Consider the following 144,179-nt stretch of genomic DNA (forward strand, 5'->3'; position numbering starts at 1 on the left):
CAAACTTCATTATAAATACACCTGCAACCTGTAACAATATTTGAGATTCTGTAATATTTAATGATGTTTAGAAAGTTCAGTCCTCTTATCGGAGATGAAGACTCTTATGGCCTGATTTGCAAGATTCAAGATGAACTCTATGAACCTCTTCTTTTCCTCTCTGGGTCTTCTAGGACACATAACACAGATCATAAGATCAACTGTGGTTTGAGATAGCCCTGCTAAGCCATTGTTATTAACTCTTGCGTGCGACAGCCTCATTGAAAACCTTCACTGATTCTATGTGGACAAGCAGCAGTAAGGAGCCTATTCCTGCACCACTTTCAAAGGAGTTTTATGTCCCTTTGTTACCAAATGCAGAGCTGCACACTCTCGTTCCATGGGCTCTTCTGAGGTTGTAGGCAGTCTGTAATATGGGAAGCTGATAGCAAGTCAAACTCTGTCAGCTCTTAAGCATATACACTCTACTGTAGAAAGAAATAAATAGTAGTTATACCTAGCTGCTTTCCACACCTCATTATTCATAGCTAATATAATTCCTAATACAGCAAAAGCCAGATTTTAGTTTAGATAGTTCCCAACTATATTGTCCATTCTACTGCTTTCTCATTGTCATTACTGGCCTTAAATACTCAACTTACTTGTGGATGTAAACATTCAATCTTCTATTTTTGCTTCAAATCATGATCTGCGCCATGTGGAAAGCACCACACATTCCGAACACCACTATGGTATTGCATTAGCAATTGCAGGATGTATGTTAGAATTTTAACATACCTGGAGCTCAGCATGCTTAGGAGGGAGGCTAAAATACACGTGCTTCACAAGTGTATTTTCTGTATTTGTTTTCAGCTCTTAACTGTAAACACATTGTATCGTTACTACACTAAATACCAGGAAAAATTGTTCTTCTCTTACTGGGACTTCCAGGAATGCGACAGTAAAATGCCACACTATAAGCATCAGTAAAAACTACTGCAGACAGCAGATACATGCACCCAACAAAGTAAGATTTATTTTGGCAAAAAAAATTGTCAGTCAAAACCTTACTTTGAGCAAGTTGCAGTTTGTTTCTTCAAACTGTTTCTTGTAAATCTTTGCTGCCAATGACAACCGGATTTTAACATATCCTGGGTATCAAAGGAAGTTGTAGGGGCCAGTAACTGTCTCTACAGCTTTTACAAGTTAATCAGAACACAGAAATCAATGCTCACATCCTATTTAAATGTAGAAAAGAAACAAAAAGGGATGGGATTAGGAAGGTAATTACACTCCCCTTATTAATTAAATTCCTTGTTAACAGTGAATATTTAGGTAAAAAATGGTGACCACAGTATTAAAGTTTTAACGAATTTATTTAAGAGTCATTCAACTATTCTTGTTTACAAGTAAACATGACACAATTTATGCAGGAGACTAGACGAACAGACTACCAAAAGAAACAATGATAATTCACAGCACAGATACATTGTTTAAAAGGCTCAATACAGTAACTTCTTTCTGTTGGATTAAACACCTCAAAAATTGTTCTTTTACTGAAGTGGGAAAGGCAGCAGCTATGAGAATTATGCTATCATGAAAATGGTTGCAACTCACGTCTACAACACCCCAGCTCACAGGTATTAACGCTGACTCTCAAGGACACCCCCCACCCCCCCCTTACTGAGCCCCGCACACCCTCCGAGGCTCACGGCCCCTCGGGAAGAGGCGCAGCGCGAAACGCCCGGGGAGGCCGGGGCGCAGGGCACAGCGAGGGCGGCTGCACCACCTGCCGGGGACACGAGCACCCACCGTTTCCACCGAGACTGGAAAATCCAAGCTTTGAGCTCTGTGTCTGCACGCCACTTTTACTCCGCTGGCAGCACACACTTACTAAGACCGACCCATCTCTTAAGACGCCGTTCCCGTTATTCGCGCGCAGCGGAGCGCGCCCCCGGCCCCAGGCAGCTGGGGGCCTTGGCGCCAGGGAAGGACGAGCCTCCCCGGGACCCGCCAGGAGGACGCCCACCACCGCCGCGGCCGCCCTGCGTCCCGGTGACAGTCTCAGCCGGGCTCGGAGACCGGCTCTCCCTTTCCCATGGCTCGGCCTCCCACTCCTCAACGCTGCCCAGCTGGCCCGGCCCCGCCACACAGACACGGACACTCCAGCAGCAGCGCTGCGATCCCACCGCCCCGGCAACGGGCCCGGCACAGCCCAACTATCTGCGGGGGTGAAGGGAGGAGAAGGACGCCCTCCATGCAGCATTTCTCTCTATCAGGACGGAGAAGACAGGCTTCAGTGGGGCTATCTGGTAGTTTAGACTTCGTGAGCAAGTGAGAGCTCGATTATATTTGCATCCTTGGGAACGGGCTAAGAACAGCTCCTCCGCCGTCACCCCCCTCCCGGCGATGGTACCGCCCCAATTGAAGGCGGAATCCTGCAATTACCGCGAGAGTTCGGTGAGTTGGTTGTCATGGGAACGGTGGCGACGGCGGCTGTGCTGCCTCTGCTGGCCCCCGCGCTGCCGCCCTCCCGCGGTAAGGACGGGGCGGCCACGGGGGTGCCGGGCCCTGCCGGGGGTGCCGGCCACAGGTGCTCCCGGGCGGGGAGGGCTCCGCCCGCCCGCCCTCTCTCAGGCGGGGCTGTTGGAGCTGCGGCTCTGCCGGGCAGCAGTCCCGTCAGGGCAGCGCCCGGGGCTCCTCTTGCGAGCACGGGAAAGGGCTTCCCGTCTGTTTGTTGAAACCTTTTGTGAGGTGTCGTTGTTTGTGAGGAACTCGTCAAAGGGTCGCTGGGTTTCCAGGCTGGCCGTTGCGGGCGGTTCTGTGAGCGGGCGCGGGGCGGCGGCGGTTCGGAGCCCGTTTCAGAGCATCCCCCCGTGCCGCCGCCTCCACGGGCCTCCGCGAGCACCTCCCGCTACGGTAACCGCATCGGTCCTGGTCGCAAGTGGTAAATGGCGTGAAGGGCCCTCTTCAGTGAATGAGCCTGAGATTCACGAGTTGAAATGAATGAATGAATAAAAACTACTCTTTTTCTACTCTACCCACTTCTTTACACTGTGTCATGTTATGGACCTGTACACATGACTCAGTTTGTCCTGTTTCTTGTACTGAAATAAAAAGCTGTATTCACTTGGGCTTTCTGAAAATTACCAGGGCATGTCACATGCTCGGATATCTAATTCACGTGAATTCACGCAGTTTTTGCAGAGAACCATGCATTGTTGTTTAAACTCAAAATTGAATTGGGACTGGGAATGTGATGGTTTGGATTTGGGAACTCCCCCTGTTTAGAACTAATGAATATAAAAAGCTTTTGGCTCCTTTGTTTGGTTCAAGATGTCTATAAAATACCCTCATTCTTTTGTTGATACTAACTTTGCCAGTCCCACATTTTTAAAAAAAAAAGAAAAAAAAAAACCAAACCATGACATTTCCTTTGTTGTGAGACTACTTTTAAGATTTAAGATGTTTGAAGTTTCTTTGACAGTAAGCACATTTGAATACTTTGGTTGGCTTGATGATATAAATATGTATTTGTACGTATATTAAAAAGTGTATACTTGAGTGGCAAGCTAGTCTATACTGGAAGGACCTCTCAACATTGAATTGCTAGAAAGGATTTGAAACTTGTTTAATCTATGTCTGAAATATTACTGGGCTTGTGTTGCTTTATTATGAAACTGATAGTTTGGAAGGTTGTTTTTGGGTTTTTTCCAATTTTAGGTCACAATGGATATTACAAGGGGGAGCTTGGATAAAATTTCAAGGCCTGCATCTAGCTCAAGAGCTTATCCTAATTGTAGATCTTTAAATACATCTATGGAGTTACTAACACCAGAGCCACGTTTGCCAAAGGTAATTCTTTTCACCCTCAGCAGGTTAGAAACTCTACGCCTAATTCTTCTTAGTAGGATGCCAAAGAAATAAGATTCTGCTTTTTTAGCTTCATATAGAGTTCTGGGCTCTGCAGGTGTACTGAGGGGTTATGTGAAAGTTCGTGAATGTGGGCTGCTCCTTATGCATGCATGGAATGATGTTTAATTTCATTTTTCTGAATATATGTTACTTATATATTTGCCACAAAAAGGGCTATTCAGCACTACAACCTGGAAAACTTGGTTGTCTTCCTCTTTATATTTAATCAGATTATTAAATAAATTCTATTTTAAGGAAAAACATTTGAAATTCTGGCAATAATGTTTAGATACAGAGCTATAGGCTGTTGATGCATGAACCAGTATGTGCATAATTTCACTTTCATCCCATTTGTGCTTTTAAATTTAAGTTGGAATAAAAAATATTTTGCTTATTTAAAGAAAGCATTTGAGCAATCCTCACAGGTTGAACTTTTGACTACAAGGCTCGCTCAGGATATGTTTGAATCAAGTTTAAAAAATAATTTCATAGTATTCCAAGAAATATGTCAGCTCCAGGGATTCAACAACGTCTGTAGGAAGCAGGCGTTCATCCATCCTCTGAGAAAATTAGTATTGGGGATTAACTTAGTTTTGGGAATGGGATATGTGATACGGTTGTTGGGATGTAGGAACTGGGACTTGGGAATTAGAGATTTAGATTGATTTACTTAGGTTAGTCCAATTGTATTGTACCTCTGTTCACCTGTCTGTAGAATGGGATCATACCTAGATGCTTTACAGAAGTATTAAAATTTTTTTTATTGGCTCACAGTCGGGTGTTAAGGTTAACATCAGATAACTCTGAATTGAAGTTCTGACCTAAACATCATAGGCTATTGCATGAAAATTGCAATCTCTTGAGACTGATGAATTAAGCATAAGCTTTTCAGCCCTTCAAGGACTATAAAAAACTCTATAGTACGAGCAAGAGATTGGGATGCTACCTGGTGCAGAGCACCCACAGTGTCAGGAAATGGATGAGGCTGTTGTACACACAGACTCTTAACTGGTTGGCTGTACCCTCTGCTGCAGCAGAAATGGCATAAACCTTTGGAATCATTTCCTAGCCTGGCAATCCCAAATCTGGCAGCCTGTGGAATGATGAGCTTGAGAATCAATGTGATATCTAAGAAATGGAACTCTGTATCAGATCTGAAAATGGTTCTTTTATTTAAGAAGTAGTCTGCAGTCTTGTACAGAATTATTGTTAGCCTTTGTGATAGTATGTGATTATTGTGATTATCTTTTTCTTCCCCCCGAAGATTTCTATTTTTATGGCAGTAATCAATTTTCATTTCATAGGTTGATTCACTTGTCAGTTTGGCTGGTAGTCATCAAAGAGGCAGTCTAGAAGACTGCTGTCCAGAAGAAAACAAAGGTGATGACAGAGAGAAATCTGATGTCAAGGAAGTAAGAACAGATCAGCAAACCGCAGGGGAGAGTACGACCTTCTTTCTTCAGAAGTATATGCTGAATCCCAACGAGTTGTCAGGTGTGGGAATGACTAACACTTTCTTGTGTTGTGGCTAGGCCAAATATGTTTGTATAGTTCGGGTAAAATTCTATTGGTGGACGGAAAAGAGGATGCAAATAGGTAAAATTCCAGAAGAGAAGGAGGTATCAAAATTCATACCTTCACTTCTCTCTACTATTTTGAATTCATCTTTGAAAGCAGTGTGTTATTACTGCCATTACCACTACAGCATATGTCTCACGGCATCTAAGCTGTGACCGTCACCTTGGTGATGGCCTAAAAGATCAGGAGAAACCGTCCGCATGTATTCCATGGAACCATCTTAGAAAGTGTTTTCAGTAAGGTGTTTTTATCAAACTTTTCAGAGAGATCATGATGATTTGTTAGAAACTTTGTATCCTAATAATGGTCCACCAGTCCAAAAAACTGGAGATTATGGTTTTAAGTTATAGTATTTAACAACTGAACAATGCTAATACTAATAACATACTTTAAATATAAATATGCAAAATCTCATTTTAATGAAAACACTTGTAGAAGTGCTTCAGATGGCATTCTTTTGGCATTCTATAAATGGTAATAAATTAACTTTATAGCGCTTCTGACTATTTAAAAATAGAGAAGCAAAAGCCAGTATGTGAAGCAGAAAGTTTGGGTACCTTCTTCAAGTTTAGATAAGATTTCATGACAGAACTGGGGTCGAAAGAAATCCCTTGATTCCTGCTCCTGTGTTTAACATGAGTCCTGGTGTACTAGTACATATCATTTTTTAAACAGTAGTCCACTGCAGAGGCTGTGTGGTGATCCCTAACTGACAAAAATGTACTTTGGTCTCTTAATTGTTAACATTTCAAACAGTATCTTTAAAAGTTTATTTCACATCTATTTTATTGTGAAAGACTTTTTCCTGTGTTTTTCAGGATGTATCTCTAATTCAGATTCTGGAGATGATAGCACTGAAACACAGACTTCAAAATTCTGTGAACCTTCCCAAGGAAAACTAAGTAATGCAAAAGCAGGTATTACTTTTCAGGTGTATAAAGTGAGCAGTGCAATAAAACTTCCCCCCCCCCCCTTTTCTTGTTAATGCTTCTAGGAGAGTTTGGGACCATAGTGTATTTGTGTGTATATTATATAGTTATAAAGAAATACTACAAATTGAAAACATATATGCATTGTGATGTTCCAGAGGTGTTGGATGAATTCTTTATTTAAATATTATTTTATTAAAGGATATTCACTTTTTTTAATGATATTATAGTATTTTACATAGATTCGGTCAATCTAAATGAGGCAGAATCCAGTGATGATTCTATCTAGTGCAGCAGTGCTGGTCATCTAACATAATATTAATTTCTTCAGAACAGAAATCAGATAGAACTCAACTTCAAAGCTTCACTCAGTAGTTTTAGGTTCAAATCCATCTGCTGGGTTCAGGCCAGTAGAAATAAGTTCTCTTTTTTTATCTTCTGTCCTTGGGGCTTCCCTGGAGCTCAGTTAGATTTTTATAGCTCTCCCCTTGTTGTATCACTCGTCTCTTTTTATGGCATAAAGCAGACCAATGCATGATAGTAAATGCTTGGGATTAATGGGTGTGTAAAGCATTTGACCTCAAAAGATTAGAAAGTGAAAAAGTACTGCAGGACTCCAAAACCTGGAAGTCTGTGGGATAGGAACGGTGTTACAAGTGTTGCCTCTACTCTTGCTATGGAAGCTGAGTTTGACCAGAAACGAGGGCAGAGCATGAGGATGCTATAGGAAGGGAAAAAGCTAAAAGTGATCAGAAATTGTAATTTGTTTTTTTACGAAAAAATGAGACAATACAGAAATCTTTTTTTAGTTAAATAGCGGTAGTTTCCGTAATGTTTCACCATTTCTATTTTTCAAAACAACATTTTTCTAGAACCAGTATCAGAATCTGGTTTGGCTGAGATATAAGTCAAGACTGAAACTTCTATAACATTTAAAAGTAGAGATATTACAGAGTCTCTCTTAACACCAGAATTATGCATTTTAATGAACAACATTTCAACATGTATTCTACTAGTCAGGCTAAAGAAATTATTTTTGATTTTTAAGCTTATTTTGTCTGTGATTTTTGCTGATACTCTGGAGATGATGTCACTCTTCCATTATAAATTTGAATTGAATCACTTGCCCAAAATGGGGGGGGCTCTTCCTCCCCCACACCCCCAAATCCAACTGCTACAGCTCAGAGTTTGATTCAGCGTTCTGTTACAAAGACTTTTATATTTTTCCCTGCTACAAACAGGTTTAGAAATGAACATGATATATATGCTTGAGAATAATTGTACTCTTGTCTATGGTTGTTATCAAATTACTTGTATCGCTTTTTAGTTTGCCTTTTTTTAAGTTGAAATGCTTCAAGCTAACATTAATTTTAAGTATATTCTACAGCAAACTCTTCCAACTTGGAATATTCTGAAGAAACAGATGTAGATCCTCAGATTCAAGAAGCTATAAAGAAAATGAATAAACTTGACACAATGCTGGCAAAAAAACATTTTAAGGAGAGAGCAATTAAAAAACAAGGCAAAGAAATGAGGGCAAAGCTCTGGGAAGAACTTCAGGTTAGAAGTGTTCTGCTTATTTTGTAAATAGTGTATCTTAGAGTACTGTCTTATAGAATTATCGTATTTCACAGACGCATTGTTTTATTAAATAACTCACAGTTGGCTGATTAAAGGAAGAAATGGATCTCAAAAAGTAACTTTGAATAGGTTTTAATCTATATTGGCTAGGCAGGCTTTGAAGGAAGGTCGTGGTCCTTAAAAATTGATATGATCAATAGCCAAATACACAGCTATCTAGGTGTGGTTTACTAGCATAGTCTTGTGCTTGAGCTCGCTACTTGCAGGTATGATAAGGCGTGACAAGAGGTAATGTCTGTGAACGCAGACCTAAAGGCATTTATTCTGCTCTAGCGTGACCATTCTTAGGCCCATCTATTTCATTACTGTCTATTATTGCAGAAATTAGAGATGCCCCCTGAAGAAGGCATAAGAACACTACAGCACAAATTCCTTCACATTATTCCGATTCTGGTCTCTAGCAGTTAAATGTCACTTTGAGCCTTGAAACATGAGAGTTAATATTTCCTCTGAGGTTAAGTACTGTATAATTTACCTGAATACAAATGTCAGTTGCTAAAAAGACATGATTGCAGTTGGTTTGACTGCATCTCATAATTTCAGTGGATTTGGACTCAGAGCCATATATATATTACAGAACTTCTTTGTCTTGTGAAATTGTCTCCATGTAAGAGAGAATATATAACAGAGGCTTTAAAGTTCCACCATGCCTTTATCATAACTTTAGGAGATGTTCAGATAGCCTCAAGAAGAAAATAAAGCGGTAAGTAAATGTTGCCACTGAACAGGGAATTTTTAATAGAGTCTGAAGTTCATTAGACCTGATAAGCAGACAACGTATTTTGCTTTAAAGTATTTACTTTAAAGTAAATATACGAATGTATCTGTATATTTATGCTTTATTTCTTTTGAATAGTCTATCAGAACCACTGGAGGCCATGAAGAGATAGAAAACACAAAACTTTTTTTAGGTTTGATCTCATCATGGCAGGATACAGCTGGTAAGTAAGAAAGAGAAGTAAATACCCTGATATAATTATCATGTATTTTGATTAATTTTCATATTTTTGTTGGATACTACAAAAATAAAGCTTTCAAACCTTTACAATAAAGTAATATTTGCATGTGAAAGTACATCAAGGGAATATTTGAAAAATTAACAGAAATAATTTTTGCATTATCAGAAATGTAGAAGTTGTACTTTAACATTAATTTTGTTTATAGAAACTGCATTTTTGCAAAGAACTGGCTACTCTAGAAGGGTAGAAATCCAGGATAAGTAAAGCTTGCATTTTTCAAGTTGATGGCAAACACAGATGATTTCAGAAAGGATGCACGACTGATAACACTGGTAAATTAAAGTAATGGTAGCAGGTATAGGGAAAACGAAGAGTGGAAACCTGCTGAAAAACTTGGATGTCTTTACCATTTTGGAACATCTGGACAATAAGCAAGGAATTCAAAATTGCTTTGGTAAACAAACAAAATGATGAAGTTACTGATGTGTGCTTGCTGGTGGTCTTAGAGAGTTCGCCAGGCTGGAGTACTTGGTGTAGGAAGGGCAAGCAGTTAAAAAATATTAGGCCTGAAAATGTTACTTAGAAGCTCTAGGGATGTGGGCCCTGCCACACATGAATCTTGGAGAAAATTTTCATGTGGGAGGGGGAGACAGAGTGAGAAGGAAGGAATGGCAATGCGATGGCAAGGATCTCATAATATGACAGGTCCAGAGGGAGGGAAATCCTGAGCCTTTTTAGGAACTGTTAACAGAAGAACCAAAAGAATGGGACCAAATTATGATACTAACTACTGAGTTACATGTTGGAAAACAGTACAGGAAGATGCATGCACAGCCCAGGTCTTGGAACATGGTCCAAAAGGGAGTATGGGTCATTTACATTAAATTTGATACTGATTATGTTACATTTAATTCACTTCTAAAAGAATTTAAGATTCTGAACGTGAGAGAGAATTTGAGTAAAAGGGATCATCAAATAATGTAGAGTGTGATTCTAAGGAAAAGGCATGAATATGAAACATGAACTTAGTTTTTTTAATTGGCTTTTTTCCTGAGAGTTCTAGGGAAGAAAATTTAGGATAGATGGCAGTTTTAAAAAGCGAAACTATGTTAAAGATACGCCAGCAGACTGTTGTCAGGAAGAAAAGACCAGGAAGTCTGATAAGATGATTTCTGATTTTCATCATGATATGATAATAAAGACAAAAATATTCGAAGTGGAAATGAGCACACCGATAACAATAAACGTTTACATTTTAGTCTTTCAGTAAAAATCACTTCCAACTTAAGTAGCATTTAAAAAACCAAATTCTATAGCTGCATTAAAAGTAGACAAATGACTAATGAAGGACTGAGTTCTTTAACAAGAAAGGTAAACAAATAGTTAATGATGCAGAGAAATGTGGAATGTGATACATAACAAAAAAAACCTAGATATGATCAAAACAACAATGAATACCAATGATGTAAAACTATAACTAGAATAGGGAAAGAAAAGTTAAAAAACTGTTTAGAAATGTTTTCTCTACTGAGTCAGAAGGACACAATTCTGTTGGAGTTCTAAAGCAAGTAGTTGAAGCATGTTCTGAAGTATTGGTAGTTTTCTTCAAGAATGCACAGAGGATGTGCATGCTCACAGGGACCTGGAAAAAGAAAATATTGGGTATTTTAAAATGTCCTTTTTCTTTCTGTGGCTAGACTCTTACTGGGGGAGACACTGGAACAAACTGTAGGCATTCTGCTCACAGTGTCTTTATTGGGAGGGGCAGGGGGAACAAAAACAGACTGGATTTGTCAAGAATGTACCATGTCAAAACTGCTCGAGAGTGGTTTTAAAAAATTTGCTGTTTGAATACTCTGCCTTGGTGCTGGAGTTCTCAGAGATGTGTCAATCATATGAACATTTTGCATCCTGTCCTTCATCTGTATACCTTGGTTGAAAGGGTTTTTTGGTTGAAAGGAAACAGAATTGTGGTGCATCCCGTCTTTTTTCTTGTTGGGGAGAGAACAAGGATTTTAGGTCTGAATGGTTATTGCTGAGCAAAAATCTCAGCTTGAATGTTGGAAGTATATGCATAACAATGGTTGTAATGTGTGGTTAAAACTTTTCAACAAAACTTATTGTTACAAGGTAACCTGCTTTTATTTCTATGCTAAAGTTTGGGTTATTAAGGGAAGAACGGAGAATTTGATACAGGTGATATTTGAAAAGTCTCCGGTAGATGTCAGGATATAGTAAAAAAAGAGTAGGCAAGCAAGACTATATGGTTGTTAATGAACTTCATGCTTCAGTTCCTCTTTTATTTCAAAGGTAACTCCTTGCTGTAGAGGTCATGTGCATCATATGGGTTCTGGTGTACCGTACTGGCAAAACTCTGCATAGTTTAGACTTATATTTTTCCTCCAGCTTGATCTGTGTCTTGAATTTTCTGTGACATGCTAGTGCCTTACTTTTCAGGTCTTATTTATTTATTTATTTAAACGAATGCCCTGATAGCTGCCCTGGTTGATACTGAAATGGAATGCAATTCATATATTTTGCTTTTTAGAGCTTGAATTTGATAAAGAGCTTTATTAAATACATTACATAGGGGAGCTGTTTAGTTATAGCTTTTAATGTGGCTGTGAAATCAAATACAAATTCCAGGTACAAAATCATTAATAACTTACGTGTCCCAGCCTCTCAGGCATAAAAAACCCTCTGACACACTCATGGCAGAAATGTAAATCAGGAGTTAATTAAATGGCCTTAAATTCATTCCCCTGTGCTCTGTGTAACAAAATCATACTTTCAGTTTAGTCCATTAAACTTCATTATTACAGGATCTTGGTTGTCTTTTTCATTGTGAAAAACACATTTTTCATATGTGATACACATGGTTCTTTGCAATACGAGTCCTTTTCTGTAAGTAAGTGCTAAGTGTATAGACTGCAACTTAATGCTCTGACTTATACTTCTAGTTGATATATGTCAATACCATGACTGAATTTTTTTCTTTGAGTAACTGAAACAACTCTTGCATGCTAGGATGTTTGAACACTTTTTTTCTAGACTATACCCTTGACATAAGCCACTTGGAAGTCTAATAACTCATGCACAGGGACACCAGCTGTGAAAACCTGGATACTTTATTCTCATTCAGAGTTCTAGATGACTTGCCACATGGTGTCTGCAGAGGCTTTTGAACTTCAGGGCCTTGGGCTGTATCTTCTAGAATGTAATTATTTGTCCTGTATGGGCAGTAGTTGTTAAAAACAAAAACACAGCCATATGAAACAGCATAATTATTCATGAGACACGCCTTACACTTTTCCCCCTTCTTTATTTCTTGACAAATATGGTGGTTATGTAATTTATCCGAGTAAATTTCTTTAACTTTCATGTGTGAGATCTTATAGTATGGTACACATGAAACTAGATCTTCTTTAAATACATTTCAATTTTGCTGAAAAAATTCCTTGCAGATCCCTCCCATGCTAAAGAAGATGAAATATGTACTTCAGTATTTCATACACAAATTAATCCAGAAGATTATGACTGCCATAAAACCCAACATAATCAGGGTAAGCTTTATTAATTGTATAGTTTGTATTTCTAGATATGGCAAAACAACATGTACAATGGGTGGATAATGAAGACTTGGCCTTTGTGGCTAGGCCAATGAAATCAGAAAAAGCAAAGTTGCTTCGTGGAATGGTGACAGTTCTGATTTTTTTACAAAAGATAAAAGAGAATAATTTTGTTTGTGACATCTAAAACATTTTACTCAACATGCTAAGAAAATTTTTACTTTCGGATTTATAAAACTTTTTTTCTTTCATTGCAAAATGAAGAGGTGTATAACTGATTGTAAAATGTATCATTGGTTCTTCATGGAAATTCTTTAAAAACTTGTCTTTGCTGTTATTCTAAGGTACTGTCACTTTCATTAATAGGCTTATGTTCAAGAAACCATCTAAAAATGAAGAGTGGTGCTGTATACAGTTTCAAGTGTTCCGTAATTTTTTTGTGTTTGGAGAAATTGGATGGATGTTGTGACAAACCTAAATCTTCAGACAACTCATTTTATATTTTGTTATGCTGATTATTGTAAAGGCTGCATTGCTTTTATGGATTAAATACTCTGGCAAAAATCAAACATCTGTGCTGATTCTCTTAGACATCACTTGTTTATGTGCACTGTATAGAGGTTACAAATGCTGGTAGTAGTGTAGTGTGTCCAACACTTCAAAATAAATGGAATTGTGCTTTTGTGCCTCTGTTCTTTCCCTGTTTGAAATTCAAATTTGTATGGTTGAGTAACTTCTCACACATGCTGTGACGTAAGAATAATAGCTTCAGTTGCCATTGCTATGAGCTGCAAATGTTTATTTCTTTGTCATCTACCATTCTATGTAAACAGGAGGAATCTATCTTCCTGGTGACTGGCTAAGATGACAAGGACATAATAAAAGGGTCTTCCTCAAGGTTGAACCATTGATGGCAGCAGAATCTCTGCACTTTTTAGAATATGACTGCATGTTTTAATTTTTAAACCTGGACCTCAGCTCCCTTATAATTTTTATCGCTTGTCTTAGTCCACCAGTATGTGACCTTAACTTTGTGTTATTAAATGTTTCTTCACACTGGGTTGGAGCAGTGCTGTGCTTTTGATTTCTCTGTCTTCCTACCACGTGTCTTCATTCCTCCCTTAAAATGAAGCTTGACCCTCAGCTTCCACCTTCACAATTTCTGAGTTGTGCTGGAGTGTCCTTGAATAGCAATGGCAGGTTTCATTAGCAGTATTCAGGACAGCAATGACTTCTGAAGCGCCCGGTACAGGCATGGTTGGGAGTTGCTGTTGCTTGCACTATTTTGAGATGTTCTACATTCTCCTAGTTTGGGAACATATGAAGTAGAGATCACTTACAACTTATGAGCAATAAATTACTTAAATGACTTTTACTATTTCTGCTGGAGGCTTTTGATATGGTTTCTGAATAGCTAAGACTTATTGTTTTGGTTGCTTTTGGATTTCTGTGTAACAGTTGTCATAAAGGCAGATCGTGAACAAGAGGAGCTTAACTTGTGAAGAAGAATGTATGTATTAGTTTTATGATATTACCTTAGCAGTCTCATCAAGTTTTGTACCAAATCTTTGAAATTTGTACCAAATCTACCAAAACGTGTATACAAAATTTGTTGAGCTGCAGCCTCTCTTTTACTTACCCATGGCAATCTTCATTCTTTGTCCCAGTGATCCATGTCTGTCCCTTCTTTACTCAGAATGTTCTGAGATGTCCTGTATGATAGCGCGCTCTCAAAAACGCTTATTCTACAGTTAGAGGAAGATGTAGCTTAAAAGTAATGTTTCATAGATGTTGCATCTTATGTTGGTGTTTGGTGTGTTTTCCTCATTTCAGGATACAACTTGTCATGTTTATATTGATTGGTAAATTCTTATATGATCCAGTTCCTTGATAGGTTCAAGATGTTACCTGGTAATGTTAAAGATAGTTTGGGATGCTTTCAGTAAACAGTTGTGCATTTGAACTGTGACAGGGTTTTCTTGGTCAAATCCAATACCTCAGTCCTTTAAGGTTTACTTGCAATTTGAGAGTAAGTCTGATTGGTGAGAATGTTGCACAGCTTTTTGTCCATAGTGTGTAAAAGGATGCCTGGAATTTTTTTCATATAAGTTTGCTTATATGAGTTTGCTTTCAATCTACTCACTCTGAAAAAGAGTTACTTCCATGTAAACTTCCATAGCCTATCTTCTATTATCTAACATATTAAATTGGGCTTTTTTGTAGGTAAATAGCCCAGCCATTTTTCAAATCTCTACTTTCCAGAAAAGCAAAAAGTACCATGCCTACTTTTGAAGTAGTTTTTGAGACTTAGAAGTTGGTTGTATTTGCTTAGACTTGTTATTTAATGTGATAAAGATTTCCTGTTAGTAAAGGAGTTGCTGTTTTAAAACTGGTAAAAGTCTCTGAAAAACAGAATATGTGCCCATTTTTGTATGATGGATAGAAACCCATTGTTGAAAAAAAATATGTGTGATGTTGTCAGAATATGTGGCTGTTTAGTAGCTTTACAGCTGTATGACGAGTTTTATCTCTAAACAAAATTTGTTTTATAAGCTGTGTTATAATAATACCAACTATATCATCTGTTCTTCAGCTGTTTTATTTTAAAAAATGTACTTGATATGTCTCCAAATAGTTCTGTGGTTTTCAAAAAAATTATTGTCTGGTTTTGTACTGATGATAAAACTGAAACAATGATAGGGTTCAAAGGAATGCCGTGGCTTTTAAAGCCGCCATGTTTAACATTTTTGAGGTCAGAAATCCAAAAGTATTTTAACGTTCACAACATTGAATGATCTCATATAATAAAAGCTTAAAAATGAGATTAGATTTTGACAATAGTTATGTTTTAAGTATAGCAATATAGTTTATATAAATAATGAAAACAGCACATAAAAAGTTTGTCTGTCCACTATATGTTTGTTAAAGATTTAAATGGGATTGCTGTTGTTACAGCTGTCATTGAATCAGAAAAGGAATGATCATAACTTAGCAACTTTTCTTCCTCAAACTTCAGATTATCCAAGTGAATTAGAAACAAACGAATTTCTTAATCAAGCAGAAAAAACACATAGCAAAAGTAAAAACAATCAGGATTTCATTAAAAAGAACATTGAGGTAAGCATTAAAGCATAAAATGATTAACATTTTGTTAAATGTTAATGAAAAAATAGTATATAAGTACTTCTGGAGACAGTTGGGTTTTTTATCATGAACATTAAAAGCTCATTAGGCATAAATGAAAAAAAGCTTGCTGTTAAAAAGTGTTGTTTATGGCAGAGTACTGTATAAGATAGTTCTCATCTTGGATGCTCATATTGGTGGGGATAGTACTGCCTCTATGTATTTGCTAACAAGTACTGGAAACTGAATTGTTCTGTTTGTGCCTGGACATATCTCGTTTTAAGGGCAAATATTTCCTAAGACTTTCTTTAAATGTATTTACTATTAAGTTAAAGGAAGATGTTCTTATGCATAGATAAGGAATAGGTATGTAGGTTGTTAATGTATAGCCTGCATGGGGTCCTTATTTACAGAAGACTTCTTTCTGTCAGAAAATAGATGCCTTGATTTTCATGCTTTTTTTTTCTGTGAAGACCTAGTAGCTATAATGATTTTTCATCCAATGAAAAATAGCTGCCCCCCCGCTATGTCAAAGACTGTTATAAGATTATCAATTTATTATATGTAGGCTGCTAGATTTTTCTGTCGGAGTGATAATTTGTATTATGGCAGTAGGCAAGATTTGGATGTTAATTTCACAGAGTTTAAAAAGTTTGTTTTGGTGCTGTTTGAGCTAATGGAGTTCTAAAGTTTGTTTATTTTTTTCTTTCAGCTAGCAAAGGATTCAGGAAACCAGATTGTTATGCTAGAGGGAGAAAGGAAAAGGCTAATTGAACTATTGAAAGATACAGAAGATGGATTTGAATTGCAAGGTCTTGAGGTATGGCAACTTTAATTTGTACTGTCCTGTTTTATTTGGCTTATTTTTACGGTAAATCTAAATTTGATTTGGTTTTAGTCCTACCATGAAGTAACCTACTGAGATATGAGAGAAAAGCTGGACAAATCCAATTGGCTTTGTCTCCAAGAATGAATTTTCATTGGCTTCTTTGTTCATTTTACTAACACTTGGACATGCCTGGCCTCAGAAAAACAGCAGAACTTAAAAGAAAAGTTAGACACTGGTGGAAGGAGCCCTAGAAGCACACTCAGAGAAGAAGATGACCTATTTTGTCTGCAGAAAATGTGAAGTTGCAGCCTATCAATCTGAGTGACTAGTGCTGTAGTCTCAGGTAGAAGGGCCAGCAACTACTTCAAAAAAACTCCAGGGGTTTTTTGAGGACTTGAACTTCAGAATGCAGCAATTGGGGAAATACACGTTGATGAAGCTTATGTGTCCATTTAGAAAGATAACATGATATCTTTGTGTGGCTTCAAACTCACCCTGTCTTAAAAGTATACAGAGGAGCCAAAGTCTGCTTAAGCATTAGACATTTATGCTTTAACACAATATTGTTAAAGAGTATACAGTCTGCATACTGCAGTGGATAGCAAGAGCTGAAGTAGATAGAAATACCTTTCCTCATGGAGAGTAAAAAAGAGTGTTTGATTGTCCTACCAATCACTGCTTCTAAGAGAGTCTATGCCACAAAATTATTCCTGGTAACGTGAAGACATCAAACAGTCTTTTGATCTCCCAGTTACTAGGAGATGGCCTTTATTTCTTACTGCTTTGAGGGGAATGTCACAGCGAAGGAGTTCTCGGAGGCTCTGTTGTTTTACAGAGCTTATGTTGTTTATCATAAGGCTGCTAGGATGGGAAGATAAAATTTTGTTTGAAAAATGAATCATACTAGGAACTTACAGTACTTTTCAACTACGTATGGTATTAAAAATGCTAAAGATACGTGTTTTCATAAAATGAACGTCCTCAAACTATATAAACTTGATATAACGCTTCAAGAAACCTGCATTTTAATAAGAAGAAATATTGGGAAAATGCTTGCTTTGTGTTAAGAAATTAGGTGACCTTTCTAATTTGTTTTACATTAAAATTTACATTATGTTAAGTCTATAGTAATGTTATGAACTTTTTCACAACGTTTGTGAGTATACACTGAATCACAGTACCTAAGAAGAAAGACGTGAACTCTGTGTAGAATGAACAAAATATATCCAAGGTCCAGTTTCTGTTTAATTTGTACAGCTAAAAATGATCTAGAGTAAATTATTTTTCAGTAGGTTAAATAACAACTTAGGTGTGAGAGAAAGAAACAAAAGCAAATGCAATGTATTTTTTTTTTAATTGTCTCTTCCCATATTTTATTTTGAGTTATTTTCTCATAAGGTAGTGAAGACATCCAACAGGTGATGCTCTTCATTACTCTTTTCTAAAATGTGTCTAAAATCCATCTTTATAAATTACTGTTTCAGGATATGGGGTAAGGGGGTGAGCTCAGGATTTTCTTCATCTGAATCCAAACAGGTTATGGAAACAGAGAGCTAACGTATCCATGGCTTGTGACATTAAAGAAATCTGTAATTCACCCAACTTCAGTGTAATTTTTAGGTTGAAACTCATTTGGTCTGTGGTCCAAAACTTTTTTCTTTACTCTAGGGAAACTAGTAAATACACACTATGTTTTGGCATTTTCAGAGCTTTGTGGGGCAAATATAAGTGAAGGAGTCTGTATCAGTCAGGAAAACCTGATGGACAAATGACTAAGATTATATAAATGTGCAGTATTTTAACAGTAACTGTTCTTTCACAGTTAGTAAGCTAAAGTAGAAGCACAGAAAACATTACCTTTGCATTGGTATGCAAAGGTTTTAAAACTATCAGCCACACTCAGTACTTGTGTTCATGAGATGAAAACCTTTGACTTTTGTAAAATTGCACCAGTCTTCCTGTTGACCTGACATTTGTTCCCTTGCTTTACATAGAAAGCTTATTTAATTTTTTTGGATATGAACACGGAGCTTGCAGGTTGACTTATTTATCTGTGTAAAATACTCATCAGTTAATGACATTGCACAGAGATGTTTGACTTAGCTGACATAGTTTAGCATTAAAAAAATGCAGTGGAAGGCTCTTTAGTCTAATGTTGATCTACTGGTTAGGAGAGTTGATTTTTATTGTACTTTTAATTTGTTGCATATTAGAAGAACAAAGTTAAAGCTCACTGGATCATTATTTAATTAATCTTTTGTCTGTGCATTTAGGAAAAGATTGAAGGTATTCTATTAGATCTGTTTGCAACAGGTTTGGCATTACAATCTCACATAAGGGTGACAAAAAGTTCAGCGGAAACAGTACTTCATCCAGCCTTTGAATAGGAAGAAACTCTAAGGAGAGTGTTGTGGGGGTTTTGTTTGTGTTTTTGTTTTTCTCCTCTTGTTGGAAAGCTTAGTGTTTGATTAACAATTCCGTCTCTTCTGTTCTTCTTTCCTGATCAAGGACGTGTTTCAATTTGAGGAGATGGTCCTTCATTTGATAAACGTCAGCATTTAAAGATCTGAAGATGTTTTAAACAGCCTTCTCTTAGTAAACATCATAGCTTTCTGACCTAGAGAATAGTGGCTTTTTAAAATAATTTATTATTTTACTGATTGCAAAAGTCTTCTCTCACAATACATAGTTATTGGGTTTTCTTTTTCTTTAAGCTAGTGTCCTTCACAAAATTTAGAGGCATTTATGCAGAATAGCTAATGCAAATTCTGACTAGCAATGTGTACCTTTTTTTGCACCAATTCTCAAGGCATCAACGCAATGGAAAAGTATAACGTTTATCCAAATTTTGTATTTGGCACATGTCACTATCATGTGGGCATGTATCTACAGAGATTTTACTATTTATGTCAGATATTAAATAGGTCACTACACAGGACATGTGTGTTGCTGTATATTCTTGATACAATGGACAAGAATGGGAATGGTAATTTGTGGGTTAGTCTAGTCTGTACTAGATCATCTCTTTAAAGAAAACAGCTCCTAAATCTGCTGCCAAAGTAGAATAAAAGAAAGGATAATACTTAGTTACTTAAACCTGTCTGGTCTGGAGATGGATTCTTCCTTTCCCACATTTGAATTATATTATGGGTGAGGCATTTGCTCTGGCTGCTTTATAACAAAGATCATGAGGAAATTATCAGCTAATGAGTAATCTAGACTGCCTCAAGCTGGCCCAGGTAACTGTCCAGCTGATGGCCACTTTCATCTTATTTCATTCTGACTTTTAAAAAGCTGGTGCAACCACATTGGCTAAAGTAATGTTTTGGAGGTTATCAATCAAGGCAGAGCTGGTTATGCTGTATGAATTCCTCTGTCTAGTGTAATGTGGATTAGGTAACTTCATTTGACTTGTACTACTAAATATGTCAAATATCCAAACAGCACTTCTCACTTTTTTAAACAAGTGTTTTATGAGTATTTAAAATATTTTAGAAGTACATATTCATGCTAATCTAATTGTCAAAGCTGCAGGGGTATAATTTGTTTCAGATGTTCCACAGTAATAAGCACTGACTGTGCTGTTATAAAAGGATTGTTCTGAGTTAACGCACAGGAAACACTGACAGGACAGAAGCTTATTTTCCAAGCAAAGCCATTTTGAAAATATAAAAGAAAGTGTGAGTCCATTTAACCCTGGAGTAAAGTGACTACTGGAGTAATTTGGATACCTGGAGCATGCGATATGAGAGCATGGGATGTAGACACTGAGCTGTAGCTAATAAACCCAGTTGCAGCTTAACTGACTCCTGTAGAGTCATTTCTGTGTGTTTGCACTGTGCTCTTCAGGGGGGTTAACATGGCGTAAGTGTGGTACCACGTTGGATGCTTATGTTATGATGGTCACTGTCTCACCTGAACAGATGCTTCCACAAAGCTGGCAAGCTTCTAGAGACATTTCTGAGTGGCTCTTCTGGAGTTGGGTCATGTCCGGTCAGGCTTACTAGTTGTGTCATCATAGCTGTATGAGAAAGCATTAGAAGAACTCATTTTGTTTCACAAAAGAGATGACTTTTTTTTTTATTTTTTTTTTTTTGGTCTTCAGTATGGAGGTAATTTGTGACAAGTGTTTGGGGTGTGCTTTTTTCCTTTTTGCAACCAGTGTGCTTTAGGGTAATGGGCATGAACCAAGGATGACCTCATAGCAGTGGTATTGTAATTTGAAGCTGGTATTTCCTCCTCTTGTGTGGATGCGGCTGCTTAAATAGCCAGAGGACTAATCTGGAAGCTGTAAAGAAGTGGTGGACATGAACCCCTTGCAAGACAGATGTTGAAGTCTTAGGGCAAGGTGCAGGCCCTCTTCTATTAGGAAAAAGAAAAGAAACCAGCAATACACTCATGTCCTCCCCTGCATCCCTGCACTGCCCTTCTAAGGTCCTGCCTGGTGTTTCTTTGTGGTCAGGACAGAGATGTAATCTGCTAGTGTCATTCCCAGTGAATGGTGGTTGCACAGACTTGCTTCCCTGAGTGTGAGACAGGAGTGCCAGGTTGTTGTGGAGAACCTGCATCTGTTTGTGAATATGAGCTCATTTGTTTGGGTTAAGTGGGCCAAGCTCACTCATAATATGCAACTGTCTGTACTAGGAGCACATACTCATATTGATTAGTCACATGTTACTGCTATCAGGAGGAAAAAGTCATGTAAATCACCATCAGGAGAAGAACTCTGTGCTGTCTCTCCCAGTGTTTCTATGATAGCATACTGAGGCTCTAGAAGGGCGGCAGCTACTCACCTGAGAGCAGTTCCTTTGCTTTCCTGTGGATGCCTTGTTTTCTTCTTTGGTGATACATTACAAGTGTCACATTACGTCTTTTACCCTTATTTTGAGATTTGGCTCCAGGTGGTTTCTGCCACAGCATCAACCTCTGCAGTTTCATTCCAAGCCTGGTTTTGGTCAGGCTTTCTCTCTTTTTCACTCCTTATCAGATGGAAAGTGGTTGTCCTATAAGACATAGCTGCAGATTGTATTTCCTTCTTTGACTTGCACAGGAGTCTGTTGCTTCCACTTCCTTCAGAGGACAATAGAGAGTAGTGTATAATGTTCCACTTTATTTGGACTTCTAATGTGCTGCTGTGCATGTGTGATTGGGTGTGTACCAGAATAGATGCGTCTCCGCATTTGCTGCCAGACTTTGAGATGCAAGTTCATTGGGGGAGTTTGACAAAATGTGTTCACTGTAGTTGAGAACGTCTCATTTTTATGCCTGTTGACTTGCATTTGTCTTTTTTAAAAGCAAAAAATATCTTGCTGTCTCAAGTTCGCTATATGGTCAACTCTGTACAGTTCCTTGGACTTAAGCTGTAGTATGGTATCTCCAGAATAAGTGTGCAAACAAGGAGTGCTGAGATGCAAGGCATAACAGAAGTGATTTAGGATGATGGTGAGGACAGTTCTAGTGCAGTTTCTGAGGGCTGAGCTTTTCCACGTCAATATTAGCATTGAAAATGTGAGCTTATAGCATGCTCTGTGTGTTTTCTGTCTTAGGACTGGTAGATCTATGTCTGCCAGATGCTTTCCTCTTCATCTCTGTCCTCTGCACTATCTTGCAAAGGAGCACAACACTCCTAAATTGATTTCATGTCAGTGGCATCAGAAAGTCATGCTTACTGTGCAGCACTGGACAGCAAGATCTATATGCAAGTTAGACCATGACAAGCAATTGTTCCTTCAAAAGGGAGCTGGGACTGCCATGTTGAACAAATACAGAAACCGCAACAAGGGAGGAGTTTGTATCCATGGAAGGGAGCTGTGACAGGCATGGCATGGGGTGGCATGAGGCTGTTTTAAAGGTTTGACTAACTTGGCTAAGAGGCTATAAAGTGAGATGCATCGTTAAGAAAAAGGGGTTAGCTATCCAAAGCACTTCTCTTGGGTGTAAGAGAACTTGATCAAGGGAGTTGTATAACCTTCAGAAGAATGGATGGGTAACTTGGGAGCTGTCTGATTGCTCTTTGGCCAGCTGGCATGGAGGCAAAGCATCTGGCTTTAAGCAATTTTATTTCAGGGCTTCCGAGTGGCTAGTCAGTGAGGACACAGGCTTTGGACTTTTATAGAAATAAGTGAAATAATAGCAGAAGTCTGTTTAGGTTAACACAACACCTTTTTTGCTATTAACTTTTAACAATGCACATGCTTTCTAAAAATAAAAGTAAATATATATATTTTTAAGTCCATTTAAGTTGCTGCTTGGTTATATTTAAAAATGAAAAATGTATGCCTGTAATTGTTCTGTCCATATCTGCTTTTGAGTGTGCTAGGTACGTGAATATTTGACAGATTTCAGCTGAGATGGATGAAAACTTAGGTTTTATTCTTAAGTATGGTATATTTGAAAAATAAATACGCTTGATGTGTAACTGCCTTTAAAGTCTGTTTCCTTTGGGAATGAGGATTAAATATTTTCTGTATCTTTCAATAGGAGGATGTATCTGGCTGGCTAGCACCAGGAGAAGGGTACACACCTGAACCGATGGAATTTCATCACCTAAATGAGATAGACATTAAGCTTCAAGTACTACTATCTGATGGGGATTTTTCTGTGATTTTCAGCTCTTACTCAAAACCTCCGAGCCAGATTTATCAGGTATATTACAGAACAGAGCTTATGTTGCAGATTTCTTGTTTGAAGTGTGTGTTGAGATAAATGAAAATACAGCATGCCTCTGTATTTGTATTTTTTGCATTTTTCTTTAGTATCTTCTGTTTGTTCTCAAAATATATGTGTTAAAGAATGAAGTGAAATCTTTGACTATAGAAATCATATGGAAAAATACTATGTTGCTATTTTGAGTGGTATATAATTCAAGGACTGTCTTGTTTTTAACATTTGTTGATTCCACATTTTCAACAAGAAATTTCATATACGGGAATTGGTAACTCAGATATTTTTGACTGCGTGACGGCCTCAGTGGTTTTGTCAGCATAGTAACACATTACCCATGATAATTCATCTTTGGGAATTAGAATTTGGTTTCTTCTTATCTCAGGATTCCAAAAGTGCCTCTTCACTTATGATCGGAAAGCAATTATCGATGAGCAACAATAAAGACTGTAGAAAATCGACTGAAATTGTATGTCCCTTGTTTTTAATGGCCTTTGTCTTTTTCCCTTGCCAGCAGTGTTAAGAACCTTTGGGGTCTCAGCCTTGAGAAATGATTGAATTTTGTACATAGAAGACTCCAATTTATCCCGTGCCCCAGTAATGTTGTCCCTGACATAATGGGGGAAATACAACATAAAATACCATAATTCCTATTTTGCACTAATTTGCACAAAACTTGTTTACTTCTGTACAATTTACATTTTATAGCCAGAACAGGTATATCAGAGGCTCTGTAAGAGTGTACGTTGGCAAAACTGTGCTTTCAGTTACCAGTGTATGAGAAACGTCTCTTTGAATGGCTAAAATACGTGTGGGGTTTTTTTTCTTTTTCCAAAGGCACTTTAATGTCATTGTTTTGTATTGACTACTTTCTGAACTTCAGATTTTGTTTTACCTATAGTAGTATTTTCTGTTGCTCTGACAGTTCCAGAGGAGTCACATTTTGGTGTTGATCATTTACCAACTGGGATTCAATGTGTGAAACAGCGACTCCCTCTAGTGGGTAATCACTTACGCAAATGCAGTTGTTACCCAGTAACTTCAGGTTCATGGACCTGAGCTTGCCAATGATTGCTGGATCTTGTGTTCACTGTTATGAGACATCAGCTTGAAGTTAGTGCGACTGCCTATGATAATGAACACTCTGTTTGGGAAAGTTTGTCCAAGTGGTTGTTGTTGCTTCCTTTTCAGGTAAAAGCTCAGAAGTATTTGAATAGAAACTTGCATTCATGTGTATGCTTATTGAAGAGTAATGCATTATCTTTTTGAATAATGCTAAACTTAACCAAAAAGGGATCGTTAATTCCATAAATTACCCTTCATTAGTGAAAATCAGTTGCCCTTCAACTTTGTTTTGCAGCGTATAAAAGGCTTTCAGATATTGTAGTTCCGGGAAACACTTACAGGATTCCATTTGTCATTTTTTGCTTTGTTCAGATAAACTTAAACATGTAAGTCATTTTAATGAAAGCTACCAAAGAATAGAACTATTTAAAGGTGGTTTTATAAATTTAGAGAAAGAGCTAAACAGAACAAATATAAGTTGAAGTGAGTACGAGGCTTTAGTTATTTAAAACTGGATTTAGAAGGACACTAATTGCATAAATGCAAAACTAATTTAAAAAAAACCGAACAGAACAAACAACAAAAGCAAACCCTCCCACTCTGCAGCTATCTAATTCCAGAAGTGTCTTGATTTCCAGGTGCCTTCCCAGTTGACTGCAAAATTGTGTAGGTGCCTTCATTCCTGCTTTTTTGCATGTCCAGAACTGCTTCCCTCATCAGAGGACAGGGTGTCTAGTAGTTGCCTTAGTTTCATTGTGATGGACACTTTAGGCAAGTCAGTGTTAAGTTCTTCATGAAGCCTGATTTGGTAGGTGCAGTCTGATTGTATCTGGCACTGCGCCATGACTGGGCTTGTTTACATTTACATAGAATTTTAGCTGCTAATTTTCTTTTTATGGTAAGTGGAGGAGAAAATAGTTGTCTCAACTTTCAGGAATTTGACTGCTTACTGTGGAAGCTTCATACCAGGTTTAGCCTTTAGTCCTATGTTCTTGGTTATGGTTATTTTTGTTTTGGTAGGTAAAAAAGTCACTCTTCAGTTCATACATAGCAATAACAACAGGTCAAGTTCTGAATTTGGTCATGCGAGTTCATTCTCAACACCTTTTGTTTTCAAATTCCTTTAACAGTTGCTTTTTCAAAAAAACAGGAAGTAACGTGCAGCAGTAGCTGAGAAATTAGTGACTATTTTGAGTTTAGAGAGCTTCCTGTCAAAAGGCGTGAAAAATGACTTTTTTTTTTTTTTTACAAGTACTTGTTCTAAGTTCATTGCTGCTCATGGTCTTTTTAAAACAGCCTCATTTATCACAATCAATATCCCCTAATACTGTTATAAACTGGAAGTTTTAATGAATTTGCTTTTTAAAAAACTTATTATTCTTGAAGCATCTGTTCTGATATCAGAAAATAGGTAGGTCACAGAGAAATATCAGAATTCTTTGTACCGAATGTCTTTTGGAACCTGATCAAAGGCAACTGATACCTACTCAGAAAGGGCCTGAAGAAATTAACTGAATGATGCTTTTGCTAAAAGAAGATCTTGTTTTGTGATAGGGTAGCATGAATGCCACATGCAAGACAAAGGCAGTAAGAGTTCTGGTTGTCTGCCCCTTGTTGGGTTTAATTTCAAGTGTTTAATGACAAGATTTTAAATTGCTTCTTCAGTTGACCACAACAACTAAATCAGGAAGTAAACTAGCTATCGGCACTGGAAGGCTGTTACCCTCTTTAAAACCAGTTAGAAGTGGGACACATTTAACTTACCAATAGAGTGAATTAAATATGCAGGAATTCCCTTATTTATTCACCCTCACACATATTCTCTAAACATTGTGAGAGACAAAATATTCATTGGTGAGACTGGAGATCAGTAGTATTCAAAACTGATAGTGGTAATCTGGTATTGTTGAAGTCTCAGATAAGTTTCTATTGATTTCTTTTATTCAGAGTTTCAGCTTAGATTGTATCACTACTTCTCCCATAACTGAGGTAAATACTGTAAACTTAATTGCTAGATAAAGATGTTGGCACAGGTGCTGTGGAATGCAAATTTGAATGCACTGCAATATTTGTTTGTTAGGAGTTTGGTTTTTTAAAGTTTGTTTTTTTAAATTAAGGTGCCAAGAGAGGGCTAAAAAAAAATGCTGAACATACAGAAATTATTTTGAATGAGTCTAGTTGTTACGGGACACAAGTCTGATTTGGAACATGGATGTCCTTTCCTTTGGAGAAGAGGCTGATTTCAGTGACATTAATCTTTCTTCTAAAAATCAGTGCTGAAATTCTTTCTGATTTCCATGAGATGTGGATTTAATCTGTTGTGGTTGAGTAGGGTGTAATGCATTAGTGATGGAGAACACTGGGAAAAATTGTTAGTGTGTAAATCATCTGCTTGGATTTTCATTTAGAATTGTAGAAGTAATTAAAAAAAAGTTAGCTTAGAATTGCATATCATAAAGCTGCACATTCTTTTCTTCCAAGAATTGCATTAGATGTAACTCTCAAAATGCAAACATTTGATCACCACTGGCTCAATGGGAGAGCTGCTTTCTGCCACTGGTAGATTCTTTGGCAGGATATAGGATCTATGCTCTGACTCTGAAATCTTTGACAACTGGCTTTAATTATCCTACAGTACCATAGCTGAGCTGTTACAGAGGAGCATACAGATTCATCTTTTTGTGCAATGAGTCCAGCTGGATTCAGAATGCTTTTCCATGACTAATGTTCTCTTTTATGTGGAAATGTTTCTCATCAGAACTGTATTTCTCCCTGAAACATTTCTTTGTTCTGGTGCCAACTTTATTAAATATTTAAAAATGCTTCTTAATGTTTTTGGGGAAGAACAAATTAAGTTGAATGTAATCGTGGAAGAGACAGGAAAATGGTCGGATGAAGAACATGAAGTGTAAGACTGCGTGTGATGAGTACAGTTACCAGCTTGAAAAACTGGAAAACTACCTGAAAATAAAAGGAAATGGAGATTGTGTTTAAAGAAACAATAATATCTGTCTGCTTGATTGTCTTATAAAGATAATTACCTTAATGTTGTGTATTACCTTTATGTGTTCTTTCATACCTGATTGGGTTTCTTTTATCAGAAAAATATTCCATTTTTCAATTATAGCAATAGACTATAGTTAACAGTTTAAAACTAAATAAATACTCAAAATGATAAAAAATTCTGAAGATACACTACTGTTTCAATTAATGAACTCTTTGATAGCCTATACTCTATGGCTGCACTTCACCAAAACAGATGATTTTGACAGGTATCTCTATTTCAGGGCATGGTTAGAAGCAGGTTAATAAGCTGATCAGCAGGTTTTGTGGCTCAAGAAGATTGTATGACACTAATATCTTTCATTAGGTGGGATTTTGTTTTTATTTATTTATAGAATTCTGGAGAAAAGGGAGTGCAACAAATAATTTTAGCCATTTCAAATACTGGATATTTCTGTTTTGCATTATGATCATTACAGCTTTGGCTGTTGCTTAGTACTTATATCTTCCCTTGTGTAACATATCTAACAGTTTTATTTTCTACCTCATCTTTAAGATTTTTAGATCTTTATTAGTCTCAAATGGACTTCCACTACCTACACTTGCTATATAATTGAAACATAAAATGTTTTGAGGCATTTGAAACGTTGACAATAAAATGTTTTCCATGATATCATACTTCCTACATTTATTTCATGATATCTTGAGAAAAATATTAAAAAATTAGTAAGTGGGGAAAAGTCTTAACTTTGCTTATATGGTGTGAGTTCTGAGTAGTTGAATATTCAGGAATGAGAGAAATGAGACTGTAAAAACTACTTCTGTGAAAGCAGCAGCTTAATGCTACATAGTGGTCAGCTATCAAATAGATTATTAGGAACAATTATGAAAGGAATACAGAATGAACAGAAAATATCACTGTGCTTCTGTACACATCTGTAGTGCACCATATAGCTTGGCTATTGTGCAGTTGTGGTTCCCGGATCCCATAACCAGTACAGAAAAAATGGAAAACAGGTTACCAGAATGCTCAGAAGTGTAGAATGGCTTCTATGCAAGGAGTGACTTACACAGAGACATTCTTCAGTTTGGAAAAAAGGAGTAAGAGGGAGTGTGATTGAAGTGTGCAAAATCATGCTGATCAGAGAGTAAATAGTAACAAATTTTTTTACCATCTCGTCTAAATAGAATTATATCAGTTGTGGATGTTGATGTTGGAGAAATGTTGAAACAAGTACTTTTTACTTCTGTTTTCTGGTTAAGTGTTCATAGTTCAAGTTTTATCTAGCACTCTCTGGTAAGAATTGGTTAGGTATCATGACAGAGATCAGTATTCAAGAAAAGTTTATGGAGAATAAAGTCGTCATGTTTATCCCAGTTAAGAATTTCTTTTGATAGAACAATATTGTTTTACTAGAGAAGCAACCAGGCTTAAAATCACACTGAATGTGATCAAAGGAAAAATAACTTATGATACATAGCTTTCCTGAAGTTTGAAGAGGTTGCTCATAAGTGCTTGCAGCAGCTCAGCTGTCTGTAAAGTGGAACATGTATGCCTGAAACTATTGGAAAGACTAGGACAGAGATCTGCATAAAGCTTTGCTTCAGAAATGTGTGTGAAAAAGAAAGTAAAAAATTTGAAGGTAGTAACTTTTTTGATTTTATGACTCCTTCACTGTCACCTTTTTAAATCTAGCAGGTATTGCAGCAGTAATATTTTCAGAGATGCTGTCTGCAGATTGAGCTCTGTTCTTCATTGAAGGCTGAGTTCATGTAAAAATATCAACCAGTAGTCCATGCGTACAACCCCCAAAATAAAATACTGGGAAGTATAATATAGTATTTAGTGACTTCTCAGTACCACTAGTTGCATATTCTTATGGGTGTATTCATAACATTGCTTTTTAAAACAAATCAACTGCAGCTCTGATCCATGCTGAGCACTAACTGCTCACATGGCAATGTCTCTATATATGCACAGATCAAAAGATTGGATTTAGAAATGTAATTGCAGAAATAGCTATAACTTTTTTTTTTTTTTAAAGAAATATGATGCCATCATCTTCCTCCCCGCCCTTCCATGAACAATTTCACTTGTGTTAAAATCACTGGAAGAACAAAGCCATGTAAAAGCAATTCCTCTTATTAGAGGGAGCTTCAGTTGTTATACTTTGAGCTGCTTTGCCAACTCTATATTTATATTGCAGATATAAAGGTCATATCCTTGTTTCATGTGTTAATAAACACAAGTTTAAATAAGTCCTTTGGTTTTTTATATGCTGTATAGATGTCAGTCATGCAGATTTCTTGCCATTGGGCATCATATTTAATTAAAAAACCTCTCTCTGTACTTAGAAGCCTAGCTTTAGACACTCAATATTAAGATTTTGGCTTTAAGTGGCCCACATTGAACTTCAGTCCAGTTTGGAGAGATTCTAGTCATTAACAGATGGTGCTGTTTATATCTCTGTCTGTTACAGGACAATTTACTAGCATTGTAGTACTGCCAACTATTGCTGATTGTAAATACGTATTCAAAGATTTGTACTGTGTTAAAATAAGCTTATTTTCAGGCAACTAATAGTTTGGTTTAAATGTCAGAACTCATAGATTTGTTTGATGTTTTAAAAAAATTGTTTACAGATGCTCGCAATTTTTTATATATTGCAGTTGAGAAATTTTCCATTGAATGTTAAATTGCAAAGGTTGTTTTTCTTCCCAATTAGACACGCTACTTGAAATTCTTTTCCTTGTGTGTGTTTATTAAGATTGCTTGAGCTGCTTCTGAAAATAAGAATGAATAGAGTATGTTTTTATTAAATGGTTGATCATGTTCCTTTGGGTTGAATTGACTAACAAGGGGGTTTTCTTGGTTGTTTTTTTTTCCCTCTGCCATTATTTAAATTCCTTGGGTTCTTCTATAGGATCTTTGGTTTGCAGGAGAAAGCCCTGGTTTTTACCAATTACAACATAACTTTTTGCTGTTTTGCCAATACTTGTAATTCTTAATGATCTAAATTACATGCAATATTGAACCTTGCATGTATTCAGGACTGATACAAACTTCAGAATCTGATCCAAAGCTACTGAAAGATGTGAGAATGTGTAACCCACATCTTTAATAATGGTTGTGCATCTAACTCCGACTTACTTACAGAGAGGATTATTTCTCATTTACCATGGTATCTAGTAAACAAAACCTACAGTCATTTCAGTTCAGTTCTTCCTTTCCCTTCTGGCCTAATTCTGATCCCAGTATGGTTAGCAGGGGCAAGCTTTGAACCCCTCATTCAGTCTCCCCAATTCTCAGTGCATTTTTATTGTTCTAGTAGAATTTAAGCATCGAAGTGTTAGCTCTGGAGACTAAGAAATTCCTCTTAAAATGCAAAGGGGAAGAATTCTTTTATTGAAATAAGTCCAGCCTGATGCTTAGCTATTGTATTTGAAAATGTGCATAATGAAAATTATGCATTTGCCAAATTTGAAATTGACACATTATTCTAAACATTTCAATGTTTTCCTGATAGAAATGAAAAGAACACCTGTCTGGCTTTGAAGCAATATAAAGTCATATGTTTAATTTCTGTCTATTCTTCCTTTTGTCAGGAGTCTCTGGTTTATGCAAACAGAAGCCTAGAAGCAGTTCCAGGTGAAAAGGTTCTGCGAGACAATAAGGAACGACGTGATCAACAAAGTCGTCTGAAAGAAATAGATCATCAGCTGAAATCCCTGGAGAGAAATCTTGTAAGTCTCCTATTTTTGTTGTATTTTTTTCCCCTCAGATTGAAAACTTTGGAGTTTATAATTCCATGTGTCTTAAAATAAAATCAAATTCTGCAACCTTATGTAAATTCCTGAAGTAATCCCCAAAGAAATATACAAGCAAAGTCTCAAAAAATTTTTCTTAATCTGGGAAACATATTTTTCAGTCATAATGCATGTTTCCCATTAACATAGTGTCTTTCAAAGTGAAAGAAATTATTCTCCTCTCTTCCTCCCCAGAGGGGGATAGCATAAACAATCGTATATAAATATATCCTAAAAGGATTTTTTTATGGCTGATATAATTCAGTGTTCTTTGAAGGACCAGGTCTGGTGGAAATGTTGTATACACTAAGTTATTGTGTGATTTAGTTTTGCTGAATTCATTTAGTGTATTTTTGTAACTTAATTTTCATTTTGTACATGAATTTCATAGGTGCAAGAACCTTTAAAATAGGAGCATGTAACTAAAATGGTAGTAAAAAATTATTACTGTTTTAGAATAAGTTCATCACATCTCATCCTTATTACTACTTTGAGTAAAAGCAGCTAGGGAAAAGGCAATTTAAAATCCAAGAGGATCCTATTGTTAACCTACTAGGCAGAATTTATGTTTATTTCGAAGTCATAGAGCCAAGACTGACAAACTGAAACTTATGTGCCTCTCTCAAGTAATATATTACTATTCTTTTCTCTTTCAGTGACTATAATTTATTACATTACTCTCAAGTTACAATAAGGAAATCTAACTAAAAACTAGTGACAGGGGAACCTCAAGGACTTCAGGAATCTTTTTGCTCATTTTTAAATATACATTGTAAATGTGCTGTTTGATCTGTGCTGAAAGAGCTACAAAGCAGCCTATATAGAAGAGAATTAGGGAGAAAATACATAAAGCATTAAAAAACAGATTAATTCAAAAGGAGAGTCCTAAGATAATACAGTTGTCATTTGTTTGGCCTGAAAGCCAATGTTGGTATTTGTTTTTATGTTCGATCTCTCATAGATCTTCTCAAGAGCACAGGAAGAAAATCTTTTTTTTTTTTTTTTTTTTGGTACAAAACTTTGAAGGTTTGCCTTGCTCAGATGAAGTCAGGAATGAAACTGTTGAAGACTCAAAAGAACATTACTGCATTACTGAGCTGGCAGTAGAGGTTAAAACCTGGATATACATGCATATTTTTAACATCTTTGTTTAGTGTTATTTTTCTGCTTTGAGATGAGAAAGCTTTTGTTTCTCCATAGAATGTGCTATGTGGAGAAGACAAACTAGTACAGTAGTGTGCTAGAGTCTGAGGTGAGATGACAGCTGGCAAGGGTAACCTGATGACGCTGGATTTTTACTAGGAAATCCCAAGTATTTTGGTACATTAGCAAGAGGCATCAGTATAGGTAATTGGCATAAGAGGTGTGCAAATGAAGACGGTGGTAATTGGGAATAGTGAGCATGGATTTACCAAGGGTAAGTCAGTCATGCTTGACCAACCTGATTGCCGCCTTTGATGAAATGACTAGATCTGCTCTGTAAGCTGGAGGGCAGGGCTGCCACTCGCTGGGAGTTAGACTGGAGGAGTGGGCTGACAGGAACCATGTGAAATTCATAAAGGACAAATGCAGAGTTGGGCATTAGAGAGAAATAACTCGCTCTAACGGTGCAAGGTGGAGCCTGGCTGGCCAGGGAGCAGCCCTGCTGAAGAGGACCTGGCATCATTGTGGACAATAAGACTACACATGAGCTAGCAGTGTGCCCTGCAGTGATGAAGGTTAACAGCGTACTTGGCTGTATCAACATGAGCATAGCCAATAGATTAAGGGAAGTAATTACTCCCCTTTACCCGGTACTCATTAGACTGTGTCTAGAGTATTGCATCCAGTTTTGGGCTCTCCAGTAAAGAAAGGTGTTGACACTCCTGAGCAAGTTCAGCAGAGGGCCACCAAGATGATTTGGGGCTAAAAGCACTTGACCTATGAGGCTGAGGAGGCTTGGTTTGTTTAACCTGGAGAAGAGATGGCTCAGGCAGACCTAACAGTAGCTTGCTAATAGCAAAGAAGACGTTACAGAGAAGACAGAGCTGTAGTATCTTTACTGAGTTACATGGTGGGAGAACAAGAGACAATATTCATACATTGAAACGGGAAGGTTCCAACTGGATTTAAAGAAAAAAAAACCCAAACCTCTGAGGGTAATTAAGAGTGGGAAGCAGGTTGCATGGAGAGACTGTGAAATCTTCATCCTTGAAAATTTTGCAGACCTGGCTGGACAAAGCCATAAGGCATTTGATCTGATCTTATAGCTGAAGCTGCTTTGAACAACAGATTGGACTAGAGACCTCCTGGCACCCCCCCTCCCCAGTCTGATGATTTTTTGATTCTACAAGGAAAAGGATTAAGAATTTTAATGCATTTCTCAGGTGGTAATCTTTCTTTATTATCACTACATTGAAGGAAAAATAGTAATTTTTCATGGCTGTGCATTGTAGAAGTTTGTTTCTTGTGTGTAGCTGATTTTAGTGTTTTTCATGTAGTCATAAAAACATTAATATATGAGTTTGTTGTGTCAGACAAAAAAATCCATGTAGTCTACCTTTGGCTTGTGGAGGTCTTTTTGTTCAGCAGTAGGCTTACCTTCTACAGTAATCGGAGTTAGGACAAATACTATTCCAGTTATCTTTTATCACCCTCAAAAAGGGATCTCCAGTGCAGATCAAAAGCTTTGTGATTCAGATAGCAGCATAACCGCAGTGGTATGATCTCAATTACTGATAGCGCTGTCACTACAGTTGCAAAAACTTCAGCCACTATCTACATATGCAGGGTTTATGCTGGCAGTGCTGGAACTGCACAGCCAATATGATTAGTCTTCTAGCAGGTTTAAAGCTAACTTAGATACAACTACATGCAGTCCTGTCTTTGGTTTTGGGGGGGAAAAAAAAGGCTAATTTTAACATTCTTCCTGACATCAGTTAATTTTACATACTTAATGGAGTATGGGAACAAAGACTTCAGACAAGGCAACAGTGATTGCTTTAGAGGCTGTTCACTTGTGTGTGTGTGTGTCACCACAGTAAGGCAGCATATTTAGGTCTTATCTGTTCACAGTACCAAAACAATAGTAGACCTTCATTTTAATACACTGCTCTATTATGTTAGACAGTTAAAAGATGGGAGGCAAAGAACTGGAGGAATTCTGTGGAACTTCAGTATATTGAATAGGTTAATGGGTAAGCAGATAAAATAAGTCTGTGCATTGTCATCTTTTCCTAGTCATTGACCTCTGTATCACTTTTTGTCACTACTGACCTTGTTCACGAGGCAAACAATCTGAGGAAGTGCGTCTGGGAACTGTATGATAGTCTACAGCAGGCCTGGGAAATGCAGTGGACTGCTGACTCATTCAAATATTTTGTATACAAATGGGTCAGTTCCAAGTCTTGGTTGGGCTATAGCAGTATTGTTTGGTATCACATTACACGCAGACTCTTGCAACATACCACACATTTTTCCTTGGCTAGATTGTGTGTATTTAGAACTCTGAATTGATAGACTGTAACGTCATCTATACCAACATGTAACTCATGGCCAGACTAGCATTGCTGCATGCTGTGCAGTACCTGGTAAGGCTTCCTCAGGGGGACATACTGTGTCTTCTTATCAGTTGCTGCTCTGTAGCATGACTCTGAGATCACAGCATATGGATTTGAAATATTTGTGTGTTAGGTCCTCTGCGAGATGCTTTGGTTGCCGCTGTAAATAAAGAAGTATTCAACTCTGAATGAAAGTAGATTTTTCCTTCTAACAGTCAAGTAAGATATATAGAAAGTGTACACTTTTTTTGTGTGAACAAAGAACAGCCTTCAGAAAATACTGCTTTTTTTTTTTTAGTTTCGTGTCCTTGATACCTTCTAATCTTATTTCTGGAAAATACAGTTATTACTAGAGAAGACTGGACAAAACAGCATGGTATCACCTTCTGATGCAACATACATAACTGAATAAAATTTTTCTTGTTTGGTGTGGGTATGTCTAAAAATCAGATAACTCTTATGCAGTGTGGATTGGGTACCTTGTTTCCAAAGCAGTATTTTGGCCATCAATTCTGTAACAATGTTAGCAGCAAAACTGCTCTCTGCCAGGAAACTGTGTGATGAAAAGCTAAACTGAATGCTCAGGCTGAGGGGGGGACTATGTAGATGGCATGTTTCCAGAATAATTTAATTATTTCTGGAAATACTGTTTGTTATTCAATAGGTGGCACTCTTCACTATGTGTTAGAGGAAGAATGCCTAGGCGTGGTTCTAGGGGATATTATTACTGGTGAAAACGTCATTTCTGTGGTATGAAATACAGGTTGTGAGAGATTGCCACTCACTTTTGGCAAGATTCCAGGTGTGCAGCTTTTAACGTTGTTATTTTTCTAGCTTAGCTAATTAAATTGTCTATTTAAAATTCACATAGCATTTAAATTTCTCCTTTACTCTTTCCTAAACCACTGTAATTCACTGCGTGAAATTGGAAATAAATTCTCTGCTCTGAGTAGAGGAGGTAATTTGTCAGCAGTTAGGAATGTTATTTCTGAATGCACGGTTATACTGGGCTCTATAATTTTAAAATATAGTATTTTACAAATCTAATGTCTGAGAGATGACTTTTTAAAATGTATTTTAAAAAATCCCTCAGATAAAATCTTTTCTTGTTGTTTCTTTTGTTTGTTTGTTTTTGTTTCCTAGGTGGAAATTATGGATAGTTTAACTAAGCAGAATTTAGCTCTGTGTGTTAGGGAGTAACTTACAGTAGGTAACTTATTTTTTTGTGTGTGTATGGTAGAATGCTGTATTTCTTCTACTACTGCAAAATGAATTATTCGAATGGATTCATATAATGGTAGCTTTACTCTGACCTTCTCTTCAAGGGGGAGGAATACATTCATCATATTTCTGGAGCAGGCTATTTAGTAGATGCTGGCTTCTGAAACTTTAACATTTATGGATTCCTCCACTACACCTTACCTTATGTGTGCTGTAAGACTTCATGGTTTCAGCTAAGTCTGGAACTTGAGCACACAAACAAGGCTGGAAGATAAGACTTTAACATACTTTACAATCGATATAAAAACCAGAAAATCTGCGAAGTATTATGCTTGAAGTAATGAAACTAAGGGCTTTGGAATCTGAGTTCCTCCTTTATTTTGAAAAAATTGTCCCCAGTGAATTAATATACCAAAGAATGTATTGTATGCATTGTTGAAATGCATTGTGAAATTTCAATCCAACTGAAATGTATCTGTACCGTGGTTTCTGGGCCCTTGCTGAATTTCTTTTAGGTTTTAGTTTGACCTTAGTTCACTTGTTCTTCATTTGAAACCATGGCTGACTCTCTCCACATTCTTTCATCTTTCAGTTTCCTGGAAACCATTGAGCTTATCTTTGTTTTGTGAATTGCATTGTTAACTGCTGCTTCAAAAAAATTGTTCAGCTGCCAAATGCGTGTTGCTGAGCATTAATGAAAAGAATTTTATATAGAAAGAATAATAAATGTAGTTATTTTTCAATTGTGCCTTCTACTAGTTGGCCATTTGCGATAATCCAGCAGCATGTTTGATGATGTGTTGAATTTCTTCATGGCAGTGGGTTTAATTGCACATCCAAGCAAGCTGTTAAGTAAATAGTTTCACCTTTGCTGGCTATTTCAAATGTCTTACCCTGGAAGCCGATTCTTTCCTGCCAGACTCTAGCCACAGATGACTGTTTTGGGCTTTTGGTTAAATATATAAATTACAAATTATTTCGAATGCATATTGAATATATATGCATATAATTGTGTGTATACACACACATCTGTATAAATAGTGTTACCTCTTAGCATGACTGAGATACTCATACCTACTTTAAACAAAAAGTCTGCTTACTTGCAGTAAGTACTTTTAAAACACAAGCTAAATCTAGTTTGCCTAGTCTTAAATTTAAATTTATCATCAGATGTCTGTACATCTCTAGGAATTATTTTTTCAGAAGTTTATGCAATTTGGTGGCCAAACGCAATATGTGTCTCTTAATTATTGAGGTCTTTTTTTATGTCAAATAATAAAAAAATACACATATTCTGTTATCTGAATAGCTGAACTTTGCAGGTAAGTGAGCAATTGGTGTGGATGGTGCAGAACAAAAATACAAAAATAGTAAATATATAAATGTCGTCAAGAGCTTTGATTACCTGCACGAGCTTACTCCAAAAGGCATGATTCTTATCTTCTTGATGTAGAATAATGTATATCTGTGAGGAAGAAAACCTCAAGATAAAATTAATTATTGTTTAGTGCTGGAGAAAGTCTCACAAACCATTTCATGGTTTACCCTGCATCAGGATGATGAGGGGGTTTGTTGTTATACATAATTTTATTCTAGCTTTTTCCCTGAAACTGATTTAATTCAATGCACCTGATCCTGAGTCTGTATTAGGCACTTTCCAGAAAAGGAGAATATTTTGTTCTTGACTTCTACCATAATCTCTTTCTTCCCCTTTAAAGGGAAGAAGAGGGCGAGATAAAGCCCTACCATATATGTGGAGAGTAATTTGTCAACTCGACAATCCTGTAATATGGTTTTCAGTCACAGTGTCTGCAGAAGTTAATTGCTAATACTTCTGACCACAGGAATATAGCCATATTTTTTGACTACTTCACTTTGTGCATTGGTAGTCCTTCTAGGTTCTTCCGATATCTGTGCAGTAACATATAAATAGCAGACATCTTTATTTCAATTCACATAATGTCATGTAGTGGCTGGTTTCTGAATAAGCATATGTTTATCCATAAAAGTAGAACTTGTTTAATAAAACATTTTCATAACACATTTCATTGCACCAAATAAAGGGAAAAAGGACAACTTATCTAAATAAGGTTGAGATGTACCACTTTCTACATTATTCCTTCAGAAAGTATCTACCAGGTCCTAAAGTTGCTTGCCAGGTTGTTGCCAGGCTTCAAACAGATCTTGTTTATTCAAGTTTTACAAGAATTCGTTCTCATTTTGTGATTGTACAAAATTGTTTCAGAATGAAATGTGGTAGCATTTCCACCTGGGAGAAAATATTAGCATGAAAACCTTATTTTCTTCATTTAACAGCTACTACACACATGAAGAGAGCAATAAGATTAATAGCAGATTGATAAAATTTAAATATTTTACTCATGATTAAAATAAATTTCCTATTTATTGATTGTTTTTCACAGTACTATGGACAAGAATGAAGCAGGTGCTAAAAGTATTTATAATAAATAATTTGAAAACTATAAATTGCATTAAGACTTAAATCAATAATTTTTTGTATAAATGTTAAATTTTTAATACTAAATTATATTACAATATTAATCAGTTAAAATTGTAATGATGCTTCTAGTTTATATGGAAAATTATTAAGATAATATTTATGTAGATGCTGGAGCCAGTTAAATTGAACTACATCCATGTGGTGGTAAGTAACATTGCCAACTTTTACCATAAGTTTTAGTTATGCATTGATACTGTGTATGAGAAATCGTTGCTGGAATTTGATACCTGCAATGAGACCTGTTTTAAACATAATGGGTTTCTAGATAAAAATGATCAAATTCTCTGGCAATTCAATGTACTGATCCTCCTTCTCCCAAAATGTAGTCAGTCTCCAGTTAAGATGATGACTCTGCTAATCGTTTGCCCCAGAATGCGTAGGAGAAAACTGAGAAGCGTCTCCATTCTTGTACTTCTCTCAGCTAATTTTGAACAAAAGAAGCCTTTTATCTCTCCCCCCCCCCCCCCCCCCCCCAATTTGTTCCCATTTTCTTTCCCAGTGCCTTGCATATGATCTCATTTTCTTCTGTAGAGTTGAGCTTTCTCGTCTTTTTTCTCCTATATACTTTGGTGTTTGCCATCTTAAAATAACAAACAAACCATCTTTGACTACCTGCCCATCTCTAAATTCATGTAGTGCTATTTATAGTCATTGTACAATCTCCTTCAGTTTTGTGTCTCTAACATGATTTAAATTTAACTGTAACTGCACTACTTTCTTAATTGTCTTTATTTATAAATGGCATTCGACACCATCAAACATTCTTATTGGAGATGTGTTTTGTCTTAGATGATGACAGAATTATGAAAACTGATTTGCTTCTATGCTCTTACATTATTCTTTCAGTATATTCTTTGTCACACCCTCTGTTCTCTCTGACATCAACAAATATGGTATAACAGTGTTCTTGTATTTGCTTAGCACTTTTTTTCCTATGCCATCCATTTATCTGCCCCCTGACCTCTTCCACCATCATGTCTAAAACAGGTTGCATGTATCCACTTGCAAAGCCCTTTTTCATTCCTTCTTAACTCCCTTTTCTCTCAACCTGTCATCTTTAGTTCATGGTTGAGATAAATACATGGCTTCAAAGCAGAACAATAGTGCCCTTCATCACCCGGTTGTTATATTTTCAAACAATTGCATATTGCTCTGCTTCTCTCATGCCTAAATCCTTTTCAAAACACTTTTCAGTGAATTGATGAGGATTGTATTTCTGATTTAAGATAGTCAAGCATATTGATCAGTGGAGTTTCAGTGTTTGCTGGTACTTGACTACCCGTGTATATGGATGTACTTACAGGTTTGTTTGGGATTTTCTCTTCTTTCTCTTCCTGTGTTTGTACAACATCTAGCATCACAGTTCAATGCAATGACTATGGTTTCTAGCTGCGGTGGTATTAAAATAATGATTAACAATTTCTCTGGTTAGTACAGGTGTCCACAGCATAAAATTTTCATCACTGAAGTGTGCATGTCCTTTTGAGGCAAGGAGAAGGTGTCTACTTGTTGTTACACATCTCTATTGGCAAACTTAGGAGTTCCTCATTCCTTGCTGCCAGTTAGCACTGTTCTTTAATCTCTGTAGGAAAGAAGCCTTGTTTTTGTTAGCCTGCTTGCACCCTGTGCACTAAAGAGAAATAGTCAGAGAAGAGCCTCTGTTTCTCTGCAAGTGTTGTAGGGGAAGGCTTTTATTATAAATATTTGTAATATTGGTGTTGACATCTCATGTATTTCAGTTTAAGCTATATAATTGTTCTCGTATAGTCACCTATAAAAGGCAATAGTAATAAAGAAAAAAGTTATTTTTGGTATGATTCCTAAGAGTATACAAATTCTATTAAATCTATAGGTAAGATGGATATTACAATTAATATATTAACACAAATTGATGGTATACTGTAGTAAATCTAATAATCAGAGGTTTACGACAAAGCTTAGTTGAAAGCTAGAAGTATTTCTGACGGATTTTTGGCTTCTAGAAACAGTTTCCTGAGGTGACAACAGCGGTACTTCTACCATGAATGCAATAATTTTCTTTTCAGAAACACTGTAATCCTGTTTACAGAGTCAAACAAAGTTGGTTTGAGAAAAGCTTTGAAAGTTTTGCCTCATTGATCTAAGTAGTCTAATTACACAGTATATTTTTTAGTTATGCTGCACAGTGCAGGCCAGTATCAAAAAATACTTAGGAAGTTGGGATGTCCCTTTTCCAGAAAATCTTCACTTAAAATATTTCCTCTCATTAGAATCTGAAGAGCTGAGGGCATATAAACTTTTGATGGAGAAATTACATAGATACCTAACATTCTGCTACTGACTATTCATACTGGTTGCCAGTTTGGCGGAGCTGGGCGTCTCGTGGCCTATCTCATGCCTAGGTCTGTTTTTTAATTCCCAGACTGAGCATTCCTTTGTCTATGGGTTCTGTTTGCTAGACGTGCTCAGAGCATGCCAATACACCCAAGCTGCCATAAGTACAAAGCCATGTTACCAGTCATGATTAAGATTATGCCCATTTTCTTTCAGAAGCACAACCTAGGAAGTTAGCATCTGTCTTAGAGTACTCCTCCGCTTTCTTGAACCTCAACAATTTCATTTCCGTAGCTTTGTCTCCATTTTCCTTCACACAAGACAGTGACCCAACCCCTACATAATTTTTTTGTAAGTTTAAGAGGAGGAAGGATGTCATCTCTCCAGTGGTGAAATTAAGATATTCATCCAGGAAAACAAAACTCAGGGCCAAACCAGCATAAATTAGAAGGACGATATTTCTCTAGCCCAGTGATGGGCAGGATGCTCCTCTGGAAGAAAAGAAGATAACATTCTGAGCACTGCTTGTACAGACTTTGATTCTCTAATGCAAAATGCATGAACAGATTATTGTGTGCGGACTAGGAACTTCCTTTTTGCAGATGACAGTCTCATTGTTGATCTAGATTAATGGTTTCTAACACCATGAATTTTCCTGGTGCTTTGTTTCAGGGCTGTGGTGAAGAGAGTTTTTATTCAGACTTGCCTATATTCCTGTCATCGAGGTCTCCCCTCATAAAAAGAGGAAGTAGGTTGAGACTTAGAAGTCACTTTCTGGGCACTTACTTTTGTAACTATGAAGGGCAAGTGTAATTGTCATCACACAAACTGATTGCGTGTACCTAACAGGCATGGCCATGTACTTTGTGATAAATCCTAATCTTTAACACAGTCCTCTGATTCTGAAAGAAGCAGGGTTGTAGGTTCTTCTCTTTGGCTCTTTTTTCTGTTGTCTGATTTAGTTTTGGGTTTGATTTCCCCTTCACCCCATTATCTCTTCATTTTGGCACCGTTCTGCTTACAAATATTGAGAAATGTACATTGGTACATAAGACTGCATGATAGTGATCATTCTTTACAAGTTTTCGCTTCTAAAGTACTTATTTATGGAGATATGCTTACTAAATGGTGTGTTACCTTTAGTTTCAACTATTCAGGCAGTACCTAAAAAAGAAGCCCATTATAATAAATTGACATTGGCAGACTGAAGATACTGACTGGACTTTGTAAGAAATGTTTTCCTCTACTTCTTAATATGACCCATTTTTATTTTTCTACTCTGCCAATTATATTTAGAAAGGAATAGGTTTATTTGAATTCCTTCCATAGAAGTAGTCCCACACTTTTAAGTTATTCTTTCAAGAGTACTTGCACTATATCTTCACAGGCTCTTTCTTTTTTTCTTTATAATTTAAAGAGTAAACCAAATAATGTAGTCAGTTCTTTTTCCCAAATGCAAAAAGCAGTCAAAATTAAGCACACGTCCATACTAAGAATCTTCCTTTGTATGCCCTCTGTGACTGCCCTTTTTTTAGAGCACCTCCACATTCTTCATGTGGTTGTCTTAACTTTCTGACATGCAGGGGGGTCTCCATCCCTTTCTGGTGGGATCTAGTTGTTTTTCATATCTTGGTCCTGTAGTCTCTTCTGCCTGGACTATTGATAGTCTTTGGTTAGAGGGTATATATTTTTCTTCTGAGTGAATTATCTTTTCTAATACCTTATTGCATAGTAGTGTAATTATATTGTGGTGTATATATATGTATGTATGTATTGAACACTAAACAATATTTGTTGCTAAGAAGAGTATTTAAATTTGCTGAATGGTCTTGCTTTCTGGGATGTTCATGAAAAAAAGATTAAAACTGGATAACTGCTTATACAAACATGAACATGTGGTTGTAGCAGACCTTTTTTCTTCCTAGCTGCTTTTCTTTCTGTAAATCAAAGCTTTCCTTCAAAGAAATCTCAAGGAAAAATGGTGTCTCTCAGCAGGGAGTCTTCATTCTACAGGAAACAAACATTTTGTGCCTGTCCTCTGCTATTGGCTTAAGTGTAATAGAAGCTTATTAAGAGAGTGCTGGAAGCTCCTGGTTTGTGAGGAGCAGTCTACAGGACTTTGCCCTTTCTATTGAAGCCATGTGTATTACTTTCTCAGTTTCATAGAATCTTATTGAAGAAGCTCTTGCCAATGCAGGCTTTTGCAGTTAGTGCTCTTTCTATTAAAAAGAAATCCAAAGATTCATATATTAGGATAAGAAGGTTTGCATATAAATATAGCACATTTTAAAAGTTTTCGGATTTATCATACATTTAACAGGTATACCTATATAATTGGGAAAGTAATTAGAGTTGTTTATTGCTAGAATTGTCACTCATATGCAATATCTTGTACTAATTTTTCGTTTAAGATAATTGATTTGGGAAATAAAATCCAATGTCAATACTGAGAAGTGTTTTTATTACTAGTATTTTTAGGGACAAAGCTAGAAAGCAGTAATGAGGAAAGTGACTTCAAAGTTATAGCAACAAGCAGCTAAGAATTTTTAGTGTAATAAAGGAGCAAAAGAACTGGCCTTTTTGGTATTGTATACAAAGGAAGGCATTGTGGCCTATGTTTGTAACAGTAATTTCAGGTACGGTGTGATAATGGATTCAGGGTACTTTCTCAGAAAGGCATGTCTTTAACGTGAACTTATATAATAATAATAATAAACTTGAATTATGTGAATTCAAGAAGTGGCAAAAGTAAGTCTTGTATAGAATGTAGAGAGTATGAACCGATTTGTGGAGAAAGATTAGAAATAATAATTATGCATATATTAATCAAACTCTTTATGAATGATACACATAGAGTGTAACCTGTAAATAGATCAGGAGTATAGATGTGAAGTGTGGAGAGAAATAAGTGGTGCGTAATGAATGCATGCAAACAATCATTATGCAAACAAATGTCTTTCCAGTTGTAAATAGTAAGAAAACTGAATTCTCAGTGTTTGAAATTATTGTATGAATAACTTTGATAGCTGGTTTATTCTCTGTCTCATTACCAAGGGACTTTCAGTGACTGTCTGGTTTCTGAAGGTGAAACAGTGTTGCTTGTTTTTGAATGGATACACCTATCGAATAATTTTTGATTGGAGGAGGAGGAGGGAGGATTTGTGCCATGTGAATTAATCTTTTAGTATAAGTTCTGATACAAAAATGGCCTTTTAACTTTTCTTTGTATTCTTTATTTTTCAATTACCCATACTTCCTTATCTGGCAATTTGGTTTTTAAACCTTTATAGTAGAATGCTTCTAGTTTGTTTATGAAGCTTTGGTACTGAAGCTAGGAGTTTCAGGTGCAATATATTAAAGCAAAAAAAATAAAGCATAGTATTGGAAACAGAATTGATAATATCAGCAGGAAAATCAGCTGCAAATTTAGATTCCTTACGTTAATGACAAGTTTTTATTCTCATAAAAATTAACAGAAGGTAAATTAGATTGAATTTGTTCTATTGTTACATGGTATAGGAATTGCACTCTTTTTTTTTTTTTTTTAAATGCAAGTGTTGCTTAATAAGAGGATGTTCTTAGTAGGAAAAGTAATATCTGTATCTTGCTTGTTTTAATAGCAGGGGTTCACAACAGCATTTAGCTACAGAGAAAAGTGAGTGAGCAAATCTTTTAATTAACCTCCGTGATTATGCATCATGCCCTCTTCATTAAATAGATCTAACAGGGAGAAAAGCCAGTTGTTTCTAATAATTTTCTAGTGCTTTTGTGGTTTGTATACTTCAGTGTTCTGAAGGTCGGATAGAACTACCAGACCATAAAATCCAGCCAGCGAGAGATCTGGAGCTAAGAGAGCTCAAGGATTTATTAAGTGATGTGAAACTCTATTGTTTTGTGCATGTGTTACATAATTGCTGTCAATGCAAGGCTGTTAAAATTCCCTGCTAGTAATAACACGAATACCATTTTATAGCTTCAAGAGGAGATAAAAGAAGTTTCTTAGTCAGCACTTCAACAATATCACAGCACATGTCAGTTTTATTATTCTAGGGCCTTCAGTTTTGGCAGATGCTCTCCATTCTGGCTGTGGTGTGGTAATTACCATATAAATTAAGCAGTGAAATAAGCTGAGTGCAGCCTTATCCCTGCTGCCTGTAACCAGGTTGCAAGTACCGCAGTGTGAAACAGGCATAATTCAGGCTGATTATTTTTAGAAGGCCACATTTTGAAATGCTGGGCCTTTATCTCTATTCAAGTCAATTTTAAAAGTAAATTGAAGCTGTTTAGTTGCTGTGCAAACAGAAGGATCATTCTTTCTCCACAAGGTACTCTCCATAATAGCATTCCAGGAATTAGTTTAATCCATCCAGGTTTGATTCATAGCCACTAATTATATTTCAGCATACGTTCTAATGCTTCAAATTATATGTGTCCTTACTTTAATGAGTTGTAACTAGTCGTTAAATTGGGAGCTTTGCACTTTTATATCTAACAGGCTTTACTTTGGATTTTATGGGATTAAACTACTATGGAAAGTCTAGGAAAGTGAGCTGAAATGAGTGGATTTGTTTTCTTTTGCTTTGTGTTTTTTTTCCTAATTCAGTTAATTCTGTTCATTTGGGAAGCCTTGGAAATTTTAAAATCAAGAGTCCAAATGCAAATTCCTCAGATGATAGTGATAAACTAGACATTTTCCTCCATGTGATAAGTAACTGCATGTGTCAAGAGTGGGCAAAGAAAATAGATGATGTGAGTGACTGATGCTCTTTAAAATCAGAAAAATTGTGTTGGAAAATAAAAGCCTCAAAAGAAAAATAGCGTATTACATAATTTTTTTTTTTTTCTGGTATTGCATTACAGAAGTCAAAGCATTTTAGAAAATTGGCTGTGTTATGAATGGCATAGTGGACACAAAGAAACACGGCCAGGGTCTTGGTGAGCTGGTGACAAAGTTAATGATGTAACTGCAATCTTTTGATTTAAATTCCTATAAATTTGATGTCATGGAAAGAACTAGAGCAGAAACTCGTGCCATCAGTGTTAGGCTACAGTTAATTACATTTTGCTTTACTAGACTATTTTCTTTATAGATAAAATGTGAATCTGCAAAACTGTTTGCTGCTTCAGAGATTACTTTCCATCTTATTAAAAGATCAGAAGTTAAATTAGGGATTTTGATTCTTTTGCTTACTTTTCACCTCTGAGGGATAAGTTACAAGATATTATCTGAAGTTATTACATTTATAAAAAGTATCTTTATTATATTCAAAATAGAATAAAATTAGATTTCCTATCTTCTCAATTTTCAAGGTACTTTTGGAATAAAACCTGTTTTCGCTGTTTTGGTGATTTTCTTCAAGTAGGGCATTTGGATTTCCTTTAACATTCTTGACATGGAACTGGCAGTGTAAACAGTGAAACAACAGAAATAATAGGATTTTTAATCTTTAAATATCAGAATTGCATTTAACTTTAGTAGAAATAAACACCAATGCCAGAACCAATTCCAGCTCAGCTAATTTTCTTATTCTTACTTAAACTCCTCTTTGGTGTCAGATATTTCTTTTTCTGCCAGTTGTATGTTGTTTGGTTGGGTTTTTTTTTCTTTTCTTTCTTTCTAATGATATGCGTTGCTCAACAGTTGACTTATTTTTCTAACTGACAATTTAGGTAGTTTCATGCAGCACTTCAATGGCCTTTAGAAACAAAGGTGCTACATAAAAATAAGCTGTTATTTTAATAGCTTGATTTTGAATTGTTAAATATTTGAATTGTTAAATGTTAGGGTAATCTTTATGTGACCATATTGAATATATTTTGATATAGTTAGACAAGGAGAAGAGGCACCTCCAATCTACCAGACAGATGGTACATGACATTAAATGACTTTTTCTGTTTTGGAGAATCCTATCTTTTTCTCATTTTTGTAAGTCCTTTCTGAGGAGAAGAGAAAATTAGATAAAACGTTTAAATAATTATTTTCTGTATGTGTATCTGCTCTATGCATTATTAATTCTTACTATATAATTACCTTCATTAGGGCTCTTTTATATTTGCATTTTCTTAGAAATTAAATCAATTAAGACATGCCGTAATCCCACAGAATCTTTAGAGAATTCACGGAGGAGTATGAGTGGTCATAGACATCTGCCTGAGCAGAGTAATTTTAAAATTTAATGCTGAAGTTACTACTTGGTTTTGATACTCAGACCTTTCAGTAAATGCTTAGTTTAGCAGCCATGCTTGGAATGTCTGCTTTGGTAAGACCTTCACGAAAGTATTTTCTGTGCTTGACAGAAATCCAAGAACACAGCTAATGGGATAAAAACAATGAATTGATGCTGAGAATATGGGAAGGGAAGACCTTGGTTAACCATTAGCGTTGTGTTACAGTTAAAGTTTGATACACTGTTGAGCTTGCTCCACAAGCAAATACATACGAGACAACTCCAATCTACTAATTATATTATACTACTTGACTTATTATCTGGATTTTTGCCAGGTAGAAAATGATTAGGCTAAATCTTACTTGTACTTTCACAGTTGACCTCCCTGTAATCCCATGGAGGAGGGAAAAAAAAAAACAAACCCACAACCAAAAACATGGGAAATAATATTTTGTGGAGAAAAATGTGTTTGAGTATTGGCAAACTTAATATCGCTTGTGGAAAAAATGCATTCCACCACCATCCTTCACTCTTAAATGTAATTAATTCACAACTTCACTTGTCATTCCTTCACCAAAAATACTTGTAAATACCAGTAAAATACTTGTTACACCTGACACTGTGGCACTGAGTATTTGATGTGGGTATCCAAGACATTGGTAGAACCTATTACAGTAACTCCAGAGACTGGATTATTTGGAAAAGCTGTTGCTTTTCCTTCTCTACTGTCTCTCAGGCTTTCTGTTTGTATTCTGTTTATTATTATTTGTAGTGCTTCTCTTTGCATTTCGTAGTGTGCGAGTGGACTAACCATACTGAGCAGGGCAATGGTAGATCTCAGCCCTTACTTGTAGAGTTAGGATGATACCACCTATGGTTCTGTGCTGTTTCTCTTATGTTTAGTCAGTCTTGAATATGGAGTAATATTGTTTACTTTTATAAATTTCATTGAGCATACCAATAACTGAAAACAAATTTCACAGTGAGTACAACAGATTTTAATGTGCAATTTTAATATTGATTTATAATTTTCCCTCATTTTTTTTTATAGAACACAGCATACAGCAAACACTTTCTAATTCAATTTGTTCTTAATCTTCTCCATTTTAAACCATTTCTGTGGTGTACCTAGTAATAACTTATTTGAAAATATAAGCTGCCAGGTAATGTGCAAATTCACTAACTATATAAACTTTAAGGTTAGGTTAAATTAAGTAGTGTTGATATACACTTTTGGTACAGGATACCAGAATCTCATGCAGGAATACAGTGAACTTATTTATGTTTTGATGAAAGCTAGAGAGAACAGTCAAGTTATGTGTTAATTCATCTCCATACATCTTTAAGCCTTACTAGGTCATTTTTCACTAAAAAAGAAAAATTGTTGCCTTAAAAAAGCCTACACTCCTCTTCTAAATGTGACCAGATGTGATGTAGACAAAAGGAAACGAACTATACAAAGATGGGAATGACTTTGAGCTCTTTAGTACAATGAAACTGCTAATGTCTTTAATAAAAGTTTTAAAAGAGAGTAGAAGCAAGTAAAACAATATAGTAGAAGAACAATATAATATGCAAGATTGACAAATGCCCATTCTTGTGGGTTTTATGGTATAGCGAGCTAAATTTTGAATTTAGTGATTTTAACAATTGGTCCAGCTGAACTAGCTAAACATTGCCTATAGAACAGCATTTCAAGTGCAGTCTAATTAATCATTAACACAACTTTGTGAAATGAATGCCCCCTGCAATGAATTTGCTTCATCTACACAACAGCCTGTTGTCAGCCACAGCTGAAAATTGTAGGTAGTTTCTGCTTTGAAGCAAAACATTCAATTCTTGGTTACTCATTATTGCAAGAAAAAAGAGAAGGAACTTCTTAAAATCACACTTAAATATTAATTTGGACTGAAATTGCAGGAATGTTCTTTGAAACATTCTTACATAGCCGTCTAGTGTAAAATGTTTTAAAGTAGTTAACATGCATATTTCAACTTGGTGAACTAGTATTACATTGGCACAAAAAAATGCAGTCTGCAAATAATTAAACAATAATTAAAACAAGAATAAACTAGATTTCTTTTAGTACTGAGATCATACTTTTGAAAGCTGATGTTCTCTCAGCCTTTTGAGTTTTCTTTTGTCAAGAAAGGAGAAGTCTGCCCAAAGTTCTCTGTACTGCCAGACCCTTCACAGAATGCCTGGGTACAGAAAGCAAAGAAGTGGCTTATGCATATTGCTCTGCTCTGAAGGTTTTAACTGTAGATGCAGAGAGTTAGGCAGGTGTCAGATAAGTTCAGAGAGGGAGATTCCTTGCATAAGATCATTTATAAGTCCATATATTCATTTTTTCTATAAGTAATTAAGATTTTTTCCTGAATAATCTGGTAATTCATATTCTGTTAAAACACTACATCTGTTTCAGATAAGATACATATAAGTGCTTAAATCATTATAAGAACAATCACTATAGAAAATCTTGATGTTATATAAATAAGTACACAATGTAAGAAAGTGGAATTCATTTAGTTTAATGTAGCCATAGTCCTGCATGTGCATTCATATGCTGTCTGTGAATGCTGTTTGTGCTTGGGCATCAGGTTGCCTAAAAGCTATTAAAAAACCAACCTCATGCAGTTTCATAGTTTGTACTTGAAAAGTTTAAGGGACCTGCTAAAGTCTAAGTCAGTTTAAGGTTCTAAGCTAAAGCTAGTCATAATCTATGCTCATGAGTGCCATTAGTAACATTAAAAAGTCTGTTAGACTGATTTTTACCAATTTATCTTCTGAAGAACTAGAAAGTAGAGAGCTGTCCTTTCATTTTGAGCAGAATACTGTTATTCTATATTTTGAGTACAGGATGAGTATTATTGCTTGGATAAAATAACAACTTTTTCATTCTCAGGCCCATCTAGTTTCAAGGAATGTCATTTATGTGGTAATTTCCTTCAGCATTTATTGCCTGTCTAAATCTTGAATGAATCAAATGGAATATATTACCTGTGGCATAGATTTTAAAATAAGATCATCTTGAATATCTCTTGGGGGGGGAGGATGGCCTGATACTCTGCTGCTTCTTATGCTTTCTTAAAACTTTGTAAATTAGTCATTCAGAATTACTGCTTCTTTTGAAAACCAAGAATTTTATTTAGATATGAACATACATACATAATAATCCTTACAGGTAAACTAGTTAATTGTTTAATGAGCTATAATCTTTACGGGTTTTGGAACAGTTTATCATAAATGTTCAAGCTGGAGAATCAAGAACCTTATTCTTTGTTATGTTGTTGTTATTGTTATGGCAGAGAAAGAGCAATTTCTTTGCCATAACAGAGAAATGTTAGAAGATTCTAACAACAGAAAAAGAAGATTCCAACCAAATTAATTTTCTTGAAAACATTTATCTTTTTCCTTTTTGTAGATATTTTGTGTTTGAGCACAGTGGTCTTCACAATGAATTCTGGAATAGAAAACTTGCAATAATAGAAACGGAGGCCTTTATCTTGGGCTTCTCTAGTGAGCTGCTAATGTACAAGTTGTTCAAAACATTTATCTACACATCACAAATATTTTAGTTCAACATAGAAAGTATCAGATACATACTTTTGAAATAAATGGAAATAAATTAAAAAAAAATTGGTTCTTCTTCCATGTAGTATAGTTTTGACTAAGAAGGTGTTCATAGAATCATAGAATCATTTAGGTTGGAAAAGACCTTTAAGATCATTGAGTCCAATCATTAACCCAGCACTGCCAAGTCTACCACTAAACCATGTCCCTAAGTGCCACATCTACACATCTTTTAAACACCTCCAGGGATGGTGACTCAACCACTTCCCTGGGCAGCCTGTTCCAATGCTTGACAACCCTTTTGGTGAAGAAATTTTTCCTAATATCCAATCTAAACCTCCCCTGGTGCAACTTGAGGCCATTTCCTCTCATCCTGTCACTTGTTACTTGGGAGAAGAGACCGACACCTACCTTGCTACAACCTCTTTTCAGGTAGTTGTAGAGAATGATAAGGTCTCCCCTGAGCCTCCTTTTCTCCAGGCTAAACAACCCCAGTTCCCTCAGCCGCTCCTCATAGGACTTGTTCTCTAGACCTTTCACCAGCTTTGTTGCTCTTCTTTGATTCTGAATGACTTCTCTTACATAGTAAAGTTATCAATAAAATAAAATACTGTGATAAGTCAAAAGGCATATGTAGTGTTTGAACATTAGTAATACTCCAATCATGCAAAGCAGTTAGGAAAAAGAACTAGCCATTCAAAATATAATACTTAGACTGAAACAGTGGTACAGTACAGAACACAATGAATGACGTATATTTAGCTCAGTACAGTATCTATTTTGTTTCTTTTCATTTTTTCAGAGTTAATACTTAGGTTACTGGTTTTGTTGGAAAAAGGGAATATTGGTCACAAAACTATTAAAGCTATTATTATATAGAAGATGTTAGAAATAGTTTTCCTCTGGAGTTACCATGATTCTCTTTTCATTCTGATAGATTTATCAGGACCATTCATATAAAAAATAAAGTAGTAGCAAATATCCTAGGCTTATTTTCTGTGGAAGAGAGAACAATGTACACAAGTCACAAATGTGTTACTCTTATGTTATTGTTTATAAAAGCAGGATGATAGTTTGGCTCAGGATGTCTGAAATGTCAATAGTTAATCTCTAGCTTTTGGCATCCTTTAATTATGTCTATGGTTTATTGACATATATCTGCACAACAGTCTTTAATAAAATGGGAAACCTTGCTATAAGTGGAGGTTTTTTAGTGTGACAAGTAGACTAAACAGTGAAGGTGATTAAATGTTGAGAATTCATATTGGATTTCAAAGTGTTTTACTTCAGAGAAATGTTATTGAGTTCTCTTTCATATCATATATGAAAGACATATAATAATATATAATAATATTTCTAGACATAAATTTTTTCTCACTTTTGTCTTCAGTTGTTTTCCTTCTCCAGAACAAACATAATAGCTCTGTTTAAAATATGTGGTCAGTATTTGTGTATTTGGATGCTTCTGTGGCGTAGATTAAGTTTCATAGATGTTTCCATGATGTACTTGCATTTACTGTGAAGCAGTAAAATGAGTGGTTTTGTTTGTCATAATTATGTGCACATGCTTAAGATTGTTCAAGTACACAAAGAAAGCTTTACTTATTTCATATTTTAAGGGTCTGTCATTCTCTCTTCACTACTTAAATCAATATTATAAAGCCTGATCCTGCAGGTCCATGCTTGTAATATGAATTTAAAGAAATATTTATGATTGAATTTTCTCCTGTGTGTATTTAGGATTAGGCCTGTAATTTGCATTACTGGAAATTATAAAAGTGACAGAAAAATAACATAATTCATTATTGTGGCCTATGCCTAGGAGAAAATTTTAAAAAATAATTCAACAAAAGGGCTAGACCATTTCAGAGATTTCTTAACATAGCAAAAATGCATACTTCTAGGAGAAAAGTGCAATTTTCTGGTTGCATATAGTAAGTGGAATACTTTGACTTTTACATTTTCTTTATGACAATAACTTAGTTATGAGCTTGCTCCTGTTACACTAAAAACTGGACAGAAGTATTATAACGGTCCTATGTGTGAAGTTTGAGTTTTGTGTGATTTTTAAATTATTATTAGATGAGCTTTGTACACATACATGTGTATTTAGATGTATATGCTTGCTTAGAATGCTGTCTTGCCTAGTCAGGCAACAGCAACCAGGGCTAAATTTTCAAAACACTGTCATATCACTAAACTGTGCATAGTGCACATATGCTGTGTGCAGAGTCATTTTCTCATGCAAATTAGTGTTTGTGTATGTAGTTACTGCTTTTGACATAGTAACATGGAGATTTGCTTTCACAATAGGAAAGTGCCCATTCTGTATACATAATAAATTAGATGCATAACTCTAATCATGTGAAAAGAGTTTTTGCATGACCAGATGAGACATTGCAAGGTAGCTATAGCCCCTTGAGATGGCTGGCTGTAAAAACAGCCAGTGAAAACAGTGAAAAAGACAGTGAAAACAGGATAGATATTCCTTTGTTTCTGTTTTGGTAGTTGTCTGTTATATTCAGTCATTTTGTAAATCTGACTTTAAAAAGTTTGTTTTATCTCTTTACTGCTCAAGAAATATCAGTCTTCTGATAGGTAAATCATATCATATGCATGAATTTTGTATAAAGGAATAGGAAACTTTTTTGCTATAGGTATATTGTTCGGCTGGATGTGGTTTCTACCTACACTATTTAGATGTACTATTACTGATCTACTTTAAGACCAACTATGTTCTGCTTTTATGGGAAACAGACGGTATGTCTGGAATTCCACTTACAAAAAGGAATCTGTATCCTGCTGAGTAATAGCAAGATGGTTGTCTTTTTTTTTTCCTAACTGCAGATGTAAAATTCAATACCAAAGGCACGCAAAATATTGAAGGTGATTTACTGCTAAGATTTAATATTGTTTCTTAAATTACATAGCTATAAGGAGTATATCTGGCTGCAGGATTAATTTCAAGAGATGAGGTAGCTTAATCTTTTGTTGGAGAAATATATTTCTAAAAGGAAGAAATAAAAGTAATAAATTTTAAATCTTTCAATTGCTCATATTATTAGCATTTTTGATTCTGTGTATTTGTTGCTGTTTATAAGCATTCGTTACATGCATGTCTACTTCCTATGACTTTACCAAGGTTAGGTACATAGCGCAAGTAAAATTGCAACACATTGCTGAATGTGTTTTGCCTATGTTGATGACAGCGGAAACTGGAGATGCTCAGAAACTTCTTGAAAGATGTAGGTTTCTCGTATTCTTAAGAAATCTAAATACATTATTCTTAAGACTTAAATATCAGGCACTTATGAAAACAGCAATGAGCCAAAAATGCAGGTCCACTTGCATCACTAACTGTGATATAGACAGTGCATATGTAACCTCTTCTTATGAACTAGACATGTATCATTATTTTAAGGACATGATAGTTTATATTTATCCAGCAAAATCCATGACATCTTTTTTCATTGATAGCATTTTGTTGGTATTATTTCATAGTTTTCAGCCTTCTTTCAGAGGAAAAATATGGTAGTAAGATGAAGATGTTTGAGTACATTAAAAGAACTTTAAACCATTACTCAGTGTGAAGCAGATAAGCTGTGGTGAAACAGCAATTACCCTGTAGTTAATACTTGCTCATGTTCTCGAAGTCATGTGGATTTTGAATAAAATTAATATGAACTCTGTGACTACATCCCCTGGATTTGAAAATTTTAGCAAATCATTGTTATTTTTATAATGAATTTAACTCTTTAATAAAATACTTGGTTTGGCAGGTGAAGAGATATGACTAGTTTTTATGTTACTAGTATTAAAAATATTTAATTGAACACCATTTTTATGTTAGCAGATACCCGATTTTAAATTTGAAGTCCTATATAAAAACTTTTGAGCACGTGTTTGGTTTTTTTAATATTGATGACAAATATAGACAAAAAATAAGACAAACAAGTTGAGTTGTTGACTACTGTTCAGAAGTACACCATATAAATACATGTCCCATAAAGATATTTTTTAAAGTTAGAAGAAACTGTTCAGAAGTAGTTTAGGTTTTGGATAAGCACAGGAATACTCGCTCTTATTTTTTCTACAACCCTCTGGTTGTAGAAATCACAGTGCTAATCTGTTAAGGACATATAGCAGTTGGAAAATCCCAGGTCTCTAGGAAACAGAGTTAGCAAATGCAGTTTTTCATGTTGGGAGAACTTTCAAATTTACAGTATTATTGCTTGTAAACTCTGGGTACAAAGTACTAGTACAGGATCATGATAAACTGCAATGCATATTGCATCAAATTTCTAATAACATTTAAGTACATAAAACCTCTGTCTTCTATTATTTATATTTTTATGAATCCTTTTAATAACATCTGGAATTTTTACAAACATCAGGAATAAAAGTGTGGGAGGACAATACTTAACTTGTGCCAATTATATGTGTAAAGTCAAACACTTCATGACTCTGAAGAAGTAGCAATGAGATGTATGCACTGTTTCAAAGGGGGAAATATGATTTCTGGGGCTGGAGAATTTTTGGAGCAGTTACAACACACAGCTCACGCTGAAATCATTGGAATTTGGTTGCCTAATTAGTTTTTATAAATTTCATTGTATAGGGTTAAAATACTTGTTTTCTAGACCTGTTTTTCTGTGTAATTGATAACAATGATTGTATTAGGACTGACTTACTGAGTCATCTAGACCCCTATACTCAGGTCAGAACATGGGTACTTAACTGGTTACCAGTTTGCCTCCTTTTTGTAGTTTGATTTGTCCTCCTTTGATTGCTTCCATAGATTTTAGGCTTTGGCTTTTTAGACTGTTTCAGGGAAATAAGTTTATTTTACTACTTTATTTCTGTCTTTAAACCATGAGTATATTACCATGTCAGTAAATCATGCTCAACAAATTCATGTGGTTAAGTCCAGAAGGAGGAGTACTGTGTAGGTGCTCTTAAATAAAGAATGAGACTTTTGGAGAGAATGCTGTCATATTGGGGGGGGGGGGAAAACCCCAAACAACCCACCACATTTTCTCTTGACTAGTTCTCTGTGGCTGAGGACACACTCTTACTGAACATTTTAGAAGTCATTCTAGGTATGAAATGTCTATGAGAAGTTTGTGATTGGAAGTCATCCAAGAAACACTGTGCCATAAAGGAAGCCATAATAAATATAGTTATACTACTGACTCTGATTATTAAATATAACATTATCATGTTAAAAGCATTGTAATACTAGCCAGAGTGAAAGGGGATACAAATACATCTCTATCCGTTTGTCATATTATTTCTTATCCTAGGTAGAGCACACCAGTAAGAGGAGGCTCAAAGCATTCATTTGGTGTAGACGACACTGTTATAGGGAACATTCAGCATTCATACTGTTTTCTGGCTGTTTTTTGCTCCTTGTTTTTAGCATGACTTGCCTTTTTTTTTAGTGCAGGGTTGCCTCTTGCGTTTTGTCTTTTTCCTACAGGTGATTTCAGGTGGTAAAGTAGCAGGGCATCGATAAAGTGAGCAGAGCTGTGGCTTCTGATTCATGGCTCTTGATAGAATTTTGAGGCAAATTAACTGTTTTGATGAACTGGAAAATAGTTTTGGTTTGGTGTGTTGTGTCCCGTTCCCTGCCCCCCCCCCCCCCCCCGCCTTGTTTCTCAAATTTGAGTTGTGTTATATTTCTTAGTATTTCCCACATCAACTTCTTTTTGCCTATTCTGATGTCATATTCTTTTCTTTTCCTCTTCCCCTCTTTCTCTGTTTTCCCCACAATAGTGATGGTCTCTTTTGAGTTGTTATCAAACTGTTATGATGGTTGCAACCCACTCATCCCTTCATTTCTTACAATATCTTTCCATCGTTAGCACTGTCTTATGCTTTGTGTTGTCTCCTTTAGTTTATGTAGCTTCCCTCCTTGATCCCTACGTGGTCCTTCTCTTCCGTGTCTCCTGCAAGAAATTTCTGATTTTTAGTCACTGTAGAAACTAGTCTTTGTAGAGAAGATAGAGAGGGGAGTGTAAGAATAGATAAGCAAAGTATAGAATCTCCTTCAAGCTCTTTTTCTCCCCTTGTTGCAGAGAAGGAGGTAGAATTAGAATGGGAAATTCTTTCCCTACTCTCAGTACCTTTTTAGAAGCACTTTTTCCCTAGTAGGGAAACAGCTTGACAATCTGTACCCAGACCAAATGAGCAGGCCTGATTATCTTTTCCAAGCCATTAAAAAAATAAGTGTTAGAATTCTGTTTCAAAGATTTGGATCTTCAAATCAGCATCCAGATTACTTATAAGTCAGGAATAAAAGATCATAATCTATTTTATGAGAAGATTTGCTTTGTGACATGATTTTTATAAATATTGCTCTCAAAATTTCTTACTGCCATTCAACTGCATGATTTTCTTAATTGTCATTGACATTGGACATCTTTATATTTATTTGAAATTATAAATTACAACATTTGTAGGTGTGGTAAAAGGGGAAGAGAGTTAACCAAAGGCTTGAAATAAAAAAATCTGTTTAAAAATAGAAGTTATCATTACTGAATCCTTCAACAAGGTATAAAAGCATTCATGTCTAACAAATCAGAGCCATTATCTATTACAACCATATTTTATATAATTGGTTTGCTACTAGATTTCTGAGAGTAGTAGAATACTCTTTCTGCAATTCTTGAAAATTAAAATCCTCACTTCAGGTCAATGCAAGCATGCCACTTTCCATGCTTCTTTAAAACACAGCACAAATCCCTGTTTGGTTAAAGCTCCACTGAGGCTGTATACATTTATTCCACTTGTAGTCTGTAAAGCTTTTAAATTCAAGAAGCTTTTAGTTGCCATTAGTGAGACTGGATTCAAAACCAGGTGGCAGAGATGAATAGACAATGTCTGTGAACAATGCTTTGTTGAATTCCACATCACAATACCTACCCTGATGAGATTCTTTTCTTCATACTGAAATAAGAATTAAATAGCGCACAGTGGATCACTGGATAATGCTTTAAGAAATATTAAAAAAATATGTGAAGTTATTCTTTTGGTATCTTTGTCTGTTCCTTTGTAGTCTAAATTCAAACTGTTTTTAATCCTTCAACCCCTGTTGTTTCTTGCATTATTGCTCTCAATGCACCACACATTGTTATTTCTGCCCAAGTTCCCTTCAATGAGAAAGGCTTGGTCCATTGTCACTTCTAACTTCATATTGTGGGGAAGTATTGTGAGTATGAACTACAGAGATTTTTTTTTTTTATTTGGAGTACTACTGTGACTATTAATACAGCTGTATTTTTTCTTGCTTCTCTTCAATCTTTTTCGGCATGAACCTGCAATTGGGTACTGAATTTGGTATTTGTCCTGAATGCTCGCCTCTCTAGAATATGTGACTCCAGGGGAGAAAAATTCCTCTACTGTGACATCAATTAATGGTATTGTGTTGTATAGTAAGCATGAATGGCAGAAATCCAGCCAGTCAGAGGAGGCATGTAGCTTCAGGTTCTTCTGTTGTAATAGTCAGAGTTGATTTAAGCTGGATATAAAGCTTTGGTTAGTGCATAAAATTCCATCACTTTAGAAAATTAAATATGATTTAGCTACTAACTGGAGATGGGAGGGGATATGGACATCTTCTTGAGAGTCTAGATTTTACTTAGTTGTGGGCTGCTTAGCTTGGATAATGTATTTCCAGAGAATAGGATGAAACTGGGAAGAGTTATTTACATAGGTGACCTACTTTTGTTCATAGTGATTACAAAGTACGGTATAAAAAGTGTTCTTGTCAAATTTGAAGATGATACTAAATTGAGGGGAGTGTGGGGGTCAACACCACTCAGTACACTTGAGGGCAGGGCTGCCATCCAGAGAAACTTCAGCAAGCTGGAGAAATGGGCCAACAGAAACTTTATGAAATTCAGCAAGGGTAAACGTGAAGTCCTTCACCTGGGAAAGAAGAACTGCCAACAACAGTACAGGCTGGGGACCTACGGGCTGGGAAGCAGCTCAAGTCTGAAAAGGACCTTGGGGTCCTGATGGACAGGGGGATCAAGCTGCATGGGAGCCAGCAGTGTGCCTTGGCAGCAAAGGTGGCCAACAGCGTCCTGGACTGTATTCACAGGAGCAGAGCCAGGAGAGTGAGGGAAGTGATTAACACCTCAGCTCAATGCTTGTTAGACGACATCTAGATTTTCTATACAATTCTGGATGCCCCGGTTCAGGAAAGACATCACTAAACTGCAACAGAGAGAAATCTGGGGGCGCTTGCTCTGTGAGGAGAGGCTGAGGTAACTGGTCTTGTTCAGCCTGGAGAAGAGGTGGCTACTGATAGCAACCTTCTAACACCTATGAGAATCCAGGCTCTTCATGGTGGTAGGACAAGAGACCATGGGCATAATGTGAAACAAGAGATTCAGACTGGATGAAAGAAGGAGCTTTTTCCTAATGAGATCAGTCAGGTGGTGGAACAGGTTGCCCAGAGAGGTTGTTCCATCTCCATCCTTGGAGGTTTTCAAGACCCAACTGGATAAAACCCTGAGTAAGCTGGTCATAATTTTCATTTCAGCAAGAGCAAAGAAGAAAGTTGGTTCTGGATATCCTGAGGAGTAACTGAGGGCTAACAGACCACCTCTGCTAGCTAAATGAAGTTCAAGTCAAATTGAGAGCTCCTCTAATATGACAAAGCTAAAATCAGAAGCAAGAGGTTGGGACTCTGTGTATATATTAAATGCCACCTGAGGAAGTGAACAACCACTTCTGTAATTGTCTTGGATTTGCCTTTTGGAGTATTCAGTTCTCCACGTGTTCACATCATCTGAATATGAATAAATGGGTAGTCTTAAAATCCATTGAATAACTAAACATTTGATGTTCTTCAACTTATTTCTGAAATGAAAGTTCATTTCTTTATCTACTTACTTGGAGGTTTAATTTGATATGAAAGTAATTTTAACATCAGGTTTGTTTATAATAATTGTTAAATTTTCTGCATATGATTACTTAATATTTTCTTGTTTAAAATTATTTATCTTAATTTTCTATCTTGTTTTTGTATTTATAAACACTGAGAGCATTGTCTACTACCATTTATGTTACTGTCCACTTTACAGATTTTTGCTTCTCCAACTTTGGGCAAATTTCCTTCTTTTTGAGGGCAAACTTATATATGTATGAAATGTATTGCTGCATTTCAGCATGTTCACTGGAAGTTGGGAATACTTCACACCCAATTATTGCCTTTCTCCCAGAAATAATTAGAAATTATTCTAAATTTCTACATCTTAAATTAAGGGAAGATGTATTTACAAGGTGTCAGTCCACCATGGTACTTCATTTTGTGTTTTGCAAAGAAAAAGCTTCATGTTTGAATGCTTGCCCATTTATCTCTCAATAAGTAGTTGCTGAGGAATGCTACAGGGCTCTGCAGGTGCTTTTTAAAAAAGTAAAAGATTGTACAGGTATTTGAAACCTGTATTGGGAATTCTCCAATTATAATCAACTCTTACCTTATTTAAACTCTAATCAAACTTGCTAGTTGATTTAAACTCAAATCAAATTTGCTAGTTGCCCTGCTAGTGACTGTCAGCCTAGGGTATTATGAAGGTGAAAACATATCTAGCAAATGAGTCCAAGTTGGATAGGAACGGCTTTCCTCACATTACTGCATTAATATGTTTATCAATGTTTTTTATTTATAAAGATTTACCCCCTCCCTCCAATTTATAATACTTCTAAGCCCCCTACTGACCTCTGGTTTGCTTAGGCTTAATGCCTGGCACTTTTAAATCACTTTTACTGTCTCTTACCACATTTAACAAAAAACCAAACCAACCACTAAATGTAACCCGTCACAGATGTTAGCAGGGTTATAGCAGAGTTGTTTTAATAGAGCACAGCAACAGCTTTGTTGCAGGAAATGAGGGCAAATATCTTTTCCAGTGGAAACTATGGGAAGAATTTAAATAGAAAGAATACTACCCAAACTAGAATTTGGTTTTTTAGGTGGTAAACCTAAAACCTGTATGCTTAAAGTGCCAAGGGATCTCTCTAGCACAGTTGTTAAAAACCCCAATTAGATCTCATTCCAAATAAGGCTGGTCATATTATAGAACCTCCATACATCTCTGTAGGACAAAGATCCATTATTCAAAAAGTCAGCTGAGTCATGAAGTAGGAGTTAATCAGATCTCTTGCACAAATTCTGATCTGAAGCTGATTCTGCTTATAGCATGCAAGATCGCACAGATGGTAGGTTTCTGATACATTTATGTCAAATGATATTAAATCTTTGAATTTCAATATTCCCTCTGATGGTATCCTCAGGTTTGTGATATCCATCTTTAACTTCCTTTAGGAAAAAAATTCCTGTATAATTTACTATCACTTCAACCATTTAGTCTTTCTAACCATTTTGGCATCTTTCTCATTAGCGATATGTGAGTGTTAGCACTGAAAAAGCCAAGGTATGGCTGATGTTTTAAAAAGAAGTTTAAAATAAACTACCAAATTTTAAGCCATCTTGAACATGACAAAGTGGTACATTTGTTAAAATATTAATTCTGATTTATTATTCTGTATTCCTACTAATTAATGAGAGAGTTACAAGGGGAATTAGTCAGGTTACAATATATTCATGAGTACATCCACTGGCACAGTATATTCAAAGAACAAAGATTCCAGCTCATTAGAAAAGTTTGTAATATCAGCATTAACAGGAGAAATTAGCCACTGCAATTTCTGATATCATCAGAAGGCAGATTGTATTCCACCTCTAATTAATCACCTGTTGAGTTTAAGAACAGGTATGCTGTCCAGGCAGGAAGTGAAGACGAAAACCCAGTGTTTGAGAAAGAGGAGCTGTACCTTGGCAAACACTGTGAGGATCTTGGATCTGTGTTGCAGAGGCACCAAAAGGTAGTGGTGGTTGATGGTTCCATCCTGAAAGCAGTTAGGAGACTCACCAGCCTAAAGTACTTGTCTGGCAGGTGAACTGCTTCTTTCTGGGATTCTTAATGTGAGGTATTGCTGAAAGGCTGTTGAGAGTCATCAGATGACCCCTGCTCTATGCTTATCCATATAGGTTGCTGTTGCCAAGAGCGCTTTTAATTTTTGACCATAGGATGATGTCTCACAAGCTATTCATAAAGTAATGAGGGGCAGAATGAGTGATGGAAGTCCGCAGGTGAACAGAAATGGCAACTTGGGGATTGGTCTAGAAACTAGAGTGGATATGTATCTTGAGAACTGTTGGGGTGAAGGGGTGCAGGAGCAATACATAGATATGTAGGTGGATGTTAGATAAGTGTACTGTTGCAAGAATTATGCTGAATAAATCATGTAATTGGAAGTCTTAATATATGATTAAGGTATGTGACACAATTGATGTGTTTTAGTGAGAATTCGTATGAGTCAAATATTACTATAATGGGGTATTGCCTTTTCAAAGACAGGACAAAAAATCAGGAGGAAAAAGCATATGTATCGAAAATTTGGAGGAACCTAGAATTATTGAACGATCTGGTAAAGTCTGAAGGGAAAATAAGATAAAGTCAAAATGAGCAGACCACCACAGAAGATGAATAAATGGATGCAGCATTTTGTGAGCCGTTAGCAAAACAATCTAGAATTTGGTGGTATGAAGAAATTTTTAATTACCCAGATATCAGTTGAGAAAGGTATAATAGAGTAAGTTTAACAAGCATTCACTGGTGACTTTTTTATTCTTTTAGTAATGTCATAGTGCCTTTTTTTTTTTTTTTTTTAATAAGTAAAAAGAAAGCAACTTGCTGGAAAGTTTCTATAGACGTAATTTTAAATAGTGAGAAGCCAGCTAGGAATGGGTAAGTGAAAGGCAACTTGATTGATGTGACAGTGAAATGATGGTACTCACAATGTTTAGCAAAGAAAACAAAATGGAAACAGTGGATGTCAAGAAGCGGACTATGAGAACTAATAGAACTAAAGATTTCAGGGGAATAAGGATTGAACGGAAAGCTTTTTAAAAAACAGCAACACCCCCCCCCCAACTTTCAAACTCATTTGAAAATGGAAAGGTCACAAGTGAAGGTCATCCAATTGCAAAGGAAGGATTGGGACTCACTTGTTGATTTCAAACACACTAAGATAGCATATAAAAAGGCCTAATAATGTTGCATTACTAAGGTAATAAGGGTGAATATAAAAGAAAAACATCAGTTTAGAGAGGTAATTTCAAAAATGCTAAGGTTCATATGAGCTAAAATGAGCAAGATATGTCAAGGAAAGCAACATGTATGTTAGAAATTCCTTGTATTAAAAGGAGGACCAAAACCCACCATTCAGTAAAGATCTCTTTTAAGTCATGCTAAGGACAAAGTTTGTAATACTTTTTTTTTTTTTTTTTTTTAATCAGTCTTTGCTAAAAAAATTTGTCTGCAAGTGCTAACCTTACTATTTCTAGTATCAGTGGACTAGCATCTCTATCCATAACTAAAAAAACCAGGCTAGATTCTGTACATAGGCTAGGTGTTTTCAAATTATCTGTTTGATGGACAGCATCAAACTTAAATTACTGCATGAAGAAATCTCAGTAATATTGATAGTCAAAATTAAAGATGGCCACAAGAGTGGTTACTGAGACTGGAAATGGCAAAAGTAGTGCTTATTTTTTAAAAATAAGGAAAAAATAACCAGGATGCAACAGCAAACAGATTTGTCAAGAAAAATAGTATCAAGACAAAGGACTTCTTCCTATGACAGGGTAGCAGATAGAGGCCATTTAGATAGAAACAATAGATTGAAGTTGGGTTCAAATCTATTTACACAAGCAGGCTAGAAATATTAATGGTTCACTGTCAAAATGTCAGTGGAATGTGGCTCTGGAGGGATTTGTCCTTGGCTCAGTTTTATTCCGAATTTGCATTTATGACCTGGAAATTGAAATGAGCAGTATGCTTATTAATTTTTGGTAGCATGATGTTGACAGACATGTCAATATCTTAAAAAATGAGGATTGTATAGAAATGGTCTAAAAAAAGTTAGGATGCAGTTCAGCAAGGTGCTATGATTAGAAATAACAGGACAAATACAAAGGAGAATAACTGTTTAGGTGGAAAGTTTCTCAAGTTTATACCAGATCATGATAAGTGATATCATGTTGCAAAAAATGTGAAACATCATACTGTGGTGTATAAGAATTAAGATGTATTTCTGCTCCATGCAGGTTTGTTAGGTCTCAGTTAGAATCCCACATTCTGTTATGTGAACCTTAGTAAAAGAGCTGTGGACCATTTGGCGAGGGTGCAGAGGACAGCATCAAACAATGCCTAGATCACAGACCTAGAAAATACCTAAATCAATATGGAAAGAATTGGGGTGAGTCAGAATGAATGAGAGAACTCTTGGGAGGATGTGGTAACAGTCTTCAAGTATAAACTTCTGCAAAGTGGCAGGAAAGAAACTGTTTCCATAGTGAAAAGACAAAAGAGCAATTGTGCTTGATTTGAAGAAGAAAAAATCCAGATTAGATATTAAGAAAACAATAAATAGCGAGGGTTTTTATGTAACCTCCATCCACTAGAGGTCTGAAAAGAGGTTAGACAAAAGTTGTATTAGAAATGGCATGAGGATAGTTAAACATTTCTGGAGGGCTTGGAATAAGTAATCTCTTACAGTGTCTTCTAGTTGATTTTTCATGTTTGTTTTCAAAATGTCTAATTTTCTATATGGGCAAAAGGAGATATCACGATTTCTTACAAGTTAGAACTAGATGCGCTCACAACATGGCAGACGGTAATAACAGGGAAACTGCAATCCTCAAAAGAATTAGTTATTACAAGACCTGAAGTGGATATGCTGCATAAGACATTATGGAGAGGCTACAGTTTCCTTAGATTGTCAGTACGTCTGTACCTGTAAAATGCTGAATACAAACTATTGCACATCTGAAAGCAATCTGATAACAGTCATCTGTGAAGTGCATGTAAAACATCCTCAGGTAGTAAAGAGAATTAAGATAAGCATTCTTTCACTAAAAGAAGATAGATCAACATGTAGTGTGTAATGAAATCTATTTTTCATGGTATGTTAACCGTCTATATAACATTGCCAAGTAAATGTTTTGTTTGATGTATTTTATCTTTTATTCCATTTCTAATTCTGTTGCATTTGAAAGTATTAAGTATGGATTTGATTCTTTCAGCAGTCATGAAGCCTCAATAAAAGTTAAAAATGCTTTGCATCTCAGGATATGCAGTATTAACTTAACCTGAGACCTGGAATTGGTTTCATAATGTGAATTCCTTATTGTTATATAGTGAATCACTTAGGAAAAAAATGTAACCCTGGTACAGGACAGTATTTCCCAATTCATTAAATCGAATTATTGGTCTACTAAGGCACATGTAGTAAATTTCTCATTGTCAAAGAAAACTCGTAGAATTAGTAATCAGTGAGACAAACTTCTCATTTTTGTACTAATATTTAAAAAAGGAGATAGGGACAAAAGCAATAGGGACAATGACTTTGAAGAAGTCAATTGAGTGTTAGTATTAATTTATAGTTTCATGAACAAAATAAGAGCTTTCAGCCAAGGCTGAGAGGCTTAAAATAGTTTTTGAGCTATATGATTCACTTGGATTTCATGATGGGGTATAGCAAGCATCAATTTGGTTTTATCGTGCAGATGTCATATGTCTAGACTCTTATACTAGAAATCTCTAGAGTTTTTCCTAACTTGCAGTCTGGGGCTTGTTCTTCATGGTTGAAGAAATAAACACTGAACTGGAGGAGGTTGCAGCTCTTAAGTCACTTGCCTGTACACTGTGGGAACAGACATGATATTTAGCACAAATCCAGTAAGTGCTTGGTAAATCAGCTGCCCTTAAAACCATCTGGAGGGAAAAAAAGTATATTTGAGGGTAGCGATCAGCAAGATTGGCAGAGAGGACTCATTGTCCCAAAAGGGTTGTGAGATAAAGCAGAAGTATGCAATTTCTGTATGGATTAATGCAACATTAAGAATATGAGTATTGTATCACTCTGTGCCATCTCTCACTCTAGAGAGTCCAGAAGCATGACTGCAGCAGTGGTACTAGTACTGATAATGGTGCTGTCATTAGAATGGATTCACCATGGACTGCAAATGCTGTCTGGGAGATCCTGAGCAGATTCCATAATAGCTGACCCAGGTTGAGTTCCCTGTCCATAGTTTTCCTGCTAACAGCTGTTTTCAAGATAGTTTATGTATGGCTTGACAAACAGTAGCCATGCCCTTGGATGGCAATCCAGAAACAACTTTAGACTTGCATTTGATATATTTGACACAGAGCAGTACTTTTTGTACTAAAAGGTTCTTGGTAAATGCTTAACTTGACAACAAATTGCAGTGTAAAACTCAGATGAATTTCATCCGTTCTTTCATGTACTTAGAATTTAAGATGTCTGTGGTTTTTTTAAAGCTTTGTTTTGCTAGCCATCTTATATAACCCAACAATTGGCTGATGATTTTTGTTTTTTAGAGTAGTCAAGCAAATAGTAACTTTAGCAAGCCCAGAAAAGGATGTAAATGTTTGTGAACAATATGTTGTTAAACCGTTATGATGATTTACTGAGACTGTTAAAGGAAAATTAATCAACTTGGTGTTAGAAGATGAGATGTGAGATAGAGTCTCTTCCTTGTGCTTATTGATGGTGGCACATATTGTTTTAGTTTTTTAAGAAAGAGCTTTAAAATCTTGTGTTGGTTAAGAGTATGAAATTCCTGGCATTGTGTGAATTTTTTTCAGACACTCCTTTGTAAGTATTTCAAGTTTATTGTAGTTTAACTAGAATCAGAATGCAACTGGTGGAAACGAGCTCACAAATCATGCTTCACAAGCATTATTTTCATATCTTTTCCTGCAGAAAAAAAGAGATGGGTACACATTTAAACACAAGACATTCCCTTAAACATTAGGGGAAAAAACCTGCAAACCTGTAAGTGATTGAACGCTGGAACAGGTGGCTAAGAGGTTGTGGAGTCTCCATCCTCAAAGAGAGTGAGAACCTGACTGGACACAGCCCTGAGGAACCTACTCTAGTAGACTCCGCTTCGAGCAGGGTGTTTGGACTAGGCAATCTCCAGAGGTCCCTTCCAACTTCAACTATGCTATGATTCTATGATTCTATATCTGATAAAATGTGTTCATATCTTTGAAGAAATCTGACTAAATATTAGCTTCTTTGAAACAAATGATTTTTGTATTTCTCTATTTTTTTAATACTTTTGTATTATTTTATTGGACATACTATATTGGTTGACTGTTTCATGCTGAATAAAAACAGATAAGGCTAGTATTCTTAATGTTTATCAAGAAAGGAGGAAATGCTTTAAAAGAATGAATATGAGGCTTTTGGTTACCATGCGTATGAACAGCATACTTCACATCTTATTTCTACAAATTACATCATGGTAGTGTCTAATGATAGTAATCCTTGGCTTTTGGCAAGGTTGGGATAAGGTGCATGTCTGAAAACTATAAGAGTGGAATTTTGTCTAGATACGTTTATCTTTTTGGGGGAAAATAACCTAGGTAAAAGTGCTAGAGGAGATATAGGAACCCTAAAGGTCTTGTGTTTTATAGGAAAAAAATCCTCTCAAGCAGGGAAATACAAGTAGGTATTTAATACTGCTTTACAAGAATTTCTCTTAAATGTAGATGTCAAGGGAGGTGATGAGCAGGAGGGTCAAACTACAGTGGGCCACTGTGTAATGGTTCTGAAGGACCTTGCCCCCGAGCAACCCCTTGAACAAGCCAAAATTAGAAAGGAAAAGAAGTTTTTTAAAACCTTTTGCCCTTTACCTTCCATAGGCTGTGAATTCCTTGATGCTATTAAAAGGTCCATCATATAATCTCACATCTGGATATTGTCTGTGGCTCTACTCAACCTCCTTGTAGTTATATGACAAGAATGCTGAAATATGCAGGTGCAAAGAGCATATCAATATGCCGTGGCATTACCTCATGGTATTTTCTGTCATCTGAATTGTTCATATGTTCAAAATGTAATGTTCTCTTCAGATAGTTCTGTAAAATGTGCAAGCTAATTGCATTCAGAAAGCTACCTTTGGCACTCAACTTTAGGGATGGTGTTATTATGTTTAGTAATGCTGTAATTTAATTACAGTTCTGTACTTTTATGGTGTCAGACATACTGTGCAATAGGGGCTGTGTAGATAGTTGGCAATTGTAGGATATATAGCAGTCGGGATTAAATAGCAATAAAGGATTCACTGAACTGCACTAACAAATCAGACGTGATTATAGTCTGTGTCCATGCATATGCAGAGATTAGAAGATGTGTGCTGATGAATAGGCTGTAGTCCATTTGCTTATGTTATTTTTCTTTGTGTGAGGTAAGTGAAGAGAAAATTATAGTATATGGTCCTAAATGATATGAAATATTTTATGAAGGCAGTAATAATTGAGGAGATTGAATTAAACATTCCTTCATTTTTATGATGTGTCACCTCTCATTTTTAGCTCTGTTCATCAATATGTTTCCCTCTTTCCGTTATTTTTTTAGTAATCTTAGCATTATATGGTTCTCAATAAAATATGTTGCTTTAATGTTCAAATAATGTAACATTCACTTGCGGTGTCCTACTGTTTCTAATTTCTGTTTTCAGAAGAAATATAGAATGCAGTTTTCTCTTCATTGTTTGACTTCTTTTGTGCTTACCTTTCTCAAACTCTATTTTTTTTTTTGCTGTAATCTCAATTTTGCGATCACTTATATGAATAAAAACACAGCATTGTGTGAAATGATTTGTAGGTCTGAGTTCTCATTCTGAGCATATTCAATATTGCATAGATTGCCCATATTAGTATTCTTTCTGGCCATCATATAATATTTTTTATTCAAGGAACTCGGAGCTCTCCAGTCAAGCTTTTTGACTGAACCACTTTTTGTCCCTTAAATAGCAATTTTTTTCAGATAGATAAACTGAGATACAGTAAATGGCTGAACAGAAAAACTTCAATAGAAAAGCCAGGAATAGAAATTGGATGGTAAACATAATTTACCCTTTTATGAGTACAGAATCTTTGGTCTTTATTTCATGCCTGATAGAAACTGTGTGTAGAATTTTTAGTAGCAATTGAAGTCTAGCAGGTTAAACTCCTCTGTTTAATTTGCAGCAGCTTCAGAATAGACACAGATTTTTTTTGAATTTAGGATCAGGTTCACTTTTGTGTTAGGACAAGAGATTAAATAAGATGGATCGATAGTTCCCTGACTCTCGAACTGTTCTTGTCCCAAGATCTGTTGGCACCTTTTATGCAGCGCTCTAACTTCAGACAGGCATGGTTTGATACTGTAGCTATAACCAGATGTAAATGCTCAGAGCAGGGCAAGGCTTTCTCTCCCCTCTTTGTTACAGTATGCTGCTTTTTGCATAGGCAGTAGAGTACTTGCCCCTCGGGGCTGTCCAAAAGCCAGAAGACTCCCTCCTGGTAGAACTCACAACCAAGTACTGCTCATCAGAAATAAAGAAGCTTCATTTGGAGAAGGGAAGCTGTCCTTTTAGTTCTTATCTCATTATATTTGTTGTATTAACAAATATCCACCACTCTTTTTGTTTTTTTTTTTCTTTCCCCAGAGTAACCTTTTAAAGTTTTCAGCATGAACTTTTTTCCTGTGCCGTGAGAAAAATAAATCTTAAGTTCCTCATTATAGAAATTATTAGAATTCTTTGATGAGTCTTGTTATTCCTGGATATTTTTAAAAGATGGATTTTTTCCATATGGTTTGTTTCATGAACATATGGGTCTGTTTTGTGGTTTTGGGAGATACAGTGATGCAGATTTTCTCTGCATGTCCTACAGTCAAATATTGGGTTTTTTTTTAATTATATAATTGACTGCCTAATACTGCAGAATAGGAATTTGCATTATATGCATCCACTTCACTTACTTACTTATTCTTAATACTTTATTATTTTGTACTGTTTTCATTTGCGGCCTTTTCCTGTGCCCATCCTGATATTTCTGGTTTTGTGAGTAAGCCAGTAGATGATTAAATTAATTCATTAGAGTGCGTGGTGAGTATATGCATACATACTTGCACACCCTCACCCCCACTCCACATATAGAGATGTAATTCAAGCGAGTAAGAGAGACTTAGATCACTGATTCCTTTTCATTAGTGACACTTTTTTGTTTGTTTGTTTTTTAAACAAGATGTGACTTTCTACCAAGTAGGCCCTAGGAACATCATGAGAGAAAGGTGGGTACAGTGGCTCTGCTAACTTTCTGCCCTCCCACCTTGGGCAAGTCAGTTAAAGCTGTATTGAGTCAATGTATGTTAATTCCTGGGCTTTCTCTGCAGTCCAGGGTGAGGATTATGTGGGTTTAGAGTAATATTCAGAGCAGCCAGTTTACTGAGCTGGGAACAGCCTAAGGCTAACTTATAAGAGCCAAAACCCCCCAAAACCTAAACCTGTCTGGACTCTCGCCCTTTCTGGAGCTTACGTATTTTATGTGGGCTCCAGTCAGGTGCCTTTGTCTTCTTAAGATCTAAAACCTAGAGGAACTTTGTAAAGCTAGGCACATTTAAAACATTTTTGTTTCAAACAAGGAAGAGCTCTTCTAATTACTCCATATATCTGATGGTTCAAACATATGTCTAGCAATGGTAGAACTAAATTTAGTTCTTTGTAAGCCTGCTGTTTCAAACTATATCTGTGATCTTCTAAGAGAAAACCATCCATTCTCAATAAGCTATAGAATAGATGCAGTGCAGTACTATTCATGGCTGTCGTTGAAACTGGGCTCTATTATGTGAGGAAAGCCAAGCCAAAGAGAGCATGCCTGAAAAGGTGCAAGATGTTATGACCTAGTGCTTAGTACATCCAGCTCTGAGTAGGGAGACTGAAGTGCCTTAATCCCCTTTCCCAAGAGTGACTTAAGGATAAAATACAAAAATACCTGTCATGTCCCTCCCCTTGTTATTCTCTCTGTACTCCATTTTATGGCTTTTCAGTATGGGGACTTACAGCCTATTGTTCCCACTAGCTGATATTAAACTGGCTCACATAAAACTACAAATGAATGACCCATGTAAGGAATATACTTCCCGTAATGCATAAAGTAAAACATAGACCGCATCAAATGCATGAAGTGCATTAAAAGAATTCCTGTATCAAGTGGTGCTTGGTACCGTAAGGGGATACATGCATGAACAGATTCCACAAGGCAAGAACAAGTTGGTTGTATCTCCTGCCAGGCAGACCAGTAAGATCCACAACAATTCATTCTTAAAATTCCAGAAGGAATGGATTTCTGATGTCTCTGAAAAGGATAAAATGTCATTGTGTGGCTCAGAACCATGATGTGTCTTTCTTAATGAAAACTCATTCATTCCAGCGATTAGATACAGCTCTCAAATTGTGCCAGCTACGCTGGTATACGCACACGTAATCACATTGTAGAGGCTATACTATTACACAGCATCATCCTTCCAGATTGCAGCTATATCCAGTCTTGGTATTTATATAGATTTTTATGTCTCTAACAACAACAGGTTAGATATTTATGTATGTTTTTATTATTGTCATTACTATAAAAAAAATCAGATAACTAGAACTTCCACCTCTTCTAGTATGCTCTTGTTGCATCTTATGCAGTATAATGCTAGAAACTGCTGCTAAACTGTGTTTTCAGAAGTGTATATCTTTCTATGAACGTCTGTTATACTTAGGTTGATATATGAACTGTGTTTCAATCAGGTCCTTGGTACATTTAACTTGAATAATTTGCCCATCTATCCTGAAACTCCTTTAAAAGTTTGAAATATTAATAAGCTTAATGGAAAAGCATGTTAACCTAAGCAGTGAGTGTCCTTGGTTAAAGAAGTTATAACTTTTAAATATTTATCATCCACCCTAAGATTCTACTTTTTGTTTCAAAAAATATGATCTGTTCTTTTCTCAGTGTATTTCAACAGGAACTCTCTATCTGAATTAGCCTAATGAATAAGTAGCTTTCTGCTAACTGCCTGGAAGAAGCACACAAAACACTTGACTGTGTCATTGCCTGCTGATTCAGTAGCTGTGATTCCACATAACTGAGAGTAGTGTAGTGTCCTCTAAAACCAACAATGTCATCATTAATTCATCAGCAACACAGCTGTGAACTTTGGTTGTTTTTTTTACCAAAGCAACTGGGCAAAAACATTCCAATGTGCAGTAAAGAAAGTTCCAAGCAACTGGGGGGCACCGTGCTTTGTGTTTAAGCCATTGACCTTGTAATGTGATCACACAGACTTTTTGTAAATTAATCTTTCAGATCTTATGAGTGACATGTGAACTTTGACTTCATGGGCAAAAGACGGACTCCAGCTCCAGTAGAGTCACCTGTATCCCAAATGCGTGATAAATTTACATAACTTTCTTTTGAAAAACATGAGTCTGTTGGTGCTTTCATGTCTTTTACTAGGGGAAATATTAGACTTTTTTTCCTTTTTGTGCAGTGGTGTACATCGAGTATAAATGGGATTGTCCCAAACTTCATTTAAAAATATATTTTAGCTATTCCTATAGCAATTATATGTTTCAAACTGCAAAACATTAACTTTTCTGTGAGCTAAATGCCACTGTACCATTTTACATTTTGGTAATTTGTTCGTTGTTTCTAGAATTTGTATTAATTTCCCTAAAAGCAAAATTTCTTAGAATCAGTGTTTACACAGCTGTTTTGAATTGCATTTTATGTATGAGCATGTTCTGCAGAAAACAGGTGAAGAATTCAAACACTAACATATTCCTACATCATCAAGACATTATGTTTTAAACTGTGAGTCTTTTTACTATAAAGCCTTTAGATTTCTACATGAGCATAATTATTTTTTGTCCCTGGTGCAGGAAAGCTGGTATGCTTGTGCTTAGTATATGCTATTTGGGCTATCTGGTTTCCTGTACATCTGTCACTTGGCTTGTGGCATTCTCTTTGGTGATGAGGAGTAAGTACAGGAGCCTGCCCAGTGTGGTTGTGTGACCTGTCAAATGCCATCGTTGCTTCTAGTTACAAACACGTAGCCATCTCTTATTTACCCGGCATGGGTTTACCAGGAAATGAGTAAGTGGAGGGAAGGAAACATGTACTACAACGCTGCATTATGTTGCACTATTGGCCTATAGCTTCCATAGTCAAATCAATGTACTCTCTCTGTAAAGTGTAGTAAAGGCTTTTTTGCTTTTTATCTGTATGCAGATTCCTGTGCTTCTGATTACATGAACCAGGATAATAACAATGAGGAACTGCAACACTTTGAATGCATGTACTTTTCTAGATGTCTTTTTTCTGGGACCTGAGAAAGGATCTGTGACTGAGAAAAAGAACAGCAGAAGATGCTGAAAGGGGTTTTTATTTCTAAGGCCTGGAGAATTAAAAACTATTATAAACTTAGTGGCAGAAAGTAACTGTGAGGTTTTTCCTCATCACCCCAGAAGAAAAAGGAGGAGGTTGGCTCTCCTACCTGGTCTTATAATGTTTATGCTGTTTCTAGTTTGGCAAGGACATAAAATACATGGATTTTGGCTATAATAATACAGGAAATTTATCACGCCAGCAGGAATATGGTCATTGGTACCGTTACACATTTACTATATGTGTTAGACAAGCCTGAGGAAAAACTATAAGGGTTTTAATAAACGATGAAAACTAAGGTTTACTTTAACACCTAGACTTTCTGAAGAGTGGCCTTTGTAGTTAGAAAAAAAAATGAATAATATTATCATTTTGCATTTCTAATTTTTTTAAAAAACAGCTGTCAAACATCAAGTAATAATAATAGATTAGCACTTGTTTTCTCTCAGTCTTAGCTTTTTTATTGTTAGGTGGTAAATGTAAATTTTCTGGTAATGTATATTTGAATGTTTCAAGGTTTAACTCCTGTTCTTGTACTTAATGAAAGGATCTCCCACCCCCAAATCAAGAACGGGTGCAGGCTTGAAACTCCAAATAAAATGTTTTACCTGGGGCAATACTGTTCATCACATTCTTCCTAAAGGCTTTTGGGTTTTCGTTTTGAATGGAAATAGAAGAGCCAGATGCAGATATATCATTTTGAAATACCCTTCCATTCTTTAGAAAAGAAAAAGATTCTTCATTATTCTCTTTCTTTTTTAAAAATGTTTTTTCAGCACTCCATAAAATATATGCCCACATTGACAAGCACAGCTGCAACCTGATGTTCCCTATAGAAACTTTGCACTTGCCCTGTGGCAACAAGCCCCACCAAACACAAAAAGAAAATCAAATTCTTTATCAGTTCTTTCTCTGACCTTTCATAAGCAGAGACTGAGATGTGGCAAAACTATCCCTACCCTTACTCATTTATCTATACTCATGTACAGTGTTTTTTCTCTAAAAGGCAATGACAATTTCATAGATTTTTAGATGGGATGTTCCTTAGTGAGTGTAATTATTGATGCCGTGAATTGAAAGGGTCACAAACATTTCATGAGCAGTAAACGGGAACTTGATTTTTTTCTTTTTTTTAAGAGACTTAATAGTCCTGCCATTGTGAGGTTGGATTCCATATTTGCAGTTCATGTAACCACAAATGTTGCCAAGTTCTCTTTCTTTTTCCCACAAGTTGTGTAATTTTTGGTACTGTTAAAGCTCTAGATTTTTGAAGTGCCATAATTGCACTAGAATCTTTGCTTCTACTAAAAAAGAGACAAACCTAAGCCTTTCTTTAAAACTGTAACAATTTGTTGTGGTTTAACCCCAGGCGGTAACTAAGCACCACACAGCCGCTCGCTCACTCCTCCCCCCAGTGGGATGGGGGAGAGAATCAGAAGAGTAAAAATGAGAAAACTCGTGGGCTGAGATAAAGACAGTTTAATAGGTAAAGCAAAAGCCACGCACACAAGCAAAGCAAAACAAGGAATTCATTCATCACTTCCCATCGGCAGGCAGGTGTTCAGCCATCTCCAGGAAAGCAGGGCTCCATCATGTGTAGTGGTTACTTGGGAAGACAAATGCCATCACTCCGAACGTCCCCCCTTCCTTCTTCTTCCCCCAGCTTTACATGCTGAGCATGATGTCATATGGTATGGAATATCCCTTTGGTCGGTTGGGGTCAGCTGTCCCAGCTGTGTCCCCTCCCAGCTTCTTGTGCACTCCAGCCCACTCGCTGGTGGGGTGGGGTGAGAGGCAGAAAAGGCCTTCACTCTGTGTAAGCACTTACTCAGCAATAAGGAAAACATCCCTGTATTATTAACACTGTTTTCAGCACAAACGCAAAACATAGCCTCATACTAGCTACTATGAAGAAAATTAACTCTATCATCCCAGCCAAAACCATCACACAATTAAAAGATCAAAACAAGAAAAAAATAGTTTCAGATGTACTAGACTTGGTGTTTTTGGAGGGGTGTCCTGGCTCTCGGTGTTTGAGTGCTTGCATTCGCCAATACATGGCAATACTGTACATGCTCTTTTATTGAGCTTGTGGAATGAAATACAACAACAAGAAAATGAAAGCTAAGCCAGTGTGTACGTTATGGGTCTTGCTATTTAAAACTAGGTGTCTTTACAATTCTGTACTTCATATTTCTCTGAAACAAGTTTCTGAAAAGTAGTGTTTTACATACCTTTTTCTAGTTCTCTGTGATTTACCAAATTTCTGTTGTAATATTGATCTCTACTTCTTCCCATTTATTCTCTTTTTGCTTAGTATTCTTTGAATTGTATTGTCAGAAAGGCTTCAGTTTTAAAACAGTAATTTGTAAGCAAAATACTAAGTGTTCTGTCTTTAGATTTTAGCTGGGTTGAATTACAGTCTGAGGTGCCGGTGTCTCTCTGCCGCCTGTGAGGACCTTGGGGAACTACAGTTGACATTAGCACTTGGCTGAGGCTCTTGATTTAAGTGGCATGAACGTGAAACAAAGGGACGAATACTATCGTCTGTATTTAATGCAGAGTCAAAAACTCTGTAAGAAAACCACATTTATAAAAGAAACTGTGTGCTTTTTTCCTTAACTTGGATACCTGAGATTGTACACTACCTATATTAATTCACTAGAGAACACTACAGGTTTCTGTATCTTGTTATTCCACATATAGCAGAACTTCCTTCATATCATACTTCCACTATTGGGAGAGAATATTTCTGTCTCCAAAATGTATATCACAGGTCAGGTTTACTGTATACTTATATATGTTATATAGAAAAGGTCAGTATTCAGAGGTGCCTGTTGCTATTGATACATAGGGCCAATTAAGAAGAGTCACTTTAAAAGATATCCCTAAAGAATATCAGGAAATATGGTCTGAACTCCTAGAATACATAAACTATTATTTTATTCTTTTTTAAGCTTCTGTCTATAGTTGCTTTTGATGAGTGTTTATGGTTTACTGCTCCTTGGGCAAGTCCTTCTTTTTAGTGAGACTAAACTACACCTAACTACATAGGTATCTAGATCATGTGTTTGTGGCTTCTCTGTTTTCCTTCTTATTGGATGGAGGCATTTTGTTAGTTTTATTGGTGTTTTAGCACTTGCAGTAAAGTTTCTTAAGTTATGAAGAAACAAATCTCCGTGCCCTTAGTTTTATTGCTATTTACATTTTCTGTTCCCCCAATAGATTATAGACCTGTAAGTATTAAAATCGCCAGATACTTTGTTGCAGAGTTTTAAAATGGCTATGATAAGATACTGTGGTACCATTATGCTACACTGTATCTATTTCTTGGAAAAATAAAAGCCAACATGACCAAAAAAAGAAAAATAAATGGGTTTTTGTAACAGAAAACAGCTGCAACCACATCAAGGCATTTTTGTCTACTCTTCTGGCTTTGCTGAAAATTAAAGCCACAACTTAATAATATTCAAGGAAGATATTTCTATGGAATGAAATCTGTTAAATGCATAATAACAAACAGTTAAAAACACAAAACGGGATGTTTAGGAAACTGTTTTTGAATGCTAAATAGCCTAGATGATTGCAGAAGTTCTGCTTCTTCAGTATAGGCTAGAGAATGAAAGCCTTATTCAGAATGATGGGTCGTAAATACCAGTTCAGGAATTCATGTCTTACGTTTTCGCACACATTCAGTGTGTTCAATTAAAACCAGCTTGCTTTCTAACCTAAGAATACTTGAAAGTGTATGAAATCAAGTGCTCTGAAAACAAGGAGCTCTCCATTTTTTGAGAAAGGTTTTAGAAATGAGAGAAAAAATTACACAGTGACTCATATATAGTACAATGCTTAGTTTTTTCTGTCTACAAATGCAGTAGATTAGATGAGCTGAATGTTGAACTAATCTGAAGTTAGAAGAGCTGAATTCTTGCAAAACATCTGTTGACAACCTTGGAGTAGATGGATTTTAAATTCAAAGTGATTTAAATCGGAGACTTTTATCATAGTTTAGTATTTAAATCAAGGGGGTTTACATCATGATTTATGCAGCTTTTAAAACTCTTAAAATTTTAATTATTTTTCTAAAGAATGGTTGACTCTTATTTTTTAGTGACTACTAGGATATGTTGATTTTCAATTAAATATGCCCATTACATTAAGTCAGTACCTGTTTGCCCTAGCCAGGAAAATATACTCTATCACATTTAATTACACAGTTTAATGTATGTTTACTTAGAATTCTAGTTCTTACCTTTTGTTCTGTTAAAGATACTGAATAAAATTTCTTCCTTTGTTGATTCCTGCTTACTAGAAATTTGTGCCCTGCTGCTTATGATGGAAGCTGGAGTATAATTCAGTAGCAAGACAACAGTGTTTAAAAACTATTGAAACTTAACTAATGAATTTTTTTGTTATACAATATATACAAAAGTCAAATATGCTATACAGTTACAGCCAGCATTTGGATCTTAGGGCAAGAGGTACGAGAACACTACAAACACTGGTTGCAGTTAGGGAGGAGAATAGAATAACATTATAACATTTTAGGATATCTCGTGGACAGAACCAGATTTCATTATGATGTTGGAAATGTTTAAAAAAAACCCAACAAAACCAACAACCTCTGTTTAAAGCTATTTGCTTTCTTGTTAAAAGGAAGTATTACCTGCAGTTAACGGATTGATCCTATTGCTTGAAAAGTCTCCATGATTTTAGAATACTAGGTCTCTTCTTGCATTTGTTTTTGTTCGTCATCAGAAGATCAAAACTAGTTCCTTGCTCTTCCAGCTCCTGCTTGGTTTCTCAAATTCAGATGAAACAGAATTGAACTAAAGAAAACAGAGTAAATTCAAATGCATAAAACATCTCTTAGTACCTCTGAAAGAGACTATAAGTATCAAAATTTGGCTTATCAATTCATTTAACTCAGTAGGCTCAACTGCTTAGGTAGTAACAATTCCCAGCCACTAATAAAACACTGTTTATAACTTGGTTTTGTTTGCATATCATTTTTTATTTAATGTATCATAGTTTATGTTTTAGGAAAGTCAGACTTTACCAGATTTAGCCATAGTTTCACACTCACCGGTATTTTAGGAAAGATTAGTTAAATAGGAATAATATCTCTAATTTAATTTAAAATAATTTCTATTACCCTTTATTTGGTTTTGTATTTAGGTATTATATACAATATATTCAGAATTTCCTTTGATATTCCTTTGTCAACCATTTGCTTTGTTATGTAAAACCTACTATTCATAACTTAATTGGGTAATAAAATATAGGAGTTTTTGTAACAGTTTTACTGTTTTGTAACAGTAAATCAAAACTCATTTAGCTTTCCTTTATAACATGATGCCTAAGTCTTATGTTATATTAGCTCCTAAAATGACAGAAAAAGCCAGCATGCTAATGGAAATACAGATTTTAATGAGTTCTATTTGATATTTTAACTGTTTAGGTTTGAATCCAGTACTGTTTAGGGTCTAAAGGTTACAAATACCTTATTTGGTTCAGTTAATGAAAATGAAGCTTCAAAGTCATAATCTTCCTCTAATGCATATATAGGCAATGGAGAAAAATAATTATGTAATCTTCAATTACTTTAAAAATATTAATTTTTTATTAATAAATACATGCCTGATAGGAATGTTAGAAACTTTAAACATGTGTGATGTTTTCAAATTTTGTTTCCTAAAGTTACCTTCTTAAAACATTGGTGAGGACATACAAATTTAGATTTTGGTGTCCATGGGTGATAACTTCATTGCTAATATGCAGGTACCTAGAAAATGTTATACAACCTGTAGATCAAAAGCTACCATGAAATGAAACTAAAATTGAAAGTAAGCTTCAGAAAATGAAGGGTAGAAAGTACTACTTGTAGCAATTCAGAAATAAAGCTTTTTTGATCTTTAAAAGTTATAAAATTATTTCCATATGCTTCCAAGAAGAAATTCACACTTACAGCCACCGAAACCTCTTCGTTATATCCTCGTGTAGTACCATGCAAACTCTGCAGCTGCAAGTAACGTAGCTTAGTGTCTGTGGTATCAAATGAGAAGAAAATGATTGTAAAAGATATATTAGCTTCCTTTTTTTTTTTTCTACTTCTGTCACCTCTGGCAACCAGTTGCTTTCTCTTTCTGTCTACAGGGTGTGGCATAGCTGATGAAGCACAGTTATTCATTATTTGCACATTCAAACCACAAGCAATTGACTGGATATTTTTGAGAAAGATAAAATAAAACCAAGTATTATGCCTCTTTGTAATGACTAAAATATGCATGTTTAAATTCATTTTGCCTGCAAGAACTTGTCATAATTATTTTTACTTGTATAACCTGTAGGCTATCTTAAAAATCAAAAAGAAATGAACTGCTGCAATTACCATGTCTCTTCTTCACAATTTTTACCTACTTTGCTACTCTAAATAAGAGCAAAATTGTATAAACTCATGTCCCCTTTTGATTTCTGTTAAGATGTCTCTTTGTCAGAGAAAGGGGAAAAAATCCTTTAGGGTTTTTTATTTCTAATTTACTAATGAAGTTCATTTTCTCTTCTGAAATTTTATACTGTTTTTAAATAATTTTTTTTAATGGGGATTTTATATGATTCCATGAGGCTGATAATGGCTTTGATGTTGTGGTTCTGATGGCTCATGATGTTGTAAGTTGAATTTTCTCTTCAGACAGTGATGTTACCAGATGCCCGCTATCTCCTCCTCTTTTTTTCTGATGCTCCTGTTTTCTTGCCTAGATACTTCTGTCCTTTCTGCTTTCTGGCTCTGAAAGCAGCAGCTACAGAAAATTGACTACCAGACCTTTTCATTCTGTCCTTACACAAACCGAAACAGAGGAAAAAATAAGAGAAGGGAAAATGTAAGTAACAGAAGGAAAGATAGCAGAAGGAGGAAAAGAGCGAAAGCAGATTTTCTCCTATGGCTCAGGAATCCTGTTCATTCTTAAAGATCTATGTCTTTCCTTAAAAATTACAGAAGTCCCCAAACCCACCCAAACTAGACATAAGCACAGGACCACCAGATGGTGAACCATGATTGTAGCACAAGGAGCTCTTAATTTCTGAATCCATTATTCAGCTTCCAGTCTTAATTTTTAACACCATCAAATAGATACGCATTACTGTCCTCTCCAGAAACATGCTCACTGAGTTGTAAGCATGTTTTGGATCTACTCTAGTTACATTTTCTCTCATTACATTCTGAAATAACCCTTCTGGAATAGCCTTACAGAGCAAAGATTAACTTTTTTCTTTTACATTCGTTAAGCTCTTTCTTGTGACGTAGTGTTTTTAAAACAAACAAGCAAGCACTAAAAGCCATAACGTGGCGTGCTGGACACTTAAGAATTTCTTTGTAAAAGTGGATGTATGGGTGTCTGTACTGGGTCTGGCTGGGATGGAGTTAATTTTCTTCATAGCGGCTGGTATGGTGCTGTGTTTTGGATTTGTGACCAGAACAATGCTGATAACACACCTATGTTTTAGGTGTTGCTAAACAGTGTTTGCACAGTATCAGGGCCTTCTCTGTTTCTCGCTCTGCCCTCCCAGTGAATAGATTGGGGATGCACAGTAGGCTGGGAGGGGACACAACGAGGCAGATGACCCGAACTATCCAAAGAGATATTCCATGCCATATAACGTCATGCACAGCAATAAAAAGGGAAAAGAGGGGGTTGTAGAAAGTTACCCATCTTTTGCTCAGGAACTGACTGGGCATGGGAGATGGTGAGTGATGGCCTTTGCATCGCTTGCTTTGTTTTCTTCCTCTCTTCTTTCCCTTCTCCTTTGCTTATTAAACAATTTTTATCTCGATCCACAAGTTTTATTGCTTTTACTCTTCCTTTCCTCTTCCCCATCCCACTGGGGCAGAGGGGTGGGGAGTGAGCAAGCAGCTGTGTGGTGCTGAGCTGCCTACTGGGGTTAACCCACAACAGTCTCATAAGGACATATTCCCATAATTTAAATTAGTTTACAAGTTATGGACACCAATCCTGACTTCTGTGGAACTTTGGGCTTTTAGCATTTCTGGAAATTGTAAGAAGCTCTTCCACAATGACGTGATGTGTCTGATTTTGTGTGCAGCATATTTATAATATTCCACAGCAGCACTGACCAGTACTGTTCATAGACAAGTGCATAGTGCTTTGGTGTGGTGCATAAAGGTGAGACCTTGGAGTTGATGGTGCACATTGAGTTGAGTAGTATGGAGATACAAGGCAAGGATTGCCTTTTCAAAGCAGAACAGAGCTGTTTGAGAAACTATTAATAAGTCACGAAATAACTAAAACTTACAAAACCTTCCTGTGCTGATATGTCAAAAATCTGAACGTTGTCTCAATAGATCAGTATACTCTTAAAATGGAGTCTTTTTATCAGGAAGAGAACAGTTACTTTAGAATTGCAGTCCTACACATCAGTAAAAATGTAAGTAAATTAAAGCATCAAAGTAAATTGTTTCAAGCAAATAAAGTATCATGAGAACTGTTGATTGTAATACCTTCAGATTAAGCAACAAAATATACATGTTTATAGACATGCCAGCTATGTGAGTCCTTAAATAGTGTTGGCTTTCTATTGCTTATTCATTTACTGTGTGTCATTTTATGATTATTTACTATAATTAGAAATAATCCTGACATATTAGCTTTCTCCCCATGCTAAAATCTGATAAGGCCTTTCAGTGTTAGTCTGTTTCTGTTACTGTGTAGATGTGGAAAACAAGCCTAAAGCTTTGAACTTGCAAGCCTGTAGTCACAGCATGTCTGTCCACAGCGATCTACAAGTTTGCATTCCTACCACATGCAGTAAGGTTTTCTCTATAGACCCATGTCACTGAGGAATTCAGCAAGGAACAAGAAATCTTCAGTCAGAGAAGGGCCACAAGTGTGTGAAAAACTAGCCACACATAAACAGTAAAGGTCATTAGCAGGCTCCTAAACTCCTGGCTAGGAATTAGTTTTTTGGATCGTTAACGGTAAAAAGCCTAGGAAATGAATAGGACTCAGTGTCCTATTAAAAATTAGCCAGAACAATTAAAAGGTTTTCCAATTTCTAATGGGAACCAGACCTAATAGCTTATTTTCCCTTGTCTAGTGGGCTGTTTCTGCATTTTGAATTACATTAATTTTATGTCCTTGTATTTTTAAAGAAATATCTTGAAGTATTTTTTCTCTATAGGAGTTGTAAATTATTTACAGTGAGGGCAGTGAAAGCTTGGGAGCAGTAGAACCTAGTGTCTCCCTGAGACTGTGCTACTGATTCCAAGTCTTGTGACTCTAAACTAGTTCAGTTAGCTGTGACAGGACTTCTTCTGGTGTGTGCAACGGTATACTTTGCAAACTCCTAATACAGTTGCTGTATTATGTGATCCCATGAGTTAAAATGCTCATCTGGTTGCAAATGCACAGCCTTTTTTGGTGTGAGGTGTCTCTCCTTAGGGTATTACATGTTTCTCTAAACTCAGTTTTCTGATTTCAACAGCAGCCTCTCTGCTTTCATTTCAATGTAAATTTCTTGCTGCTGAGTGGATGACTGATGGCTATTTAAGAGCTATATTCTCCTCTACTGTATATTTTTCCTTCACCCTCAAATGACTTTGGCACAAGAAAATTGCAAGCAGTGAGCCCTTAGTATTTTAAAATGTAATTTTTGGAGATGTATGTTAAATACTTTCTCTTTCCTTATCTTTGCATCCTTGCAAGCATGTCTTACAAAACAATCCAAAGGGAGGAAGAGATAAAGAAAGAACAAAAATAAATAATGTTTTACACTGTCTGCTTTGCCTGCAGGCCTGCCACTCTCGAGGAAAACAAGCCCACAAGTTACCAAACTTTTTCACTCTATAGCTGTTATACTCATTTCCCTCCCCATTCGCCTTAGGGTCTAAATCTCCCCACCTAGCCCTCTGGTAATAATCAAGGTAATCTATGAACTAATTGTCAATACAAGCCATATGATTTTCCTCAAAGGAAAAAAATTAAAAATTAAATTTGGACAGGGAAAAGTAGACTGCAGATAAATGGGGTGGGGATGGGGGGAATAAAAGGACAAAAGAAAGGCAGGACAAGATGATCTTCCTCACTATGTTCATTTTGTACTCAGTCATTCATTTACTCCAGATGCAGAATTCCTTTCTGCAGTGAGTGAATTGCCTGGTCATTAACATAAAATTAGCTCCAAATGATCTCAGCTAAGAGCTTTGAAATATGTTAGTATAGAACCACACACTCAAAAACATGTGGGAATCCATGTAGGTTTCCAGATGTGAGAATCTTCTGTGATACAAATATAGTTATGTTTACGTTGCATAATATTCTGCTCTGTGGATATACTCTAGATGCAGCTGTGCTTCCAGTAGTGCTATAACTATGTTACTGTGGTGCTCTGCCTGAGTGAATGCGTCTTGTTTCTTATAGTGAGTCCATTCTAATGGACTAGTCTAATAATGACTACTTGTAAACAGACATTGTCCTGCAAGTTAAAATACTCCTTCAAGAAATGTAAGGAATTCAGTGTGGGCTAGTGGATGAGATTGAGAGTGAAAATTTGAAAAATTCCATGTTTCACTTTTGATTTGTCATGTGGTTTGCTACTAATTGTTTTTGCCTGTCTGACTTACTTTTCATCAGTGAGTACTTTCTGCACTAGGATTAAAATTTAAAAGCCTGAGAAAAGTTTGAAAAGGTCATAATTTTTTCTTTGTTATCTAAATAAGTGCTTAAGGTTGTGGTTTGATTTCAGTTATATTATCAAAAGTACATTGATTGATACCAAGATTAGTTGAATCTCAATTTAATTACCTGATTTTATGTTCATCTAAATAAAGCTCTCTACACATAATGATAGTCTGTCGATGCTCTTTTTTTGTTGTTTAAAAGCCCTTAACATCTCAATTTCTTTAATGCAGTTGCCTTCTTTTCCATGTGTAGGAAGTGAACTCAAAGTGTGTTTGGGAAGGAAATTGGTCTGTGCAAGAAAAGACTACTGGGTTGAATAAATCTGTAAAATGGAGTTTAAGTACATCAGCTAGTGCCTGAACTGTAAAGTAATCAGTCTATAGTAGCAGTTATTAGCTATTATTAATATTTGAACATGTAAATACGGAATAGTGACTGAAAGTAACATAAAATGTCTTTCTTGTTCACTTTGTAGTGTCACCTTGTAATTTTTAATAGCCACAACAAGTTTTACAAAGAAATACTATTTCCTGACTGACTGAAAACTGTCCCCATTCATGAACATGAATAATCAGTTTTCAGCCGTAATCCATACACCCTGTGCTACTTAGGCTGCGATTTCATCATGTCATATACATCAAACAGGGTCATATCACTGCTGTAGTTGGATAAGAGACCTTCAGGGGAAAAAAAAAATCAGCTAGGCATCTGATATTGATCTTTCCTCTGAAATGACAGTAGCTCCATGCTCTAGCACAATGTAAAGTAAATTCTGTGTAATAGTCATTACACAGTGAATAAAATCATTGTTTGACATAAATCACTGCAGCCTTAGGGAGTTCATCAGATTGTCAACTGATTCTTTGTCTCTCAGAGTTGTGTAAAACCGAGGTTTTCATTGCAGAAAGCATCTTTTTCCATTAAATGTTGCATAGTATCTATAATATTTATAATATATATTATTATATCTTCTGTGTCTCCTATTTCATGGGCAAATGCATTATGCATGTCTAAAATATGTCTTGTACTTTTCATTATAATCTTTAAATTGTCAGGGAGTATTGTGCTCTATTACCAAGGAGCATTAAGGATGGTAAAGGCTAGAAGTAACTCCCCATTGCAAACCTCTCCAAGCAAAATATCCTTTGCTATTCTTCACCATTACCAGCTAATATCAGTCATTATCTTTAATATCAAATTTTAAGAAATGTCCAGTAAAGGAAACCTGTGTGATAAAAATGATGGGAGTGTGCCACTGTCTGAATAAGAAATTGACTGAAAAGATACATCTGTGAGCTATCCAAGCAGTGACAGCTTGTAGAAAACTGTTGTACAGAAGATGGGGCTTTCTTCTGTCACATGCCATGGGACATACTTGACGTGGTAGGTCCTGTAGATGAGTAACTGATGTGCTTTTTGTCACATGGTTGAGAGAGGCTATGTTGCATTTCTACGCTGAGCGGCTGGGAATACTTTGGTCAATATGTGACAGTCTTTGTGGGCTGGTGCTGTTCAAAACCATTTTTGACCCCAGTTGCATCGCCCCAACAGCTGAAAGTCTTTCAGCAATGTGCTGTTTTGCTTTCAGTAACTAAAATCTTAAAGTGTGTGTGTGTCTGTATGTATACACAACATACCAAGATATATGAAAAAGTACGCGCTTTGGTAATTAAAAAGCAGTGATATCTAGTGGAAGACTAAGCAAAATCAAAGGCCTCTCAGTGCTTGTGGACATCAGACTTCTTTCCTAACTTTCAGCATCTAATCTATCTAGAACCTAGTGAAGATGTTACATAAATGATGTAATTATGTAAATGTATATTTAAATGCAGTTTGAATTGAAAAACATTGGTATCAGTTTAAGAGTTCTGCCAGTGCCTTTGTATCTCTCAAACTGTTTTATGGCACTGCTTTTCATTAATTATATTTTGACAGCAGAAATTCTTGCCCTTTTTTTTCAGACTGAAGAACAAACGGGCCTCTCTGAAGAGCAGCTTAAGACCCTTCTGGAAGAATGTATGCAGCCTCAGAGAACAATAAGCAACGTTACCATGCCAAAGTCTCAGGAATCTCTTTCTTTTGGATTAAGTCCCCCTTGTTACACAAGTCAAGACTCCACTCTTCACTCCACATCCACTCTTCCCAAAATGTTAGTCGAAGACCATATTGTAGGGATGTTAGCGGCTCAGGAAAGGGCTGGACTCGAAGACAAAAGCTTATGTGTTAATGCAGAGAGTGAAATCCCTGGCTACTATATCAGCAAAGCATTGGCTGATAGTCACTTATCAAAGGATTCACTGGCCCAAACAGAGGAACCTGATGACCTAGAAGGTTTACAGAAGATGGGAGATAAGAGTATTACTGAAGGTTACTTTATGTCAAGAGCACTCAACACAAAAAAGTTGAAGAAACCTTCTTTCTTGGGTGAACCATTATATTGCATCAGCATGAACAATGAGCCATCCACAGAGGCTGACATTCTCAGCATACCACTGCAAACCAAAGGAGGTGAGACTCTTAACAACCCTTTAGAATAGGCTTTTGATTATGATGAAAAAAGCCAAGCAGGTTCTCACCAAAGGTATGCACCAAAACACACTGATTATTATGGTGGGGCAAGGGTGTACTTTTATAAAACATAAAACCATGCCAAAAATAATACACACAAAATAACAGAACATTTATTAAAATTCTTACCCTGACATAACTGACTATAAGACTAGGACTCCTATGAAATATAATATTGATGTTGATTAATTCTGTCAACTGGAAAACAGTGTTGACAACACATATGGATTATCTTTTTTGTAGTAGAAAGTCATGTTCACTGTTCTGTGGAGAGCAAATATTCTCCCAGCAGTTGGTATAACAATTCACACAAAAATCCAAGTGTTTCTTGAATGTTTTTAATCAGGTAAACTCAGTAGTATAGAAACAAACATGACCTAGCCGTATTAAAAATAATAAATTGCTCTCAGGGAGTTCAAATTTACACGTAGAAGATACCAAAATTAATAAATACTGCATAATTTCTATAAATTACTTTTAGTTCAGTAAAAGAAAGAATACTTTAACCAGTAAAAAATTAAACTCACACTATCTGGTATTATAAAAAGATTTTGGAAATGTCTCTATTTTTTATGTCCTTTACTTAAATGCGATTTTATAGGCATACTGTAATCTAAGTCTACATTTAGATTTTTAGCCTAAGACCACTTCTCTTTCTGGAAAGCAAACTGTTCAAATAAGCCAGATTTTAGGCAGGTACATCTACATCTTTCATTTCTTTCATAAAAATTGTGACAATATGAAGTTGTTTGTGATTAAAGTGCTATAGTTTAATTGTATTAGAAATCAATAAATTTTGCTAGGTTTGTCAAGATAGACCTTTGTTATACTGGTAATCTATTCTGAATTTGGAGAAACATTTTTTCACATTCATTGGTAATTTAGAAGAACATCCTAATACCTCTTTACTATGTTAGTATTTCTTAATTATGATCACAACTGTTTCTTTGATTGTTCGTACTTAACCTTTCTACAATGAGGGGAATGTTAATATTTTCTCAAAGTGATTCCATGTATCAGAAAGCAAGAAGGCTTGTTATTGCTGTTTTTACACTGCCAGACAAACTTGGTATCCAGACTCACCTGCCATATTTGCCCATTATGAGATTTAGGCCACAGCTGCAATAGGAAGAAAATAGAAATACAATACCTGTAGAAAAGATTGGGCTATTATTATTATTTTTTTTGGTACGTTAGTTTTCAGCTAACTTCACATGCCAGCTTTGTTCTTCTCATAGATGCAAGCATCAGAAGAGTGGAGCAAGGGAAGAAAGAAGTGGTCTGCCCCAGAGGAGAGCAGGGTGGCAGTGGTGGTGATGGGGAACACCACAGAGAACCACCTCTGCCAGGGGCAACCTGATCTCATGCAGGAGTAATGTGACTACATACTACACCACCAGTCTTCTTCAGCAACCAACAGTGAGAAAAACTCAACTTTAACTTGCTGCTTTCACATCAATTAAAGTTCTCCTTTAGTCTGACTAGATGTAGTACAGTCAGTGTCAAGTGTGACTCAGCCCCAGCTGCTGTCTCTCTTTATTGGTGTATTTTAAGATGGGATGTGTTAAATCAAGCAAAACACCATGCACTGTAGCCACTATGCAGTGAAGCGAGCAGGTAACTGTTTACACCTGTTGCGGTAGACATAGTCACTATGAGGTAATTTTATTGCAAAAGAAAGAAAGGAGATTGCAGCTTTTAAGTAAATTTCCATAGGGGAAATCTCATGGTAAAAGTCTTTAAAGGGAATGTGTTAACGTTTATCACATAACAATTTAAATATCTTTGAGTCATAATCATGCGTTGTGTCAGAGCAATGCAATGGGGTGTTTCAACTATCTATTTTCAGTAGTGGCTGAGTAATGTTCAACCATATAGACCTCAAATCTGTACAGTTAATAAACATCTTGGTTTTACGGTCATTTTGCTTACCAAATACTTTTTTTTGGGAGGGAAAAAAAAAAAGTGTTCTGAATTTTCAAAGTCTCTAAATCTTTTCATTTTTACTAAAAACCTAAAAACAAAACCAAGGATATAATCATCACAGATATTGTAACCTCATCAGGCTTTGAGTCTTTGTGTCAGTGTCTGATTTTTAAAAATGGTGTGAACAGGTAATCTTTAGGCACAATAAAAGTAAGTGCAAAATAAAACCCGCTTCAGAAGTTTGTAATTGTTTTTACATTAGTGCTAAATATTTTGCAGTTATCCGTAAGTTTAAGTTTAAATTAATTATATTCAGACTTATTGTATTCCGTTAATATTACTCTAATGCTAAAACATACATCCAAAATTAGCATTTAAATAGACAGCAGTCCATTCTTATTATTTTTGTCAATGTACTGCTTATGAGAAAGTGTACAGCATAAAACAGAAAACCCTGATACCTTTACATGGAATTAATTTGTTTCCTGCAAAGGTGACTCAGTTCTGTCTTAAGCAATTATTCCTGGCCATAAGCAAAAGGTTGTGATGTTCATCAAATTTGTAAAATTGTCTAATGTATTCTATAGGTAAGCTTGTTGTTCAGAGATGATTAGATGTGCTAATTGTATTGAGGAGTGGAGATCCCAGTGGAGTCCAGTTTAAGGCAAATACAACTGCAGATGTAGGTGTGAGAAGTGTCAGGTGTTATTTTTATTTTTAATAGACATGTACATAGTTGAGCTTTGTTATGGTCTTAATTCTGAAGGACATTTAAACACGTATGCATAATCTTCTGTAAATAGTTTGATTTTCTGGCCTGCTACACATGGTTTAAACTCTGTGTAGTGCTGTGTAAGCAAACAAAACTGTGTTTGTGTGAAACCAGTTTAGCAGAATTTCAGTTTTGCAGTCATTATCAGTCATTATCATCATACTGTAGTCATTATCATACTGTAGTCTGTGATATAGATTTACTGTAGTACATTAAATTATATATATTTTAAGGAAAGCATAACTATTAACATAATTCATATATATATATACTTGTGTATTTATATCTGAAGGAAACTCTCATGTGCCTTCAGAGATAAGTAATTCCTGTTTCTTGAAGGAAGCAGTAACCTACATGAGGGTCATATGCATGTAAATATAGGTGATGTTTACTGAGATAAACAGAAGCCAGACTTACCCACATACAGATATGAAAAGGCTGTTATTTCTCAGTTGTATGAGCCAATTGGTAATTATTTCCAGCTCTCTTTTGGGGGGGCTATATTAAGTTTTAAGTAGAAGTTGTATCACAAACTGTTGTTGCTTTTTCCTCTTGTGCTTGCAGCAGTTCAGCATAGGATTCTTTTCTTTTTTACAGCTGTCCTGGTTTCGGCTGGGATAGAGTTAATTTTCTTCTTAGTAGCTGGTACAGTGCTGTGTTTTGGATTTAGTGTGAGAATAATGTTGATAACACACTGATGTTTTAGTTGTTGCTAAGTAGCGCTTATCTTAAACCAAGGATTTTTCAGTTTCCCATGCTCTGCCAGCAAGCAGGTGTGCAAGAAGCTGGGAGGGAGCAGAGCCGGGGCAGCTGACCCGAACTAGCCAAAAGGATATTCCATACCATGGAACGTCATGCCCAGTATATAAACAGGGGGAGTTGGCCGGGAGGGGCGGATCGCTGCTTGGGCATCGGTCAGCGGGTGGTGAGCAATTGCATTGTGCATCACTTGTCTTTTCTTGGGCGTTATTTCTCTTTTTTTTTGTTATATTCCTTTTCATTACTATTATTATTATTATTATTTAGTATTATATTTTATTTTACTTTAGTCATTAAACTGTTCTTATCTCAACCCACGAGTTTTACTTTTTTTTCCTGATCCTCCTCCCCATCCCACTGGGAGGGGGGACGGGGGAGCGGCTGCGTGGTGCTTAGCTGCTGGCTGGGGTCAAACCACAACAACAGATGATATGAAGATTGAAAGTTGAGGGGAGAATGATTATATGCCTCTTTACACAACTGTTTTTCTCAAAGTGTGGTTAAACCTCCATCAGTGATATTATACTGATACAGTATCATTTCAGACAACCTGAAGGGAATGACTTATCATCATTGAAAACTGTTTCATGAGCTATTTTATTCTTAAGAGATAATTATTATTGTCATTATCATATATTGTTGCAGTTTGATTTCAAAATAAACTCTTGCATGTCATTAAATTTCCTGGGAGTGTTCTATCTAATAAATAAATACACATACACATTTGTGTAGCTGTGTGTCTGATAGACGTGCATGTCTTTGTTCATGAAAAATGTAAAATAAAAATTGCAGAGTTCAGTTTCTACTTGTGAGACTTTATTAGAGCAGATATGAAATATATATAATTTTATTTTTATTCCCTTACACACAATCTACTTTTTTCATGAAGTTAGCTAAAACCTGGCCTCTGTTATCCCAGTGCAGTTTGCTGGAGCTTGCAGCCTGTCTGACTGCTGAGCCCTGACTCAGTGAAGGACCCAAATATGTACTCAGTTTTCTGCCCCGGGGCTGTCTGCTGGACTGCTGGTTTGACTGAAGGTAAAGACTTGCACAAGTCCTCTGCTGGATCAGAACATCAGCACCAGTCTGCTCAGCTGTGTCCGATTCTTGATCCTGCGAAGCGTGTAACCATATAGCAAACAGTCTTATCCTCTAGTTGAGAAATGTAACTAAGCGATGAAAGATTGCAGTCCCTTGTGAAGGCTTGGTGTGGATAAAAGTGAAGGAGTTCACAAGTTTGCCCTAGCTGTTACTGGATTGTGAAACCTTATAGTAATGGCTAGCTGGGGGGAGGGTAATACAGCTGTTTTGTGTTTGAGATAATAGTAAAAATTCATTAGAAGTTTTTGCTTGTCTACTCTTTGACGACTACTTTGCCTGAATTTTCTACTTATTTACTGAGCTGATGGTTAGTTTTTCATTTCATGCACTGTAGTGTCAGAATAAGAAGACATTACTAAAAAAGCATGGTTCTCTTTTAAAAGTTTTTTTTTGAGGGGGAAGAGATATTCTAGCAAAGAAAACTCAATAGATTTTCCCATTGACAAGCTCTCATTTGGCCCAAACTAAAAGGACAAATTCTTTCTCAGATACTATACTAGCCATTTAACATTCAAGAAGAAAAGATGTATGGATAGAATGTTAACTATACGATGGCTGTGTTATGGCATAGGGCTTACTTGAACTAATCTGAATGTTTAATTTAAAGCACATATTGGCCCAGATTTTAATCTCATTTACAGAGTTGCCAGTCTGAGTGGATGTACACTCCTGCGGAAGTGGTAATTGTGTGGATATAACAGAGATCAGAATTTAACCTACTTTCTTTTAATTAAAAATGTAAATGGGACATTATATTTGTGAAAAGCAAGTGCTATTTATTTTTTTATTTTCTGATATTTTTACTTGTTCTGCAACAGCAATAACAAACCCATGGATACTGGGCATTCTGTGTAATCCCAATGCTCTGCATAGGATTGCTGTAAGCACGTTTCATCGAGCTTTGCAAATCTCACCTAGATGTATTTCTTATCTTCCTTAAAAATTTAAAGCCTGTGTCATAATTTCTTTACCATAAATATAATCAAAGCAATACCGACAAGTTTTTTCAAGAGTATTTTCTGTGCCTGTATGATATTCATGCAGGACTGTCCACTGGCTGTTGAGTAGACACATCTTTCTGCAGTTGAGTTATTTTCACATGGAACTTGTGTTTTGTAGAGTCATTCTCAAAAGCAGTGTTAAAGTGCTCGGATAGTTTTTGAAGAAAACTAAGTTCTGTTTAAAGTTTATATGTAGAACATGTACAATGAATATTAAGAGAAATACTAATTAATTCTTACTTTTCTGGTGTATTTTGTTATCTTAAATCTCACTGTTATGAAAAAGCTTTTCATAGCACCCTCAAGGAAGAGCCTGTCACTGACTAAGCCTTCCAAATTCCTGAAGCTGTGAATACAACTTTTGATTCACATCTGGCATTTCAGGGATAAGCAGGTAAGTCTGAATGACTATTGACTTGAAGTGTATATTCCAACAGGAACTCTGTTACTTCACTTCAGGTCTTGGGAAGTGCCGAGCACCCTGCACCAGTTGTAGTCACTGCAAGCCGCAGGGACCTAGTGCTCATGAAATGCTGTTCCAAAGGCGTGTAGGGTCAGTACCCAAACTCAGAGACTGTCAAAAATTAGTGACCTAGTATTTATCTGTGCTTGGTTTCTACTGCATTATATTAAATAACAGGTTCTTTGGGAAGATTTTATTTCTTGCTTGATGTTACAGGTGAAATATCAATTCAAGCCCTCCTTTCTTTAGTTATTTTCAGTTTTAAGTAAAACTGTAGGAAATAAAATTATTTGGTAAAACATGGTTACTGGTATGAGGTACAGAATAATGAAGATATTATATAAAATATAGTGACAAGGTCATTTGCTGAAACATCACCAATATCAGGGTAAAAGGAAAGTTGAGCCCAGGAGGATTCATGGGTTTTTCTTTGTTTTTCCAGTGTCTCTCTGTTGTGACCTGCAATAACCCCTGCGTCAGGCTCGCCACTGGAATTCCGGCTGCACTGGAATGTGGCAGCTTCTCCTTGGGGAGTGATGCAGCAGTGATGATTAAGATATTTAAATGAATTCTCTTTTGCAGCCTAACTCAGGATTTGGAAACAGGTTTTCCAAAATACATACCTTCATTCAGTGTAAGTTGTATTTGGTAAAAGATTCTGACAACTAGCTTCTTTACAGTCCTTCCTAGCTCCGTTCATCCCAAAACACAGCAGAGCACAGGAGACTGATTTTTAAAGTTATCGTTCTGACTCTTGGGCTTTGAGATGTTTTATATTGAGGAATAAGAAATTTTGTGTGTGCATGTAGGTTTGTGCTGGTTTGTGCTCCTTACCTTATTTTCCACTATGATTTTGCAGCACAAGATAGAGAATTTTGTTCCAAAAATTTAACATTGGTGAAAGCAACATACCCATGAAGAGAAGATTTTGGTGTGCTTGCATCTATTTGCTGAGTAATATATGACAAAACCATTCTGCCATTGTCACTGAGACTCCTCAGTAATATACATACAGTGCTGGTGTTCATGGTGGCCAGTGCTCAGCTGTTGATATTGATTTATTCTGGTGGGAATGTTTTGATGCTGCATGGTTTGCCCTTTTAAATTACAAACTCCATAGTCTATTCCTCTGAAAGAGGAAAATAAGGGTGATTCAATCATTTTCATGAACCATATGTGTATGTATATAAGTATATATAAACTATATGTATTAATTTAATATGTATCATATATACTATAAATACATATATTTGATTGGCATGATTTAAAGAACTATAGTGTTGATTTCAGTATACTGCAATGGTACGAGAAGTTCAGTCCAGCTTTACAGTTATTATGCAGATTTAGAGTGGTTGAAGGTCTTTTCCATTTCAAAGAGCAGTGACAGACTAAATATCCTGATTTAAAAAAAAAAAAAGTTTGTTGACTATAAACAACAATGATAAAAGCAGTGAAGTTATTCTTATATGTCCAGAATTCAAGTTTAAATTAAAGTAATTCTACCAAGGGGCAAAAAAACTTCCACCTTCATCATAAAAAAAAAAAAAAGAGGAAAACGCCCCACAAAAATTCTCCGCCAAATACTTTTTTCCAAGCCAGACGATAGCTGGTATCTACTTTGTGGATCTGTAGTGCGTGCTTTCCCTCTCACTTCCCGAGCAGAACTCCTGCAGAGTCAGTGGACATGCTGAGCACAGAGTGAAAACAGGCTGTGCAAAAATTATCTGCTGCATAGATCAGAGAGGAAAGGGCTGCTTAAACATGTCATCAGAGTAGCAAGGACTAGTCTGGAAGTGCAAAAAAGTATGCCAGTAATTCATGTGCTAGAAAGGGTGCAATTTTACCTCCAAATCAGGGAGAGAGAGGTGAGAGGCTGTTGTTTGCAGCTCAATTTCTGTAATTTCAATAATGATAAGAAGTTTTATATTTTATTAACCCCCCCTATTTTCTAGATAAAATTTCAGCAAATAATATGAGAATGCACCTCTTCTCTTTGTTATGCTTCTTAGAAAGGCTTTATAACCACAGCTTTAAATGAGATCTCTCTCTCTTGCTTTTTAGGTGCAAAATCTGCTACACTGTTTACACTTCCAAGAGTGCTGCCTCTCCCAGTTACAAAAAAAGAGCCTCACCTCTGGGAATCTCACAGTTTGAAGGGTAGACACAGAAGACAAGGTGGTTTGGCAGATGCTTGAGAAGTTGTTAGATTAAGAAGGTTTTTGAAATCTAAGAAGAATAATAACTGATTTTTTTCTTTTTTTTTTTTTTAAATTTCACAGATTATTGAGAAATAATTGCTCTTTTATTTGTAGTGAGATTTAAAGGTCAGGAAAACTGTTTCCTTTTTAAATAGAATAGAGGCCCTTGAATACTACTAATGCTATAACCTACAGTTATCCAATTATACGTTTCATTGAAGGATTGGCTGGAATCCAGGTGCAGTAGTTAGAAGAAAAGGCTCCCTGTCATTTAAGTCTACGTGAAATAGTTCACTGCTTGCAATTGAATCTGCAGTACCTTATCTATTATGCTTTAAAAAACCCCAGCAAACTGGAATACTCACAAGTGTGTATTAATATCTACAATGCTAAAGTGCATGAATAATTTTGATTTATAGGCAGGTATTCTGTATTTAGAACTTTTTTTTGCCCCCACTTACTTAAAAATTTGCTATCTTCTTGTGGAAATACTGTTCTATGCCATTATTTTCCTATTGTTTGCTTTGCGTATTTGGTATGCATAGTTTTGGTGGGAAGGGTATTGCCAGAGGCATTCTACCCTAATTTTACAATAACACTAAAATGGTCTCTCCATACGCAGTTTGTGAGTGGAGTCATCAAGGGAGACTGACACAGTATCTAAGCAGCACTCAGTTTACCTCTTGTATGTGTTCCCTAGGCTAGCAGTTCTTGAATTTGAAAGCAGTTGAAAAATTAAAGACAAATGATAGCTGGGCTTCCTGAGATTTGTCTAAATTTGAAAATCCAAGTTTCTCTGTGATACTTGCCTAATTTTATGGATTTCCTATGGAAGATTTTATCTTTAAGAGTTTTGCTTGCCAAACCCTTTAATGAGTTCTCTTCCTCTTGTCATAACTCCGCTTAATACAACTTTGTGCACCTGTTCTTTCTCTCTTGCAAAAGATGAGAAATAAGAGCTAGAACTCCCCTTGTGGATGTATTAAGATGCTCTCTTCTATAATCTCAGCAATCCTTTCCAAAATGAATTTCTGTTGAAAATCAGCCAATTACCATACTACGGACTTCACTACAAAATCACGGCAATACCAGTAAAAAGTGCACTGTTGTCATTAAGGTGCAGATCTTGCTATGGTTATCTCAGTCTTTATCTCCATAGGTTATCAATATCTACTGGTTAAACTACTACACCTCTTGAACATAGGTTTGATGCAGATGACCACTTGAAAACTTAAGCTACTGTATTAGCATGGGCTTTGAGAAGAGCGTGCTATGGTAAGAAAACATTGCACTCTCTGCAATAGCATGAAACTCAAAGATTATTTATGCAAAAAAGTTGGCCAAGTACCCAATAACACTAGAAGTTGCATGCATTAGTTGGTATATTTACATGTCCCACTGATGAGTCTCCAGGGAGCTGGGAACAGCATATTTCCCACAGGCTTCACCTATGGAGTTTTTGCCCTGTGAAGTGTGGCCATTTTCCATGCTCTTCCTGTTTAGCTTTTCTTTGATAGTTGTTTCTTCGGGCAAGTACAGGCCTAACTTACCTCAACTATAGCTCTTTCTTGTGTCCTACTGTATTCACACTCCCCAAGCAACAAGTGGGTGGATTTAACCTACGGGTTAACACAAGGCATATGGCTTGCCTTTATTATTCTAAGGCATGTATCATCCCCAATTCAGATACTACACTGATATAAGCTACATAAATGCATGCAATAAATTAGCATGAAAGTTTGGCTTGGGCTCAGACAAGGTCATTGGAATGGGCTGCCAAGGCTGCCTTCCCCCACATCAGCAGCAGTTCTCTTTTTTAAACTTGTGGTCAGACCTACATATATCCATATACGGATATATCTGTTCATACAACTGATTGGCTTTCTAAATCCAGAGTATCTCATTCTTCCTGCAAGTACAGTAAAGAGATTTCTCCAGGTAAGAACTTTTTTTGGGTTTTGCAGTTCTCACTCTTCTTGGTGCCCCTGGGAGGCAAGAAGAGAGTTTGAGACCAGAACTGCAGGACATTTGGTGCAGCAGGCCCAGATAAGATCAGATGGGTTACGCTGAGAGTGCACTCCCACAAGAGACTACCACGTCTCACTCCAGAGAAGTGAAGCAGACAATCCTGTAACTGGTGAGGGCAGAAATTCAGCAGCCACTCATATTTTTGGAAGCAACAGGTGAGGAGTTCTTTGTCTTTATTCTCCTTTTTCTCAGTGGGATAAAATAAAATATACAGGACTGTCCTCAAAAGTTTAGTGACAGAAAAATAGGAAAAAAATTCATAGAACAGGACTCTTCATCCTCAGGAAAAGGAGATGCAAAGATTAATTTTGTATACCTGCAGGACCCCCTAAATACACTTCTCATGTGGATATCTAGCACTCCTAATATAGCACCTGGCTTTGCTAAAGGGCTCACGAGACAAATTGCTGCTGTAAGACTGAGCAACTAGTCTTAACTGCTTTTATTTTTAGCAGAACGTTCCAGCAGAAGAGATATTAACAGATATTCATCTGCCCCTGCAGGTAGCCATCATGCTGCCTCTTTTCATGTGAAAGAAAGAAATAGGGGGTAGGCCTGGCTGGGGATGATTGAAATCCCTCAAGGAGTGTTTTGCCTTGTGACTGCATCAAGGGCAGCATGGCTGTGTCTACACTCAGAAATCTTCAGAATCAAATTTGCCAGCTGTCCGTGCTACCTAACTGCATAAGTGCCTTTAGGTGGACAAGCTGTTACACCTGGAGTGAAAGCTCAGGAGCATCCCCTCGTCATAGTTTTAATGTAAAGAGTGCAGAGATGTCTTGCTTTGATACGTTATTCATGTCAAATTGGGCTTCAGTGATCCACAGAAGTATTACAACACACAAATAAAACTAGAGCACAAAGGTGTAAATATAAATGTCTTGTTGGTTTATTGTTCTTTGTACATAAGAAGCTTTATTGTACAACTTACACAACTTTAAAATGGAAAATGGTTAAAAATGTTTACAAAAAAGCATGTTCTTAGAAAATTATGCTAGTAAAAACATCGGGAGGAGGGAAGCAAAAAAAATCTTCAGTTCAGTGTGCAAACATTTTATAAAAATAGAAATACTAACTCTACAGGTAGCATTTCATGATAAATTATTTAAATAGCGTATCTACACAATTATGTGATTAACTATTACAATGGCAATGAGAAAAATAATTTATAAAAATACAAGCAATGGTATACAAGATGACAGCAAAAAATATAACACAACATTAGAAATTGTATTTGACTTTTTTTTCCAATGCCATTTCCTTATTGGGAATACATTTTCTGCAAAGAAATTTTGACTATGTACAGCATTAACTTTTTAGTACTACAGTAGCTTTAAAGTTTGTTAGACATTTGAACTCTGCTTAATCCAAAGGTTTTTCTCAGTCACACAACAATGAGGTAATATTTGTACGTAAAACTTGCACTGTGTTCATTTCTTTTCCTTTTTTGAAAGGACAAGGAAATGTTATAGGTGTAAGGATGCTGCCCCTTCTGTTGGGGAAAACAGTCTTCTTTTAATGTACATCAAGCCCTCTCCCTCTTTTGCAAGGAGCTGCTGAAGTTCTGTCTAGTCTGTGAAGAATTCCTTCTGTTGTAGCTGCACATCACTAGTTACAATAATTAGTGTGCAGCAGCACAAATGGCCAGTTTGAATGGTTACTGATTGCGGTCATTGTGCCTCTCTGCAATCTCCTCAGGGCAGGTATTCTGGTTCTGTCAGGCCCACTGACCAGTGGTAAAAGCACTGCAGACATTTCCCAGCACTAAATAACCACTAAGATGGTAAATGGCATTCCCTCATCTCTAGCACTATGGATGAGACAGGAACTGCTACCATCTAAAGGGACTTGAGTTTTAGCACTGCAGAACAGTTGCCTGCCAGGCTACCAACTGCCTTGCACAAAGAGAGGAAAAGCCAACATTGAGCTCAGACTGAGAAAAACAAATATCCCATTCCTCACCCCACCACTTTTCCCTACGCCTCAAAGCCTTTGTGGGAAAATTGCTCTTTGTAACAAATACATCACCACTATCTGCTCCAGACAAGATTTTTTTCTCAACTAAAACCCCTCTAGTTTCAACATAGAACAGAGTTAATAAATAATCTGTATTTACAATCTTACAGTCATGAAGACTTGTAACAATTATTAGGTGGATAGTCTTGACGCATTTCTTGTTGTTTTAATCAATAATCCCTCAGTCATTATAACATCCAGGATAGGTAAAAATAAATATTTTACAATTTCAGTATTATATCTACAGGCCCCTTCCCCTCCCCTTCAAAGAAGCAAGGGGTTTAAAGCGTCTATGGCATGTAGAAAAGGAATGTTTTCATTACTATTATTTTTGTGCCTTTTTAACCATAAAAAGTGAAGCACATGCTGGTTTTCTGGAGGACAGCACAGTGCTAGCTGAGATGGCGGTGCTTTCTGGCACCATATCTGAAAGAAAACATTTAAAGGTAAGAAAGATCTGCATCTAATCAGGAAAAACAGAATCTAATTGTAAATCCCAGTTCTCCCAAAGCTGGTGTGATCCAGTGTGCCAGTTTTTATCCTCTTTCCCCCTCCCACCAAGGAAATCAGTTTTAGAATATCTGTTTTGTCCTGTGTAAGAGCAGCTGATCTAGCTCACCACAAATAGAGTAAAAGGCTGTGTTTTCATCTGAAAGATATGACATAAAACAATAATCATTTCTCCAAGTTAAATGGATGTAAACCAAGGTGGCGCAGCCCTCAAAAAAATTCCTCTCCCCCATAAAGAAAAAAGACTCGGAGTTTCACCCTCCCACCCAAAAACCCTTTTTCCCCACACAATGAAAGGTCTTCAGTTTAAGTAGTCCACAGCACATCCAAAGATGTTTTTTTTTTTACAAAATGCTACTCCATGGGACCTCCAGTTAGAGGCAGTGACACTGCACTGTGATAAACAGCAAACAAATGTCTTTCCTACTGAAAGAAGTGTGCTTGTTCAGTGAAGACAATTCTCATTTGCAAGACACATTTGTTTCCTTCCACTTCAGCAGAGGTCAGATACCAAGTATGTTCTCACTTTCATTCTCTCAAAAGCATTCTCTTGAGGCAGATCATGTGTTTCGAGTCCACATTTACGCAGAAAGAAGAAAGGAAGGAATAATATAATGGTCCCAGGATTTGTAAGGCTAAACGTTTCAGAAGGTGCAATACCAGCATTTTTAAATAGTCTCTGGATCCAACAACCTCGTGATTACGGATCTGTGAAAGAGAAAAATTTAAGATATTTAAATATTTCTGTGTATTGTGCATGATTATGTCTACGACATTAATCCCTAGAGACATTTGTAAAGATATTGGTAAAGAAAACTGAAAGTGCTTAGGTACTTTCTTGAGTTAGACTTCAGCGTGTAGTCTATGTAACCATTACATAATGAAGTCACAATTTAAGAAGACTAGGGCACCTGGAACTAGTCATATGCACTTACCTCGACTGAACTGCAAGAGTGCAATATATGGACAACCTTCTACTTTGCTTGCTTTTAAGCAAATCAGTTTTTTGCATGTCAGACACTATCTTGCTTGCTAAAGTCAATATTTTGCATTTTCACCTTGGACTTTGTCAGCTGTGTAGATTCATTCTAGTCAGCATTTTAAAGGAGATTCAATATGTATTTCATATCTGGAACTTAACATGGATTACTGATACTTTGAAATAACAGGATAGAAATATACTTAGATTTTATATATTTAAACTTTTAACTGTGAAGAGTTTAATCAAGAAGGTGTCCTGTTTCTGCCTGCAGAACTCGCTTGAGATTGAGCCATGAAAGATCATGGGTGAACTTGCCCTCTTAGCTCTTATTTCTTGATCCATTCTATTTTTCTTGAGAGCAGCTGTCTTGAACCAATTCATTTATATAGGATCTCTTAAATGCAATGTCTTCCTTACCTCTGCATTCATATTTAAGATCTGAGAAGAACACCATTTCTTGAGAGAAGACAAATAATCCTAGCCGACCACCAGCATAGGTTTTGTCATAGATTGGTCCTGAGTCTGCCATGATTTTCTTCCCTTCATACATTACAACCCTACAAAGAGACAATAGGTCAGCCATCTTTGGCAAGCTTCTGTTAGGTTCATCTTTACAGACATCCACTTTCCTTGTGATCATTACTTAAGATAAAAGGATGATGCTCACCTGATGTAACCAGTCTTTGGTCTATGGCTGAGACGCCATCTGTATGCAGTGAAGTCTTTCCAGCCTATGTGACGAGGGTCATGCCACAGAGTTCTCACCTACAAAAGAATATTTTTTTATTAACCAAAGGTGTGAGATAACATAGCCATTATTTTGACATGAAGGTACCTTGATGATCATCATTATGACTAGTAAAGGCTTAAAGTAAGTCCTTAGGCTCTGTAATGGGGTCTTTTGAAATCAACTGCATTTAAGCTTACTTTTAAATATGAAAATAGGAAACTACTCCACAATTCCAGAAACAATGGATTCACTGCTTCTGGAAAGCCTGTCTGCAGCATGCAATCCCGTTAATTTTATACAATATTTTGCATGATTGGGGATAATTACAAGAGTTGTTGGTCTTTGCCAAGAAGACTATGCCATCCTGATCAGCATGTACAGACCCCCTGTAAGTGTCTAACTTCTTGGAAGAACAGCCTGCCTTACAGTGCAGAAGAGTAGGTTATCAAAGTGCCACTCTTACCTGGCCAGAAGTGTTTCCTGTGTGCCACAGAGCATTACGAAGGTGTTCTCCTGGACCAGTGGTGGAATTCACAACTTTGATGGAGAGACCTGAGTAGCCTTGAGCTTTGGTTGGTGTGGAGTCCCAGTAAGACTGGGTGATCTGCTTCCACATGACAACATAGAAACGACTGCTAGATTGGTAGCCAAATACAAAGCCAGCATAATCATCATCCCTTTCTGTATTGATGAAGAAGGTGCCACTGAAGTCCACAGCATTGAATTCATCAAAACCTATGGGGGTGTTAAAGGAGAAAGTTTTAGGTGCTGCTCTTTTGCAAGTCTTAAACAACTCCCTAACAGATTCTCAGGTTCTCCCCCCGCCAAAAAAACCCCAAACAGTGTAATGCCTGTGGGAGTTAAAATTTTCCCCTTACCGACTGCAAGGCCAGGGTCACAGTTGACTGTCTGAACCAGTTCTTTACCCTGGTGACGAACAACCCAGTTTGGATCATTTTGGGATGTTCCTTTGGGATCCAGGGGAATCATCTGAAATCTTCGGAAGTCAGTCTCACTAATGTCCACATTTTCAGGGCAGATATCATCAATGTCTGGCACACTGTCTTGGTCAAAGTCATCTTTGCAAGCATCTCCACGTCCATCACCTGCAGGACACAATTTCACCATTATATCACCATTATGGTTTGCTTCCAAGTCTTACAACTTGGAGTCGAAATCTTAATTGCAGATCTCTGACTGCCCAGGTACTGCTGGCAGACACACTACAGAAGCCACAGCAGCTACTGTATAAATGCCCTTTCACTCCAGCCTGATAGTGACTTAGGAAAAAGTTGGATATGTGGTCATTTTTACATTGCTTGTTACTCCTGAGGAGTACTACAACAACAGTACAGACATTCTGTCTTTGTTACTTGGAAGTTTTACCCAACCCTAAATAGTGTGAAAAAAAAATAGCATCAAACTATTGGAAGATACGCTTAAAATGTTACTATGATACTGGCCATCTTACCATCAGAATCAGCTTGATCTGGGTTGGCAACCAGTCTGCAGTTATCTTTGTCATCAGGGATACCATCGTTGTCATCATCATGGTCACAGGCATCACCTTTTCCATCCTTGTCATGGTCAGCTTGATTGGCATTGGGCACATAGGGGCAGTTATCAAGATTATTTTGATGGCCATCTTCATCTATGTCCTGATTGTTGTCACACTGATCACCTATGCGGTCAGAATCAGTGTCTTCCTAAGAAAGGGAACAATAAAGAACATTTTAAAAAGCCACTTAAAAAAAGGCTGAAATAGGAGTCTTAATAGCTAGAATTAATTGGGATTTCTGCTTGCTTTAGCAAGAGCTAAGATGGATGTAGTGAGGTATTAGGATTAATACACACTTAAAGCTGCCCGTGCTAACTGGTTTTGAGCTGCTTTAGTGTTGCCCTGGTTTTAATTTGAATCCACAGCAGCAGAAAGCAGTGTGGTCATCAGCTTCTTGTCTTCTCCCTTCTGCCATGTGACTCTTCTGTCACTAGTTTACCATACTGGACACAGGGTACTTTACCTCCCACCTCCTCTAGCAGCTCCCTGGTTCCAAAGGTCAGGTAAGGGTAGGACTACTACCTAGCCAGTAGAGACTGTAACATTAAATCATAGTCTACCAAGTCTTGGTTTTACAGCTTCCACACCATATCATAATTTTCTTTATCATGAAAGTCTATAATGCTCTTCATGCCCCTTGACTCAGCCAAGACAATTATTCCCTTAGTGGCAAAGACTGCATGAACTGCTGTGCTTGCTGATCACGTATTTTAGGCAGTCATTTGCTTAGTCAGCTTCTAAAATAAGAAAAACAATCCAGTCATCCCTGAGGCTGCCTCAAGGTTTAGTCTAGTAGCCTTGTCAACACTGGTGGATGACCCTGGTGTTGGTGTAGACAGAAGGCATAGCACACAGTTTGAATAGCTACTCATTCTGCCGTTTGAAATCTAGTATCTTTGCTTCTAGAACTTGATTAGAAAAGTGTCTGAAAAACCATTAGAGTCTTACATTAAGATTTCAAAGTGTTAAGAGAAACATTGCCTGAAAGGATCTTCAGGCACTTTCCAGCCTCAGGTGGGGAAGCAGTAAAGCAAGCAGAAAAGACTAAGAAATTTTATATTATCTGTTTAAATCCTTCAAGTAACACTGCTTTTAGAATATATGACCATACTACACTAGATTCCACTGATTTGCAACAGCTTTTCTAACTGTTCAAACATTCCAGTTATGTCCCTGAAGCTATTAAACTTACAGCCTTGTACTTGACAGGATGGCACAGGCTTTATCTACTTCTGCCTTCAAATGTTTTGAACCAGTAAGTTGTGTGAGAGGCTGGATCCCCCTAGATTTTTATGAAGGGGAATTTCAAAAGTGTCAGAATATGCCTTTTCCTTAGAGAAAAGCAACCTGTGCTGCCTTAAACTTACTGGTAGAAAAGTTACCTTTTGAAATGCAGCTGTTTCAAACTTAAGGACAAAGATTAGAGAGTGACTGTGTGTCTAAGTGAACACAGCACTACAGGCTATGAAGAGGGCAGTTCCTACCTACCTAGATTTCATACAATGCTCCCAGGAATTTCATATCCTCACTATGAGGATCACCGCAACTGATAAACCTAAGAAATGTTTAGGAGATGAGTACACACAATAGTCTCAGATCTTCACTAGAGTTACTTTTCAGAAGATACCTAGCAGCTGTTTGAACTGTGAGGGCATGTTATTTGATAAAGGCACCATTTGGCAAAATAATAAGAATGATTTGTGACAAGTCAAATTTAAGCTGTAACTTGTTATTCAAATATTTTCTACAATACACAACATATTATATTTTTTTTATAATACCAGTCTTCTATTTATATAGTGCAAATCCCCTACCTGGTCAGGATTGTGTTCCAGTGGACAGTTGTCACACTGATCTCCAACACCATCCAAGTCTGTATCCCTCTGGTCTACATTGTAGACATATTGGCAGTTGTCCATTTCATTAAGCACCCCTGCAAAATTAAGGAAAGTTCATGAATGAAAGTCAGACATCTAAATACTGCAAAGGACTGTATAAAGCCACCACATACTTCTTGATATATTTTTGAAAGCATTTTGAGCAGCATTTGAAAGCTTTGAAACTTGACTCATCACTAGCTCTGCCACACACTTCTGTTCCTACTGCCTGCGAGAGTAGAGCTAGAATTTAACTGTGCCAAAATGTGTATATTTCAAAGCAAATTTCCATTAGCTGTAACTGTTACTTCAGTAGTCTTTATGTCCTGAAACCACCAGAGGAGAACTTTTGTGTGTTCAGGGATGAAATTCTGGTAGGAAATCAGTAGTACATTGGGTGCATTTGATCGATCTGTGATTAGAAAACCATCTACAGGAGTGATTAGAGGCCACCTACCATCTCCATCAATATCCACTGCACATGCATCTCCTTCTCCGTTGTTGTCAGTGTCAGTTTGATCAGGGTTGTGATTGTAGGGGCAGTTATCACAGCGGTCACCAACATCATCCCTGTCATAGTCATACTGCTGTGGGTTGTAGATGAATGCACAGTTGTCCTGCAAGAGCGAGAAAGATGTCAAGCTTTAAAAAGAGCCAGATTAAAGCTTTAACCAGATTCTGGTTATGCTTGTACTGCTATATGAAAGGAGAAATGAAAGGCAGGGAAACAATTAAAACTGGAATGCTTCTATCTCAGAACACCCTGTTGCTTGCATAAGTGTAGCAATGGCTGAATAAAAATGAAGATTCACTTCCAAAGCTCAACCAGCTGCAGAAAGTTTGTCTGCATAGTTATGCATATCTAAAGGTTTTGAGGATAGCTGTCAGTGCCAGCAATTTCCTATGGTCCTCTCTTAAGATTAAGGTCAGAAGCTAGACCCCAGCCTTAGGAAGGGGAATGGGAGAGCTACATTCTCAAAGGCTGTTCTTTTGTGTTGTCTTACCCGGTCATCAGGAATACCATCATCATCATCATCATTGTCACAAGCATCACCAATCCCATCCTTATCATAGTCTTCCTGCCCAGAGTTGGGCAGATTAGGGCAGTTATCCTAGAAAGGAGGAAGTACACAGATGTGTTTACTCCTGGCATGATTACAATAGGGATTTTAGCAGGTAAGATCTAATCATTAGGCAAAATCATCATACCTCAATCAGGTAGGTGTTATCTTACTGTAATTCTCTCAATTTTAGCTAGTCATTACTGTGAGGATAAGTCTTAGAAAGCCATAGTTCAAATCATTTTTAAAACAAGGATTTGGCTGCTTTTGAGAATCTTACCCTCTTTCTTCCCCTGGAGATAGATATCTGTCAGAGCAAAGCTAATATAGGCATAGCCTAAACTAGAGTCTTCCTAGAACATTTATAACAAACATTTAAAATTGTCTCGGGCTTCATTTTTTTTCCCATATTGCAGGAATATCTAAAGCAACAGCAAGAGTCTCTTAGCAATACCTTGACAATGGTATCCCTACATAGAGGGGTATTTTACCATTTTTATTTGCAGAGAGGATAGTTTAATAGCTCTAACTAGACAGACACTTGCTTTATACCTCAAACCTAACATATTTTGTATATTTCTCAGACAGGCAGGCTGTTATAATGGTAGATGGGACAACAGGATAAACTTACTTTTTTACAGTGGTAAGTGGCATTGGCAACACAAACAAGGTTCTCATTTGGCCATCCATCCAAGTCAGTATCTTCTCCACAGATTATGCCATTGCCAGCATAGCCTGGTTTACATTCACAGCGATACATGGGGTCACTGAAGTGGCCAAGGTAATTGCATTTGGCATTCTTGTTGCAGTCATGTGTTCCATCTGTGCATGGATTACGTGGCTTGCAGACCTAGAAGACCACACAGAGATTAAATCCACTGGAAACATCTTTTTATCCCTCATTTTCCCCCAGAGATTCAAATAAAACATGGAGAATACATGCTTGTTTTGATCAGAGAGCCTTCAATCAGAAAAAAGCCTCATATGTTACTTTCTTCCACTCCCCAACTCCAGTAGCAGTCTTGGCACTAATTATTACTTTTCTTGTTCAAACCTTATTTATTTTCAAATGGAACCAAGCACTAAAATATCTCTAAGGCTCATATTGTTGTATCATAAGTGAATACTGATTAAATTACTCTCCTAAAGTTACGTATAACATTTGAACCCTCCATGGCTGAGAAGGACAGTGATTTTTAAAACTCATTTTGAACTCCAATAGAAACTGCTTAATGCTCCTCCTGTTCTGAATCACAGAGGATGGTGTTTTATTAAATGTACCAAGTCCTTCTTCCCTGAAATGCATAGGTGCTTTCTGTTCAGAAACTTTGAGATTTTATAGCCCAGAACAGTTCAAGTTGACAATACCTGTTTGTTAGCCATGGCGTCCTCGACACTGCGACCAAATGGCTGTGTCCCAGTGAAACGTGGTGGACAAGGCAGACAGTTGTACCCAGGTTCAGTATTCTCACACCTGTGCACTCCATTGAAGACAAAGCAGGCATCAGGAACCTCTTTGCACTGAAATACGAGTTTGACATAGAGGAGAACAACAGTTAGCGTTATCAAAACACCAGGATTTTATTCTCCCTTCCCATTTTCTTTCACTCCCTTTCAAGGAGCAAACTCTAGTCTTCTTACCTCATCAATATCTTGGCAGTGGACACCATCACCATGGTAGCCAGCAGGACAGGCACCACACTTCCAGGAACCATCAGGGGAGCTGGTACATGTAGTCCCCGCAAAGCAGGGATTAGACAGACACCCATCTGAGAAACAAATGAGAAAGTGTTACGATGAGGGATGTTTACCATGCTGCTACAATACTGTATTTGGCCGATATGCTGGTTTAAAATTCTAGCACTCGTGTTTTACAGACTTATGTCAAATTTTTTAACCAGTATTTTCAAGATTGTCTACAACCTTCAGATGTTTGTGGGAAAATGGATACTCACCAATTGGACAGTCCTGTTTGTTGCACACCTGAGTCCCTGTAGCTTCACCTACGCAAGTCTTCCCACCATACTGAGGCTCAGGATTATTGCAGAGACGGCTACGTTTTTGAAGTCCTCCTCCACATGTCACTGTGCAAGCGTCCCATGGAGACCATGGTCCCCAGTTGCCATTAACTAAAGGGAGACAGAAGTGAGAAGACATGTATAGCTTTAAATTCAGTGGTACAACTAGTTTCTACCCGAGTAAGAACTTCTACTTTTGTAGCGGGAGCACTTCAGACATTGTTCAGACATGAATGACAGAATTAATGGACTCCATGGAAGAGCCATAGAACAGTTTAGTTTCCTCTAAACAGTTTTGTTTCATCTGAAACTAAGCTGGGAGGTTTTACTTAGCCCACCTCTAAGTTTAAAGAGAGAAGATTACTAGAACTAGATTATATAGCAACTACTCAGGAAGTTCAACGTTTAAGCTACCGAATAGTAGCTACCACCTGGACACACTTACTTGGGCAAGGATCTTTCTGGCAGGATTTGTTTTCTCTTGCCTCACCCTCACAAGGTTTGCCATTCAGCTGTGGTACTGGAGAGTTGCAGAGACGAATTCTAGTGATGATGCCCGTGCCACAAGTGACAGAACATGATGACCATGGTGACCAGTGACTCCAGCCACCATCCTGTTTAACTACAAGAGAGAGATGTCTGTTATTAACAGAGGTTCTGAAGAACAGACTTCAGCTGCACAGCACCTAGGACATAGCCAGTACCAGAACTGTACCAAAGACTCCATATATATTGGATAGCCTCAGCACCATCACAGATCAAGTTGTTTCGTCACTAGAGAAATTGCATACCTAAACTGGCCTCAAATTTTGTCCTGGGAGCAGTGCCCAAACATGCCTATTTACTGCATTAACTATCTGCTCCCCTTTACCTGATTAATATAAGTCCTTAAAGCTAGGAGCCAATGCTCCATCCCAGTGACAGAGCTACATTGTAATCTTTGCTGTTAACATTAAGCCAATAAAACACAGGCCGCTTTTATTAGCGGTGTGAGTAGATTAAGTACTTACATCTCTTATCGCACTCCTGAAGGTGGCAAGTCCGAGTCTGTACAGAAGACCCTTCACAGCGGTTATTGAGACTGTCACAGGATCGCCCTCTCTGCTGAATCCCATTCCCACAGGTCACAGAACATGAAGTCCATTCAGACCAAGGAGACCATCCATCATCTGCGTAGTCGCTAGCTGCAGAGGGATACAGCTCTGAATAAGACTCCAGGTACGTGTTTTTCCATAGTCTTTTCTCCCACCCCTCTCTCCACAAAAAAAGGACACAACTGTCCTCAAAAGCCACATGCATCGTCCTTTCTTGTACAAGATAAAGGCCATGAACTCAAATGTTTCAGTGCTCACATGCATCATCTAAGTGATTAAACTCAAAGAGGCATCAGGCTAGCCTTACTCCAGCAGTGCAAGGTTATATCCAGTTGTGGTATACTTTAGAGCAGCATGTGTCTAGCTAGATGAAGCCAACTGCTATAGAAGTGTGAAGGTATTAAAGTACTTACGCCAGCATCGCGGGCAGCACTCCCCATCAGGCACAGTGGCGTTGGAACAAGGCATGAGAGGACAGGACACTTTCCGGCATATAGTGGCAGAGTTCTATAAAGAATTGTGAGAACTGAAATAAGCAAGTAGAATATAAACAATGTCTGGAGTCTGGTTAAATGATAAAGAGATCTTTTCTGCAGCACTTAAAGACTTAATAGCACATCTAAAGCAGAGACCCTTGTATTTAGAGCTAATACAAGCCAAGGGTAGTCCCAGGTATTTTTAGTCAAACTTCATCTCATTCCTATTTTCAGCCATTATTTTTCAGTTGAGAGCAGAAGTATTTTGGTTTTGCAGAAGTTGATCAAGAGTAGCTACCAGATGCTGGCTAGAGTAAAAGACTATCACGTGATACCCAAAGTATAAGGTCAGACTTCAAGGGAATGAAACAAGAATGGGAAGCCAACTTTCTTTTCAGTTAATATGGATTTAAGCTGATTATATGGTAAAGATAAAATGACTTTAGTGGACTCTGCTCAAGAGCCATGAAATCTGTAACTTATACTTAGAGGTCTTTGATCTTTAAGCCAAGCAGGCAGGGTAAGAACACCCACCTCCAATCTCAATGAGAGCTAAAGGGCAGTCTGTAGTTTTGCTTCTTGAAGGTAGCAGCTTGGTCAGAAGAATGCTCTCATGATTACTATTTTAATCTCCTCAAGCAAATGACTACATTAAGGCAATTACAGCTAACACTGAGTAAGAGGGTTGGTAGGGAAGACACAAATGCAGAAGTCACAGTATCATTTGCTGACTACAAGACAAAAGATGTAGAGACCTATAGAAGCAGATGCAGAACTTGGTGAGATACCTTGGATTGCACATGTACAAATACTCAGCCTTTAGTTTCTAAGCAGTGGCAGGCTAGTTAACCCACTCTTTGGTAGACTGGTACTCCAAGATGCTTTTGCTAAGGTACACTTACAGTTAAAGGGAGGAAGCAAAGAGTTTAAAGAAACTCTGAAACTCTATGTTTTGGTGTACTTTTACAACATTCCACAGAAGCGGAACACAAAGCATAAATATCTTGCCAGGTGATCCCGGGATTTAAACAGCTAAACTGAAATCTGGAAGGGATTGCTGTTCCATATAATCTGTAACAGCTAATAGGACACAGCTAGAAGCATTTGTTAAAGAAAAACCTTGTAAGTTTAAGAGCCTTTACTTAGTACTAGAATGTCTTTTCCTACTAAGCCAGCAGGAGGTTCAGTGAGGCCAGAAGGTGGATCTAAAGTATTCCAGGGAGAAAAACTGATAGTACTATAAATTTGTTCTGTTGATGCTGATTTCTAGTTTACTCATGGACTTATGTAAAGAATACAGGTATTCCCCAAATTAAGGAACTAAAAGTGTGTTAACAGCTGTATCAGAGTGATGTTTTGTATAATTTTCTAAAATACTGCTGTTGTAACACTGTATGAAAGCTGCCTTTATACCAGAGATCCAGTAGGATGAAATAAACTGAATAATTCTCTGGCTACTGTAGTATGCCCAGTTCTGTGTAGGATTCACTCTTTCTAACAAAGAATGCCATTTAGAAATATCCGTTGATTTCAACTCATGAATTTATATACAGAGGACTTATGAATGTGAGGAATCTTACCTGGCAGGTACATTCAGTGCAGCTGTCAATAGTCCACTCTTCTTTATTTTTGTGCAAGATTCCATTATGAATGCATACTCCAGGAGTGATCTGGACGACTTTAGCAATGAGTTCATTTTCTTCAGTCTTGAGGGGGGGAGGGGCAGGGGAGAGAAGCAGAGAGAAGATATTTAGAAGTTAATACAGAAAACACCCTTTTCCACAAAAGTCGCAAAGTTATTACTGTTTATCCAGGCTCTCAAAGGGCAGGTTATAATTCATTCAGTAAGTGCCAGTTAATGAAAGGTACCATGAATTTAACCAACACTCACCACTTTGCGAACTCTGTCTTGAAGTGTTGTAACCATGGACCGGAGCCCTTGCAGTTCCACAAACATATTTGTTAGTTCATCACAGGAAAACCCACAGACTGCTTGGATGTCCTTTGTTTTATGGCCAATGTAATTAGTGCGGATAGCTGGGCTGGAACCATTGATCGGGTTGTCCAAAGTAATGATTGCACTAGTGGCTAAGACAAAAACACACATAAAGTAAATGCATTTTTTACCATGTGCATTTATCATTCCAGGGTAACACCTGCTAAACAGCTGCCACCAGATTCATTAGGGTGCCTGCAGAAATATAATCTTATTTCTTATGCAACACGGATTTGCATGTCAGCATACTTCTGAGTTCTGTTTCAACTTGTCTTTCTAACGTAATGAGGAATCTTATTTTTAATAGGTCATTGGATTCAGAAGATTGCAAACTTACAGCTGGAGCAGCCTTTGTTCCTCAGGATAGTTTCCAGAGTTGTTCCAAACACAAACCGCACATTCTGCAGCAGTCCCTGTGGACAGAGGAAGAATTACAGCTACTTGCAGTGACTGCAAGGGAAAGTACAACTTGCATAGAGAGAGCTTGTAGGCACTTAAGGTGACGTAAGATCATTAAGAGTAATTTAATGACAGACAGATGGCAAAGTGAAACACGTTGCTTTATTCTCCTTAATGATAACAAGCCCGGCTTCCTAACATTCTCATCCTTGACCACAAGGACCTGGCAACTCTCCAGGCAGGAAGGAAAAAAACCCATGGATTTCTGAATCTTGTATAATAAGCTGAGCAACAAAGCTACAACTACCTGTTTGGAAGCTTCAGTGCTGCCTTATTGCTGCAGAAAGTTCTGTCCCTGCAAATCTGATGCTTCACCCTTCAAACTCCATTATTAAAGTTTATTAGATTTAGAGGTGGTCCATATCAGATGTACACAAACTAGTCAGTGGTGGAACCCTTTCTCCCCGTTACCCATGTCTTTGTAGCTATTTAGGCTGGTTGAGTAGCTAATGCACCTTCAAGGCGGATGACTGAAAATACTAGGCAAAAACGTACGTGAAAGTCTTACCTGGAAGTTGTCATTAACTCCCCCTTTGGCAATACGGAGCCTGGCACTGCTGGCCAGGTCCCTAGTGAAGATGTTCTGGATGGGGATGTCCAGTTCAGCGTTCTCCATTTTCTCACACCCCACATAGAGCTGAGCCCGGTCCTCCTGCACAAACAGGGTGATATTCTTCCAATGTCCTGTAGCCAGCAAGGCATCCTCTACTGACACTAATTGCTGCTTGCCATCACCAGAAAGGCTCAGGTCCAGGGTGCCTGCCTTGCCATTTGATACTAGACTGAAGACATGACCAGAGCCATCTTTCCGTTCCACAGACAGCAGTGTGCCTCTACTCTTCTTGGCTTGCCGGAGAGTGGCCAGGAGGATGAAGCCCTTCTCAGCATGGATGGCATCTAATAAGTCTTGGAACTTGGAGTCAGGGACAGCAGGGATGCGACTGGCGTCTTCAATGCGGTAAGCAGGGCTGGAAGATTCTGGTCCCTTCACCAGGTGCACCCCGGGTGCCCGGCGCCCGGCTCCCTTCCGAATGAAGCCAATGAGTTCAAAGAGATCGAAGACACTGTTATCATCACTCCTGGACTCTGCAGAGAGATCAGAACAAGCATCATGAGCAAAGCACAAGAGGATGAGTAGGTGCCTATCTCCCAGGATTGCTTAACATAGTGGCTCATGGTGCATATGGTGCAAGGTACAGCGCCTCACATTAGAGCGCAGACAGTAGCTCTGATGGTACGGCAGTCCCACCAGGAGCTGCTGTGTGGCAGTACACATGCATTCTTGTACAGGAGCCAGTCGGCACAGGAGTGCCAGGTACCTGCTGACTGACACACAAAGGTAGCAGCTGTTCTGGCACCTCATCAGACTCTAGCAGAGCAGAAACAGACAGCAGAAGCCCAGACTGCAATATTCCTGCGCTAGGATACAGCACAGTGAGCTTGCTTAGTCCGGCTGGGTGACAGCAAGCACAGTAGCAGCTTCTCTATAGCATCACGACAGCAGCCTACTCCCCCATTCCTTCTTCAGCCAGCTCCTACATCATGTTCCCCCTTTCCTCTGCCCAACGCAGAGGCGGACAAGCTATGTGTGCAAGTCCTGGAGATTCTGCGTTCCTATTTCTGAAGGTTACATGAACTCCACAGCAGAGAAAGTCTCCTGTTCCCAACTAGCTGATGCTCAGGTTAAAAAGTTTTTGTTCATTGAAAGCTTTGGAGCTCTTCACCACCGAGCACAATTCCAGCTGCCTACGCAGACACCAAGAAGTGTTTTCTTTTTTCTTTTTTTCCCCTTCCCTGACCGCTCCGAGTACCAGCACAGAGCTGGTCTTACCTGCAGTGCGCTTGGCCTCCGAGACGCCGAGCATGAGGAGGAGGAAGAGAACAGTCGTTGGCCCCATGGCAAAGGTCTGTCTCTGAACCAGCCTGGGGACAGCCACAAGGAAGAAGGTCACCGCGCTGCCGTCGCACCCAGGACCTACCGCCCGGCGCACCGGCACCAGCGGCTCCCGCGGCAGGAAGGCTGCGCAGCGGGAGGCAGCGGGGACAGGGCAGGTGCCCCCCGCCCGCCGCCGCCCCCGGAGGGGACAGCGAGCGCGGCAGGAGCCGCTTCAGCACTTACCTCCGGGGAGAGCGATCCGGGCAGGCAGCGCCGGCCTCCCGCACCTCCGGGTACCGGCGACCAATATTCTCGGGCAGCCCCCGACTGTCCCGGCGAGGGAGGGCGAAGAGCGGCGCCTCGTCGGGGCGGGCGGAGCGGCGGGTCCCGGGCGAGGCGGCGGTGGGCGACGGGAGCGGCGCTGCCGGGACACTGCGGGCGCCGGGCGCCGCGCGCGCCTTTAAAGGGTGGCTCGCATTCCACCGCGCGCGGCGGGCCAATCAGCGGCGGCGGGGCAGGAAGCGGGAGGCGGGAGCCGGGTGGCTCCGCGGCCAGAGACAACTTTCCACAGGGGCCGGGGGGCGGGGACGGGCCCGCCGCCACCACCGCCGCCGCCGCCGCCGCCGCCGCGCCCCGCCGGCCGCGGGAGCGGGCGGCCGCCGCGCCCCTTCTGACGGGCGGCGCCGCGCCCGGCCGCGCCACTTGGGGGCGCCCCGCGAGCTCGTACGGCACTTGTCCTTCAGGGCCCGTCCGCCGCTCCTCGGCCCCGCGGCGGGCGCGACGCCGCCGGCTCCCTGTCGCCTTCTCCGCCCTCGTCCTCCGAGGCCCTCGGGGCCCTCGTCCCCCGAACCTGCGGTGAACCGCGTCTGGCGCCCGTTCCCCGCCGCTCCGCGCCTGTCCCCCTGCCCGCCCGGCGTCCCGGTCCTGCCCTCCGGCCCTTGGCTCCCGGCCGCTCGCACTGGCCGTAGCCCCGCGCTAAGGGGTAAGGGTGTCCCGGCCTTGCTGTGTCCGCCAGCCAGCCGCAGCCCCTGCGGCCGGCGGGCACCCCAGGAGGAGGGCTTGAGGGGGCGGACCCCGCCGCAGGTGTCTGCCGGCGGCCCGGCTGGGACGTAGAGGAGAGGTGTGCCTAAATGCCACTGCCTCCGGCTGTCTCGAGTCACTTAATGAAAGCAGTCTTCAATTAATTAACTTAATTCATTTAATGAAAAGCTTCTCTTCCTGCCCACTGGTCGCAATACGCAGCACACAGGACACTGGGTCTACAAAAGGGGCAATAATGTAAATTCTCGTTAGCTCTTTCTGTCCACCCTTGGAAAGGACGTGGGCCAGGTCATGTGGGGGAAGAGAGGGGAACGATGGTGGGGGAGGAAGGCAGGCTGGAGGAACGGGGGAGCCTGGCGCCTTCTCCTTCCGACTCCATTTCTTGTCACTGGAGAAGAGTGCATGGGGATGACCCTCGGTTAACAACTTCACTTAAGGAATGAAATGACTAACGCTATACTGCAGCTGAGAATCTCCTGTAGCGGCTTTGTTTAATGAACAAAATGACTAACGCTACTTCAGCCGAGAATTTCCCACGCAATCCAGATTTCAGGTAAAAGGAAAGCTTTTAAGGTTAAAAAGGCAGGTTCTCTATGTCATGTCATACTCTGTACGACCAAAAGTGACTTGAGTGTGTGAAACGGCTTTGAAGTAATCAAATTCCAAAAATGGTTAATTCCTCTGCATTCCCTGGCCTTTGTATGCTTGGCGTGTGCTCCTGTGGAAAGCGGAGTGTCAGTGAACGAGAAGGAGCTCATCAGGCGATTGCGTGTGTGGTGAGGGAAAATTGGAGTGAGCTTGGCAGCCCTGAGCAGTGACTGAGTTGGACTCTAAACTGAACTGTGTAAAACACATCAGGCAATCGGACTGGCTAATGTATGAGGAGGCATTACTGCTCTACAGATTATCCCAGGAAATGCCTTGGGAAATTCTTGACCCAAAGAATGAGATAGCTGCAGAATTGTGTATATTAGGGTAAAGCCAAAATGATTGTCTGCCCTTTTAACTTAAGAGATAGAGTATACCATCTGAAGTAGGCCTCTTTATTGTATAATGATTCATAGAAGAAAAACCTCAAGTGTCTCAAGATAAAAAACAGAGAGAGAAGAGGCATGATGGTGATGATGAGAGCCCCACCAGGGAAAAAAAAATCAGCAAGAGAGAGAGCAAGAAAGAGACACTGACTGCTCCTACCTGGACAGGTTTAATTGACAGGTAGTTGTAATTCTTAGTGGTCAGCCCACTAAGCCCTTTATATACCCGTGAGTTTCTCTGATGGATTGTCTCATGGAAGCCAAAGGGGCTGCTGCTTATGTGAGCTTGTGTCTTGGAGCCTGGGGTGTTATGATCAAGCTTTTCTTCATGTGGCAGTAAGTCAAGCCGAGGTTAGATTTGAAAGGCAGTGAGAGAACCTCAAAAGTGTTTTTACATTAAGTGAGGAGATTGGGGCCGGCAACCAGGAACCGTCCACTTCAAAATGAAAAATAAAGTCCAAAATTTATCTCTTATTTCATCCAAAGGTGTGTGGATGAATCTGTAATCTTTTGTCAGAATACTCCTTGGTGGATATTGTGAGATTTTGTAATCTTGACCCATCTTTAAATTTTAAAGAGTGCCTTTAAAACATGAATTCAACTTTGAACTATCTGATTACACCAGAAATACACCACAATGATTGAGGTCAAAGTCTGACCCATAATTTCAGCATGTCCTACACTTCTAGGTTCAAATTCTTGCCACAGTGAGTAAACCTAGTTTTGTTGACTTCTGTGGAGCTAATAACAATTTACACCCTTATAGCTGATGCCAGAATTTGACACTTAGCTCTGCTCTAGTAGGCAAGAGATGACTGACTCATTGAAACACTTTCAGTGGAATTTACCTGTTGTCATTTGCATGTGTTCAAGAATGTGAGCTTTGTTAAAATGGTAGCCATTTTAACATTTAACGTAAATGGTAGCATTGGGAGTGCATGGATGTTTTATGTGATTAATCCGTCGTTCACTCTCTTGCCATGAATCCTGGAGTCGCATCCTTTTCCTTACTTTCTCTTGAGTTCAGGGTCCTTTTATATTTTCATTGAATATTCATTGCAGAATATATTTACAAGTCCAAAAGCTTCTTAGTATTGCTTCATGTGAGACTGTAAAAAAAAGTAGTTGGAAAAAAGTAATGGATATACAGTAAGTATTTGGGAGAACATCGATAATGGTTTCATTTCTGTGAGTGTAAATGTGGTCTCACTCCATTGTAGTCATTGGCTCAGACTTAGTTAATATGTTCATGATACCCTCAGAATTTGAATCATTAATTTCTATTGCAGTACCATTCATTTAATTGGTGATATATGCAGAATTAATTTGGACTCTTGCAGTTATTGTACGCAGTATAATTTTGCTTACTGCATAAAGCCTTCAGTGAGAAATGTCAGAGCTTTTTATGAACTCTTTATTGACTTGAACAAACAGATTAATTTTCAGTGGGAGGGGTGGGACCGAAGTATTGATAAGAGTATGATTTCTGAAGTGCCAATGTTGGAAACAAAAAATGAGGAAATGTAGAGCTGGATTTTCAACTTGTCTGAGCTCTGTAATAGCTCACATTTTATACTAGTTGAGATTATTTTGCTCCCTTCTTGCAGTCAGTATCCTCCTTCTCAGCAGAAAGCTGAAGAGCAAAGTGAATGCGCTATCGTATCATATCATATCATATCATATCATATCATATCATATCATATCACAGATGTGATATGTTTCATGTCCATAAGCATAATGGTAAAGTACAAGAAAGAATAGCAGATCTGCTATGATAACAGTATGCAAATTTAAAAAAAGAATCAGTCAGTGTGGTTTCAAGTATGGTTTGATTCTAGGGCAAACCACAAAGAAATACTAAGTTGCTATAATAGAAGAAGTGAACTTTTCTCTAGGTAAGATCTTCTGTTTAGAATCTCTTTATGATGTTATCCCCTAGCACACAGAAAGGGATTTTTTTTTTTTTTTCATTTAAAGTTACATAAATAGAACAAGGAATTTTAATAACCTATGCTGAAACTGTAATTTAGGGGTAATAGGACAGACAGTGTACAGTGGAAGGATGCTACTGAGATGCACGGTATTAAAACAATTCACACCAGTTTATCTGATATGTTTTAGTCACATAGAAGGAAAGCTTTAAAAATATACAATGTACCTTTTTATAAAGGTGTAAAGTATATGAATATAAATGTATAAATATATAAAATACCAACTTCATGGCACAGCATTGAAGATACAGAGTTGGGTTGTTTATTATTATTATTATCATTTTACAATTTAGCAAAGATCTAAAAAGTTTTTATGATGCACAAAATTCTTTTGGCTTGGTTTTGGTGGAATTCATTTTGCCTACCATCTGAAAGGTAGACTTTTAGTCCAGGTTTGCTGCTTAGGTCCTTCCTCTGTTAAATAGAGTCTTCAGAAGATCTCATTTATTTTAGGATGATATGAATCCCCTCCTAGAGGTGCTCTGTGTTTCCCAAAGAAACAGCTAACTAGTTTAGTTTTAGTGGCTAAAGTCAGATGAGAAGGATCTCACCATTTACGACTTTCTGTGGCGTATCCTCTGTTGGTGTTTATTGTGCTATCAGTAAGGAAGCTAATGGTTAGCTCCCAGAGGAGATAGATACCTGTTGGAGGAGTGCAGATTTGAATGCAGGGCATAACCTTCCCCCTCTGGGGTGGAATCCAGGACGTCGTTGTTCGGCAAATCTATGTCATGTCTGTGAAAGAATCACTCTACACAAATTACAGTTTAAATTACAGTTAAAAAATATGTTGGTGCATATGTGCTTGACAAGGCTACCCTGCTTATCAGTGTTCTTTCTTTGCAGGCATGTTCCCCCTGCAAACCACAGCTGTAAGGTGCCCGCGTACACAAATCAGATGATTGGATATTTTTTGTCTTTGAAGTTCTTGCATCAAATGCAGACCTGTTCCCATATCAAAAAATGTGTGGGAAATTGCAATGTCTGATTAATGGATAGCTAGCTTATTGAGCTGACCCTTACCCCCTTAATAAGCAGAGATATTTGTAGCTGAATTTCTTCTGAATTATAATGGGTGCAAAGCACGTTTGTTTACTATTAGTCAGATTTTGGGCTTGGCGAAAGGTACTCCAGTTTCATGAGAAGAATATGCTTTAAAGGAATTAACTGTAGTGACAGGATTTTCTTACAGGAGTTGCATACGGTTTCGTATTACTGTAATACCAGAGAAAAAGTGAAGCCATTCAATAATTTTTAAGCCTTTTTTCCCTAGAAGGAAAAAGCATTTCTCTTTAAGAAATAGTTAGAATTTGCAGTATGAAGCAAAAAATACCTCCCCCCCTCTATTCCTGAAACTAAAAACGTTTACTGTACTTCAAAGTTCAAGTGGGTTTCCTTTGTCTTTGAAGGAATAAAGAGGAAAAAACCTAGTCTTCCCTATCAAAAGGCTTTTTCATGCACTTCCTTTGTCAGCAGTGGATCAAAGGTAACCTTAGATATAGGCACCTAGTCTCTGCTTCAGTAAAGTATTTCTAGTCAGTGAATCATTAGAGCATGTATTCAAATTCAAGTGCATGGTAGAGTTTCCTCGGTTTTCATTAGAATTCAGAGCATACTTGTGGACATGCGTTTTCAAATGTTTTACTCAGCAGAGGTGAGCATAAGTACATATGTTTGTACATCTGTATACTGGGACCTTTGATCCCATGAAGTGAATGAAAGCTGCTCATTTGCATCCGTTAGCAGTCTGTGTCCCAGTGTGTTTTTGTGTGTTGGAGACAAGCAGCTGCAGAGCTTATATTCCTCTCAAGATGATCACAGATGAAGTAAAAAAGAGACTTAAGTTTATGTTCACCTATCAAATGGAGCATCTCTTGTCTCCAGCATTAACTTCATATTACACCGTCAGGCAAGACTCGATTATACACAAGACAGAACATATACATTTTACCACAACATGAAACCACATTTGAACAAAATGCCATATCATATACAAACCTTTAGTCTGTTCTTTTCTTCTTTTAATTAGGCAGAAGCAATCAATTATTCACGGGTCAAATAGAGCGCTCTTAATAATGCCATTACTTAATATTGCATAATATCTTTTAAGCGTCAGGGAAAAAGGCATTGAAAGATCTGTGCAATACATAGCTGGGTGTTGCTGGCAGTCATGTGGTAGAGAAAGTGAATAACATGTATATTAAAAAAGGACTGTGCTGTCATTACACAACTTGACAGATATGCATTTAAAATAACTAAGAGAAGTGACGAATAAACAGTAATGTGCTCCTGAGAAGGAAGATTAACTTTGTGCTAGGAAGTGATGTGCCTGGGAGTTTCTTAAAGGCCAATTGCTTAACAAGTAGTGTCTAGAAGGGACTGAAATATAAAATACAAAGCCTGCTTTGTAATTTCCAAAGTCCTCTCCATGTTATCACAACATATGTAGCTGTCTGCTTTTTTCTGCTTTCATGAGAACTGATAGAACACCCTATATGACAGTTTATCTGTGTTATGGACTTGGTCTAGATTAGCAAGATAAGGCAAATGCTGAGCTTCACTATTGAGCTGCAAAATAAAAAGTGCTGGCATTTAGTCATTTCCTTATTCTGCATAAGTATCTGCAGCAATTTGATGCAGCAGCTGTTGCACAATGTGGACATACAGAGTAACAGTAGACACTTTAGGAAGAACACAGACTGGAAGAGATGCTGTTTCATGTTGAGGAAGGAGACTGAATAACAAAATTGCCTGGTATAGTTATTTGCAGGCTTTTATTACAAACAATGCCTTGAGGGCAGGGAAGTAAGATGTCTTGCCAAGAGATTATTTTGAGCAAATAAAATGATCTATGAAGTTTATGACTAAGAATCCTTGACACGCCCCAGTTGAAACTCCCATGCAGTCTGCTACTCAATGGAACTGCAAGCTGCATAATGTACATACATGAGATGAAAACTGTGTAGAAAATATGGGCACATTTCTTGCAATTTCAGATTGTGTCTGGCCTTTTCTTTATCCCAGAGGTCATAACAGCAGTGTTGCTGTTATGCAAAGCCTTTCTCATTCCTGTAATTTGTAGATACATCATTAGCCCCCTTGACTTGCTTACATGAATGAGGACTACTGGCATGAATAAAATTCTTCAGGATCAGGTTCTTACACTATTAGAAGTGCAGCCTGCTGTGACTCACACCTTCTAAATTCAAATCACGTATAGCATAATACCTATAGCAATTACAGTCATCTCCCAAATTGTGTCACATTAATTACTATTGGGAATGGGAGGAAATTTTGAGAAAGTTGTTTTTGCAGTTTGTTTGATACCATACTGTTGCCTAGTTGCACAGCATGTGGAGTAGAGTAAGCTGTTCTGGAGACGGTCATCCAGGAGATAAACAAGTGTGATGTGTAGCACATACCTCCCTCTCTCCCCTGGAAAAATAAAATTAATCTTTCCCACTATCCAGCCACCTCTACATTCACTGAAACAAAACTTCTTAGAATATCTGAAATAGGACAAACTGGCAACTCCCAGTAACATTAGAGAAACCAAATCATTTGATCTTTAGTGAGGAAAGCTTCTTATGGCCCTTTTGAGGCTAAAGGCTTGGTCTACAAAAAAGAACTAAAGCACAAGCACTGCTCTACAACAGTTGTGCCTAGGGACGCTTTCACTCAATATTAGGGAAGTCTGCTAGGAAATGTCTGTGGGACATGTGGGCCTTAAATTCACAGCCTAGCATATTCTTCTATAGCCTCCCTTTGTTAGCAAGCACCTTAGTCTAACAAACACGGCAGTGGAAATAGTTGCTAGGACCTGAGAAAGTAGACATCCAAATTACTTTATCTTTGATTTGAATGAAGTGGAGTTAGTAGAGGTAGATTTTTTTTTGCCTAATTTTGTGAGGAAATGAGGCATATGTGATCACACTCTATGTCTGTTTGGCTATATCTGTGTAACAGACCACTCTCTCCCTCCCCACCTGATAACTTTAAATCTGTTTTCAAACACAGTCAAACACAAATTTGACAGAGGAGCAGAAATCTTAAGAACGTTCTAACAAGTCACATGAAAATTGGCAGCTGGGTAAAGAAAGACAATGCAAATTACACAGGTAAAGGTGTCAATCAGCTGCTTCTAGGAACCAGTCAGCTGCCGGATGGCCAGTCAGCTGCTCCATCCATGCTTTTTATTTGCAAGCACTCTTAACCAGCCCCAATGTTTACTTCTTTATTCCCAGACAATATGCAGATGAAGTAACCAGGGAAATGAGGACATAGAGTAGATAGATGAGGTTGTCAATATGAGAAGGAACTGGGGCTGTCAAATGGCATCTCAGAGCACAGAGAGCTTAGGTGAGATGAGAAGATATGCAACATGGCATACAAGTACAAAGGAACCCAAACTACTACTTGTTTTTGTAAAAATTCTGTATTGTAGAAGTATTCTAGAATGATAGCAGCAATGTGAGGGAAAAGAATAGAAAAATGGGATTGAGATCTCAGATGATTGTCTGTCTAATCCAGTCTTCTATAATAAACCAGACTCAAGTATAGCAGACCATCCCAAAGGGATAATTGCCCAACCTGTTTTTGTAAACCTTTTGTTCAATAAAATTCCACAGCTTCTCCATGCAGTTTGCTTACACCTCTCTACTTGTAGAGGCGCTTTCATAATACGGTTTTCTTTATTGCATTGTTCTGATTTCTTCTTGTCCTTCCTTCAGTGAACATAGAGATGGGTTACTGTCCCCTTACAAGCGATCTTTCATGCATGAAAGCCTGCTATCATGTCTTCCCTCAGTCTTCTACACTCAACAAACCCAATTTCTTCAATCTCTCTTCATAGGTCATATTTTCTGAACCTCTTCTTCTCCACTTTGGACTTTATCCGGCTTTTTTTTAGCTTTTTGAAAAGCATGGTAACCAAAACTCTTATGCAATGCAATGTTCCAGCGGAAGCCTTAATAAGACTTACTGAAGAAAAATAATTACGGTCTTTTATATGGAATATTCCTGGTGGCATATGCTGGCATGACAGTGGTCTACTTTTTCTTTCCTTTAATTTTAGTTTTGCAACAGTGTCATATCATTAATCTGTTTTCTGCCTGTGGTTTAATACAGGCCTCAAGTCCTGTCAATGTTTTTTGTTGTCTTGCCAGTTATTTTCACATTGTATTTGATTTCTTGTTCCTAAGTACAGAACTTGGTCTTCGCTGTGATGAATTTCACCTTAGCTATTTTGTATACAAGACTGTTTATAGCATAGAGCTCTTTGTACCTGAACATGGTTTTAGCCAACTTTGCCAAGGTAGCCAACTTTGCCAAGGTAAGTGAAGACCAAGAATCTGATACACTTGCACAGAGCAAGCCAGGAAAGCTTATCTTCTGTTTGAAAGTTATTATCCGTATTACAGCATTTATTACAGAAGCATTCAAGAATATGCTGTAAATATTTGTAGAGAGTTATATTATTGAGTTGCAGGGGTGGAAATTAGAGGCATGAAGGTTTTGACACTAACATTTTCAAAAACAGCCAGTGCAAGTTCTGTGTTCCCGCAAAACAGCCTTAGATGTATCAGCCAAATGTAAGCAATTTGCTTCCTAAGAATAAGCCTGATTTCCTGCAATGGTGAAGGCATCCAAACTTGAAGGCTGTTTGGAAAATGTTGACCAAAGGAACCTATCTGAAAACATCAAGCCAAGGCAGAAATTGGAATGTAATTTGAGTGTCTGTATCTACGAGTACATGCTATCTTATGTCTTGGCAAAGGGTCTGAAGTAAAATATATGGCCTTGCAGCTATGCTTATTAACTCAGGCAGGGCACTAACCGCAGTGTCTCTGTACCACAGCTGGTGCATGTCTAGCTGGCTCAGTCTATGAGTGGAGTTAACACAAGACTATCTCCATTGTCCATTTAGGCAAACACTGAATCTTTGTTTTCAGTCTTATCCTCAATGGGTACATGAAGCGCTGTACTGCCTCACACTGGCAGTAATCAAAATGTCAAGATTTGAGGATACCAACTGAAATTTTCTCTTAGCAGCTTTTACCGACCTGAAGTTTCCCTGTGCAGAGTGGTACTAAATGTACTTATTAAAAAAGCTGATTCATCAGTGCGGAGGTACTCCTATAGATTGCTAACTGCTACATGCATGTGTGTACATCCAGTATCCTTGCTCACATTCTCTGGCATGTACAGATTTAAAAGACATCACTCTTGATCCAAAGGGCCTATCCTTTTTTGGACATTTTTAATTCTGTCTTTCTGCTTTTCTCTCTTGTCACTGAATTTACTTATTGAGAAACAACTGTAGGCACTGTGTGAATTCCAGTATATGTATTTTCCTCTTACGGCCCTTCCTACAAACATACTCCATATGCTAAGAGCCCTAACAAAACCAAATGCTGGCTTTGTGGCTGCGAACAACTTTTTTGCCATACTAAAGAGAGAATATTATTTAACATACAGATGCAAGAAAACCAGAACTGCTAGAACATATTTCAGAACATGAACAATAGTCGCAAGCCAGGGATAAAGTACAGCCTCCAATTCACTTGCAGAAACATAAGCAGCTAAAGTATGTATATATTGCATTTAATAAAGTATATATCCTCAGGGAGAGATAGACAGAGTATTTCTGCTTTTAGATAAAAATAGACAAAAAAGATTAAAATCAGGAAGACATTTAGTTTCTGGGGTTAATAAATCTGCGTGTAGCTTTTCAGTTCCTCATATGCTAGAAACTGCCCCTGTATTGCTGAATAAATCAGTCTGTGTTGCTTTGTGTTTGACAAGATGTTTATTTCTGAGCCAGTGATACTCCATACAAAATAACCACTCTATGAATAAGTAGGAAGTCATGTTTAATCAGAGCTTCCATGAGACAGAAACTAAAAAGGCAGTGGAATGTGTGATTGGCATGAAAAAGTGGGCATTTTCCTTCATGCCTTCCTTTTTTCTGTTGGAAGATGTTATTTGAGGTCAGGTAGCCCATGTAGGCTGAAGGAGAAAAAACCCATAAATCCAAACCCCATTGCCTCTGATACGTTAAGGAAAGGCATGTTTGTGGAAAAATTCTCTGAGCAGCTCAGGTCTCCAGATTTTGGAAGCAAGCAACTAAATATATGAACTTAAACTGGAAACAGGGAATTCTGCACACCTTTTTGCACCATAACATGCATGACCATAAGGTTGTGAGATAGGATTAGCTTTAACAAATTAGAATGTGATAGTAGTCAGATGTTGCTGTACCAGTTATGACCATGATTTTGGGACCTGACCCTGAATAAGCTACCTGCTATTGACTACATCACGATCCGCATGTTTTTCCTGCGTAGTAGATTGTCAGTCAAACTCTCTTTTTCTTCTTTAATGACATCCTTATTAAGGGGAACAGACTGCTAGCCACATCTTATTCTGATGGAAAGGCAACATGAGAAGTTTTTTTCATTCAAAAAAGACATTCTGTGTCTTGAACTTCTTCATATATAAACAAGATACTGAGTACATTAATAGGTTAAAGAGGACTGTATAACTGAATACGTACAACTGAAATGCAGAAAGTATGTATATAAAGGTTATGGGGTTTTTAATTGGCATACCACTTGTGACCACAAAAGGGAAATTTGACAGTATTTATAACGCATGCATTGATACATTTATGGGGGGAATGCTAACTCATGTATGGTAATTAATCTGCTTTTAGAGCCTGTTGGCTTATTGCTTTCTCCCTGTAAATGATGCTTTAAGAACACTGGGTTGTAGTTGTTCCATCATGCAAGGATGTTAGCGACACCAAGAGTATTTTCATTTATTTCCTTTTCATAGTTAAAGCATTTTTATAATTGCAAAACTCCTCTTTAATTACCATTGTTATTTCTACAGTGGGAAGCTCACCCTGTTTTGGAATGTTGGTTTTGTACTTACTTCTTTGCCTTCCCAGCTTGTGTAATTCTGCATAGGCAATTATTAAAATGTAAACTTGTCTAGCAGCAAAACAACCACAGAGGTTTCCACATAAAGATGAGTAACTGTAGAGTCAGGTAGGAAGTGAAAAATTTGAACTTGAGTGGGAAAAAGGAATGGAAGAGAACATTTATGGGAACATTTGGTTGGAGTACAGAGGATGAACAGCCTACGAGTCTGGGCCTTGCCATTCACTTGCTTTGCCTGCCGTGTGGCAAGCCAATCAGTTTTCCGTACCTCGGATCGCCCAGCTCTTCAATGAGGACCATAGCACAAACGGTAGCATAGTCATGAAATACATATAGCATATCAAAGATATGATGCTGTTATGAATCAAATAGTTTGAAAAAATTATATCTCTGTCAAATAATACATCACTTTTACAGATTCCACCAGACTTCTATTTACCCATTTCAGTCAAAAGCCAGCAGGAGAAAGAGGGTAATGAATTGTTCTAGTTCTTTACAACACTGCTTTAAAAAACAATTTAAAAAACAATGCTGTTGGCATTGGAAGGGGTGAGGAGGCTTCAGCTGAACTGCATTAGCAAAGTTTAAACCTTATGTAGGTGTCTGGGGGTTGGTAACAAGACGTGGCCAAGAACTGAAGGCTCAAGGAGATTTCTGGAGGGTGGGATAGTTGAAGATGACTCTCAGGGAGCAGGACTAGACAGAAGAGGGCTGGGCCTTTTTTATTCTTTCTTTATTTATTTATTTGTGTGTAAGCTCTTCTGTGCTTTGAAATGCTTTATATCTCTTGCACAAAAACCTTGCAAAGGGAAATACTTCTGATTAAGGGTTTGACAATAACGGTGGGCCTGCTGCTTTTTGCACACTTCATATTTTTAAGGCAGAAATTAGTTACTGTCCTCGGTCCAGAATTTAACTGGGTCTTTTGCAGGCTTCTGATTCTGCATTCTCTTCTCAACATCTTGCCGGGGTCCATTTAAACAGTATAATTTAGCTCTAACTGTCAGCCTACTAACTGTGCCCCTCCTGGGGCATATCTTTAGGGGTACAGAGAGTTACCAATAAGGACAGGAATAGCAAGCTGTTACCAACAGCCTGGACTCTGATCCTGAATGACAATCTGAGTCACGCTTACAGGGGCTGTTTGTTACTGTCTCCTCCTTTTTGAGTGTTCATATAGGATGGTGATGCTAAGAAAATCACAGGGGATGATACTGGAAATCACAGGGAATGATACTGGAGTGTTAATCCAGTAAGACCAGAAAGCTGATATGTGTGGGTATAGTGAACTTTTTTGGCCTGATGATCAAGTGACAGAATTCACTTTTTTTTCTGTCATTTGTATTTTGCTTTGGGTTCTCTTTCCAAGTTTACAGTGAGAAAAGCATTTGTTCCTCAGAGCTTAGTTTTTGGCTGGAGATGGAACTCATTATTGAAATTCTAGCAAAGAGTATGGCTAGATGTATGATGCGAAACTGTAATCATTGGTGTGACCAATTTATCTGAAAGACCTGCCACAGAACAGTGAGTGATGTACAGTGGGGTCTGGAGTGAGACACTGTACACTTTAAATTCATAAAATGCTGTAATATTCTCATGAACATACTGATCATTAGGTAAAAAAGAGTGTCTGCAGCCATATGCTATGGGATTATATAAGTTTATTATGTAAAGAAATGCACAAGGAAAATACGGTAATTTTTTTCTGAAGGATAAATTTTACAGCTACTGTTAGAGCTATATTGATGCTCTCTTCTGGTCCATTCATGCCTACAGTCATAGGCTCTATTTAATTTATTGAAGCTATGAGCAAATACACATGTTTTCTCAGGATTTGCAAGCAAACTGAATGCATTCCCAAGAGTTCCCAAGAGGTTTCACGTCTAAAATGTTCAGATAAATCTCCAGTCATAAGAATGCTTAACCAAAATACTGTAAGGGGCATTTTACTAAGGAAAAAAACAAAGTAAACTCCTTTTGTGTACTGGAGATTCCTCGCAGTGATGAGAGTTGGCACATGCAATGGTGTTAGGAAAGGAAAACAAGCATGCACAATATAAAGTATTTAGAATGACTAGGCTTTTCATGTTGTTTATCATTTCGAAGATTAGCTAATCTGCATACACAGAGAAAAAAAAAGCCATAGTTTTGTTACAAAATTATTTTTGGAAAAACAACTACTTTGAAGTTTCTTCCTTTCTGGGCATGAGTACAAATGAGTGCCTGGCTGTATAGGTAGTCTGAGAATGGTACAAGTACAGCACGTGCTTATAGGGTGTGCACGGTAGAAATGCACTTTAAGAACTGTCTATAGACACAGTATTAATTTAATGAATACTGTCAACTAGAGTGTTAAGTGCAGTCTGCTTACTGAAACATTTGGAATCTGCACTGCTGAGAATGTGACCTAAAAAAGTTGCCTTTAGACTTTTATGTAACCTCATCTTGACCTGGCTGCATTTCAGCTGAAGTTTTCAACAGTCAGTAACTTACACTCTTTCATGTGAGCAGCAGGGAAGACTTCAGACTGAGGGACAGCAAGTAGAGAAATTAATTGTCTAAAAAAGGGAGGAGGAAAAGGATGGAATGAGGAAAACATGAGAACAAAATTGCTGTGAAACTTGGTGACGATGACAGTAAGATTATTCTTATTGTTTGGTTTTACCCTGGGCCCCATAAAACTTTAATCCAGTCATGTGGGGAAAGGAAAGTAGATTACTGTAGAAATTATTCATTAAAAAGAACATACACTAGAACATGCTTTCCTAGCAAAAGAGTTTGGAATCAGCACTCAGGATGTGCAGAATGGGAGCAAATATTTGTTTCTGAAAAGACCTCAGAAAGAAATACAAAATATCCTCTTGAGATGGGAGGAGTATCACTGACAGTATGAGTGTGTCATATCATATGAAGAGTAGAGTGGTTACTTGCATGTTGCAATGGCCAGAATAACGAACAGTTGCTATGTTGCTAGAGAACAATACTGGTTATTTTTCCTCTGGTGGTGGTCTTTTTTTTTTTCTGTCAGGTTTAGAATCTGATACTATCTCTGATAATCTGTTTGAGGGGTAAATGTAGCTGCAAAGAGCAAGAATCTTTGCAGTTATATGAAATCCTTAACAGGTTTTTCTACAAAAACCCTCAACCAACCTAGCTTTTCATTTTGGCACAGATTCAATCATTAATTGGGTTTTGTTGCTGTTAGTAAATTGAGCAAGATAGTATGCTTTTTGAGGCAAGGTTATTGTTCCAAATAAAAGTCTGTTTTGAAGTTCCATTCGGGTCAGAAGTTGGTATCCATTCAAAGGAGATGGGAACACGTAAAATGAGAAAAGATAGTAAGAGTAAAATTCTTTAAAATGCTTGAAGTGTCTTAGGCTCACAAAGGGTTTGTGTAAGTGAAACCTCCTCTAATTTTTTCACCTGTACCTTTTGGTATAAGAAAACTTCAAACATTGCTCGACCTTGTTTTTTGGTGGCATTTTGCTGTAGCATTGGTGGTCTAATGTGACTTACAGCTTTAATCCAACGACTTGCAAAAGCATGTAGAAACTGAAGGTCAAAATACTTTTTGGAGATGGAAATTTTGGCTCTGAAGTCCTTCTAGATAGTTTTGGCAAATGTTCCCTGTGGTAAGAGTGCCACACTTACTTATGTGTTATTTCTATGTCCTGGATATAAATGATCAGACTTGTATACTGTCCCCAAGGGAGGCCTTTGCCATGTCTTTTATAATGTCATTGACCTTGCTTACCTAGAAATAAACTGACAAATACACACTGACACTCATAATTATTTCAAGTGATATGACTTATCACTCAATGTGGCAAAGAGAAATAGTCTTTTAATTTTTTCTCCAGCCACGTACTTTTTGATAACCTTGTGATGTGGTAGTCAATGGTCAAAATGCCATCCTTCAATTCAGTCATCATATTGCCACTACAAAATGTCCTTGCAGTAAAGGACTCTCCCTAACTGCTGCTCACCCAGAAACAGAAATAAATTGCTGTTAACACCAGCTAGTGCTCCTTGTAAGTATCTTCTGTATGTGAATTGACAAGATGCCTTAATCTCTTTCCTAGACTGGATTTTAGAGAAGGGGCCCCTGTGACACTCTGAACCAGCTGAGCATTTATGCTTTAAGTGTCTGAAAATTACATGCAGCTTTTGTCATTGGCCAGCAAAGAAATTTGGCTTTTATCCCTCTTAAAGGAAGTGATATATTCTGATGATAGTCTCAAAAAAAATATGACCTCTGCTAGGTATTTGCTATTTACATAGGCAGGGAAGACTGATGCAGGATCTTACACTGGTCAAAATTAGATTTAAATAATTAGGATCACAAAACGCCATGCATGAAGTAAAGGTTTTCTTGGTGAGGTGCCAAAGACGTCTGGCTGAGATTTCCAGAAAAAGGTGAAATTCAGTCCTGTGGCATTTTGTTCTGCTTTCAATGTATACAGATTTTATGGTGAAATTTCTGGGGCCATAAAGTTTCTGTATTCCAGAAATCTTCAGGATGTGTGCGTTCTCTCACACACACACATATGCACGCCTGCATACCCACACGCTCCAGAAGAATCAACACAGCATGTCACATCAGTCTGGCAGGATTACATTCATTAGATGTTCATTTTTGCTCTGGGCCTCTACCCACCCCCTCTCCTTTAATTTTCATTGTGAAGAAACAGCTCTAATAGCTGGGTTATTCCTGGATTAGTTGAGCTCTTTAGCATATTGTCTATGGTCTTGTTTACCTTGCAAGAATCATTGAGTCTGAGCTGAGTCCCATAGCAATGTCACAGAGCACAATGGCCTGGCATGAGCAGTAGGCACAAAAACTCAGGACTATTAGCCTGGCATAGGGAGTGGCAATGGTGAAATGCTGCTGGCAGGTTATTTGAGCTGGCAAGAGATTGAGAGCTCCTGCCAAAAAACCAGCAGAGACCAATTTCTGCAAAAGATCAGAATGGCCTGCCTGAGGAAACTACTGTGTCCATCTATCCTGTGATAGATACTGGGAGGGATCTCAAAGTCTAGTCCAATCGGTTTTGAAGAGCAGAAGAAAATAGCTCTTCAAGTTGCACTGTCCAATTGTGGACCTGGATAACAAGAGAAATGGTCATCAGCACAACAGTCATCAATGTAAAGCTCTTTACTTAGGTGAGCCCCCTCCTGTTCTGCCAGTTCCTAGCTCCTGGGCCTAGAGGACATCACTGAAAATTTAGGTCATGGACAGTTTTCACTGTGGAGACCTTGGTATGGAGTGAGGTTTATGTTTTAAGTTCCAACAGCAACTGCAGAAATAGGGATGTCTATTTGGCATATTTATGCCATCTCTGTTCTGTGCTGCACTATAAATTTATCCTTAGGTTGAATCATGGCCTGTAGTCATAGTGTCGTTCTTGATCCTTTTTGTTTTTTTCTTTTTTTCTTCACTGGGAACTATGCAAAAGCCCTACAGTTCAGAGTCAGGATCTTGCATCTTCTTCCCTAATGTCTTTGAATGCTTACTCTGAGATTCGTGATTTGTGAGCTAATTTAAAGTTAGATTTTAACGTTTAAATTCACAACCAACCTCCCTCTCAAAATAGCCACTTGCAGTCATGAGTAAGAGCCTCATATCAGCCTATTGTTTTTTATCTTGGGAAGTGAAAATACCGATTCCTAGCATGGCAGATGGCAATTGTTAGTTATGCACTGAATTTTCTTTCACTCTTCTCCCTCCAAATGTCATAGAAACCAAACTTATTTCATTTTGTCCCAATGCGGATTTTTCTCTGAGAGGCTATTTGGATTTGACTGTGACCACAGTACTCTTGGCAGGCTTATAATAGACCTATAAACTCCCCAGTTGTGAGCGGCTGTTGGATGAAAGCGTTGGTTTAAAGAATAGTTTCAGAGTATTCGTAGAAAATTCTGAAAGTCATCTTACCCAGCGGATTTTCACACAGTGGGTTTTGCATCACTGTCACAGTTTGCTCCATGATTTCCCCATTTAATCCATTTGAGTATGAATCTTATTAACATATCTTTGTTTATAATTGTCTTCAAGGCAAAAATGTGGAAGGATTGCAATTCCAGAATGTTTTAAATCCAAATACCATGACCAAAGAAAAGTCTGGAAAACGAGGGGGTAAATCAACACTGAGGAAAAAAGGAAGGCTGCTAGCAACATGAGGAAGGGGACTGGACTCTCCCAGAGCTTTTGCTGAGCCCTACCAGTCCCAGCCTGCTCCTCTGGGCTTCTCCAACACGTCTCCTTGCTGATATGCAAGTCTGGAGGGAGCGTGAGGAGTATTTGAAGCATGGAGAGGAATTTATGTGGATTCAAAGCCACTCACAGCCACTGGAAATCTCCCACTGGCTTTGATGTGCTTTTAATCAGGACCCTGCCCTACTGCAGGCTCCTGAGTGAACCTCCACTTCCTAACAGAATAAATGGCTCTGGTTTAGGCCAGCATGTTTTAGTGAATCACTCATCCATTTGTTGCAGCATGCACAGCAGAACTGTTTGTTCCAGAAATGAGCCTAGACCCTAAATGCTAGATCCAGATTCAGCCTTTCCTAAAGTTCAAGGGTGTTCCTGTCCAGTGGCTGCAGCAAATCCCTTCCCTTTTGCCATAACCAGTATCTGTCCACCTCTGTCTCTGGAGGAGCAATGCTATTGACTAGCACTGCCATTGTGCATATCACAGGGAAAGCTAACAAACTCAGAAGTCAAATTTTAAAAAGTCTTCATTTTGCCCAAGAAAATGAAACTGAAAACCACGCTTTACCCCTTCCTCCCTGGCCAAAAAATCTAATTATGAACTGCTGTCTCAAATTGATTTCAATCCTGTGTGAGTGACTTTACCAGGCAGGACTTCGGGGCGTTTTCAGTTCGCAGGCTAGTTGTTTACTAAATCTTACAGTGTTTGCCTTTTCTCTGAGAACAAGCTAAAGCTGGGAGTGTGAGTGTGCTGGGAGATTTCGTGCATCTGGCAGCTGCAAAATAATGATTCTCAGCCAATGTGTTTGTGAAAGAGCAAGCCGAAGAAAAAGTTACAAAGTATATAGTAATAAACAGCGTGGTTCCAGTGTTGTCCTTTTCCAAGCAACTGCGACAGTATATGGCATCTGTGAACAAACCTTAGATTGGTATTAAACTTTTGCAAAAGGTTTGACAGAGCTCTGTCTCTTCTTGCACTCTTCTGACCTTACGTGTAGCTGGCTTAATTCATGTCTTGCTCATTTATGATTTCTCTCTGTGAGATCAACACTTTTTATTATCAGCAACTAGCTCACATATTTTATTTCAGTGAAATCTGCTAATTTTGCTTCTTGGCAAAGTAACAGAAAATTGGCCTCAGAATTTGTGAAGAGCTGGAAGAGATAAAATTTTTGTGTGACAGGATCAGGGCACATTGTCCCTTTGAGCTAAGTCATTCAGTGGCAGAAATAGAGCCTGGCCCATCTGCACCAACACTCTCCTGTGCCAATTTTGTAAGCAGGTACCAAAGTCAAAGCAAAAGCTTGATATCCAAACAAAACCAAAGAAAACTTTCTACAGACAGCATCTTGTAAACCTCCAGTGAGCCATCAGCATCTTCCAGGCATTTCAGTTGGACTCTGAAGGGAACCAGGTCCTTCTGGCTTCAGACATTTCTCTCTTCCACACAGCTTCCCTTTCCTTGCTCATCAGTTGGACAGACTTCCTTGAGTTTTCACAAAGTCAAACTCACACGTCCCTAGGAAGAGGGGCTGGGACCATTTGTACCTGATGGTCCATTGGTAATTTAGTTGCTGAGGTGATATAGGGACAAGAAGTGATGCTATTGACAATAGCATGGGATAGAATTTATTTTTTCATTTGCTTTTCATTTATGCAATGTAGGCAGATGTAGCTAGGACAGATCCCTTGCAAATCATCAGTAAGTTAATGTCTACACCGAACACTGGCTGAAGGTTTAAATAATCTAGCACACTGCTCTGAAATGTTGCTTATCATGTTTTTCTTTCACAGCTTTTGTGCTACCCTTCAGGTTAGATCACTCACTCAGGATATTTTTTCTGTTTCCCAATGTATGGTATGTGTCTGCTTACTTTTAAATAAATGCTAAAGCTGTTAATGATCAGTGAGATGCCAGTGCAAAAGTTCAAGTCCTGAAATGTCCATTCCTTCTCTCTGTCTATTGTCATTTTAAGAGGACTGAAGAAGTCTATAGTTTGTTACTGCTGTTTCTCAGTGAGACTTTAAAAGCCTAAATGCATTCAGATGTGTTGAGTGAGGCTCAGAAGAAATTTTGTCCTGACAGTATTTTAGATGGAAGCTATTTTAAAGTTAATTTCCTTTCAGGCTCTTTGGCTTGTTAAGGTTAAATGTGTATACATTGACATATATGAAATGGGATGGTTGTATTCCTGCAGTCTCATCCAGAACTGAAATGACTATATGCTTCAGCTGTAGCATTATGCCCAAGTATTAGCTAGGTACTTTGGTACAGAGAGGATTATTGGGAAATCATGAACTCATTGCAAAATCTCTGCAGGTATAAGAAGTAAAAGAAATCTGTGAAAGATTAATTAATACTATTCCATTCTGACATATATAATTTAACTACCATTGTTTTATATCCTGGAGGCAAAAATGTTTTTCTTTTTCTGTCATATAAAAGGCCTTCCAGAATGGATTAATGCAAGTCTTCAGTACATATTCATGAATCCTTGCTCCCCAAAGAGCTAATAAACTTATTTCTGGATTACATTCTCTCTGTATGACAGCAACATTTGAACTAGATCACATTGAAAATGCAAGAGTCATAGAACTGACAGACGGAAATGACTTACTAGCGCTCTGAGTTCTTCCATTAGCATGGCACAACATCATCCTTCAACATGTCACCATAATGCTGAGATCATTCATTTTCTCCCCTTTAGGATACTACATTGTATATAAAAAAATCAGACAATGAATTCCCTAAAGCTCAGCAGGTGTCCCTGAAGTTTGGTACTCCCTTAAGTAGGGACAAGCCTTTGGAAAACCAAATGAACACAACAAAACTAAGCTTTCCTAAAACAGGAGGTTTTCAACAAGTCTGATGACTAAAAGAACCTTCCCTAAACCCCCAAAGATCCTTCTGCCTGCCAAAAATCCTCCCACCTCGGCTTCCCACAAACTTAAAGTAGCAAATAATTTTAAAATTGTTTTCCATAAGAAACTTTTCTGATTTACTTAAATGTTACAGAACCAAATACTCTTCCAGTTGAATTATCTTTTGAAGGACATGTGAAAATGTTTTCTGTTAAAGATCCACGCTAAATGGATTGTATGCCTACTTCCCAGCATGATGCAAAGTCTTACCTGCTTCTGTTGTTACTTTTAAACTTCCTAATTCTGTAAAATGTGAAATTCAAGACCATTTTTTATTATATGCCTGGGACTGAAAATGCATAGGCATCACCTCACCTTTCAATACAGTATGGTTTAAAGCAAACGTTCTAAAAATAATTTAACTTTCCCCTCTGAAAATTGTTAATGACCTTCAATTCCAGATGAGTGATTCAGTTAGCAATGTTGGAGACCACAGGTATGAAACCAAAATGGAGTAGGAATCCAGCGGGTGCTGCCCTATCCATTGACACTGCCTTTTAACAGTGCCTCTTGTAGGGCTAACACATGTTTTTCCCTTGGTGCTAAAACAATTTTTCTTCTGATTTTAAACAAAAGCATGATCTCAATTATTTGGCAAGTCCTTAAAGATGTTATTCTGCACTTAAGGAGAGGGTAATAATTCTGGTTGTTTTTTTCCACAGTTTACCATGACTAACTTCTGAGCATAACCCCTGCCTGAAATGTTAAGGCTCAGTAGAATGCATTATTTTTCAATACTACTGTGTCATGGAAAATGCCATTACTGTGCATTGTCAGGCAGTGCTACCATCTTCCATACTGTCTTGTCTGCCTCTCACAGCTTAATGAATCAATTCCTGAATGATTTAAAGATACTTTATAGAAGAGCCTGTGCCATCTTAGAAGAAATGTAAATTGATAGCATCAACACAGCTATTTTGTCATAATTGGTTGATATGCTTAAAATTACTTTTAGAAAATTGAAAAAAACTATCTGTAGATCTTCCTCACTACTCAGCTCAGATATAATTTCAGAAACATTTTCTAAAAGTGATCCAGAATCATTCTGAACAAGCGAAGAATCACTGAAATGGGCATGATAAATGCTATTGGAAAACGAACATGTTTTGAGCTAAACTAGATTTCCCCCCCCGCCCCAAAGGACAGAAAAACATACTGCAAGAAAAAGAGGCTGTTTGCCTGCTTAGCATTCCATCGTCTGTAGAGCGCGGCAGTAATCTGATATACAGCTGACCTAGTCCCATGCTACCGTATAGGGCTTGGTGGAACTGCAGTTCAAGGCTCTGCACTTTGCTCCCAGGCTGGCTTTGTGCTCAGTCTCTTGGTGCTCTGCGTTACATCCTTAGCCAATTCAGCAGCAGTATTACACATGCTCACGAGGGAATCTCTGTGCAGCCTTTCTTGCTAGGAAGGATAGGCTGCCTCATATGAGACCTTGCATGTGGGAGGAGTACGCAAAAGAATAGGATGATTCAGAGTCCTTAGAGAAGCAAAATGTAGCAGCAGACTGATTGTTGGAACTCTGTCTGGGCAAACTGGGTTTGATTCCCGATGTGGCAGTGCAAAACCATAGCCAGCTTGTTGATGATCTTCCCATCAGACCTACATTTGTCTTCCAGCCTTTACAGTGCTAAGAGGCTGTGGGGCTGTCTTTGTTGGAGGGCAGAAGATGAAAACAAACAAGCCAATTCCAAGTTTTGGTTCAATCCAATTGCCATAGTAGCTGCTTGTTTTTATGTTAAAAGGTTTGGCTTGGTAGTGTCTTTTTTCTTTCTCCCTTTTTTTTTTTTTTAAAGAAGTATTAATAAGGCATGTAAATATTTCCATGTACTGCTTTGGTATTTGCAGTTCAACCTCAGCCCTTGTGTCAGCTTACACTTCGAAGACATGAATATCTGCACTATCATAAAAAAGGAGGTGAGGTTACAGGTTTCCTTGAGGACATTCAACATCAAGAGGCTCATGAAAAGTTCCCACAGGAATTTCAAGAAATCCCAACCCTTTTCTGGCTTAGTAAATTCCTACTTGTGCTGGAGTCAACCCAATCTTTTGTAAGGCCACATATTTCTGGAAAAGCTATCAGTGAACAACATCTACTTGCACCAGTGCCTATTTTCTGTAAAGAACTTCTGGTTGTTGTCTTATGGCTTCCCCATATATATCCCATATTTAAAGCAGAAGGATGACTGGAGATATCCCAATGTCTGTCACGCAGTATGTTAACACTAGAAAGCTACATGATTTCAACAGAGGAGATATAGGAACTTCAGATCAAGTTGTATGACTGGAGTAACCATTTTAGATGTTATAATTGTTTTCATAGGTGTATAGAAAAATTAAGTGCAGATATATTTTTCTATATTTGTCACCATTTGCTCCATTAAATCAGGCTACAGCATCAGGTGAGTCAATATTTTCATCATTATTTTAATCAGAAGATGTTCATATAAATAAATAAGCCAAGATACTCTTTCCCTTGTAGTAGATCTAGGTTCCTGCAATTTCCACTGAGACTCCACTGAGTCAGTTGAGAGTAAAACATACACCACCAATACTACAGTTTTGCATATGGATTTAATTTTGAGGCTTAATGTGGAGGGTGAGTGATGTGACTATTTAGTCTTTTCTGAGTTGGTAACTTATTTAAGGCAGGAGATGCTTTTTGTGTTCCCTGAAATAGTAATTGTGGGACCAACCAGTGCATTGTGATTCTCCAATTTTTAAAAGATTAAGGTAATTTAAAATTTGCTATGAGATAATGCTGGAGCCTCTTAGTTTTATCTTCATTTTCTGTGAATATTCCTCATAGTGATGCTAGATGTTTTAGGGGGTCCAATCAGATCCAGTGGTCTGGATCTACATTAATTAAATACTCCCACCCACAAACTAAAAACTATGAAAAAGCTATACAAAGAATTTAAAAAATAAGGGAGTGACAACCTAGACAATGGTAAAACCAACATTAGTTTAGCACGTGAGTAAATATTTGCTGAGGAAAAATTCCCCTTCATTTGTTCTCATTGATTTTTGCCTGTTTTGAGCCAAAGACTTAGAGTCCAGTAGCTTTGATGTTTGCTGTATCACAGACCTTGGCGTTACTAATTCCTTGATGCCATGGGAAAGTACCTGCCTGTCAGAGGTGGAATTTTACCTGCTGGTGTGAGAGTCTCCAGTGTACGTTCTGGGCTCCCTCAGGAATCCTGACCCAGCTCTTTTCCTTGTCCTAAGGCAAGCAGTTGATGCCAGAAGAGAAAGCATCAGGAGAAACACAAAACTTTTAACTGAGGTGTCTTCTAGAATATCAGCTTTCATCCAAGACAGTCTTTGGGGATCTCACATATGGAACCTCTGAATAAGCACAAGCAAATTTTAATAAAAGAAGGCATTTAATGGCTCTTATGGTATGAATAATGTTTTTTCCCTTGGGGTAGATCTGTTATCACCAAATGGTAGAAATGAGACTAGTCATCGATCTCTCTAAAGATGGCTGCACAAGCCCTCATTTGAATGGACAGCATGCTGGGAGGTGATGTAATTCTGAACTGCCTGGAGTTGTTGCAAATGTATTGAGTAGGAGGCTGAACAGGCCAATACAAATCCTTTCCCCCCCCCAAGGTTCAAAGTCTAAGAGGAGCAAAATACAACTGTAGCCAATGACTGGCTGGCTGGAGAAGGAGCCCTCAGAATCTGTTACATCAGCACCATCACACCATCAGCAGCCAGAACTCCAATTTGAGAACCAGGTGTAGCACAAGGTCAAGAAAGCAAAGTTTAGGGCAGAAGCAGTGGACAGGGTGGTGTCAATGAGTTCATTTGTCAACTCAATGCATAGCTAAGGAGCTCACAGGGAGGTCTGCCTTTTCCTGCCTTCTACCCCAGAGGTTTACTTGCAAGGAGTACAGTCAGCTTTGCATGTTCTTAGATACATTATGGACTTGGCGAGACATAAAGATAGTGAATTCGAACTCAGCGGCATTGTTGTGTTTTTATGGCAAGTCTTTTCTTAATCAGTATAAATGATTTCCATCTACAGCAGAATTGAATCCAGACCAGAACAGAGGATCTCAGTCTGCTCATTCTGTGGGAGGGCTCAGATCGGGATGTGGCTCCAGCCTTTTTGGCTTAAACCCATTTCTTGTCTGTGTTGTGGTTTTATGAGTTGATATAGCAAATATGTGACATTTGCTCTCCTTTTTCTTCTCTTGGAGTTTTTAGAGAGATGAGAGTTCCTGCTGTAGTATAAGGCAGAAAACAACAGAAGAAGAAGTCTGAATAATAACAGGCATTCTGTGCAGAAATCTCCATGCCTGGAGAACAACAATTATTTGCAGCCTCCTAAAGGTTAAGGATGTGATGGATGTTAATGCATAGACATTTGTGGTTGTTCATGAAACAGTCCCTTTTGGGGAAGAGCAGAGACACAAACATCATTTTCCGCAGTGGATGTTACCAAGCTAAGAAGTCCCTTTCTATATCTCAGGAGTTTCTAAAGGGACAGCATTACACTAGCACAAAGAAGCAGTCTTACTAAGGAATCTCAGTACAGTAACATGAAAGATCAGAATGAGTTCAGACAAGTTCTTTCTGGTAGTTATTTGGAAAGATGTAAACGTCATCTAAAAAGGAAGTTTAAAGATCCTTTACTGGACACACAATCCTGGTGTTTTTAGTCAGATGGAGATCTGACTTTGATATTACGAGTTTAATGCTTAGAGACCACTGATACCATCCCTCCATCTGGGACAGCACGGTCTCTTTAAAAATACATTTGCTAGGCAAAGTATCCATCTGCTCATGACCGCAGAGAGGAAATAGTTTGGATTCTGGAGAAAAGCTTCAAATACAAAAAAATAGCAGGTAGTCTACTGGTGTGTTAGGAAATTGTCAGTATTGCATTGTAAGTGGGATTCATCACACCTAGTTTTAGGCAACTGAAAGTTACACATCTAATCTAATCTAGTTGCCTGGGTGTCTCTTCTATACAGTAGAGAGAGATGGACACTTCCAGCAAGTGACCCATCTCTTTGAAAGAATAGTGCCTACGATAGCTGGAAGGATTCACTTTCTGGGTGGTCCTGTCTCTTTCCACTGGTTATAGAGGTAACATGGAAAACTAACATGGGCTAGACACCTAGATTTTAGATGAACTGAACCCTCCCTATACTTCTTCCCATTATGGTGTGGAGAGGCAGTGCCTCAGTTGATACAGATGCTGTGGAAGGTATTAAGTTGAACCAAGCTAGTCACGAGTCGCGGTCTAAGCGTTTGTGCATCAAAGTCTGTGACACTGTATATTTCACTTAAAAAGTCGGAACAGGTAAGCAAACAGTGCCATACTAAAGTATGAAACACACTCCTGTCTGAGCAACAGGAACATTATCTGACCACTTAAAATTCCTCAGAGCTGTGCAGCTGTTACAAGAGTAATGGTTAAAAGCAGGCCCATGTCATTTAAGACTAACAGTTTTAGATATCTTGATTTCTAAAACTACCTACAATACTTTTGTGTTACGCTTTTGACGAGTTTTTTGTTTGTTGAGCTTGTAATATTGTCATCCATGTCCCCTTGGTGGACACTAATAGTTGTAAGTCACCAACTTCAGGGCCTATCCACAAAGTTGTCTCAATAAACAGGGCGTTTATGCAGAGCTCAGGCCTTTGTGCTGGGCCTTTGTGTAGCTTTGAATTGTAAGGAACAAGAAAAGATGGATACTGAAGAGGCTGATTTTCTTGACTTTTTTGTATTTTTGGTAATAAGCAACAGGTGAGAATTCATCCCTCCCTTTCTCCCCAGAGTATTTGAAATATAAACATCTTTTTTTGCTGAATGCTTTTCTCTGTTGTTTTATTCCCTTCATGAGATGTCAGAAGCGATTAAAAAGAAGAGAAGTTGGAACAGTTCCCTTTTGGCCAGAGCTAACTTCACTCATGCTACAGTGACCTGGCTCTAATTGATACTTTCTTTGCTGCCAAATATTCCAGATAGCTATCTAAATTCAGCAAAGAAGTACTACAGTGTGTGTATAGGCCTCTTATATGCTTCTGGTACATCTGCTCTGTTATACCTGCCTAAAAATGACAGCAGCATTGAACTGCTGCAGTTGAAAGGCTTGTCAACACTGTAGCACTCAGAACCTGTCTGATGAAGATATTATGCAAAATGCAAAGAAATAACGCTCAGCTACATATTTCAACCTTCAAACCTCTACCAGTCTTCATACAGTTGCATATATCTCCTTGATTCACAGTCGTGTTCTGAGAATGGGGTTGAGCTGCGTTGCATATTTTATGTTATGTTTAAGCTAAGGAAACCATTTTTCCCTCATTTTGTTTGCTTGTATTCTTAGAACAGGGTTTGAAAGGCAGTGGATAAATATGCACTGATAATTTTGCACTTAGATTTCTGTGTGTACAGAATCCTGTCCACACATGCTGCTCCCATTGGCATATATGAATTAAATACTATATCTGCTATGCTTAGGCAAGTAAAATTTCCTGCTGGCAAAGGCAGGAATTTGAGATAGAAAGTAAAATTTCTCAGGTAAAATTAAGGGTAATTTTGATGAATGCTTTGAAGTCCCTTTGCAAGCACTGCAGGAGGTATCACACAAACATGCAGAGTTTGTCACATCCAGATGGCCAGTATTATAGCACTAAAACTGAGAGATAAATATACCCCAATTTAAAAGGAATAGATGATTCTAAATGCAATTAGATAGCTCACCAGTGTCAAGGGAATGCTTCCAAATACAAAATATCCAGCTGGGAAAGGTAGGAAATTACAGTGATGCATTGTCATGTTACCAATTTTTTCCCTAGAAAATACTTTGCATTTCCTCCTATGAAGTTGATTATATAGCTTGGCCTTCACAAAGGAGATATTGCTTTTAGACACTAGTTTTGTCTGTATGGAGAAAATACTGATGTGATGGACCCATGAGACTGAATCTACCAAATTTTCCTCTACGAATACCAGCATGCTTTAGCTGACCTCAGCAGAACAGTATGGAGTCATACCAACAGCAGATATGGCCCATTCTTGAGAATATCCTTTAGTTCAACTTGTTTTTATACAGAAGCCTAAGTGCTGGGTCAGTTTGCTGGAAGCCATCTAAAGAGCTCTTGCATCTTCAGGTACCATACAGAGCTCTCTGTTTATCACTCAGCACTTTTACTATAGACTAGCCAAAAGAAAGACAAGCTTGTATTAGTTGTGTGCACTTCCCCCTCAACTAATTTCTTAATGTTTTTTCTGCAAAGACCAGGACTTGGTAAATACTAGCATGTGGCATGTTCTGTAGCTGGATCTGAACTGCCACCTCTGCGGTACATCCCCATGATGCATGCCTCAGCTGTATCTTAGCTATGTGGTAGCTAGGCAGAATTTCAAGGCAGAAAGAGTTACATGCAGATGTCTGAGGAAAGATGGTAATGCACTCCTTGCTGTCACGGGAGAATTCTCAGTCTTACGTACATATTTCAGAGGTAGGTACTTCCCTTTAGAGAATTTCCAGTAGGGAAGAGACAACAAGCCTACAATTATTTCTGTTTTGATTTATTATTTAAACAAGTGTTTCTCATGCAGATGTAATTTCTCAGTTTGTGATTTATTATTTCACCTGTCTTTAAATAAGAATGCCAGCACATTGCCACTCGAGCAGTGAGGTGTCTTGTTTCATTTTAACTTGTACGGCATGCTAGCTTTGGTAGCCTCCACTAAAAGTCTTTTGGCTTTCCACAGCAATATTTTGCCATAACTACCAGGCACACCTATGTCTCCTATAGGAGCTGGAATTTAGGAATAGCAGTACTTTTCCCCTTCTCTAGTGGCATGGATGGCACAGGCAGCTATTTTTTCCTATACTGCATTTTTACATTTGGTGCTGAAACTGAGCACTTCTTCATGCCCGCTTGCCCCTTAGAATAAGGCTTATGATAAAGGTTTACATGATGGATAAGTAAGGGCATTCTGAAAGTGATTTATTTTCATGCCTGGCAGAACATGACGCATTCACAGGTTAGCTACTAATCTACTGATTTTTATGCATAACTCCCTCTTGCCCATATGTCAACACTGTTAGAGTTACGAAGTTGAATACCTGTTAGGAAACACCAGAGCTTAGGTTGGCTCTTTAGTCTTAATTTGTGCTTTTTTTTGCATAAGCATTTCTGAAGTTTTTCGTAATTGCTAATTATCCTTTAATTTTACTGCTAACAAAATAATAAATAAAAAGTACTTGAATAACATTGCAGGGAAGAAAATATCCAATGCTATTTCTGAAGCAAATGAGAATAGATATTATCTTAGCTCAGGGTATACTTTTCCAGTAGCTGGTGAAGAAAGGAATTTTCCTCCTTTCCATAACGGAAAACATCATTGTTAGTTCTGAATTTGATCAGAGCTGTTTTTTATTTTCTTATTAAAATGCTCATGAAACATAATTTTATAAAACTTTAAATTCTGATTTTGATTAAATGGAAGCCATTCTTTTTTCAATTTAGTTTGTACTTTTTAGCTTTCACAACAGAAAATATTTCCTTAGCTTCTCACATAATTTTGAGGAAAATTATCTTTTCCAGACAGATGTTGTGAGGGCTCCAAAGAGATCAAAAAATAACCAGAATGTCCATTAAAGTGTTTGGATTCCAGAATGGTGCTACACAATTACTATGCTATTACCACTTTACAAAAAGATAGTATTTGTTGAAAATTGGTCCTATGTAGCATTTTAAAGCCAATAGATTTGAAGATTTATTATAAAATAAAGGATGTACCTACATATGTTACTTAATCTGCAGGAGGGGATTAACACAGTAACACAAGTATATGAAAAAGTAAGAGTAGCATGTGAAGTAGCTTAAAAAAAAAGGTTGAGTGTCTTGTCCAACCTCACTTTAAAGTGTAATAGTCAAAGGATAGGAACACAGTAAAATAATATTTATATGTCAAAAGTACTTTTGGCATCTGTTCTTTATTGATGAGAACAGTATTTATTGCCATCTGGATTTCCTAATTCATTTTTTTGATATTGCTTATCTGGGGTTGCCATAGGACACAAACAGCTGGATTAAATTCCATCATATTGTGTCACTGTGACTCATTTATTTTTTCTTATCTATGAAAATTTCTTGTTGTAAATAACGTCTCACTCCTTCCCTTTCTGAAGTACTTTGCTCTCTTGCAGAAGTAGTGTGGTCTGTCTTTCTCTCTCTCCCCTTTCTCTGGTCCTTCTTTTCATTACTTTCTTCTCTATCTCTCTCAGATTCCCTCTCCTTTTCCTCTTTCGCTCCTGCTTCTTCGCTCAACAAATGCTAAATAGCTTTATAAATATGTTTTAGCCTCATCTATGGGATCTAAATATATGTTTAATATTGCCTGAATAATAATAATAATAATGCATTTTATAATGTGAGAAGTCAGTTAAACTTCATTTAAGCTTCCCAACTGAGATTTCAGTCCACTTAATTCAAAAACTTTGACCTGATGACATTGGGAGAGGGCTTTATGGCTGATTATGGAACTGTATAGCTATGTGAACATATAAGGGATGGAACATTTTATGGTTATTAGGATGCCTAATGTATTGGCTGTCTTCAAGCTTTTGTAGAGTGTCTGAAGCCCAATAGTCCTGTATAAGATGGTAGTACCTACATGCAAAAGAAATAACTGCAGAAATATGATTTATTAGTCAAATATGAAAAGTCATGAGTGCTGTCTTGACTATATTTCTTCTCTACTAGGCCAACATCAATGATTGCTGTTTTAAAAAACTGTTTTATTCTAGAACTAAATCATACACACAGCACTTCCTTTGAAATTGTGGTAGTTTTTTTCACAAACTGGATATTTTAGGAGTATCAATTCAGATGTAGCTGGAAGTCGTTCAAAAATGTAGATTCAAATCTGCCTCAGATTTTGAGTCAGACCACAGTGTGGCCATTTTGTGCATATTTATTTGAAAAATGCTATTTTTTCATTGCCAATGGCAAAAGCTAAAAGGAGATTCCTTGTTTGTTTCATGAGAGGGGACTTCTGACAATGAAAATGGTTATTGTTCCACTGCAGAATCTTAGTGTTGCACAGATATTTTGCTTTCAAAGGTTTTACTC

The 144,179-nt window shown here is 37.6% G+C and overlaps 2 protein-coding genes across 2 annotated transcripts; one reads left to right on the forward strand and one right to left on the reverse strand.

Moving 5' to 3' along the window:
- Positions 1-3,708: 3,708 nt before the first annotated feature.
- FSIP1 (fibrous sheath interacting protein 1) lies at positions 3,709-85,995 on the forward strand. The gene is made up of 11 exons (XM_050898336.1): positions 3,709-3,834; positions 5,199-5,388; positions 6,291-6,374; positions 7,789-7,961; positions 8,899-8,983; positions 12,466-12,564; positions 15,587-15,687; positions 16,406-16,513; positions 23,003-23,167; positions 30,860-30,997; positions 85,420-85,995. Exons 1-11 carry the CDS (start codon positions 3,709-3,711, stop codon positions 85,993-85,995), a joined length of 1,845 nt encoding a protein of 614 aa, XP_050754293.1.
- An 11,146-nt stretch (positions 85,996-97,141) lies between these two features.
- Positions 97,142-113,315, reverse strand: THBS1 (thrombospondin 1). The gene is made up of 22 exons (XM_050896795.1): positions 113,171-113,315; positions 112,883-112,974; positions 111,560-112,137; positions 110,930-111,005; positions 110,488-110,684; positions 110,177-110,302; positions 108,534-108,627; positions 108,037-108,210; positions 107,472-107,648; positions 106,964-107,137; positions 106,650-106,777; positions 106,377-106,529; positions 105,640-105,858; positions 104,952-105,059; positions 104,405-104,564; positions 103,885-104,003; positions 101,984-102,218; positions 101,391-101,618; positions 100,976-101,247; positions 100,450-100,547; positions 100,200-100,339; positions 97,142-99,508 (listed from the first exon to the last, which is right to left on the reverse strand). The coding sequence occupies exons 2-22, from the start codon at positions 112,947-112,949 to the stop codon at positions 99,501-99,503; spliced, it is 3,531 nt and encodes a 1,176-aa protein (XP_050752752.1). The 5' UTR covers positions 112,950-112,974; positions 113,171-113,315; the 3' UTR covers positions 97,142-99,500.
- Positions 113,316-144,179: the final 30,864 nt, after the last annotated feature.

This window comes from Gymnogyps californianus, chromosome 5, assembly GCF_018139145.2.
Source record: "Gymnogyps californianus isolate 813 chromosome 5, ASM1813914v2, whole genome shotgun sequence".
NCBI classification, from domain to species: Eukaryota; Metazoa; Chordata; class Aves; order Accipitriformes; family Cathartidae; genus Gymnogyps; species Gymnogyps californianus.

Excerpts from the sequence above, each read along its gene's own strand:
- THBS1 (XM_050896795.1), bottom strand. The coding sequence starts at position 112,949 with ATGGGGCCAACGACTGTTCTCTTCCTCCTCCTCATGCTCGGCGTCTCG. Across the intron at positions 110,685-110,929 it reads GAACAAAGGCTGCTCCAGCT|CCACTAGTGCAATCATTACT; the intron begins GTAAGTTTGCAA and ends TTTTTGTCTTAG. Across the intron at positions 105,859-106,376 it reads ACGCCATGGCTAACAAACAG|GTCTGCAAGCCACGTAATCC; the intron begins GTATTGTCAACT and ends GTGGTCTTCTAG.
- FSIP1 (XM_050898336.1), top strand. The coding sequence starts at position 3,709 with ATGGATATTACAAGGGGGAGCTTGGATAAAATTTCAAGGCCTGCATCT. Across the intron at positions 3,835-5,198 it reads CAGAGCCACGTTTGCCAAAG|GTTGATTCACTTGTCAGTTT; the intron begins GTAATTCTTTTC and ends TTCATTTCATAG. Across the intron at positions 23,168-30,859 it reads CTCCGAGCCAGATTTATCAG|GAGTCTCTGGTTTATGCAAA; the intron begins GTATATTACAGA and ends TCCTTTTGTCAG.